Source organism: Microtus oregoni, unplaced genomic scaffold (genome assembly GCF_018167655.1).
Source record: "Microtus oregoni isolate MIOR12 unplaced genomic scaffold, Mior012 000014F_ref0000157, whole genome shotgun sequence".
Classification (NCBI taxonomy): Eukaryota; Metazoa; Chordata; class Mammalia; order Rodentia; family Cricetidae; genus Microtus; species Microtus oregoni.
In genome coordinates, this window is record NW_024543073.1 from 13887427 (window position 1) to 14031605 (window position 144179).

Here is a 144179-nt window from a genome sequence, read left to right on the forward strand (position 1 = left end):
AACCACTTTTCAAAACCACAATTTTTATTATTCTGTCGTAAAACTTTCAAATGTACTTTTACCAAGTTTGCTTTTAATTTTCATAGTAGTATAATTTGGGGAGAAATATTTTGAACATTGATAATGCCCAACATATTATTTTCTTTTCCTTTCATCCATTTCAAATTTTTGTGTCCTAATATTCTGGAAAGCTTTTCCAGGCCTTCCCAAAACATTGAAAAGTTATATTGCTTTAGCTGTTAAATTTAAGCTGATGATCCATTTCAAGTTAATTTGTATATAGTGAGCGGTAAGGTCAAAGCTTGCTTGTTCTTGTACACAACTTCTCACATGCCCCATGACCATTGATGGGTTACAACACATGTATCCTGGTGGTACGTTGACCTGTCCGAAAGTCTGGATCCGGTTTATCTGCCAGATGTGCTGCACGCACATCACCCACACTGTAATGTTTTAACAGTCACAGATACAGGAGTTTAGCAGGGAGCCGGAAGTCCTACCCTTCAGACCTCTCTCCCTTGCTGAGTGCTCCCTTACAGAGCAGTTTAATAAGGAAATGCATAAATTTTGCTTGTTTTATATTTTATTTGCTCAGCCAAGCTTATTGCTTCAAAGTGTACCTTCTTGTTGAAGATGGTTTGAAGAGAAGATATTAGACAAAATGTAATTGAAATCGCACTAAAGTGCCTCATTACTCCCCTTTCATACCCAGAGAGTCAGTCATATAGCATGACAGTACTTGCATACATGAAGCCTGAATTCCATTTCCAGTATCACATATGCACTCACGCATGTACTCCCATTCACTTACAAGAAACAAGGGTCCCCAGGGCATATGCCATTATCAGAGATTTGTAAGCATGCAACCATGCACTTAGTCTTTCTCTAGAATACAGTGGGTGGTTCCCTCTTTCAAAACTTCATACGTAATAGCTTTAATAAGCTCATTACATCTAGATGAGAATTATAGGAATGCTAGCTTCTTGAATTCTTACTCTGATATTAAGCATCCTAGTCAATGTTTTTTTTTTCTTTTTCAGAGTTCATAGTATGTATTTAACCTAGATACTCATAAAAAGATATTAAGATAAGTAACATGCAGCTTGGATTCACCCCAAGTACTTTTCAACTATCAGGCAGGAAAAGGGGGAAAGAAAAGTACTGGGCAAAAGACCACAGTGTTTGAATCCAAGGCCATCAGCCATGGTCCTCACCAGTCACCAGCTGAGTCATCAAGTGTCGACAATTTCCATGGTATTGAAGAGCAGAAGATGTGGGATGGGTGCATCTTCAGATCAGCACCGAAACACCTCAACATCCTTCGCCTTACTTATTTTAAATTCACAAAGTGGTGACTATCGTACTCTTGGCTTAACCCACATTAAAAAAGAAAAACAAAAATCAAAAACGATGATTTAATTGCTACCACATAATAATAGGGATATTTCCCATAAATGCAGGTTTTTAGTGTCTCTCTGAAAACTGGAAGGTATGGAAAACCTGAACTTAGAGTCGAGGCAACAACTCTCAACTAGCCTCCAGTGTCAGCTGCTCCTCATGAGATCAGATGTTTCAACACCTGACAACCTTGCTGAAGATACCTTTCCCACCTGCATTCTCCACGGTAGTGGTTCTTATAAAGCTGGCTTCACCTTGGTGCTCTGTGAAAATACTTAAAATAATTGATGCTCGTGGCTTACCTCTGGACATTTTATATAATCCATCTTGGGGATACAGGGCAGATCTTGGATGTTGGTAAATTCTCTAGGCAATTTTGCAGTGTGATCAAAATTGAGGGCCTGAAGTAATAAGGGCGGCGGGGCTGCGTTCCCAGCACTCCAGCCGCCTGCTCAGCTAGCTTATGCCCGAAATAACAACACACAAACTGTATTCTTTTAATCACTGCTTGGCCCATTCTCTTCTAGGCTAATTCTCACATATTAATTTAGCCCATTCTTAATCATCTGTGTGTGGCACCCCAAGGTGCGCTTACCGGGGAGATTCTAGCCTAGTCCATCCTGGGTCCGAGCTTCATCCCGGGAGCAGGGCATGGCGTCTCTCTCAGGCGTCTGCTCCCACGAGGAGAGCTGTCGAGACTCTGAGCTCACTTCCTCTTCCTCCCAGCGTTCTGTTCTGTTTACTCCTCCCACCTATCCTCTAACCAATAAAATGGGCCAGGGCAGTTCCTTTATTAGCCAATGACCTTCCTCCATCAAGGGCCACTTGGATACGTCATTTAGCCTGCATATGTATCACCTGGCCATCTTGTTAACTGCAGTTGTGAGCCAGTAGGTCTAGGACATGACCTCCTATTCAGTCTTTCTAATATGCTCTTAGTTCTGACAAAGCTTCTAATCAGTGGGCCTCGTGTTGAGTTAGATGCCAGAACATTTGTATTCATTTAGTTTGTGTTTGGGACTCTAAAATACACACAGGTTTCAATCCTAATGGAAGCATATTCTAAGATGACAGTTAATGCACTGGCTGGAGTACAGATGGCCAGCCAGTAATGGCATCCTACTGACTTTTTGTTGTTGAGGAAGGATACCATCTCCGTTTGCTTTGTCCACTCAAATTCTTCCTCTATAATGCAGGTTCTTGATTGACTCTGATTTCCAAACCATCTTTGCTGCTATGCATTATAAGTGATATTCCTGTATTTGTGGAGGGAGCTGCACACCTTCTGACATTTTTAGGCACCAGCCAATGCCATTGCCAACAATTTGACCAGTACCAGTTGAACTGTATGTCCTGGTTAGCCTGTCTTTCTTTCTTTCTTTCTTTCTTCCTTCCTTCTTTCTTTCTTTCTTTCTTTGTTCTTGTTTTGTTTCTGCTGATTTGACATGTCTTTCGGGAAGAAGGGATTCTCACCTAAGAAGATTCCTTGATTATATTGGCCAGTAGGCAAGTCTGGGGGAAATTTTCTTGATTAACTCTTAATATGTAAGGACCCAGACCATTGTAGGTGATGTCACCCCTGGGAAGGTGGTCTTGGATCAGTGAGGAACAAGCTCCAAGCAGTTCCTCCATGACCTCTGCTTTAGCTCCTGCCTTGACGTTCCTTCAGGATGGACTGTAGAATATAAAATAAAATTATCCCTTTCCCCCCAAAGTTCCTTTCGGTTTTGGTCTTTATCCCATCAACAGAGAGCAAACTAGAACACTGTGTCTATATGACATATGAGCATTTTATTGGAGTGGGTTCCAGGATGTCCCAGAAGCCCCAGGGCAATCATTCTCAAAACCCAGGATGCAGCTTTTTTTCTCCTAAACAGCTTTTTTTCTCCTAAACTCCTAAACAGCTTTTTTTCTCCCTCCAATCTGACATTTTTGGCTTAGTGAAGACACCGAATTTAAATTTCCAGTAAGCTTCAAGGAGATGCGCCTGGCTCTGACTGAAGTATCTAGAGGTGTTGTAGAAAAGAAAGGCAGGCGAGTCGCACAGTGGGCCCCCTGCCTTATCATATCAGCTTCTTGCTTTATAACAGTTACATTTTGTGTTTCCAGATAAGATTTTACTCAAGAGAAAGTTACTAGAAAACACAGGTTTAAGGCTGTGCCTCAGAGGTTAAGAACTTGTCATGCAAGGGTAAATACCCGAGTTCGGATCCCTAGCACTCAAGTAAACACTGGGTGGGCAAAGGGGCTGAACTGTAAGCCCAATGCACAGGTGGTAGAGACAGGCGATCTTTGGGGCAAACTGGCTAACTGGACTATCTGATGAGGAGCTCTGTGTTCACGTGAGAGACCCTGCCTCCATAAATGAGGAGAGTGATTGCCAACCACACACACGCACCTGCACATGTATACATATACATGTGAGCATGCATAGACACACACACACACACTCCAAGAATGAATACTGATATTGTATTGTCACTGCCTTTAATTCATAGAACATATGGGAAATGAAAATAAAATACCATACTTGCTGTGGGACAATGGTCTGTAACCCTGTCACTTATATTTTAAATAAATGCTGATTGGCCAGAAGCCAGGCAGAAAGTATAGAAGAGACTACCAGGCAGGATGTAGAGGTCAGGCAAGAAGAACAGGAGAATTCTGGAAACAGGAAAGAGGCAGTCTGCATTTGTCACCCAGACACAGAAGAAGCCAGACAGAGCAAGCAAGATGTGACTGCTACACCGAAAAAGGTACCAAGCCTCCTGGCTAACACAGACACGAATTATGGGCTAATGTAAGTTATAAGAGTTAGTAAGAAGCCTGAGCGAATGGGCCAATCAGTTTATAATTAATATAGATCTCTGTGTGTTTCTTTGGGAATGAATGACTGTGGGACCTGGTGGGACAGAAACCTCAGTCAACACATACTATTGATGTGTGGGAAGTTACCAATTTGATACAAATGAAACAGGTTATTTGGTGCCGTGCATGGAGAAATAACTTTATTTTCCTCCCATGTGACCCTCTCTGACATAAGCTCTGTGTTGTGTTCGACTATGATGGGAAAAAGTCAAAGAAAGCGTAAATGTACAATAAATTGCTGAAGACTTGTCTAAAAGAAAAAAATGTGATTAGGGATCACATACTGTTTTCAGGCTGACTAGACTCCTCTGGTGGGGTCTCTTTACAAGATTCTAGGGAGCGCAAAAGGAGGAGATAGCTGGAAGAGTTCATAGTTTTAGTCTCCTCAGAGGTGAACCCAAGGAAAACATTTGTGAGTGTTTATTATTTTAGTCATCTTAGTTTGGATTAGATCCAAGGACTTCTACCACAGGAAACACATCATTCCCATCTACCAGAAGGCTCTGCAGTTGGCATAGTACAAAGAAAGTTCCCTGCTTTCTTAGATTCTTATTGCTGTGATAAAAAATATCCCGACCAAAGCAACTTAAGGGAGAAAGGGTTTAGCTCACAGTTCCAAATAGTCTGTCATCATGGGTAAGTCAAGGGAGCCACAGGAACTTGAATTAGCAGGACACGATTATGTTCTCGATGAGAAAAGAGCAAAAACTAATGCGTGCATGCATAGGGCTCAGTTTCTTTTCTCCACTCAGACAGTCCAGAACCTTTTGCCCAGGGGGATACTCTACTCATATTTAAGATGGATCTCCCTATACAAATTAACAATCAATATTTAGAGAGATTCTACAAAGCCTAGGCTGACTTGAACTTCAGACTCTCATGGCCACAACTTCAAAGTGCTGGGATTGCAGGTGTTGGTTACCACATCCCACATGATAGGTGGATTCTTAAATACGATGTGAGCAGCCACCTGCTTTTTGTCTTTTGTCTTCACCAGACACCAGGAGTAACAGAAACATCGGTGTACCAAGGAAATCTCCGATTTATTAGAATGTGAGTCACCTTTAAACGCGATTACATTTGCTAAGAATAAGCTGTGAATTTCATCTTTTCCCTTCTGCTTCCAACACTCGCAGTAATACAATACCAAATTTAGCATTTGACAAAAGACTAAGTACTTGGTTAAGAAAAAGTAGGATTCTTGCCAGAATACTGGAGAAGAGCCGCAAAAAGGAACTTTAGGGAGAGAAGGGTGGGTGGCTGCGGATCCCTGAACTGCAAAGTAAGCCATATTCTGGGTGCAAATTTTTTAAAAGTTCAAGAATTTCTGAACATTTTCAGAGAACAAAACACGGGCTGACATCTTCTCGTATCATGGGAAGGTTGAGCCAACATCACTTTTTTCTTTAGGAGCTTCCGGTGTGGTTAATGCTCCAAGGATCTGCATTCTTACATTTTAGAAACCACAACATTCATTTGAGTTGCAGCCTGTCAGAAGCATTAGAGGGTGGTGGGCTATTTGAATGACCTACATAGGGCCTGCGGGTCCAAGGACCGCCAGAGATCCCTTCTCACAGAACTCTTCTTTTCTCCCAGGTCCCGCCTGGCTCGGGAGGCAGCGGTGCCAGGCGGCCGCAGGCTGCGGGCACTCCTTGCTCCGGCTCACCCTTTCACCCCTCCTTCACCCCAGGAGTGCCACGCCGGGTGGCGCGGTTTTTCTGACCACTAGGGAAGCTGTGCTGGCGAGGCCAGGAATTACAGGGCCTCCCTTCTTTGGCGAGCCTTGGCATCTGCGTCCTCCTGACCCTAGCCACTGCTTCTGAAACTCTAGTGTGTTCGAAAGGCGCAGGGTCTCGAAGAGAGCAGGTAGCTAGCCGGGTTCTCAGGAGGCCAGAACTTATCTTCTACCTCCCCCTGGGTCCCCACCTCCACTCCCTGTAGGGCCCGGGAGACGCCCCGCAGACGAACCAGCCCCAAGCGCGCAGAAGTAGAGCTCCGCAGCGGGGACAGCCCGCCGTCCGGTCGCCTGGGACGTCCCCGTGCCGGGGGCGGAGGCGAGGGCGGCGGGGGAGGGGACTGGGAGTAGGGGCGGGAGGCACCGAGTACTGAGCCCGGACCCTGGTCGCCCGCCGGGAGACTGGTAGAGGCGGAGGGCGCGGCTCGGGCTCTGGGGGCGGGGTCTCGGGCGCTGATTGGTGTGTGTCTGGGGGCGGGGCGGCGGGGCGGGTCCGGGGCGGGGCTGGCGCCAGGCGCTGGAGCCGAGGGTGCACCGCAAGGAGTAACGAGCAGCTGGAGCCGAGTTGGAGGAAGCAGCGCCCACGGCGAAGACGGCTGTGCAACCAAAGAACCTGGACAGCGGAGCGCCGGCGGGTCGCAGTTGGATCGCAGGCGCCTGTGAGCTGCGAGCTTGAGAGGCCGCTGAAGCCCAGGCCAGGCAGAGGAAGGAAGCGAGCCGCTCCGGAGGTAGGTGGCGGCGGTGGGTCCCCGTGTGCCCGGGAGGGGGAGGCAGTGCGAACACGCTCGGCCGCTGCTCTTCCTGTCACCGGCAGCAGCTTCTGCTGTGGAGCCACTCGAGGGGAAGCGACCCAGCTGCCAGCCCCCAGTCGCCAGCATCTCTCCGCCTCTGGAAAGCCTTCTCGGGCCAGTGGCTAGCCTGCGTGGTCGCGACCACCTCCTGCTGTCGTTTCCTCGGTGTTACCCGGCTTTGCTCCCTACCGGGCGCATTCGGTCCCTGGAGTTGCCAGCTATCGCCGGCTCCCCTCCTCCTTCGTCACCTCACGCTTCCGAGGGTCCCCTTTTGCCCTGCAGCTTCCTGGAACCGGGAGCGCGCGAGGAGAGCGCCTGGATCTCTGTCTTTGCAATAGCGTGACGTCCCCTCCAGGCCCGGCAGCTGCAGCCGGGGTCTCCGGCCAAGCTGGGCCACGGTGGTCCCCGGAGCTCGCCCCCAACCCCCGCCCTCCGAAGTTTGCCGCCCTCCTCTTCCGGGGTGGGGGAAGTGCGCCTCGGGGCGGTCGGTGGCTGGGGCTCTAGCTTGGCGTCTGGCGCCCGCCGGGCTTGGGCAGGTTGCTGGAGGCATAATGAGTGGGATCCTGGCACCGCCCGGAAATCCAGCTTTTCCTAACGCAGGGCAACCCTGGAGGGACCTGCCCAGCAATAAGCGACCGACCCGGGAGAGCCGGCCCCGCGTACAAGCCTAGGCTAAAATATCAGGGGGAATTGTCTGCAAGCCACTTCCTTCCCAAAGGCAGAAACTGCCCGGCAGATCACGAGACAAAGAATAGAAACGCTCTGACCAGGCACGCATGTACAGAAATGCATTTTGGTTACCAGCTTTCGCGCACAATAATGCAAGGGTGTGAGCGGAGTGGCTGTGGCATGTTGAATGCTGTGTGCCGGCATTGGATTCAGGGGAATTCTGCTCCTGGCACTGCTAATACCGGAAAGGTCTCTCTTCCACCGTTAATTCTCGAAGGAGCTGCAGGCTCTGGTTCTGTACTGGTGTGAGTTTAGGTTTTATTTAGGGGTTTCATGGTTTTAGGGCTTAAAAATTTCTCCCTTTCTTTCCCTGTCTTTCCCCTTTGTCAGACAGTGCGAAGTAGGAAAGGATAAAGCAGTTCCGGGTTTTGAGTGTAGCCTAAGATTGTCATTTTTAGTGAGATCGAGTTTCAAGTTTTAGGTGGTAGGAGCCTTCACCGAGCGGATTGACCTAGACTCCTTGTGGAGCCCTCTCTTAGTATTTCGTTAGCTCATAGTGTGTTTTGGACACCTTAAGGATAGTAAATTATGAGCAAAAAAAGCTTGGAGTAGTAGGCAGATGGGGTTATTTCTGCCACGGATTAGCAGATTAATGGTTTCTAAAGTAGAAATCATTAGGACTTCAGGGCCTTCTGCACAGGTGAGGTGTCCCTGCATCGCTTGTCACTGAACAAGGAACCAGCACCCCAGGAGATTTTTTTTTTTTTGCTAGTTACATTCACTGTTTTTGAGATAAAACAATGGTAAGCAAGTCGTTTTCTTAAGCACGCAAGTTGTTTAATATTTGGAAAACAACTGTTTTTGCCTATTACTAAGAAAATGATCCTGATTCTTCTTGCACCACTCCTGGTTCAAAGTCAGGTTGAAATAGGAAAGGCGAGTGGGGGAAGCTCCTGGCTTTGCAGAAGTTCCCTGCAATGCCACTACCAGCCGCCTTCCCCAGTGTGCCTGTTCCAGGCCACACTTCTCTTCCATAGCAATCTGTCCGTTTTTATGATTTGAAGAAAGTTGGACTTAGTTGATCCTGGCTCTCAGACTGCTGTGGGAGAGTTTGCTTTTAACTTTCATCTTGCCCTGGGACTTGTTCCTAGTTGCATAACAGAACTCTGCCATGTGCACATTGTTATCTGCTGTTTTATTTGCATTTTTTATGATAGCACTCTGCTTTTTCACATCTGTGATGCACTGTAGCCGTGTAGAAAAGTATCTCAATGTGCTTTTTTCTTTAGGTTTTTTTTTTTTAATGAAGTTGGTTTGAGAAGAGAGCAATAGAACATGTTACAGGAATATGTATTTTGACTGCTGTTGGTGGGTTTATGCATGTATCTTTTGGAAATGTTAATTACACCTAAGCTGATGAATTGCTTTTTTTAAAAATTTTTGTTAGTGCATATTAATTTTTTGGAACTTTTTTCTTTCTTTCTTTTTTTTTTTTTCCTTTTTGGTTTTTTGGGACATGGTTTTTCCGTGCAAAGCCCTAGCTGTCTTGGAGCTAGCTCTGTAGACTAGACTGGTCTTGAATGTACAGAGATCCACCTGCCTCTGCCTCCCAAGTGCTGGGATTAAAGGCAATGTGCCACCACTACCTGACAACTTTTTGGAACATTTTTATACATGCATGCTACACATTTTGGTCGTACTCACTCCCTCATTACCTTTTCTTGTCCCCTTTCCCCTGTCGCCTAAATTTCTCAGGCTTTGAATCTTAAGTACAAGTCTATGCAACTCACAAACTTTGTACCCTTAAAGCGTTGGCTGTTCCTTTAAACTTTTGCCATGAACACCATGAGCTTTAAGGTTATAGTGTTGATTGAAATTTCCTTTCTGCCGCGCTTTCTCCTAAGTAGTTCAGGGGAGTGTTGTAAAAAGCATTCACTTTGAAAAATTGTCCACATACTTGTTAAAACAGAAACAATTCTGGTCCAGCTTTTATTGTGTTTGCATTTTTGATTTGCAAAATGTGTTTTATTGGATAGATAGTGAATGATCCAACTGGCGGCGGGGGCGGGGGGGGGGGGGGGAAGGGAGGAGGTTTATGGTCTAATTGACTATAGCCAGCTGAGCTAACGTGAGCTTTTACTTTTGACTGTCTCATGAATAAGAAGAACTTAGCCCCTGTCAGGCCATTATGTGTATTGGGTTGGCTAAGCCCAGAGCCCCTTGCATGGTGCAGGATTTTGCTAGCAAAATCAGGAATGAGGCAGCTGGTGAAGCTTTGAAAACTAGAAAGTCACCTGTCAATGGAAGGGATTATCAGGTGTGTGTGTGTGTGAGGGGGGGTATCTTCATTATTTTGGAGGCAGTGTTGCAAATTGTCCAGACTGGCTTTGAACTCTCTCTACTTGTAGCAGAAGTTGACTTAGAACTCTTGAGCCTGTTACCTCTACCTCCCAAGCCCCTAGGGTTGGTTATAGGCTTGTGCCACCAAAACCTAACTGTCAGTTTTGTTTTTACTTTAAAATTAGACAATGTAAATTGTATCATTTTTCCTTCTTGAACTTTTAAAGTTCTCATTATTTACTGTGTTTTTTAAAGCCTTGTTTGTGTCCACCCTAATATGATTTTTGTTTTTTTTTTGGTCATGGTTTTGCCAGCACTCTTACTGAAATCTCGTGCCTCAAGTAGTGGCAATTAAAGGCTATTTCTTGTACACTAAGGCCAAATGAACTGGAAAGTAGACTGTGTAATTATGTATAGCTAGTCTGTTTGGATTATGCTTTCTCTCACCCCCACCCTACTACCTTCTGGTGAAATGTGGGGTGAGTGTACTACAACCTTAACTGCAGAAATAAAAAGGGCCTATAAAAACATCGCTGGAGATTTTGTTCTGCCACCATTGTTTTCCTTAAAGTCAATCAAATGTATAGCCATCAGCACCTGTAGTCAAAATAGTCCTCAGGTTAATGATCACCTGGGAGAGAACTGAAGCCATAGGAACCTGGCAGAGGGTCAGGAGGCTCTGCCAATGGCCGTTGTGAGTCGGTAGAAGCCAGATGCCTTGCCGGGCGGTTCAGCCTTTGCCCCTTGCCTTCCTCCTGGAATGCCTCTGTGGCCCTGAGGACTGGGCTCATCCCATGAGGACCCAGCTGCCCTCATTCTCCTGAGCATTGCGTTAGCGAGCTCAGATTTTCCTTTCTCAGGGCAGTCTAGGGAGCAGCCATGAAACCCAATTAGAGGACAGTGTCATGACTCCCACCTCGTGCCCTGTCACCAAGCAGGCTCCCCGTCACCCTCCTCCCACGTAACACCCCTCTGACCTCTACTCAGCTGCTTTCCACCTTGGGTCTGGAGAGAGAATTACTTGGGCTAAGTCCACAGGCAGGCTCTATCTGACTCTATTTACAGCAGGGTTTTATTTTAGGTAGCTTCGGGCTTCTTTTAGAACTGCTTGCAGCATTGAAAGGTAGCGCAAGAGAAAATTCCTGGCACCTGTCTGTTTCTGTTTTAAATCTGCATTGTGTAAAAGGCAGTGACGTTCAATGCTGATATTGCTGGCAGTCCTGTCGTTCCTGAGAGCAGTCTGCAAGAGTGCCACCACTAAAGTTGACTGTCACTTCAGGCACGCTATTTCACTCGCCTTGTTTTCCCATCTGCAAAATGGGGCTGAAAATTAAACCATGCAAAGCTCCCAGCACTGTGCCTGGCACACAGCGAGCCCCGAGTCAGGGATAATTATATAAAGCTTGTACCGAGAAGCCTGGTGCTACGTGCTTTGTGAGTGTAATTGCCTTTAATCCTCATAATGACCTAGTGAGGGATATGCCTACTTCTTCCAAGGCCTCACAGGTGATGAAATGATAGAGGGAGGGTTCTAGGACTTGCCAATAGCTACCTATCTAGGCAGGGATCAGGACAGCCCCTGTTAGCTGCAGGGCAGAATTCACCCTTCCTGCCATGAATTTTAAGAACTCTTATTGTTCTCTCTCTCTCTCTCTCTCTCTCTCTCTCTCTCTCTCTCTCTCTCCTTCCTTTCTTTCTTATTTTTATCTCTCTCCCTTCCTTCTTTTCTTTTCTTTCTTTCTTTCTTTCTTTCTTCCTTTCTTTCTTGTGTGTTTCACAAGAAGAAGTACTTTAGGGCATCTCCCTTTGGTCATTCCTCCCAGGGCCATCATTTCAATCCCTCTCTACTGTGGTGGTGCAAGGAACCAGGCATATTGGCCTCATATCTTCTTCTTGGTGGAAGGATCCCTTCTTGGTCACATGGCCCTTCGTCTTACCCCTCTCTCCATCCTGACCCTCTTAGTCTTAGAAGGACTGCTGTGAGTGGGCCAGAGGAACCCTCTCCTCTTCTCTTCTTGGTGTGCTCAGGGACACCTAGTGCTGTAACCGCTTTGCAGCCCTGTCTCTTTACTGTGTGTCACCTGGATGTGTACTCTCTGCCCCTAAAGGGCTTGCAGGCAGGAATTACACACCCTACCTACCCATGTTAGCTACCCAGCCTGGAGTGGGGCAGCAGGCAGTGCATTCTGCCTAGCTCATTGCTTTCCAAAGGAATGAAGATATCAGATGCTGTAACACTGGGCTTACATTGAGCCCATCTTTTTCATCCTATTTTAATTGAGGCTATTCAATCCCATCACTTTATATGTAGACTCATGATCTTTCGTAGACTCCTAGGTCAGTTTAATAGTTAATAACTTCAAGAATTTTGAAAGGTAGACATATTTTCAAGTAACAGTCCTTGTTGCTCAAAAGACTGTAAGTTGAGGTGGGACGTTTACCATAGACTCTGAGCTCTGTCACACTGAGGGGGGAGTTTACACATGGAGGTGCAGGCTACCCACCTTGTCTTGGCTATAGAGCCTTTTGGTGCTGCCGCCCAGTGTCACGCTGCTAATTTCATCACAGGGTGGCGATGTGTAAATAGATATCGTCTTGTCTTTTTGTTTGTTTTTAATTTTAAATGCAGTTTGAGGGGTCTTCAAAGCGGGGCCTCCACACGTTGACTGGATCTGTATTTAGGTTCTGCATCTGGTGTGGAGTGCAATCACGCCTGAGATGCTAAACTTCCCCCACTTGTCAAGTAAGAATATCTAGAGTACCTTGGTTACTGTGGGGATGGAAGGGGTTAATGGAGGCACAGCTCGCAGTAGATATCACGTGATGCTGATTGTGATAACACTGCCTCATTTAAATGGGTATGGCAGGCCAGAGAATTGTACCAGGCGCAGTCAGAGAGGGCTGCTTGCCTTCTCTGCCGGGCCAAGGTCTCTCTGAACCTTGTCACCACAGGACCAGGTCCCCACCCAAGTGAATGACTTGTGTGCTCACCCTCTTTTTACAACATTGCTTCTAGACTGCTTCCCTGACACTCAACCAACCTTAACCGTCTGCATTGATCATCCTGGCCTTGTTCTACTTGCCATCCCTGAGTCATGTTCAACTTGCCATCTGTGAACCATAAGAGATCTGGGGTTTCTGGATCAGAGTAAAATCCGGGGTTCTGCAGAGCTTTTAAGATTCTCTTGCCAGTGGCGGGGAGAGAGCATTGGCCCAAGCTTTGAGGCCTTGGCATACAGGGTGGGGATTGCTTCTCAAGAATCTAGCCTCCAACAGTTATCAGACTCCTCCCAGAGTCTTGCCCCCTTCTGTGGACTTAGCCCCAGGCACAATCAAGAGGCTCTCAGGGTCAGAAAGCCCTGAAAAGGCAGGGAGCAGTTTCTGAGTCGCTGGTGTGGAACGTGCCTAACTGCATCATAGTGTTGTGTGCTAGGGGCTTGTTCACGGGGGCTGGAGGCATTGCATTTCCTGTTCTACTGAGAATCCCACCAAGCTGGTCCTCTGGGTGGTTGCAATTGAGGAAGTGCAAGGCACCAGCTGGCAGAAAGATCAGCCCTGGCTACTGACTTAGGACTTTCCCCTCCCCCTCTAAAAGACATACATTGCCAGGAAAAGCTAACAAAAATTTCAGGGCAGATTTGAAGGAATTAAATTATTCTTAGGCATATTGCCTGGTTTCCAAGCTTTTAGGGATATGTAAATTTTCATGTTCTTTGGAGTTCTGTGTCTCTTTTGTACAGAGCACATTAGTACAAAAAAATGAGATTTGCTAGTTCTACATTTTTGTGTGAATTTATGCAATGAATATTTAATTTGATTCTGGATCTTTCAGAAGGAGAGGTTTTCTTCAAACGTAATCTAGCTTATTTTCCTCATACGCTCCACTGGCCATATTAATTTTTTTCCCCCTCTGATGCCTGAAATGCAAAGTAGAGCACTATCCCAAATTAATATTCTCGCTACACAAAGATTTCCAGTGTTTGTTTTCACTTCCTTTTAATATGCAGCCCTCCTTAGAGCGTTATTGTATAAAGCTAAGAGGCTTTAGCCATGTGAAGTTGAATGCTTTACACTTCTGAATGCCAACACAACAATTAATCTGTGATTAGATTTTGCTTTTTAAGACGCCGGCATTGAAGAGTGCCTGTAACACTCAACTGCTAAAGTGTTTCTCTCTCCTAAACTTAGGAAAGTCTCCTTGATGGGACACAGGCCCCTGTGGCTGTGTTTGTATCGCTTTATTGTACAGGTGGCTGAACTGAAACCTTTAGCTTGAATTTAGTCTCTGCAGTAAAGGTGTCCTTGATCAGTACACGGGGTACCGCATGGATCTACGGTGCCTGCTGTCCTGCTAGTCATCCAGGATGACTAAAGCTCTCCCGGGTTGCTCTGCCCCCATATGCTTGGCAACTGAAAGACAATGTTTGTCATTACCCTGGCCTCCGCCAAGCCTGTTTTACATAGTACTTCCGCAGCAGCAGCGTGGCTACTTCCTTTCCTATCTTAACTCCTTAAGATCTAGCGGTATCCTCACTACTGGCCTGCAATCTGGCATCCAAGAAAGTCAGCGATGGTTCCTGCCCCACTGAAATCAGCTCTGCTTACAATGCCTCCGGTGTCCTCCTGATTTCAGCCGGAGTTTTCGGCCATCACTAGTACTTCTACAGTGGCTGTCTCTATCCCATGAGCCCAGCAGGTCTCTTGGCTCTCCTTTGCCTAATATTGGTAGGAATTAATTCTTAGCAGTACAGGGTCAAGCACTTGCCCCCCTTGCTTCTGCCAGTGAGCCTTGTCCACCTTCCACACATTTTCCCCGAATACCGTGTACCACTTCAGTCTGCGCCTTTACAGGCCCGCTGCTGCCTCTCTGTCTCTGTCTCTGTCCTCCCTTTCTCAGCATCCTTCGCTTCCACTCTTTCCCTGTGCCGGTCCCTCCTGGGCATCGAGGCCAGACTGGGATTCCTTTATTATAGGCTTCGTCCAGTGACTGCTTCCCCGCATGGCTGTGCAGTGTGCACTGTCGAGGACTGACTTTCGCTGGCTGTCCGTGAGCATGGCCCGATTGCCTTTCCAACCCAGGTTCACTCTTCCCGCTTTGTCTTCTGATGGATGAGACTGCCTTTGCGTCTTTCTGTACTATGACTTTTGCTTGGTCTGTCTGTAGCCAGGAGCATGCCTCGCATTCCATTCTGGCTGCAGATTCCTGTAGTATGGTCTCTCTCTCTCTCTCTCTCTCTCTCTCTCTCTCTCTCTCTCTCTCTCTCTCTCACACACACACACACACACACACACACACTCGAACCCCATGGCGTTTCCTGTCAGCATCTATCATGACATTTACCTAATGTTTTGGTTCCTTGTGTACTGGTCTTATCTCCAGAACATTGCCACGCGCTAGGGCTCCATCTCCCGTCCCGCCCAGTGTTCTTAGAAGGCAGGGCCTGTCTTGCTAATCTTGGTGGTGTATACTGTGTCAAGCAGTCACACACTGGCCCGTGTATGTCGCCTGCCAGAGTGATTAAGTACTTGTTGAATGGAAGTAGAAATTCAAATCCCCACAGATGGCAAAGTGTGATGTTCATTCATAAGCCTGGTTTCTGCTTTGCTAGGTGAAGCTGAGAGGGGAGTGTGGCAGTAGAATCAGACGACAGATGGACAGTGTGACAAGAACGTCAGAAAGGATCGGGCCTCGCTGCGAGAGTCAGCCTGGAGTCGAGGTGTTGACAGGCCGCTGAGAAGGACACCAGGGCGGACTGCGGCATGCCGAGGGAGTAGAGCCTTGTCTTCAGTCACACCATTGATGGAGGACAGATGGACAGCCGGACGGCCAGTCAGCTCTCTTAAGCCTTTGGATAGCGGTCCTTCGTCCTCGGCTGGCCACCCGTTAGGGATTTTAGCCCATTCTGTGAACTCGCTTCCCCTCAAAACGTAAACTCAAGACTGCGGTGTACGAGCCGACTCCTCTGTTGCCCGGTGACAGAGCTGCAGACATGAGCGCCGAAGGGTACCAGTACCGAGCGCTGTACGACTACAAGAAGGAGAGAGAGGAGGACATCGACCTGCACTTGGGGGACATACTGACCGTGAATAAAGGCTCCTTATTGGCTCTTGGATTCAGTGATGGCCAGGAAGCTCGGCCTGAAGATATTGGCTGGTTAAACGGCTACAATGAAACCACCGGGGAAAGGGGAGACTTTCCAGGAACTTACGTTGAATATATTGGAAGGAAAAGGATTTCACCACCCACTCCCAAGCCCCGCCCCCCTCGGCCTCTTCCTGTCGCCCCGGGCTCTTCAAAAACTGAAGCAGACACGGAACAACCAGGTCAGCATGACGAGTATTCGGTTGTTTTTTTTTTTTTTTTTTTTTTTTTTTACATTTTTTAATTGGTAAAATCTTAGATTTGAGCTGGGACATTAAGCTCTGAGTAGAAGTCATCTTGGCAATTTGACATGAACTGATATATAGTATATAAAAGTTTGGGTGATCATGACATGGCTTAGAAGTTTGCTTTTGTGTGGTTGGGAGCTTGTATAAATTGGTGGGAGATAGTGTCTGAGAGCCTGTTTAGTGAGTACCATTAAACACTATTATTATAGTGGCCATTGACTTAACGCAGGCCTCCTATTCTTATGGCTGTTATTGCTTTGGGAAAGCAAAGGGTACGTCTAGTATAAGCATATTTAATATTAATGTGGTTTGCATGGAAAAATGTCGAGTCTTGTAGTGACCACAGAACTCAGCAGAGAAGAAACCATTGTTTTTCTAACCTAGAATCTGCCCCTGGGTTTTTTCTCGAGGCTTGGGGTTAGCATAAAAGGAAAGGGGCTTCTGTTCCCACAAGGGCCGTGCCATTGTGGCAGTAGTGCCGGTCATCTGCTTGGCTCCGGCGAGGAGAAACTCGGGCTCACTGGGTACTTCTCTTACACGGAGGCTACCTCCATTCAAAATCCATGTGCTGGAGATGGCCTGGCCTTGGGCTTGGACACAGCTGTTCCTGGGTAGATTTTCTTTTTTTTTTTTCTTTTTTTTTTATTTTCAGTTTCTCACTGAGATGAGCTTCACGTTCAACTTTGGTGCTGTTTTGTTAGATACTGTTTCTTACTAGTAAATCTTGGGCCCCCTTTGGGGGGAGGCGGTGGCAGGGGTGGCATAGTCTTTCTCCCCACCCCCAGAGACTCCGAAAGGAATAATCAGGTTCGTTAGACAGATGAAGCTGCTGAGCTGTGGTTCCGTACTGAGCAGAGCTGCACGGGGCCTGCACGGGAGGCTTCTGGAAGGGTTTCGAATCAGGTGAAGGAGCGCAGAAGAGGGAGGCAGATTTCAGGGTGAGAGCTGCCTTTAGGCACTGGACAACAGGGTGGAAATTGTTCCAGAGGGCAGATTTGAGAAATCCCCGAAGGCCTGGCTGCTCTTTTGGCCTCCCGCATTGGACTCCAAAGGGTTACTTGTTCTGAGTATGTTATACTATAGTTTTAAAACTGTACCAAGTTAATTTTTTCAATCAAACCAGAAAGTCTTGAACGGGGCACCGACAGTTTTCTAAGTGCTGTGTTTTTCCCATACTTTGGTTTAGCAGACTGAAGGTTTACAAGTCATTGGTTTTCTCTCCATCAAATAACAGCTTTCTGACCTGACTTCTCTTTGCCATTGTTGTTTGGAAGATTCGCTTATTTTCATTTTATGTCGCGCATTTGTGTCAGACTGTGTGTGTGTATGCACACCACAGGCATGCAGGTGCCCACAGAAGTCAATAGAGGGCACCAGATCCCCAGAACTGGAGTTCCCTGATATCGCAAGCTACCATGTGGGTGTTGGGAAATTACACCCAAGTCTTCTGGAAGAGCAGCCAGCACTGTTAGTCGCTTAGCTTTCTCTTTGCTCCTCTGACTTCTTATTTTTTTTTTAAGTTAGAAACAGTTAAGTAGGTTCATTTAAGAAGAAAAATGACCTCGTTGCACCCCAAATACAAAGGGCTGCAGAACCATAAACAAAAGCTCAGCTGAGTTTGAGATGACTCATGAGGTGGAGTTGAGGGTGCCAGGTCCATAATTACTGGCGAGAAGACTCTGTGAAAAATAGCTTCTAGACAAACACATATTCGATAACGTACCCGGTATAAGTTTATTCGACTGTCATATGCAGTCAAGGGATGAGACCTACAGGAAAAATGACCCTCTTTTCTGTAAGGCGTGGAGCTATTCATCGTGCTTTCGTTCTCTGGTGAGCACGGAGATTTTTAACAGCCTTTTCATTTTTCTTTCCGATATGTGGAAAGAGAGAAAAATGAAAAATTATAGTAGGATGTAAGAAGAGGCCCGTCATGATATGTGTGGAAATATTAGGAAGAACGGGCCTGAACGTAAGTGAGAAATTCGGAATAACTGGAAGGTCGGGAGGACAGTGGAAGGAGGGGGTCACCAGGAGGGCACTGTACTAAATGTTCATCAGATACTCTAGGAACGTTAGCCTCATAGTCTCATTTAAATATGATTCATGTGCCATGGGAGGTCAGCAGTCCCGGGTTGGTACCACTGCAGCTTTCTTTTGCCCAAGAAATATTCATTTCCAAAGCTTTGGTAGCGGGAACTCATGTGACGGCAAGAAAAAAAGCGTTCTCTTTCTTTTCACTTTTCCTCTTACAGAACAGATGTGCTCAGTCTTGCTCTCCTGTGGACTCTCTCCATCTAATGTGGCTTCTTTTGAATCCTCTGCTTTCTCTCTCTCACCTATAAGCGCCCCCCCCCAGCCTAAGAATGGGGTGTCGTTCTCTCCTCTGGGCACCTGGACCCCAGATGCCGTTGATGGGCCGTGATGTCGACAGAGGAGGTTTGGACCAGTGTGTATCTTATCCATGTTTCTTTCGGCCTGTTGATTCTCCACAACCCTGGGCATCCCCTTTTCTCTTCCTCAAGTTTGAGTGGAGGTCCTGAACTCCTAGGCTCCAGTCATCCTCCCCCTCTACCTCCCAAGCACCTGGGACTACAGTTGTGTACCCACTGCTCCTGGATTACCATCTGCATTTCGAAGGCTTTAACTCTGGCCCAAAGTAGACTCCTTTTGAGCTGTTCCTCCCTATGCCGTAGAATCCACCTTTCTGTTGCCTTGTAGTGCATGCATTTCCAAAGAACACGGACATTTAGTTGTGGAGTTGAAGAAGCAGCTATTTTCGTGAGGACAAGCAGGCCCAGGTATGCAGCTAAGCTACTGAGTGCCGGGTACAAAGTAAATACTCCGTAAACGTCAACAACAAAACCCAGCCTAGAAGAACATCTGAACGAGGAGCTCTTCTCAGGAAACGTGTCCCTTCTGCCAATACGTTTTGCACACGGTTGTTTGGAACACCCTGGCCTGTGCAATGAATGAGTTTATTTCTTGAACCGTCTTGGACTGAGGGCATCACATTCATTCAGTAAACACAGATGGGGTTCCTAGTTTGTGCTAGAAAGCAAAGCAGCAGATGAAATGAAGACGTTTTCCGCATCCATTCCCTCCTGGCTGTGCTGCCCTCTCAGCTCCAGCAGTCCTTTCCTAGGTCCCTCATCTGCTGACCCCCTCCGCTTCTCACTGAAGCTGGCCCTGCTGCCCCTGCCCCTCTGTTCTTTCACAGTGGTCCTGGTCCCCTGTGAGCCGGCTGTGCGACACAGTGCACTAGTGTCTCGTCCAGCGATGAAACCCCATGCTGGGGCCTGATCCACCAGCTATACAACACATGTATGTGTGTCATGTGTAGGTGCACAGGCCGGATAGCTCAGCCTGCTTCTGGCCTCACCTCCCAGGTACCCTGTCACTTTGACCTACAGCACTGTCTCTTGTGCCTCAGGAAGGCTTATCTTCTGCCCCAGCCCTTGGGACAGATCATTCTGCCTCTGGAAAAGTGGGTGATGCTGATAGGGAACAGAAGGTGTGTCTTATCAGCGGGTGACCTGGGGCACAGATTTTGTATTATTGGCAGCACCCTCCCCCTTTATGGCTCTTTCTTTGCATGAGGGTTGCACTTATCACTATGAGGTTCATGTTTTATTCCACCTTCCTGTATCTAGTGCCCCACTTGAGGTTCTATAGGGACGACCTTTGTCCTGGTTTGCTGGAGTATGTAACCTGTATGCTTCACACGGAGGCACACAGCAGTGATCTGGCCCCTCTGCCTGAGCTATTGGGTAAAGGCATTCTGTCTGACACGCAAGCTGACGTTGTTGGGGACTCATGTTTCCTCTCCAGTACAAGGAAGTGAGTCAATTGTAGATGAGGTTTTAGGGATGGGAAATACAAGCACATTCTTCTGGTGTGGAAATTGTCTGCCGCGCTGTTTAGCAACTTGAACACATACTTTGCAGTCCTCCAGGTGATGGCGGGCATTGGCTGGATACTTCATCTTGTGAGCTTCTGGCTGAGACAGTTTGTGTAAATCTGTAAAATCTGCCAACTTGAGAGGCCCCTTGGGCACCCGAGTTTCCATAAACCTCAGGCATGCCCCGTGCCACCCATGACCCCGAGGTCTCCTGACAGCAGGTCCTAGCTGGCTTCACATATAAAACAAAAAGCAGACGTGGGCTTGACCTGTTTGACATTTTGATCAAAATCCTTTCTAAATACGAAAAGAGCAGAGACTGCGTTCTGTTTTCATGGTTCCCCGGGCATGTTATCTTTATGTTTTTCACACCCGGGCCTCTGAGTGTCCCTCCATGCCTGTTCCTCCTTGTTCAAAAGCAAGGCTGCAATAAATCACATAAGTCAACTCTGCACCACCCAGAGGTCACAGAAAGGAGAGACCTGATCCCAGATTACACACCTTGGTGTGGTGCCTTGTCCTAAATGCATGATTCTCTGCCGGTGACAACAGACAGGAAGGCCCGTTTCAGAATAGGTCTTTTTTTTCTTTTTCTTTTCTTAACTTTGTCCACCTTCTTTCCTCCTCTCAAGTACTGCATCACCAGGAAGCTGGAGGACTGTTTCGGGCATCTGACTTTGGGTGGTGGTCCCTTCCTTGTTCTGCATTCTGTATCCGTGTATTCTGCAGAGAAAGCAGGAAAAGGCACAGGACCTCTGATGAGAGGGCCCTTGAGCACCCCCCCCCCCCGTCTTCTCTGCTTCTGAATAGGGAGAAAAAGCTTAAATGTTTGCCTTCTCTGTTTTCCTAGGAAACAGAATATAATTCTTGAAAGATCGTCAGTGTAATTGATTAATCACAAATATTTATTTTGATTGTTGTTGTCATTTTACTCGTTATGACGATAGTACTGAGAAGCAAACCCAGGACTTCATGCATGCTAGGCAAGTACCTAGCCCATATCTGTATTTTTTATTTATTTATTTATTTTTTAGCTACAGTCTCACCGTGTAACTGACTTGCCTGGAACTTGCTCTATAAACCAGGCTGGTTTTGAAGTCATAGAAATCTGCCTTCATCTGTCTTTGGAGTGCTGTGATTAAAAGATCTATCATCATTCCTTATTACAAATGTAATTCTTAATTTTGACAAAATGAGATGACCCTAACCACTTCTTTGGTGATCACAGAATTTATTACTTATAAATTCTTACATATTATGATCTGGCCCTCCCTTCCTTGAGAATATAAACACATAATTAACAATTAATATTCTTGTCTATAAATTCTTGATTTGTTAAAATATTTTTCCTGTTAACTTAAAATGTGATCACCCCTCCCCTTCAACCCTCTCCCTCGCCTCCTCCCCCCAGAAATGATGCCAAGGAAGGAGAGGCATATTTTACCCCTTTGTAAAGGAAAACCAGAAGAAGAGAAGTACTCTCACTTTCCTTTCTTTCCCCCCTTTCCCAGGAGGCCTCAGTCCCTCTCTGACACACTAGTTAGGAACTGACAGGCAGAGCAAAGAGCAGCTGAGTCAAGGATGCCCTGGACATTCCCAGCCTAGAGGAAGGACACACCTCCTTCCCCTGGCTATTACTCACAGGGTCAGGCTGGAGCAGAGCCGTGGTAGCAGTAAAGTTACGTGCCTGGATAACTGGACCCGTACCCTTCAGAATCAACAGCTACGACAGGCAGCTTAGGTTCGTCCTTAGCAGACTTGTCTCTGTTTTTGTCGTTATGTATGTATTTATGTGGGCAAGTGTTGGTGACCTTGAATTTCCCTGGAGGTAGAGTTACAGAGTGTTGTGAACTGCCTGACGTGGATCCTGGCTATCAAGCTCCTGTCCTCTGAAAGAGCACACCTGCTCTTAACCACTGAGTCATTTCTCCAGGCCCCACATTTTTTTTTTTCCTTATGTGAAATGCAATAGGTCCCTCTAAGCCCTGGTTTTGCTTCTCTTGGCTACCTGAGGTCAACTGGGAGCAGACAACATTACTATACAACTAGACGTTTGGAGTGAGAAAGGGGATATCTGACTTTTTAATGCAGTATATTGCTATGATTACTGTAGTTTTTTATTCATTGTTTATGCATTCTACTCTTATAGGTGTGTATGTCTAGGGAGAAAATGGTATAAACAGAGAGGTTGGTACCATTTGTGTATTTAGGTGCCCATCGAGGGTCTTGGAACTACTGTATTCCTCATGTGCTATGTTAAATTTCTGAACTTAGCATTTTTTGGTTTGGTGTGTATGTATATGTGTAGGTGTTTGCAAAGTGTGATAAGGGCCACAGACCTTATCTGTTCAGTGTGGATGAAGCCCTCCCACTTCCGATTCAAACAACTTCTTTAAACCAGAGGAGTCTATTTTCTTCATTAAGAATTGAATTAATGTCAGTGGCCTAAGTTTTCGCTGTCATAAAGGTAAAACCCCATAGACTACAAGTATTCTCTCTTTAGTTGTCGCTAGGGTTTTGGATAAGTTTGATGCCTAGTGTGGTTTCTAGGCGGATGTGTGTATCTTTGTCCAAAACGGGATTAGTAAACATGTCTTCGGTGCAGTTGGTTCTGAGAAAATAAACATTAGAAAAATTTGAAAGTCAACAACAAATGGTGCCGTACATCTGCTAAGTTGCATCCCACAAGGAAAAAAAATTTGTACCTGTGGGAAATGCACATGCCAAGTGTGTCGTCACTTGCATATTCATAGTTGAGTTCGTAACGAACAGAAAGTAAATGTTCACAGTGCAGCTGGCTGTTGCTTATATGTGGATTCCTGTTGCTAACAGATTGCCACCACAAGAAAGGATGCGAAATGAGCCGAAGACCGAGATGGGGATGGGGAGATAACTTGATAGCACTGGCAAGACAAGGAGCAGGATTGCTCGATAGACTGCCCTCCATGTTTCCATGTCTTCGTTTAACTTAAAGCACTTAATAGCCTAGCAATCTTTAGGTTTTTAATAAATCCACATAGAGACCGACAGATGAAGGTAGAAATTGCTTTTATTTCGGTAACTTGGATGCAGTTGCTCTCAATTTTACAAAATAGTGTCAGACCACTTTCTAAAGTGCCTTTCTTTATCATTATTTATACAAAAGTTATCCTTATTTCCCCTTATTCTATGCTCTGGCAGTAGAAACATTGTTAACTAACAGTCTTGGAACTAAAAGCCAAATACAGTGTACGTTGTTCAAGTACAACTCTGATGGAGAGGGAAACCTGTGACAGGACTTTCTACTTAATGATGTGTGCTGAGCTTTCTGCCAGTGGCCCTCAGCCACTCCAGCTGCCTGGATGGCATTTGGGAAGTCCTTCTCCAGACTATTTCTTTCATGGAGGGGTTGGCAATCTATTTGCTGTGATATATCTTATCTGTTCTCAGCTAGTGGCATGCATTACACCAGGCTTAGGTTATTCTGACTGTCGGCTTGATGCATCTTGAAGTTAGTGTAGAAGATTATCTGTAATTTGTTGATTAAGTTTGATGTCTAGGACAGGAAAGGATATCGGCATACCTGAAACATAAATTCTTTCTGATGTGCTCTTTGGATCAGAAACTTTGCTTCACTTCCTAAATATTCCTTAACCACTTTAAGACCAGCACACGCTAACTGTAAAATGAAAAGGTCATACCGACTCTTCTGAGATGAGGCTGTTTTTGTTTTAACCTCTCAATTACTACTACTAAGATTGGAGAACTAACTCCCGCATACCCCAAGGATAAGTTCTTTCACCAGTAGTACCCCAGTAATACTACCCTGAACCCCTGTATGTGGGACTAATAGAGAGTTTATATAGAGGAGTGACGTGGGGTAGCTGGGTAGAAGAAGTGCCCACAGGACCTCATCCCAAGATCTGCTCAGAAGCTGCTCTGGGGGTTATATGAATTATTGCTAATGAAGTGTTCAGTTGGTACTTTCTTGCCAATATCTATGATCTTAAGACATATATCACCAGTATAGCGATTTCTGTACTTTTATTGGTGGGCACGTGGCGGCTGACCTCCCTATTGGCTCATGACTCTTCAAGGTTTATGGACAAGAGCAAATTAAACGGTGTCTGTGGAATGCTGTCTAATCCTGTGCCGCCTCTGGATTCATGTTGTCCTTCGGGATTTGTCTAAAGGATATTTGGACTAAATTCTCCAGGATCAGGAAAGGATAGTGCTGTGTATAGATTACAAAACTTTGCTTATATAGACTTCACATCTCTAGAAGAATTTGCATATTATTAGGCATGACCCTGTCATGGTACTAGTGACAGACAGTCTTGTCTCATCATCATCTTGGTCCAGCTTTCTCTTCGACAGGAAAACACCTAATACTGGTCTCAACACATAGGATCAGTGGCCCAGCAAAAAGATGCTATCTTAGCTTCCACCTTGTTCTACTTGTTTTGATAAAATGCAATTTTCAAAATTACTTAAAGGTGCTGAGAAGTCACTGTTTAGTGATATTAGGTGTTTTCCTCCAATGTTATAAACTATTGTGACTGCGTTGAATGCTATTGGCTTTAATTTTACCTTATTTCTAAGAAATTATTTTTTGTTTGTTTGTTTTCTGGTGCTGGGACTTGAACTCAGCCTTGTGGATGCTAAGCAACCATACTAACACTGTGCTACACCCTAGTCTTTTGAGTATATTTTAATTCAGCTTAAGAATGTTGTTTTTTCACTAAACAATTCATTTGACTATTTTCTATTTCTTGCTTATTTCTATCCTAACTATAGACACATAGTTGGTTATGTTGGTGTCATTGTTAAACTTGATATGTATGATTGTTTATAGTTTTTATATATAACATTTAAAAACTTTACATATTTGGGCTGGAGAGATGGCTCAGTAGTTAAGAGCATTGCCTGCTCTTCCAAAGGTCCTGAGTTCAATTCCCAGCAACCACATGGTGGCTCACAACCATCTGTAAAGAGGTCTGGCGCCCTCTTCTGGCCTTCAGGCATACACACAGAATATTGTATACATAATAAATGAATAAATATTTAAAAAAAACTTTACATATTTAATTTGTTTATTATATATAATTTTAAAGCATTCTCTGTCAACATTGGGTATGCTGGTATCATTGTCAAAGAGTTATGTATGATTAATTATAGTTTTTATATATAACATTTAAAAACTTTACATATTTAATTTGTATATTATGTAAAATTTTAAAGCATTCTCTACCAATAACAAGCTCTACTAGGTTTGTTTTTTTGTTTGTTTGTTTGTTTTGTTTTGTTTTGTTTTTTGTCCTCCCAAGACAGGTTTCTCAATGTAACCATCCTGTCTGTCCTAGAACTTCCTTGATAGACCAGGCTGGCCTCGAACTCACAGAGATCCACCTGCCACTGCCTTCCAAGTGCTGGGATTAAAGGCATGCACCACCACTACCCAGCTCTACTAGGTTATTTTTAAAGGTAGCCAAAATGTGTTTTTTAATTTTGAAAGAAACATTTAAATAAACCAGAACACTGACTTCATCTAATTCCAAGGAATGAGATGGAACAAGTGTGTTTAGAATACATCAAAGTATGTATAACATCACTGTCACTGTCCCACACTTTCTCATAGGTGGATTTACTGAAAATATCTTTGATTTTTAAGCTGAACTTAAAATTCTGTAGACATAAGTGCCTTCCAGGCCTCTGTTAGGCATTTTATAGCCAGGTTTTGATTTGCTACTTGCTTATCCTACAAAGGTAGGCTCGGTTCTTATAACAATTTTGAGATAAGGCATGAGATTAGTGTGTGAATATATTTGGGGGGTGGGGGAGAAGAAAGGGGATTCCATAGCCAAGGAACCTTTGCTGAGTAAAGAGCCACAGCCGAGAAGGTGGCAGCCACAGCATGGGTCTTGACTTGGAATCGTCCTTGACTTCAGGGGCTGTGCTTTGGGAATGACCTTCATGTGTGTCTGCCTCATCTGCTAAGTTACACCAGTTGTCCCATTCACTCAACTGCAAAAACAGCTACCTTCATAGTACATACCACTTATAGCATTTTCTTATTTCTGATAAAGATGTCAAAGGATGGACTTACAAAGAGATGGATGAAGCTTCAGAAAGACCGTATTTTGGGTATATGCCTACATATGCCCCACTCCCATCCCAGGAAATCTGTACCTTGGTTAGATAGTTAACAAGTTATATAGTTTTATGAGCATACATAGCCGTCCCCACACATATACCCCGCCTCTCTTATTTTTCAAGCAACTAAATGCTGCTTCACATGCGTCTGAGTTTCTAGTTTTCATAGTTTGGGCTCATATCCTTTCGATGAGAATGGAGCACAGGCTGGATCTGACCTGCTTCAAAGCCAAGATCCTGAGACTCTCCAGCCTAAGAGCTGTGTGTTTTGGCATGAGAAGAGCGGCTGCTTGGAGTCTTTACATCCAAAAACTTGCACGTTGAGTCAAATGAACCCGGAGGCTTGTTCCCTGAATTATGTCAAGGTTAGCAGTAAATGCCGCGTTAGGGGGCTGAGTAAATTACTAAATTCCCTTGAATGTCAAACTTTATTTCTCAACAGAGTCTGCCACTGCCAAGTTTGTAATGTAAACATTGTGTTCTGTTCCTCCAAGGACAGAAGGGTGGATGAGGGCCTGGGTAGGGCACAGGTGAATTTTATTTCTAGGAATTTAAGAAGACAATGTGATACTATCCTGTGTCTGGAGCACGGAGTGCCAGGAAGACATCTTGAATATTCTAATGCTTGCTTTTCCCTCTTCAACTGAAAAAAAAAAAGTTATGTAAAATGTTCCCTGAGTTTAAAAGGCCCTAACTGGTAGCACTGGTGTAACTTTTTTTACGAGAGCCTCAAAGAGGCTGTCGCTTCCCACTGCAGTCATAAGAGGCAAGAACAAAAACTCATTCTCAATGCTTCCAGGAATCAGGACTTTTTGGGGAGCCTGCCTGTTGTAAACTCAGTGAACCCAGGTTTAAAAACACAGTAGAGTAAGGTTTGGGCACCTACAGGTAACCAGGCAGCGTCTCGACCTCCCTGTCTCTGTTTCATCTCTGGGGTGTTTCTCTCCTCTTCTTACCTCACCAACTGTACCTACCTGTTCAGTAGGGGGTAATAATCCCAAAAATAACCAAGAGTGAGAGTTATGGCGCCTGAGACCTGTAATCCCAGTGCTCAGGAAACTGAGGGCTTCACTCTGCCACCTGACTTTAGACTTGAAGCCAGCACCCCAGTGGATGGAGAGGATGGGCCAACAGCATTATCAGGGAGAGATCTTATTCATTCCTAAATAGGAAAAGCCCCCCCCCCCCCCCGCCTCCAGAGAACTGTCATTTTGTGCACACCGTGGGGTGGAAGGCAAGAGAGACTTCTCACTCAAAGTGAGAGGAGTTGCAAGTTTCAAGATTGCCTGCTCAAAGTGGACAGAAAGCGGCGGGGTGATTATGAGCTGAAGAGACAATAAGCTGGGGTGACCTGGAAGGGGAAATATTAAAGAAACTTCCGTCATAGTCAGCGAAAAACCAGGATGGACATTGCCGAAAAGTAGATGTGTTTTGAGAGGGACGCCAGAGGGAAGGTCTCGCGGAGCCCGAAGAATGAGTAGAAAGGTGGGGGAGATTGCACAAAGGAACGCGGGGTGAGAACCCAAGGCTTGGTGAGCTGGAACTCGTTCAGGTAGAACAGGGCAACATGGCTGAGGAAGCATCAGGGCTGTATGCAATCACAACGTGTTCTCCATTGTTCCTCGTGGTGTCCCTGTAAAGCCACTTTTAGATATGTTGTAGAAAACTTTTTAGATAATAGAATGATTATAAGAGTAATATTAAGGTTCTTTGCCAAAACGTATGCAAGGTGTTTGTTACCAAGCAACAAGTTACCCTCTGTCTCTTGCGATCGGTGCCCAGAGCTGTTCAGTTTCAACAGTTTTGAGAAGTGATGGCAACCAGGGCATGAGCTGCTCCCCTTAGACTTTATATCTACTTCCCTGCAGAGATGGTTTAACACACAAGTCTTCTGAAATAACACATTAAACCTTTCATGTCATGTAGGGGCGGGGCTTAAAAGTTATATTTTCAACCTTAAGTTCACAGCTAGAAAGTGCATACATTAAAATTGATTGTGATTAACTTGAGGATCGTTAGATATATACAGGGTAAATCTTCCAATTTCCTAGAATTATAATGATAAAACCAAAGTATATAAATGTGATTGGAAAATGCTGACTCAGCATAAAAACTCTAAAGAAATATATGTATGTCTCTATGTGTATACACACATAAATCCAAAGCTAGATTTATACCCGAATTTGCACATTGCACATGTTTTGGGTACTCTTTTAACACTTATTAACATGTTAGCTTTCTCCTTTCCGTGACAACTTTATGATGGTGGCCTTATATGTACACACCTGTTGTAAAAGTGTCGTTAAATGATGCCCCCGAGTCACACAGCTGGCAGAAAAGGTGGGATGTGACCTCACAATACTCTCAGGCAGATGTGCCCTGCTAACAAGGTAATCATTTTACACCACGTGACTCATCCACGCCTGTTCAGCCAGGGGTGTGTCCTGGAGCCAAGGACAAATGACCCCTTGGCTTTCCAGTGACCTGTGCTCTGCCAAGACAAAAGGAACTAAACAAAGTGGAAGTTTCCTGTCTCAGGAAATCGACTCAAGAAAAACTAACGTATGAAGCAGACATGGGAGTCATTCTTCCTGACGGCAGAGGAATGCCAGGTCAGCAAGCTGGGAAAGGAAGGTTCATGTTAAAGGCAGTTTATCCCCTCTGCATGCTGCAACCTGTTGTTGTTGTTTAATGTGTGTGTGTGTCATTTGGGAGCCAGGAAATAGCCTTAGATGCCATCCTAAGAAAACTATCTCTGTTGAGACAGGGTCTCTCAGTATCCGGAAACATAATGTTTAGGCTAGGCTGACTGGTCGGGAAGCCCCAGGGACTGTCCTGTCTCTGCCTCCCTAGGACAGGGATTGCAGATGTGAACCACCATGGCCAGCACTTTTATGTGGATTCTGGGGGTCTTTGTCCTTAAGAGGCTAGCACTCTAGTGTCTGAGCCCCCCCCCCCCCCCGTCCAAACCTGTGAGTCTATTAAGATTGGTGAAAATATTAGTTGTCAAATTAGCCTTTACTTAACTAGTGCTTCTTGATGTTATATGTCATATTTTATTCACGTATCATCTACACATTTCACATGTTTATATATAAAACATAAATTAGTATTCATGTGCACATTATTATATACTCACACATAATATATATAAAATTATATTTACATAAGTAGATCCGATAGTGCAGTTTATAACGTCCTAGGGAAGGTTTTGCTGGGTTAATTATACGAATGTCCCTTTCTCATGGTGCCCCTTGTTCTGTCAAGCAGGCTGTAACTTGCTGCTACTTTACTGGCCTTCATTGTTTGGAGTTTTATGGACAGTTACATTGTAACTGTCACTTGTGGTCTAATCTTCCCCTTAAGGGAAACTTGAGAAACACTGTCAGCTTTTTTTTGAGTAGAGGAAGTTTAAACACATTGGCGCAGAAACTTCACAACTGTTTAGCTTAAACTCCCGTTCCTGTCAGCCCACATCTCCGCAGCCCCTCTGCGGCTGGAATCGGCTAACTTTGGCTCTCACTAAGGAAACCTTTCACAGAGCTCAGGAATGTTTACCTTTCTTTCCTTTGCCAGACCCCGGATCTGGGCAGCAGGTCCGAGAACTGGTTGCCTATCACAGTTTGGTCAAATAACTGAACTGTCAGAGTTCACAGTCTTCAGTTACATAACTGCCTTTGACCATTTCCAACTTAATTCTAAAACCTAGGCAGGTAATACTTTGAGTAATTTTGTTTTAAGGGTAAAGCAATCTTTCCCTCTCCCTTCGTCCCTCACTTTCACATTTCCCACTGGGCTCCTTCCTTCCCTCCCTTTTTTCTACCCTTCCTGTCCTTGTATTGTCTAGCTGTGAGAGACTTGCCTTTCATACACTTCACAAGGGGATGGGTCAGTTTCGCAACAGCCTTTCCCAATGTAGACCTGCTGTCCAGCCTTGCCTCTCAGGCAGCCCGGCTCAGCCCGTTCTCTAGCATGCACTGAAGATCCGGCTGTGGTTTCTGCTTGGATGTTGATGCGCCCCTCGGTTCAGTGGGTCCTTGAGGAACCTCCTTTATCAGCCTCAGATGCTGTGTTAGTTCACGTTTGGAAATGTGCTTACTCTCACGGGAAGCAGGAAGGTTAGTTAATAATGACTGGAAACTCTTTGGACACGAAGGTGGGAGTATTTTGCCTATAGAGGATGGAAAAGGGAGTTCCTGTTTAGTGTCACCACTGAAGGCCAGGCAGGTGCTAAGGAATGTTGTCACCTGACTCCGGACCTCTCATCTGCAGGCGTGCACCTGAATAAGTACGTGGGTTTTCGATTTGCTAGAAAGGTTGTATTTGTGACTTCATGATCCTAGGTTTCACACTCTCATTTTCATATACATACGTGTAAGAGGAAATGTCCTGCTCTGACCTGCAAAAACTTCAGCTTCCACGTGGCCATTCCTAAGTGTGCAGGTATGCGCATGCGGAGTGTGTGTGGTGTGCTGGGCATTGTGCACCGCACTCTAGGGTAACTCCCTGGTCCTGTTTGCAGGTTGAGGCTTAGAGAGGAAACCAGATCAGGGTCACGCACAGCGGCTGGAGAGTCAGTCTGCACAGCAGACTTGAATCCGAATGTGTGTTTCTCAACACCATGCACACAACCTTCACAGCCAGCCTAGAGGAAAGGGACCTCTAGACAGTCATATTTGACGCATTAAGAAAGAGCAGTGTCTGAACTGTAGACTTAAATGTAGTTTCGAATTTCCATAATTTTTGCTAACGTTCCTTTTACTCTCAAGGTAACTTACAAATATCACAGCTAGGGATGGTCACGTGCTAGATTAATTCATACCCAGTTTGTGTCAAAATCATGTATTTGAAGCTTGTAGTAAACCAGAGATCTGTAGGAGGCAATTTGTCTACTCATTACTTTTCAAATTTGTTTTAATAACTATAGTGTACATGGTTACACAAGGCTATTTTCATTCAAGTATATAATGTACACAGAACAAATTCCTCAGCATCCCCCACAACCTTCCCCATGTACTTATTTTTATGAGACATAGCCATTACTTTCAAAGTTCCCTTTGTGAGATTTAACAGGTGCCATTCGTTCATTATTAGTTTTAGAACCTAGATTTGAAATTCTTGATAGCAATCCCAGTCCAAAAATGGCTATTTTTGTTTTATCTGATTGGTTAGGGGAAAGTTCACTGTTTGCTTACAAAAAGAACAGTTCTGAGCTCTTGAGTCAGGATGTGAATGTTTTTCATGTGGCTTGAAGTTGAGCCTTGCTCTGAGGACATAGTGGCCAGACTTTGGTTCACATCTCGGGCATAATTTGTGAGGGCAAAACTTTTAGGTGTTGGGCAGTTCTGTGAGGTCATCAGATGAATGCAATGTTTATCTTTGAAGTCCTGTTTTCAGGGGACACCAGAGCCAGGAAAGCATGCTCTTCTGAGCCGTTCCCACGTTGTCCTCCCACATTGAGCCCATGAGACAGAGTGGTTGTCTGTGAGAGACCACATAGCCCCAGGGCTCTCATTCCATCGTGTCCAGGAGTTGGGGTATCCCAGTGCCATGAACAGAGTCACCCTCACTCCTGTGAGGTGGAAGTATGCTGAGCCCAGGCTTGCTCACAAAGCCAAGCAAGAGCTGAGGATTTCCCACTGTGGAAACGCCTTCCTTTGTCGTCTTTGGATTAAACCCTTGGTGTCTGGGTAAACTGTAGTGTGTCTATCCAGGGAAAGCCCCTGCTCTGGCAGAGGAAGCTGGACCTAAGTGGGAATAAAATTTGCTGACCCCTGCCTCCGAGGGTCACATTTTTCATTTATGTTTCCCATTACTCATCATAAATGACAGTGCCTACAGATAGGGAAGCCGTCCTCTTCCCACCCTCCCCAGACACCACATAATGGAAAATGCAAGTTTTCTGCAGAAAGTGGCGGGGCCGCTGCTTCTGCTGCTTCTTTTTAAATAAACTAAACAAAATGTCAGTCTTTGATGAGACTTGCTTCCTGCCAGAATTCCCACTGGTCTAGTGTCACAGTTTCCACACAGTGCTGAGATGAAGGAGGGAAACTGGTTTTGAACCCCTTTACGGGAAACCTGCACTTCTGCCTCAGGATGGGGAGAAGTTTTCTGGACCTCGGTGACAGGCACCTAACACCCGCTGGATGCTAACTGCTGAAGGATAATTTTGATGAAGACAAGATTTGTTCCACCGCTGTGATCAGACACATAAAACTTTTTGTCAGGCTCTGTCGTTCATTTCCTGATTTTTTTGTTTGTTTGTTTGTTTTGTTTCTTAAAAATCACCCTCTCCTATGAACTCCTAGAAGATGAGATTTTCCTCAGAGAAAATTCGGCTCTGGGAAGAGACATCCATAGAGGTCATAACCTAAAAAATTCTTCAAAGGAAGTTGAAGTGAATGAAAAGAGGGTGGGTTAGGAAGACCTGAGTTCTGCGGTGGGCGACTGTTGTGGAAATCTCAAGGGAAATTTTAAAATAATAATTAAAAATAAAGCAACATGAAGTTGGAGGGAAAGTAGTGGGGAGAGGGAAGAGTGGGGTAGAGCTGATCAATGTATATGCATGTATATAAATATTAAATAAATATTGAGAAACAGACTTTGGTTCCCCATGTAGGGCAGTAGTAGCCTGGCCCACTAGGAGTGTGCACCAGTCTTTGCTCCTTTCTCGAATGAGTGCTAGAGAAAATAGGTGTAAGCCAGCCACGGTCAGCAGGTCATCCAAGAGGCAGTTCAGCATGCCAGCTACAGCAAGCTCCTGCCACGGCAAGCCTGCCCCCCCCCCCCCCCCCCCCCCCCCCCGGGGTCTTCGGTATACATCAGGTGCTGAATTGATTTTGATGGCTCAGGATCTGACACAGGCCGTCTTTGGCACCCAGAGTGGACCGGCTGCCCGTCATTGCACAATCACGTGGCCCCACGTGACAAAGGACTGCTTAACTGAGAGTATATAAAATGGTTCCCGAAGCTTCTCGGACAGTCGAGTACCTTCATTTTCCTTTCCGTACCCATGTTCATTTCCTGTTCCTCTAGAACCAAGCTTTAAGTATGCTGGTCTTTTACTATGAAAAGATTAACCAGCTGTAGTTTACAGTAAGCCGTTAATTTGGTGTTTCTGTGGCTACATTAATTCTATTCTCTGTTGAGATTAAGTTCCCGTGGATTTGACAGATACATAAAAGTGACAATATATGCTCATCAAGGGGAAATAAAAGTTCTGCTAACCGCAGTCCTTAGTGGGGTTTTTAGTTTTCTGTTTATAGTAAAACCTTTTAAAATTGAAATGATTTAACTTGGTTCCCTTTTTATGGCTACCTAGCAGAAAACAAATCAGAAGGACGCAGCAGTTGAGTGTATTTACATGGAGACGGGCCTGAGTGATGGAAAATGTCTCTTCTTTCAGTAGGACTTAGCAGAAAGTATGTTTTGAAAGTCTCTTCCCTAAATGGGTCGTAATTAAAGACATTGGGGCGTATTCACTTTAATTAGAAATAGTAAAGCCCACTGAGTGGGCTTTACGGAAAAATTTTTTTCTAATTGCAGATTTTATTTTACGTCAAGTAATAAATTAAATTTTTGTGGGTACAAGAAAGACTTTTAGCCTTGACCACAATCATAACTCATGCTAAATATATTAATGTTGCACTGATGAACTAACTGCTTCTGGAGAGTTAGCTGGTTAGACCGATTGCTGACATTTGCTTCCTTAGTTTTCCAGTAATAGCAACAAGGCAATCTGTATGTTCTAGAAGAAATAAATGTACTTGTTTGAATTTTTCTGATCACTATGAATTAGTAGGACTAGAGGTAAAAAATGTAGCTTTTGCTGTGTGTTCTTTAACGTTCTGCCCGATTCTATTGCGGTGTATTTCCCATGGGTTTTATAGAGAGTTTCTGAGGAACCCAGAGAGGCAGCAATGCCCTCGGCCTCTCTGAGTTCTCTGCACAAGGGGCTGAGCAGAAGGGTGACCTTTCTCATAGTTACTGTGGGATTAAGCCAGGCACCCAAGGCCCCTACTTCAGACTGATTCTTACGTTTGCCTGCTGTCTCTAGGATGGAACACTGTATCTCAGCATCACCGAAGGGCTCAGTGTACAGTATGCAGCAGGCCTTGTTACTTGTCCCCTTTCTAGCCAAAAAGAACCTCCTGATTGTAGAGAAAACGATTCAAATGACTGAGTACATTGCCAAATTCCAGTTGTCTTTTCATAGTTCTTTATTCTAGTAAAAATGGACACAGTCAGCAGTGCTAATAGTTTTCTGGGACATTCAGGAATTTTCAAGAAAATTTCAAGGAAAAACACACCAATTGGTTAGATTTTACATTATTTGCTACGTGTAGGGCAGGTGGAAGAGAACATGGGGTGTAGGGTGGTTTCTGCTGTTGTAGGGTCCCCGGATGAACCACTGCCCTTTCTTCACTCAGTGTCCCCTCCCTTTGGTATTGTTCCTGTGGCATACTTCTGAGTGAGTCAGGCACCAAGAACTTCCAGGGACATCCTTGGCAAACTGCATCTTAGTTACTGGAAATTGTTTGCTGCCTAACCCAAAGATGGTCATATACTTAACCTTGGCTTTCTCATCTGTAGAACAGAATTGATGGCAAGGGGCTGGGGTATGAGGGAGCTCTCCTGGTCACCCCTCAAGTCCCAGAGGACAGGAGTGGTTAAAGCTTACTATTTGGTGATGATGTTCAAAGTGGAAATTACACATTGGACAGACACAGTCTTAGACTTAAGTGATAGGCCTAAATCTGAGAGAAATGAAAGGAATTGGAGTTGCCTAGCCACAGGAAATAAAGGCCAAGGGCCAGTTTAAACAGTGGAGAATGCATGAAGCAGTGTTTCACGGAGAAGAGTGAACTCTTCGTTCCCGGCTTTGCCGGTGTCCAAAAGAGAAATGAAGCGAAATGACAGCAGAATTACCACGGTTACTGCAGCTGCCTCTTCGAAAACACTCAGCCGTCTGAGAGTTCATTCTCAGTGGAAGGTAGACAGGGCCTGTGGTGCTCTGTGGACTGATGTGTTTTCTCCACAGCTATGTCCGTGCTTTCCCAGACACAGACATCCCTGGGCCAGTTGAGTTTCCTAACACAGAGTTTTTATTGACATGTGTATGTCTTGTTAGTTTCTGGCAGATACTTTCTCGTGTGCTAGTCTTTCCTGTATGCATTCCTTCATCTTCCTCACTGGTACCTAGGCTTGTTTGTTTTGTTTTTTTTCTAAGACTGGCCTTTCTATATGGCCCTAGAAGACGAGTGCCCAAGCTGACCTTAAACTCATGGCAAGCTTCCTGCCTCAGTTTCTCTGGTGCTAGGATTGTAGGTGTATGCAGCCATGTCCAACTGTTTGTGCCACCTACGTGCAAACCATTCCAGGAGTTGTTGATCTGCTGGGCAGAGTTTTGTAGACTTTATGTTATGTTCAGAAGGCGTAGTCCTGGCAAAATCAGGCCCAGAACCGCAGCTCTCTTCTGCTTTATTCATTTAATGTGTTTCTTTTTTGAGGAAAACCTTTATTTTCATAACTTCATTTTCCTTTACAAAGTCAGAATTCACAACAGCAAAGTAATTTAAAAATATTTTGTTTTCATATCACTGATTCGTTATGAAATAGCTCATTAGTAAAAGAAAGATGCGCAAGGCCTTGATTGGTGGGAGGGGACGCCTGCTCTGAATCCGATTGATTCGCCCAATAGAGGTTGCCATCTATTGGTAAAAAGAGAGAAGTAGAGGAAAAGGAAGTGCCCATGCTTCAGGTGGTGTGATAGTGGGAGGGGAGTCTTTCCGTGATGCTCTTTTTTTAAAAAACATTTGAAAATGCACAATTTCATTAGGACCCTAAAACCTGGTTTCTCTAGATAGTCTCTGTAAGTTATGATAAGTATTTAAGGAGAAGGGTGTACATAGCTCTTTTAAGTGCATATTTCTTGAGACCATTTTAGTGGAATAGAAAATAAAGTTTTAATTAGACAAACTGATGGCTGATTTTGTAACTCTGCGGTTGGTTTGGGCTTTCTTTCAAAATTTCAGATTCCAGCCTTTGGAATCTGGTATTTCCTGTCCAGCTGACATGGGACAGGCCCTTGGAATGGGCAGCTGATGGCTCTGGTGCTGGGATCTGGTTAACTTGACCATGGGTACCAATTAAAGACCGTTGATCTAAGTAATGGCGTCTATCCAGAGTTGCTTAATGTCATAAGGTGCATTACACACACACACACACACACACACACACACACAAACACAAGGATTTTGGTAAATTCTCAAGCCATTGCAAACAGGGAAAAGAGTTTCTTTACTATGGATGGTTTTATATATATATATATTTAATGATTAAGACAGCTTGAACTTCAATAGAAAGCACTAGTATAGCAATTTTTATTAATAATTTATCATTTAAAATCTACTTCTTATCCCAAATGTCTATAAATAAATCTTACAAATCTTGAAAGCTAAATTGTATACACATAACTGTTCTACTTGTGGGCTCTGTGCGTGTGTATGTGTGGTGTGTGCATGTGTATGTTGGGTAATATCCTAACAAACTATGGTTAAGGCCCGTATTCTAACTTGTGGCTTTGTTTCCTTCCCATGTGCTTGCTCATCTTTGGAATTATGAGTATTTTTTAAATGCCATGTTCTACCCAAATAATCATTTAATGCCCTTGTCTTGGGCAGTCCATGTTCAGCTAATTAATTCACGTTCCTTCCACCCTGAACAAAGTACGGTGACAGCTAAAGAAAGAGGTGGAACAAGCGGAACCAGGAACCCATATGTTATTTGCTTGCATCTTGACGCAGTGCACCTATATATGTGTGAAACAAATATATAAGCTGTTACAAAGCAACATATTGATAAAGCAAGCAGAGCATGATACAAGCAAGAAGCAGGCAGAAGAATGGTTGGAGGGAGGCCATGCAGAAGGAACGATGTTTCCCGAAGAAAGTAGAACCTATTTCTATTTTCCAGCAGAGTCTGATGAATGCCAGCATGAGGCTTACCCTCCATGGCTCAGTGTGACTGAAAAGAGGGGTGAGGAAGAAGGGGCAGCGTTGTGGAAACTGTGGAGAAACTCGAGGCATGAATGTCTCCTGCAGGCAAGCTGAAATGTATTGTTGCAGTCGGGCAGGCTGCGTAATTTCCTGCTGAAAAGGCCTGCCCATTTACCAGTAATGATACCTTTCTTTCTTGTCTATTTTTGTCCCTTCCTTTAGGAAAAGGAATATATGCTTACTCGTTATTTAAAATTCAAAGCCATTTTCCTGTTCAGGTTGCTTTTGTTCCTACTGTTTAAGAAGAATCGAATTAGAAACCTTTCAGTCCCTCTTTCAAGTCGACGTTTCCCAATTATCTGATATGTATCCCTTTTAAAACAACCCCCTCTCATCCATCAGATCTGTATCTTGGTACCCAGCCTTGGTGTTTCTCTTTTGAATTCATTAGTGCAGATATGGGCTTTCAAACCCTACCTGGACAGATTGTCCACCCTGGCACTAAGAAGCCCTGTTATAAAAGCCAGGATTGAAGCCTATACTCAGTTTCCCTTTTAAAGAATATTGAACTGGACCGTTGGACATCCTCATAATTACACTGTTATCCCTAGATGGCACAGGATAATCCCCCAAACCCTTCTAGAAATTCTGTTGCCACTGGTCCCCTGACCTGCCATTATAATGATCTAACCTCTCAGAGAGCTGCATTTTAGTAGGTGTTGATAGGCATCACTTACTTCGCATTTCAAGGGCTCTTCGAACAAAAACTGCCAGGGAAGGAAAGGTAACCCTGGTGTTCTCTCAAGCAATCATTTGAACATTCCCACACAAAAGTGAGTTGACCGACCATTTGGTAAGGGAGCGTATGACTGAAATAGCAACACTCCATCTCCTACTGCTGACGTCCAGTTGTTCCCAAGATAACTGGGGAGAATTCCCCGAGGACTCCTCTTTACGGTCTTGTGTGTTCTGTGTTCATTCTATGCCAAGTGCTAGCCTGGATCCCTTGAATGAAGCCCATAACATAATGGCAGGGAGCAGAATGGACACCACCTAGTCAGGCAAGTGGTGTCCCTTGGGGTTGGAACTGGATCGGGGCACCTGGTTTTCAGCTGCCTTCCTTAGTCCCGCATGTGTTTCTCCCAGTGGCTGCACTTTTCCTTCTGGGGCTGGAGAGCTGGGGTATTATAACCCTTCTTCAGATGGTTGGGACAGGAAGGGATAAAGGTCTCCCGGGGGATCTAGACCTCAGTAATAGGCCCCATGAAGGAAGGCAGGGGAGACCCGTGCATCGTTGCCTGCCCGTTGTCACCCCCTTCTTCCGTCTCTTGGATTTGGTCAACTTTGTCAACTCCTTTCCTATTATGAAGGTGGCAGGGAGAAGTTTTGACTATTTCTGTTGGGCTTGACACACCTATATATCAAATGGAAACTTCCCTAAAGTGCGGTGGGTTTCTATATTCATTTGCTAAAATTTAGGTCACCCATAATATCACTGGTATGTCCATTGGCAGGCTTCAGTGCAATCATTAAAAGTCATGTTGGTGAAGTGGACTTTGGTGTCCTAAGCTGGAGCTCTAACCTTCAGATATATGACGATTCTAGGGGCAAAGTGTGTTTTAGGTTTCACATAGCCAGCTTACAGATGAGCTTGAGAAATAGTATCCATACGTAGGCCGGAGACTTCCTGTGACGACAGCCAGCCTACGAGGAGAGGCCTACTGTGGGAACATGACTGTGTTCATTGCTTCCCATCCCTAAGAGCAGTACTCAGGAATGGGAATGAGCTGCCTTGAAATTTTAATATTCATTCTGAGATTTCAAAATTGGGCTTAGCGACATGACTCCTTTGAAAGAAAACTGTGTCCTTGGAGAGGTCCTTAACTCAATACTCTGCACATAGACATCAGTTTGTGACCCCCAAGGGAAGAGGGAAGATCAATATTAAAGGCTCAATTTCCAAAGCAGTGGTCTCTTCTGGGTCATTGCTACCACTGTTGTAGGTGTCTTTTTTTTTTTTTAATGATTATGTGATTTCTCTCTTTTCCTTTCTCCCTTCAAAGCCTCCCTATTGTACATCCTCCTCCTCTTTCAAGTTTATGTCTCCTTTTTCTTTAATTCTTGTTGCATATATGTATATGTATATTCCTAAATACATAAGCACAACCTGCACAGTGTGAATAATGTTTCTAGCCGTTTGGTATTGGATAGCCAGTTTGTGTGCTCTTCCTTGGGGAACTGTTCCTCTCACTTTCAGCATTAGTTACCTGCGGTTTTTTTCTCTGTAGTTGAGGCTTTGTGAGCTTACCCCCTTCCATGTGAGAAAGTGTCTGCTAAACATGTCAGCAGCTACACTCATCAAGTCTCTTCGGCATGGCTGCCTAAGCAGGATCTGACAAGGAGAGTACTCAATAGGAACTTTTGTTTTGTTTTTTGTCCTGACAAGATTTTGCTGTGTAGCTCAGGCTGACCTTGGATTTGAGATCCTTCTGCTTGTGCCTCCTGAGTGCTGAGTTTTGGGGCTCTATGACCTTGCCCATTTATTGTTGTTTCCTCCAACTGTATTCGATAAGATAGATAATAGATAATGTGATTATTGTGCTGATTGACATTTGGCTTTTGTTACCGTGGAAGTAAAATTCTAGTGTGGAACTCCTAGCGCTTGGAAGACAGGAGCAAGAGGATATTTGAGGCCAACCTGCTCTACATAATGAGCTTAGGGCTAACCTGGACTATAAGATCATTTCTCAAGCTGGGTATGATGGTGCAGATTTACAGGCTCAACGCTCAGGAAGCCAAAGCAAGGAAGATAGTCAAGAGTTCAAGGATAGCCTGGGATACAAATTGAGACCATGTTTTGAAAGAAAGTGATAGAAGAAGAAAAAACAAAACTCTAGAATAGGTTTTGAAATAGTAATGTCACAGTGTATGAGTGATATTATACTTTTGATAAAAATCTATGAAACATCCCTGGTAGCCTGTTATATCAAAGTCCACGCATGTTCTCAGCTCAAATGGTAGAAGCACCATTTCTGAAACCCATTGGTTGTTTAGGATCTCTGGATAGATTTAGGTAGTCATTTTTATAATGAGTGTATCCTTATAATCCCTATGGCCCATGGCCCTTTAAATCATCATGTGTTTGGCTATATTGAGCATTCTGAACCAGAGCTATGGCACATTATAATCCCAGCTGTTTGGGAGACTGAGGCAGAGAATCACAAGTTTAAGGCCTCCCTGGACTACAGAGCAAGTCTGAGACCCCGTTGAGAAATGGATAAAGGAATGGGGGGGGGGGGTAACTGACGTATGCAGGTTAGCGGTTGTTTTAGGATTTCTCTTGCTGTAGTGAAACACCATGACCAAAATTAACCTGGTGAGGAAAGGGTTTACTCTGAGGGAGTCAGGTCAGGAACTCAAAGCTGAAATCTGGAAGCAGGAACTGATGTATTGGCAATACATGGGCTTTCTCTTTCTTCCTATGGCCTGGGCCTGCTTTCTTATAGTATCCAAGACCACCAGTCCAAGGGAGGTACTGCCCACAGTGAACTGGATCCTCTCTTAGCAACCATCAATCAAAAACAAACAAACAAACAACCAAAAAAACCCTGCGTGACTGACCAATCTGGTGGTGGCATTTTCTTAATTGAGGCCCCTTCTTCCAGAATGGGCTAGCTGAAATAAAACTCGCCAGCACAGTGATGGCTACTTGCCTAACACACAGGAAGCTCTGGGTTTAATCCCGGTACCACAAAAACAAAACAAAAGACTGAAAACAAGAAAACCTGAGGGCTCTGGGTCCTGGTAAGCCATGGATGGGTCAAGTCGCCTGTGGGTGGGGGCAGCCTTGAGTTCCCTGTGGACTGGGTGATTCAGCCCATGACCATGGACCCAGCCACAGAGGGTAGGGAGTAGTTTCGTAGACTAGAATGACCACTTCTGTTCTTTCTTTCTAGCCTTCTAGGTTCGTTCTCTCTCATTTTCAGACTTTGCATGGTTTTTAAGTTTCTCTGGATGACTAGAGCAAAGCAGGCAGAGGTGGGAAAGGCAGAAACTGCAGCCCCAGATTGGGAATCTCTGGGGCTTTGACCCTAGTTTGGGGTGGGCGGAGCCCTGGCTGTGGGCAGGAGTGGCCCACCAGGATGGGTTCTGCTGGCATCTTGTGATCCAGCCCGGCTAGCTGCGCCCAAGCCTATGAGCAGGAGTGAGGGAGATTTCAATGCTTTGAGCCCTAAGGTAAGCTGCTGAGTATTAGAGCAGAAGGCCTGACTTATCTTTTGTAGGAGCAGCGCTGGCTAGAAGCCCTGCAGAGATGAGGACGTTTGCTCCTGGGTCCCTTCTCTGCTATTTAGCTAAGGGTTGTATCCTAGACCCTCGGGTCCACACCTTTTTCAGTCTCAGGATCAACCGATTATAGGCTCAATTTCAGCCAGAGTTGAGCTTGCTTGCATCTGGTGACAGCAAGGGCCTACATGTGTCTTTGATTATCCTGTTGCCCTGGGAGATGGTGTTTAAGTTGGCAGATGTCCTCACTGCAAGCAAAGCTTGTCATTGGTGAGGTTACTCACTCCCCACCTCCCCACCCCCTCGAGGGAAGGAAGCAAATGTGTAACATTGAAAAGTGTGGTGAAGCCATCGAGTTCACCAGAAAAAAGTAGGGGTGAAGTGCGGTTTCAGTTTCTTTCCTGGGCTCAGGATGACAGTATCTCAGTAGCAGACTGCTGAAGTGTGTGTGTGTGTGTGTGTGTGTGTGTGTGTGTGCGCGCGCTCCTGTTTGCCAGCGTGCAGATGTGTGTCTGTGCGTGGCATGTGCTGCCCAAATTGCAACCCCTTAGAAATTATCTAAAAGTTCTTGTTGGTTTTAGTCTTCAGTTCCGTACTTTGATGATAATTTTCAAGAAACTTATCAAAAAATTGGACAGAGATTTGTGATTTCTCGGTCAGAAGTCCCCAACCTTTCTTTGTAGAGAAGAGCCCCCCCCCCCCCCCCATTTTTTTTTTTTAATCCTCTGGGACCTCAGAGCCAGGCATGCTGGAGAAAAGACAAGTAAGCAACGAGCATGTTCACTAACTGAAACCCCACTGCCATCCAGTGGTGGTTGGCTACACAGCACAGGAGCTGAAAACTAGACCCACTTTTTTTCTCCCAAAGCAAAAACTGCTCACTTTTGTAGTTTTTGTTTTTTCTGCTGTTCAGTTTTTTTTTTCTCTGCAGCTCAATTTTGCACCCCCCCCCCCCCCCCAATGCTGGGGATTGAACCCAGGACCTCACCCAGGCTTGATAAGCGCCCTGCCCCCGAGATAGCATCCCGGGCCCTACAGATGGTCTTTGACAAAACAATTTGACTCAAAGTTAGGCTTCAGGCATTCTGGGTAAACTTGAATCTATTTATCTGGTCTCGTCTTCCTAACAGTCGTTGCTATCTTGCTACGGGTCCTCGTCTCCAATTTGTCATAAAGTATGTATTTTCTCCTTGAGTGTTTCTGTTCCTTTGGCTTAAAGATTAATGAACGCTCAGTGGTGTGCCTGCTCACCGCTCTTGCTTTAAAGCTAGCTTCCCGAATCTCGTTGAGTTTGGGCTTTGAGCTGTGGTTGACCAATCTCCTAGCATGGTTCACGACACTTAGCCTGCATTTCAGGCAAGGGTTTATGTGTCCCATAGGATCCAAGCAGGACTCAGAGAAGGAGCCAACTAGCAAATGGAATTATTTTGCCTTGTGAAAAGTTCCAGCCTTTTAAAACTGGGCTCTGAGAAATTAACAAAAAAAAAAAAAAAGCAAATATTCTTGGGAAGAAACGTGGTTTGTGAGTACTTGGCTACAATGTTTGGGAAAGGAAAGACCATTTCCTCTGGCCTCAGGAGCACATTCAATGTGAAATATGACTGTTTTTAAAAGAGCCCAGTTTAAATTTATTTTGGGGTTATTTATTTGACTTGAAAAATAAATGGATCCAGTGCTTTATAAGAAATGTTCAGAATCCTATTTAAAATAAAGTGATATTTTGCTAACTTCGGCAAGGTGCTCCAGCATGTGCTATTAATTAAAGCAGCCGGGACCTTTCTGGGCATTTGCGAGTCCCTTCCCTGAGAAGGGCTATCGGAATCTGGCGCACACATTTGCCTTGCTGGCGCTCTTTCTGGTAACTGGAACCCGTGCTTCCCTGCCTCCAGGAGCAGAGCCGCGTTCACATTGTCACTCGGCACTTGATGATGCAGGTGGGACATCGACTCCATGGGAAGCGCGGCTGACACAAAAACCTCTCAGCCCATCTGTGCCCATGCTAAGAAAGTGGCATTCTGTAGCCCGTGGGTCAGCGTTAGGCTTTGCTTGGCTTCGATTTTTCTTGTGTGTGCATGTGATTTTCTGTATGTGTTTGCGTTTTGTGTGTATTCACATCCATGTGTTGAGGTGAGAGGTCAGTGCCTAGCATCTTCTTCAGTTACTTTCTATCTTTAAAAACATGTTTATTTGTGAGCCTGAGTGTTTGTCTGCATGTGTGGTCTATGCACCATGCGTGTTCCTGGTGTCTGTGGAGGTCAGAAGGGGTGTTCTGTTCCCTGGAACTGGAGTTACAGGTGGGTACTGGGAATTGATCCTGGGTCCTCTGCAGGAGCACCCAGCAGTATCAACCACTGGGCCATCTCTCCAGCCCTTTGACCCTATTTTTTTGTGGTGGAAACTTTCTCTACCTGGGGTTCACTGATGTGGCTAGTTTGGTGGGTCAAGGAACTCCAAGGATCCATCTGCCTCTGCGGTACAGGTGCCGGGGTTCCAGGCAGGCTCTTCCAGGTTTTTAATGTGGGTACTGGGGATACAAACTCGGGTCCTGTTGCTTGTGCAGCAAGCATTTCATTGACTGAGCCCTCTTCTCGGTCATATTTCCAGGATCCCAAGAGATGCTCACACGTTGGCTATCTGGTCCTCAGCATGGCCAGTAAATAGAACTCTGCACATTTGAAAGGGATGAATGGGTGTCAGTCAGTGTCAGAGCAAACTTTAGGACTCCTCTGAGGTTTCTGTTCATCTGGTGCAGCTCCCGAAATAAAAGCCCAGCCAGGAGAGATGCCCAAGAAAGCGGTCATCTTTCACTTACGTGAACTCTGGAGGGGTTTTGTTGCTTTGTGTGGTCGCTTCCTCTTTCTCCATCTTCTCCTATCAGAATAGAAGATGGAAAGTTCACTGAAAAGAATTTTGAGCCATGGATTTCAGATTGCAAAAGGACTGGAGGGGTTATGGACCTCACTCTACTTTCCTTAAAAGAAAAAAAAATAAACCCACAGGAAGAGGGATGATGTGACATAGCACCGAGGTGTTTTCTGTGTAGAGTACTTGACAAAGACGTCTTCGTTTTAGTGAAATTTTCAAACCGTCAAGACCCTAAGACTAGGCCTATAGAAATATTTATTTAAAATGTAAATCATGGTTAGTCTTGGGTTGGTCTGAATGGACTAGGAAGTGTCCTGATTTTTAGTTGTCACTTAGGGTTTACGTGGTTCACGAGATGACACCTTTGGAGGAATGTAACTATTTTTTAGACCCACAATCTTTTTTGTCTGTCTTAAATTTTATGGAATGCAGAGGTGCAGATTACCTCAGTTGCCTTTTACATTTTTTTTCTTCCACGGGGCAAACAAAACATTATCTTAAATTAAATCACAGTTTCCTGAGGTTCTGGAATCTTATTCCTAAATTTTCCACTGGGTAACCTCCAAGGCCCTCTTGCCCGTGTCCCCAGTTGACTCGAGTCAGGCCCTGACTCCAAAGATGGATTCGATGTGGCCCTGAGGCAGCATTTCTGGGGAGAGAGCCTTAGAGAGGAACAGACCTAGAAGGGCCTGAAACATTTTTTCCCCCATTGGGTTGCTACAGAGTTTTTGAGAGCTTCTGAGATGTCTAAATAAATGAAGAAAGTTAGCACCGTTTGGTTGGTTTTCGAGGACACTTTCTTCAGTCATCCTGAGTATGTGGTCAAAGACTTTCCACATTGTGGAAAACTCGCTGTACCAAAAGAAAAAAAAAAAAAAGAAGAAAAAGAAATAGGGAAGTTAATGTGTTCAGGAACAAATTCTGAAGTCAGGACCTTCCCAAAGTCTTGGTTGTTGGCCTTCTTGACCACCGATATTGGAATGATTTGATGACCTGGGTCAGCTTCCAAAGCAGCCTCATTGTCTGCTTCAGCAATGGAGCCATTTACGTTCCTTGTTGGCTATTGCTTTGTGCCTCTTTTGGAGCAGGAGTTTATGGAAACTCTGCCCTACAAAATAATCCTTGGGGAATGTGAGGCCATGATTAGAGATGGGGCTGAAGGAAATGCGGAAGGGTTGAAACTGGCAGCATCGTCATCTCAGCCTCCGCGTTTGAGCTTTTCCAGGCGTACTCAGACCCCACTGTGCTTCATCTAAAGGGAGGAAGTCAGGGCGAAAGTGTCAGTGGACAGCAAGGAGGACAGTAAGGAGCTGCTCCCACGCAGCCCTGGATCCTCTAGTCTCCATGGCTATGGTAGCAGCGAGGCTCTAACTCGGAGACTCAGAATTCTTCCAACACCTTTTGGAGTATTAGGCTTTGCAGATTAGACAGAAAGGGTGAAGTTAGATGCACCTCATGGCTCCCCCATCTTTATTTCCTTGGGTTCCCAGTTCTGTGGCTTGCGCTGGTGACTGATTGGGACTTTGAGCCCCAGTAGCCACAGGAGCCTAAGATTTGCAGACCTGGTAACTCAGGGCCCTTGGAGTTCAGTTTTATTATCTCTCTGAAGCCCCTATTTTAGGGAGCGAGACCCTGAATTTGTAGAGAAGTCTTTAAAAACAGTATCTGTTGATTCAAAATGGCCGGGTTCAAAGCAACTGATTTCTCCACCTAGACGACGTTTCCCGTTCCTTACTGGAAATGATTTAAAGTGACTTATTAGCAGTGTTTTCTCCACCCCACTCTGTGTTTCTCTTCAGTTAGTTGTTTTTGTTTTTATTTTAAGAATCTCCAAACATAATATATAGAAAAACCCATTTTGTGATGTTTTAAATGCAACATCAATTTATGACTTGCTTCCTGTACTCCCGTGGTGGTAAAGTTGATTCTGGTCAAGTGAGCGTGTTGGGTATCTTGATCTCTACTGTTAAGTCCATCGTTGTGTGGTGTGTTGATGACCTTAGACTTTTCCAGTGGTTCCTATCAGCGAGCAGTCATTTCCAGGGAAAACTGTTCCTCGCATCTTTGCAATGAGAATTGGGCTCGATGCTTTGTGAAAACTGACTGTGTCCTTGAGCCCCGGATCATTTTCGTTTTATAGTTTCTATATCAATATGATGGATTTCTTTTTTAGTCAGCTGAAGAGGTGGGTTTTTGTGTGAGCAAAGGCCAGAGGCTACCTGCAACCTTGAACTTTCTCTTAGACTGGGGAAGATGCTCATTGGGAGGGAGAGGGGGGATATAAATGAATATGTGTGTGTGTGTGTGTGTGTGTGTGTGAGAGAGAGAGAGAGAGAGAGAGAGAGAGAGAGAGAGAGAGAGAGACTATGAATGGGTAAATATGGAGGAAGGAAAATATTGGCAAGTTAAGAAAAAGGGTTTGGAAAAGGAAGGGCAGCTGTTCAATGAACATAAGCCCTGTATTCTAGTATGGCCTTAGTGAATGGCCGTGCATTCCCCTGGGTATTTGTGGCTTGGTGACCTTGCAAGGTTTTGGGAGAGGTGGTACCTTGGACCTATCTTGCAGTGTAGAACATTCTCACTGTAGGAAGAAGTCAGAAGTACTTTATTGAGACTTCCTGGTGTGCTAGGTGCCACAGAAAGCTGGATGCTGGGCTGACTGGTCCAAGGTGGGAGCAGCCCCAATCACCACCACATCTGGACTCGCTCTAACCTCCCCTGCATGTCTTGAGTCAGAGGAGTGAGTAACAGAATTCGGAACTTAGGGAAACACAGGTGGCTGGATGACACGCGGAACTCCGGTGTCCCCTCAAACATCATCTTTTCTGTCTATCAGAAAGATGGCTGATGCTACAGAGTAACCACGAATTAAATGTGGCTCAATGCAGTCATGGTAGCCAGTTGGAATATTTCATGTAGGGGGTGTGAAATTCTTGGGCTGTATTATGTCCTGCTGCTGCTTTATACATATGCTGCGCGATTATATTCTTCCTTCATTAGCTGATTTTGGCAGAGTACTTTGACATTTCTAACCAGCCACTTGCTGTCATTTCTGAAGGAGACTCCACACCGCTGAGATCTGCTCCCTGTTCTGTGTTAGTTGTGCCTATTCAGCGCATGCAGCAGCTGTCACCCAGGAAGTGACATTTCTGAGGGAGATTCCCCCGTGGGAAACATAGCTTTCTGTTCTTTTCTTGCTGCTTTTCCTGAATAATCATTTTTCTTTAATTTGGTGTCTTTCGTTAATTTATAATATGTGATCCAAGATGAGAATTGTCTGCAATTCTGGTTTCTGCTGCCCTTGCGCCCCACCCCCCCACCTCCCACAAACACCTTGCACTCAGAGAGAACAAAAGACACTCGCCTCTTTAAAAGAAACTCTCTTCTGGGCCCAAACTATTAATAGATATGAGTTATGAAACTCATTGCTTCTCCTAAGTGCCAATTAGGGGTTGGTTGAAGCTCCACAAGTCACGAACTTACAGAGCAACAGGCAGCATAGCCACCTCATGCAAGAAGACGGTGTCACAGCATAAGGAGCTGCTGCATGGCTCTGTTCTCTATAGCCATTTCTTCTTTCTTTCTTTCTTTCTTTCTTTCTCTTTCTTCTTCCTTTCTTCCTTCCTTTCTTTTCTTTCTTTTTTGATTTTTCAAGACAGTGTGTAGCTTTGATTGTAACCACCACCCTTAAAAAATAGTTCCATGTGTTTTTAAGAATGAGGTCATTAACCTGGATGTTCTAGAAAGACTGAATTGGTGGCGACTGTGCTGTAAAAAAAAAAATGTACACCATTAGACCATCTTATCAAGAAGAAACAGAGCTCACTGAGGTGCCGGCCTCTGCCTCTAATATTGGTAGATATTTCTACCTCCGCCCCTTCTATATTGTAACTTCTGTTCATTTGTCTTTCAGCCAATAAGGGCCATGTTAATGACCCCTAATTTTATAAATGAAATTATTGCAGCTCATATTGTCCAGATGTGAACCTAAGCAGACCGTGGGCTTTCTGACTTAATGGCTCAGTGATGCCAGCCTTTCCCTGCTAATTGAACCTTCTGTCATCTGCAGTCAGCCGACAAGGGGCTCGAAACAGGAGGCGCTCAGTCAAACTTCCTGCTCATTTTAGGGGAGGCCAGGAGCAGATGGAGAAGCATCAGATGCAACAACTTTATTAATCACACCACTTCACTCTAGTCCCGCTGATGTCCCGACCTCATGCTGGATGCCACAGCAAACTCTGGGACAGCTGACTTCATATTGCAGCAGCTTCTTTGCTTGTGTCAAATGCTGTGGGCGCTCCCAGCTCCCGCTCAGCTCAGTCCAAATACTCCCCCAGGAGGGCTGATTCATTTGGAGTGGTTTGAGCTATCAGTCAAAGTGCACTTTCCTATTCGACCCTCCCATAATACTGCGGTATAGTTCCTCAGCTGTTTGTCTTAATAATTTTAGTTTTTAAATAGATACGTTCCCCCAGATAACCAAAGCCACACCAAGGAAGACTCTTTGAAAAAGCGCCGCTGCCCACTCCAGGGTCCCCCATCCTCAAGTCACCACCGCACTGAGCTGCTGGCTCTATCCTGAGCTTGTTCCGAGCATGGCATGGGTAGAAACGTCAGCCTGTAGAATTCCCGCTTAATTCTTTGATCTGTTACAGTGGAAGTGATCATATTTTACATTTATAGGCGTAAATAAAAAGTTAATGTAGCTGCTGCAAAACTTAATTCCATACCTGCCTCCATTCAGGGCCCCTGTTGCAGGGCCCTGCGATTCCTTAGAGCGCTAGTCTGACGTCTGCATGGTGACGGTGTCATCTGTTCCGTTAGATTTCTTTTCAGATCTGTCTCTTCCCTTCCAGAGTGAATGGTCAGTTGGCAAGGGGCAGAACTGTGCCCACAGGCTGTTGTCGTATGGTGATTTTCAGGTGTGAGGAGAGGTGACTGCCACCATGCTGGGTCCTGTTGCCAGTGGGTAGCTAACAATCCGATCTGCTATGTGTTGGGTGGACTCTTAGGGAAAGAAGAATGTGCTCTGTAGGGAGCTGAGCCAGTCAGGTAGTTCTTGGTTTCCCCAGCACCGTTCTAACTTTGCCATCTGGCTCCGGGCTGTTGTTTTTGAAGGCCCATGGGGAGTCCCTTGAATGGGAGGCTGGCTCTGAGGAGTTCAGCTGTATGAGAGTCTCCATGCACCCCTTCACCCCCCATAAAGATGGGGATTTAGAGCTTGCTCACAGTGTGGTGGGAGATTGTATTTGGAAATTTCAGTAAGAACCGCTCAAGTACAGGAGTGCAGAACATAGTACATGTTAACCGCATCACAGTGTCGGCCATGACTGTTGACATCTTCGTGCCCACAGTTCAGCTGCCCCGGGCTTAGTGTATTGTTTCTGCTCTTGTGTGGTGTGGGATTATTTTCCATGACCACATTTTACAGAATGTATGATTTTTCTGAAGAATTAAACAACTGAACGGCAAGTCCCCACCCGGCAGACTCCTCAGAGTCACCACCTCTGCCTGTCCTGTCACTGACTATAGTTCCCAGGCAGACTCTTCCTCCCCACCCCCTTTCTCTCAGAGCCCAGCAGTGCTCTGAATGCATTGCTCGGAAATCTAAAACCACCAAAGAGGATTCTTTGATAAACAACTCAGAAGCATAGAGGAATGAGGGCAAGAGAAGGAAACCAAAGGTAACTTGGAAAGACACACGCTCTTGGCGCTGTATCCTTCACTGTATCAAGCACTCATCAGGGGCCCTTGATGCCCACACCCATCTCTCCGAGTGTCTGTCCTAAGCACCAGATGAGACTGGTGAGCTTTTCCAGGTTGCCATCCTGGCTCCAGAAGTACCCTGAGTGTGTAGTGTGGTTTCCAGGTCCGAGACTGGCCCTATTCTTTCCTCACTGGCTGGCTTTTTGATAGTCTCAGATCCATGTTCTTCCCTCCCCACCGAGTCCACTGCTGTCGAAGTCTGGTTTGTAGCAGTCATGACTCACACACTGGCCTGTTACCTTCCGTGAGGTCGTTGTTAGGAAGTCACCAGAATTCTTGAGTCTCTTTGCGTGTACTGCTCTTTCTGGCAAAGTGAAAACATACACCTAATTTGCAGACACCCTGTTAAGCCCTGTACCCTGGGCTCAGGATGACAGGGTATTGTATGATGATGTAGCAGACATCGCTGCCCCCTCTCACTTTCTAATGTTGTGCACACGCACACACACACACATTTGCAGTAACCTGTGCATAGTGTTGACACTAGCTGTCCCACGGGCACCTCACATTGTTCCCAGGTTTGCAGTTGCATGGCTGCTGAGAGCACAGAGTTACTTTTTGAAGTGATTCATGTACAAGACACATGTAAATTTATTGATTTTGTATTTAGCTATGTTGTTGCCTTTCCAGACCCTAGGATTAAGCAATTATTATGGCCGATCAGATTAATCCTTGGTCATTTCTCTCTGCTGCATAAATGTGGCTCAGAGATAGTGAATACTGCAATTTATTTAAAACCACCACGAAGAGAAGTCACGCCATGCAACAAGGCTCACACAGGAGGTTTATTGGAAAAGAAAGGAGAAGGGCAGAGAAAGGGGCAGACACAGGTCCCTGGGGACAAGAGTGGCAGAAGAGAAAGAGAGAGAGGGAAGTGGGCAAAACCCACCTTTAAAGGGGAACATAGCGAATGTGCACAGGAGCTGCTCTTAGTGGCTGTTACTGAGGATGCATCCTGTCAGGACCCCAAGGGCAGGCCAGTACAGATGCCTGAGAATACTAACCCTGAATCTTTAGTCCGAAGTTACCAGACTCCCTGCCCACAGAAAAACCAGGAAACCATTGAACAAATCCTTCACCTCTTGTCTTTTTGGATTAATTTTATTTTATTTTTTATGGGATATAGTGACAGTTGTGCCCAGAAAAGGATCTAAGCATACATAGGAAAGCAAACAAGCAAACAAATCAATAGAGGTCGCAGCGCGAGTACAGCTGTTTGTTTTAAACCCCTTCCCGGTTTCTTTGTTAGAGTCCCACAGTTTGTTATTATTTATTTATTTATTTATTTATTTTAGTTTTTTTTCGAGACAGGGTTTCTCTGTAGCCTTGGAGCCTGTCAGAGTCCCAGTTTGTAAGTGACCTCAGACATAATCTGTGAATGAAAATGTGTCTGTAGAAGGCTATTACAGAAGCAACCGACAGGCGGAGCCCTAATGCAGCCATAGGGTGATTTCTTTCAACTGCTCCCCTTCAACCAAGTTGCCGAAGCTCTCGCTCTTGGAGCCAATTGAAAACATCTGTTGTTTTATTTATAGCTACAATTTCTAAGAAGCCTATTCTATAGCAGTTGAAAAAGGAGTTGACAGCTCATAATTCATAAAGTTACCGAGGCTAATCTGATAGAACAAAATGTACGAAACTGCTTCCCATGGTGCAGGCACTATCACTTCCTGTTCGGGCCCAACAGAGAACTGGTGGCTGGGGGGGGGGGGAGGGGCGGGGGGGAACGGAGCATAGAAAGGGTCTATCTCTGAGATGCTAAAGGCAGAAAGGGCTCGCCACGGTGCAAGCATCCCCGCCCCCCGACACTACCCTCGCGCCCCCCCCCCCCCCACACACACACACTGAGTCACGGTGCTTTTTCATTAACAACATCCCAGGTATTTCCATTTATAGAAAATCGACATTTCCCCCCCATTCCCACTTGCAGCCAGGAAGTTTCAGCTGTGTCCTGTTGGCAGGGCACCGTATTTTCACTAAGAGCAAAGGTGTTGATTAAAAAGCCCGACTGGTCGCCTCCTACCCAGAGTCCGGCTTCTTTTAACTTCACTTCGTTTGGCAGTTAGCGCCTTGGTATTGACCACTTCACCCCCACGGGCTTGCAAGCAGTTATTAGCACATGCGCCCTCTTCAGATGTCGCCTCCCTGTTTGTTAGCTTATTCTGAGACTCGTTGGTGGAATGAGGTCAGATGTAATCAATATATACTTAATATTTTTGCTACAATTCTATCTGCAGTGCTTCCTGGTGTTGCTGTTAAGAAAAAAAAAAGATAGCCTGACAAAAATAACTCCCCATAGCATAGTACTAGTTGCAAATGGGAATGCTTTTAAGAGAATGTATTGGTACACTGCATCTTCAGCTTCAACGGACTCACTCAACAGTCTCAAAGTCATAACTAAGCTAAGTCCATTCACTTTGTTAATGAAGAGGTGGGAACATTTTTGTTCATTTATTTGATGAACATGACATCTTTCGAAGCAGGAAAATGTATTAGCCCACCAGAATTAATTGCCCGTGACAGAGGTGGTCAAGGCATATTGCTTGACCCTTCATGCCATTAAAATTGTGTTGGTTTACTTTTATCTTAAGACCATTTGCCTTTATTATATGGAGGTAGCATAGTTTATCTGCCTGTGATTTTTTTTAAAAGGTTTTGTTAATGAAGGAACTCCGGCTTACAAACTTATTTTCTCCCATTTAATAGAGAATTTTCCATTCGATGTTTTTTGAGTCTTTGATCTTGTTTCCCCATTCCACGTGCAACCCATCTTTCTCTTGTTCTTCCTTCCCCTCCTGAAATTCTAATCACTATATATATATACTTATACAGATATATGTATATATATATTCATTTTTATTATCTACTTTACATGTTGGGTGTTTTGCCTGTGTGTATGTCTGTGTAGTACATCTGCCTTCAAAGGCCAGAAGAAGACATTGGATTTGCTGGGGCTGGAGTTACAGCCATTGTCCACTGTCATACGGGTGCTGGGAATTGAACCCGAGTCCTGGAAGAGCAACCAGTGCTCTTAACCACGGAGCCGTCTACTTAGTCCCCGGGTCATTTTATTTTTCACTGGCCCTTTCTACCACCTGATGATTCACAAAGAGTCCTTCATATTTTGCCAAATATGATAAGTTGGCCAGTTATTTTTAGCTGAATAAACCCAATGACATTCTTAAGGAAGAATGTGCTTAGTTTAGCCTTATGAGAAAAATATTTAATAAATGCTGTCCTGAAAATATTTAGCCTGGCTGAGTGAGTTGGCAAAATTTCAAACCAGATAAAGTGCGAGCCATGGTGAGAGCTGGCCCACCAACCCCAGCCCAGTTTGAACAAACATGCTTCTTGTCACCAAGGCCTCCAAATGTTGCCAAGGTCATTTACATCAGTCGCCTGCAAAGTTCTCTGCAGCCTCTGCTCTTGGCCATGTCGCCTCCAGAATGCACCAAGTGGACCTCCCAAGACAGCAAGTCATTCAAGTCGGTTTGCAACTTTCTGTTGTACTAACTTTGGGCCAATCGCTTTATTTTTTAAATCTTACTTACCTCGTCTGGAGGTAGAGGATAACTATAGGCCCTCCCAGACCTCTTCAGGTTCTAACTTTTTAATACTTCGAAGCCATTGGGAGCAGTGGTCATGGCCTCCACGGCTTCTCCAATGCCCCATTTCTCTCTGCCTCCTCTCTGAACCACACACCAAATCTAAGGAGCCTTTTCCTTGGCTGGAACTTGCCTTGAGACCTCAGTCAAGCTGTGACTCCTGCCGTCCTTCCTCACACAGGGGTACACAGAGGCGCCAAGCAGCCCGACTCTCTGCTCCTAGGATCTGTGGACGTTGAGTTAGGTAGGACATCAGATCTAACCCACACAGTCAAAGCCATCTGCGCAACAACTGAGGGGCTTTGCCACTGAGGCCCCTTGTAAAACCTACCAGTGAAGCAAGGGTTCTCAGTAGCAGGAGCCAGAGAATCTGGCTCTTTGAATGCTCTTCTCTCTACAGTTGGTACACTCATCCTCAAGTCTTGCTCTTTGACAGTGTGGTCTGAGATCTTGCAGCATGGGTACCACCTGCAAGCTGTGGGGAATGCAGAATCCCAGGCCCGCCACCACACATGTTTAAGGATTATTGATATGAAGGTATGGACAGCTCTCCCATACATAACTGTCTGAATCAGTCTGACACGCAGAGGTGTTTACTAGATACTTCAGGAAGAGTTTGTATTTGTTACTGACTTTTCGAAGACAGAGGGATTCTTTTTGTTTTGTTTTACATATGGTTGCTGATACATGAGCTCAGATGACCATGGAACTTTAGTATATTCTGGGAACTAGATGAAGACCTAGTGAGCCTCTTCCTGGCTTGTATTTGGCCTCCTTCCATTCATCCTCTCCTGGAAGCAATGAGAGCACTACTCTCATCCTGAAGAACCTACCCCCATGACCTTATCTAAACTCAATAACCTTCCAAGCCTGGCTCTGAGTATCGTTACTTTGGGGATATGCTGGTACTTCAAAGGGCTTCAACCTATGAATTATGGGGAACACATACAGCCCATGACAACTAATTTGTACCCCTTATATTGAGATGCACTGAAATATTTATGTATAACATTTATGACAAAATATTAATTGTAGCGTCTAGGTGGAACATAGCTAGGCATTCGCTGACCAATTCGTTCAAGTTTTCAATATATTTTCAGATATCAGAGAAAAGCCCTGGCTCCCTGGGGTTCCTAGGATGGGAGTTGGTGATTCCTTTGTGCCTCTGATTTGCATCCAGGCTTTCTTAAAACTCTCAGTACTGTTCAGTTGGACCACTTTGCCTTTTTGGCAGTTTTTCTTCTCAAGCTCTCCCCTCCGTGGGCCAGCCAGCATCTGCTTCTACTTGGTCAGTGGTTGCCTGCCTAGATCCGGCTTCCAGTGTCTCTGTAATAACTAACTGTCCCATCCATTTTCTCTAATTGCCTTTGGGTCTTCTCAAATTACAGCTTCTGATCGGGCTTCCCTGTAGCATTTGTAACGTGTTTTGTAAGTTTGACTATGAAATTTATTATTGAATTGATGTGGGAGAAACACAAACATCACGCCCCCCCCCCCCCCATGTAGTTCTGCTATATTCCCCATCTCCGACTGTTATGAACAGGAGGTCTCTCGTTGCTTCGGTGTGCATAATGTTGTTGATCAAAACAGAGTGAAAGTGGAGAATACATTTACTGTGTAGCTTGGGGAGGATACAGATACGCTGCTGTCAAGGTGGCCTTACTGGAACCCACCAGTAAATATTTCGGCCATCACCTTATGGGATTGAGTATCATACGTCTTATGTATTACAGGACTCTCTTATAACAGTTACTACTGAAATTTGGGAACCTTTAAAAGAAATTTGGGAAAACGTCATAGGTTTCTTTCCCTAGCCAGAGACTGATGGAGAGACAATTGGCCCAAGCTGAACACATGTGCACAACTTACGAGTTTATGACATTGGCCAAATGACTTAATTTCTCTACCTCTGTTTCCTTGCCTTTAAGTCAAGAATAATAAAGACACCTTTGAACTGCTGTGAAAAATAAATAAGAGCATGTGTGTAAAATAGTGTGGGGACACGGCCCCTCGCTGGTGTCCTTCATGCACTCGTTCAGCATAGAGCCAAGTCTATGTGCAGGAAATGTGATTTTTTTTTCTCTCCCCATCCCCACCTCCCTATTCTTTCCTTTAATGGGGCATCTGAGTCAGGCTTCAGATGAAATCTCTCCAAGCCAACAGACCCAAAGGCCAACTTCCGTATAAATCACTGGCCTCGGAAATTCCTTGGACTCAACTGTAAATATTTTCTAGGTAGGAAGTGTATGTGTGTGCGTGTGTGTGTGTGTGTGTGTGTGTGCGCGCGCGCGCGCGCGTGCGTGCATGTATGTACACTCACTCTCTTCCTTGTTTACCTCCTGCTCAGCATTTTAATTTGCTGTGCACTGTAAGCTGTCATCTTTCCATCAGATTCCAATTTAGGTGATAAGGATCACAATGAATTAGCCTGCCTGTGGAAGATTAAGAGCAACCTTGTGTTTCAGCATTCTAGTCACTTTAAGGCTTTAGCAGAGGCCATCAGAGACAGCGCTGTGTACCGGCTTGCGCTTCAGAAGACCTTTGTCGCTGATGCTAGTCTGCTATGGAGAAATAAAACGAAGTGGGTGGAGTCTTCCCCTCTTGCTTTGCCCTCTGACCTGTGGAGCAGAAGAGATACGGGGAGGTGAACGTGGAAATGGAAAGAACTAAGGAGCGTAGGGTATCTACGAGGACTTTCGGACTTTAAATCTGTGAGCCGTTTTGAAAAATTCCACGTTAGTAGTTACCTCTGAAAACCATGTGGTCATGCCTGAAGATTTATTTCCTATCAGTTCCCATTTCTCATTGCCTGTAATTTTATCTTCCTTCCCCTTCAAAATCAAACCCATCTCGTTTCTGGGAGATTAGTATAATTTATTACGCAACCATTTCAACTTAGTTTTTCTTTCACATTTCAGAGAACTGACGTAAAATAACTTAAACAGATTAGTATTATGGTCAAATATAATATTTGAGTTGACTCCTAAAGAGATACGGAGTATTATTTATAGAGCAGGAGGCAAAATGTTAATGTCTACCCCATCAGAATGCTTCAAGCTTTCCTCTGTTAAGAAATATTAAGAAAACTGTCTTAATATCATAGATAGTTCTCATCTTAAATTTTGTCATAATGAATGACTATTTAAAAATTTATTAATGGGGCTAGAGAGATTGCTCAGTAGTTCGGAATAATGGCTGCTCTTGCAGAGGACCAGGGTTCAGTTCCTGGACTCACATGGCGGCTTACAACCAACAATAACTTGAGTTCCTCCTTGAGCACCAAGCACACAAGTGACACCAGGCACACAGATTTGCAGACAAACATTAATGCACATAAAAACAAAACCTTTTAAATCTTTAATCATAGTAAAGATTTCTGGAATAATTCCAGTATTAATAACGATTATGCTTTCTCCACTCTGGGTACTGTGTCCACTGACTGAGGTTGTGTTGTTCTCCAATCCTTACTAAACTCATATGATTACTCCCATATTACTGATGAAAAAATCTCAGGTCCAAGTTAATTAACTTGTCCAAGACTGCTATCAGTAACTGGTACTATGAGGATGGTACCCCTGTGTCTTTGTGCTTTTAATCATGGAAGCACTGCCGATGAAACCAGTGTGTACCAAGATTAATGAACCCACGGTTTCTTCTCTTTTATTTTGTTTTTGTTTTTTAATGCTAACTGTCTTGCCCAAAGAGCGCACCAGCTTTTGATGTGGTTTGCAGCCCGCAGAGCTTAACAAGTTTGAAGTCCAGGGTATTAGCTGTTCTAGGTAGACAGTATGAACGTGCTTATAGAGTTTGTTTAAGAACAGAATTGGGGTTGCTTTGATTTGTGTCCACTACTTTTTTTTTTTTCTCTTGAAGTTACAAGAGAAGATTGTCTCAGACAGAAATAAAGCTTGGAATCAGCGAGTCAGTAGACAGTTTAACATCTTGATTTAATACCGGTCCCCATTTGCATATATCCTTTTTTTCCTGTGTATTTTGAGTTACATTTTGACGGGTAATGAGCAGGTTTTTTTTTTTTTTTTTTTTTTTTACACACTTCCAAGCAGCTTCCATTAGGAATGCAATACTTGGCTTGGGCAACCTCTGCCGTTTTCATGTTTCTGCTTAAACTTTCCGCTCAGTCCTGCCAGGCACTAACTTTAAAATGTCTTTCTCCTTTTTTTCTTTTTAATTTTTTTTAATGGAAAAGGCCTCCAAAAGGTGCAGCTGTGTGTTGGTTTCAGCTTGCAGTTAGCAGTGGTGTTGGCACCACAGAACGCACAGAACGCTCCTATCTCCCACGCACCGCTGGTGCCCAGGAGTGTTGAGGCTTGCCCAACTTAGTTTGGGAAGGGCTTCAGTTGGGAGAGAGAGTCTCTTCTGTTATATGTGGTTAGTTGTCACCAGGGCCTGCAGAAAGAGCAAACAGAAAATGCAGCCTCTGTTGTAGTATGAGTGGTTTCTTCTATGACCTAGGGCTCTCTGGTTCAGCGGAGTTCTTGTGAGTGGGAAGGAAGTCTAGCCAGATGAGTCTGCCTTTCCTTAGCAGTAATACGTGGTTAGGTTCTCCCTTCTCAGACCTTTCGACTGTTTTTGCTTGGTTTCCTTTTCCTTGCACAATGTTGATTTCTTCCAGTGAAAAATGATTTGGCTGAGTGAGACACTGGGCTTGGATGTGTCGGGAAATCCACGGATGCTTCCAGATGCTTCAGACAATGAACTATGGCAAGCTTCCAAGTCAAAGTGCATTCCTTTTCATGTCAAAGATACCTGGAAATTTTACACCAAATGGAATTTATGTGTAAAATTTAGAAGTTTGTGTTGCTAATTTGTGTTTTGCTTGATAGTCCCAACCTGTATGTATGCTCTGTAGTTTTTTGAGAACAAATATTTGGTGCCATTATTTTTTTTCAGACTATGATTTGATCCTCTTATTGTGAACTAATCAACAACTTGCCAAGCTTAGTCATTCCCAGTAATTGCTGCTTCCTGCTGCAATCTCTTATGACGAAATCTAATGACAGATATATAGACGTAGTGTATATAATGGAATTAGAGAATAGTTGGGTTTAGGATTCTCGAGGAAAGTAGCACTTGTTTTGGAATACAGCTTAGAATTCTAGTGATAATCCCACTGTCTACAGTGGGTGGCAGGAACTTGCTCTATTCCCTGGGTCTACATAGTTCCGAGAGGAAGCACGTTGAGTGAGAGACCTTATACTCACGAGTAGGAAATCCTGGAATTGATGTTGTATTCATTGTCTCACCTTGTAAATGTTGTCTTTTAAAGTTCCTCTTGCCAAAGCACTATCAGCTGTTGTGCTTCATGCCTTTGGCCGATAAAGCTGCTTTCGTCTTAAAAAAATTCAGCTGGACCTTCACACAGTACAGCTTCCTACACGTGTGTACAGTGATTTGAAAAGACCAGCGTTCTTGTAGATATGTGGGGACCCCCACGGTGGTTTTCAGAAAAGTGGGTATGAATGAAACAAAAGATACTTTGTAGCTCAGGATAACCAAAGACAAACAAAAAAACCTCTTTGCCAAGGAAGAGCGGGAAAGACAAAGGAAGACAAGAGAGTGCGCTCTTTCCTTTTCTTTTTTCTCAGCTGGAGGAGAAATCCGGACGGATGTGTCTCTGCGGCACTTGGAGAACCAACAACTGTTGGGTGCATATTTCAATCACAATCACATGAAATTTTTAATTATCATTTAATTTGGTTTTCATATTTGCCTGCCTAAGTGATAGTGTTGATTAGATTTTGGAAAGAGATAAACTTTATTAAGCAATTCCGATCTCAGTGCCAGCTTTTGTTGTTTTTTTTTTTCTCCATAAAAATGCTTATGTTATATATGGGAGTGGATTTGATGAAGTTAGTCGCATGAGTGCAGGGTGGGTATCCGTATTTCCTACTTAGCTGTGGGCTTTTGGATTTGGGGCTGTGCTGAGGTTCTTTAGCAGGAAAACACTGTATTGAATCCTGATTGATAGCATTTCTTAACATCATTTCTCTACTGCCAGTTTCCCTTCTAGTGCATACATACAGGGGCAGAATGACCTTCATTTTGTTCAGTGTAGAACGGGGAAGGTCTTTGTGGGAGAGGATACTGTTGTGAGTTCAAACATGAGAGCCAAGGGAAGTGGTTTATAGTTTATCGAAGGAAATGAAATTGTGTGGCCTTTGCTGCTGTTGGTGTGTGTGTGTGTGTGTGTGTGTGTGTGTGTGTGTGTGTGTGTGTGTTATTTGCATTTCTCTTCTAGCCAGCGTCTTGCTGGGTAGCCTGGGCTATCTTTTAACTTGTGATCTTCCTGCTGTAGCCTCCCACTTGCTGAATTAGAGACCTGTACTTCCAGACAGCTTAATTTTTTTCATTTTACAGTGCTTTTAGTTAAAATGATTATAAACTTTTAATAAACACATTTATATTATAAACACTTTTCAAAAACATTTCACATCTGAACATTTAAAACTGACTGTTATCGTTGCTCGGTTTCTCATAGAAATCACCTACAAAGTCAAACTTACTACCAACTCAAAACAATTCCTACCCCTATTCTTAGACACACCTTGGTTCCAGGAATGAAGTCCTCCACCCACAGACTTGTACACAGTAGCTGTCTAGAGAATTAAGGCCATTTCTACTCTACCTTTATCTTGCCAAAAAGCTAGGGGAATGATGTCATGAGGCACAGTCTCCCAGGAAGCCAGATGGAGAGCTTTGTAGGTTACTTAGCACAAATTTTGAACAAAAATGTCTTCATTCTGAGGTCCGCAGGTTCCTTAACTTTTCATTAACAGAATTTGCCTTCACCCGGGTTCTCAGATTGCATGCTTAAATACTGTGGTCACAACTGCATTTGGCTACATCTGTTAATTAAACTAAAAAAAAAAAAATCAGCTGCTGAATTTTGTAGTGGCTGCATTTTATTGTAGAGCAAGCCTGTACAAATGTTTCTCTCATCACAGAAAGTGTCATTGTATAGTGTTGTGATAGTTTTCCTGCAAAATTTAGCTCTTCTGTCATTCTGGTGGCTGTTGTGGTCAGTATAGTTAAATGACAAGTTCCATGGGTCCATCTATACCGGGCATGTTGAAATCTGCAGGGGTCTTAGGACAAGGGGTTTTAGAGTTTGCAAAATGACTTCCTAAGTCGTACTTAGTCCTTTGAGGTCAGCATTTAATGACACTGCTTTTATATTCTAAATCTGTTACTATTCTACATTGATTCTTGGTACTTGCAATGGGTTAATTAGAATTTTTTAATATCATATAAATCTTATAATAATTATACCACTAAAACCTCACTGAAACCTAATTATGACCATTTAGTGAAGTATACAAACTGTCCTAGATAAGATGCAAGTTACGAATCATAAACACCTGAGATTACTGGATTATTGAAAGACAAGTTACTCCTGAAGATGTTTTCATTAAGATTCACAACCCTATATTTTGAAGTTTGAGAAATTTGAGGTGAAATATTTAGCTCCCTCTTCTGGCACAGTTTTGAAAAATACTTTTACTTCCATTTTCCCCCCTTTTTTGAGTGAGAAATATGGTCAATATATTGTCAGGAAGTAATTTGTGATTGTCGTGACATTAGATATTTTTGTATAGTTACAACATTTGGCAAAACATACACATAACTTATGAAGATACCGTTTATCAAAGTGTTGTGTTTCTTGAGACTAGAGAGATAGTTCAGTGGTTAAGAGCACTTGCTGCTCTTATATAGGATTCGGGTTAAGTTTATGAATCCACTGAACTCGCGAACAACTATAATTCCAGGTCCAGGGAATCTGGTGCAATTTTCTTTCCTCTACAAGTGCCAGGCAGTCAAGTAATACCATATACATCATATACATATATACCAGCAAAACACTCATACATAATATGAAATAAACCTAAAGAGCTTTTTAAAGTATCTTATGTCCTACACATACACGTGTGTGCGTTCAGAAAGAAAAAGTTTTGACAACAATTACACAGGGGTTTAGTTTATTGTTAGGTGACTACTGGGCATTTATAGAACTCAGTGCAAGGGTCCAAAAGAACGTCCAGTTGCTATGATCAGCTATTCAGTTATATATCATGATAACACACTATCTCATGAGATTTTTATCTAGTCTCTCCTACCTGAGCTGCAGTTCTTTCATAATAACCTAGAAGCCGGACTGATTTCAGATTTTCTGAGCTCCCCAGATTGCGCTCTTAAATATCAATGTGCCCGGGACATGGGGGTGAAGAGAGCTGTATGCTGCAGCATCTCTCGATTCTCCCTGAACATCCAAGCTCCAGTCTAGCCTGGAGCCCCTCTACGTAACCCAGGTACCCTAAGACAGGGCAGTCTGTCCTAGGAAAGATGCTCCAGAGGAGAGACCTTCAAAGCTCTGTTGTCATGGCCTTCTGGGATTCTTGGTGGGCGTTTGGTGAACATTCTGAAAGTGGAAAAACAAAACCCAGGTATGTCCCTGGGGCCCCAACAGTGTGTAATGTGGTAGAGGGCTCCCCTTAGCTCCATTCTGTTATGGATTGGAGTAATTGAATTATTTATGCTTAAATATTCTGTATTGTGGTTGAATGCACTTGACTGCTGCACATAAAATCTAATGTTGGGAATTTATTTTTCAGCTTTCACCCTTCCCGATCTGGCTGAGCAGTTTGCCCCTCCTGATGTCGCCCCACCTCTTCTTATCAAGCTCCTAGAAGCCATCGAAAAGAAAGGTAACCAGACTGCTAGAAGGAGTTAGTGTTAGGCCTTTATTTCGTGACTGCTATACTTTATATGTATCCCTGGACCACTCATTATGTGAATGTCTTACTGGTTGCTGTGAACAGAGGCTGTGCTAACCACACTAGCTGTGTGGGTCTCTGTAACAGGGAAGAATCGTAGCTGATAATTCCTAACTCTAGAGAAGTGGTTTTCAACCTTCCTAATGCTGCAACCCTTGAATACAGTTCCTCATGTTGTGGTGACCGCCCCTCACCCGAGCCATACAATTATTTTCATTGCTACTCCATAACTGTATCTTGCTGTTTTTATGAATTATAATGTAAATATCTGTGTTTTCTGATGGTCATAGGCAACCCTGTGAAAGGGGTCACAACCCACAGGTTGAGGACCACTATTCTAGACTACTACGTAGTTACTATGTGGGAGCTATTCAGTTCTTCCTAATTTAATAAATATGATTAAACTGCTTTTTAATGGCCCACTGGAGTTGCCAAAAATTATTGACAAACTAGATAACAACTAATTGTTGGGGTTGGCTTCCAAGGATATTCAGCACGCATCTAGAGTAGATGCTGGGTGGAAATGGGAATGGCCCTCCAGCAGCAGGCTCACCGAGTCTGCAGAGAACTGTGATTGTGCACACATGGTCTGTTTTGTCTTTCAGGACTGGAATGTCCGACTCTCTACAGAACACAGAGCCCCAGCAGCCCTGCAGAATTACGACAGCTTCTTGATTGTGGTGAGTCACTTCACAGGACTGTAAACGAGGATAAGCTCACCTTTCTGTTTCAGATTGCCCGCCCCCACCCCCATCCATACAACACCTTAGGTCTCAAAGGAGTCCTCAAAGCCTGCACAGTGTCCTCTGCTCAGTGAAGTTAGCCGTGCGCGCCTTGGCTGTGTAGCTCCTGAGTGGAGGCGTGAGTGTGTGAGTGTAAGCTGTGAGCTCTCAACCTTTTCCGGCACGCGAGCCCCTGGGTTCTGCAGGAATTTCAGAAACAATTTCTTGGCATTTATCAGATGCTATCTCTGCCATGTTCCTCAGCCTTGCTTTTGGTAAGCTCTTACTCATATGGGTCACCTGAAAATATTCTAAGCCTGCGTCATTTGACGGTTGTCTCCTGGTGTCCTCTTACCCCTTCTCGGGCTCTTTCCCTCCCACCTGGCCTGCTGGCTTTCTTCCTTGCTCACCTGCTGACTTTCTAATGCCATATGTCCGTCGAGTAACATCATGGCATTGGGTGTTTATCTAGTAGTGTAATGGTGACTGTACTTTCTGCAGAGGGAAATTACGGGGTGAGAGTATTAGCCCCTTCCTGTGATGTAAATAGCCCCACTGTGGTTGACTTCATGCTAACATGATGTCATTGAATGTGGAGTTGGGAAAAACTGAGGACGTTTGATCTCCTGAGCCAGCAGCCAGCTCCAGCACACCGTTACTTAGGAGACACTAACTTACTCTGTCAAATAGTGGCTTTATGTGACTTCCTCTTTCCTTTTCCATACAGGGAAAAGTACTGCCCTCATCCCAGGAAGCTATCTTCTCTTGCCAACTTCTAGAATGTCTTAAATCCTTCATTCATTTATAGTATTCTTTCCTTCTTTCTTTCGTTCTTGTTTTTGTAGTTTTCTACCTCATATTATTTACCTGAATTTGGATATTTAAATGAAAGAGTTGCCTATGTTGTTCTGGGCAAGGCCCCTTCGGAAGGATGCTGGCATGGGAATGCCCACCTGACCCTTACGAAGTAACCGTTTGAAGTGGGAAGTAGCTTGAGGCTTAGGCCATTTTAGGGAATTTCTACAAAAGACATTTCTTAGAGAAAAGTGTGCGACTAGATGCTTATCAGCAAGTGATTTCACTTGAAGCGAACCGAAGCAAATGTCTCAACTCCAGTTCCTGTGTCCCTTGAGCTCAGCCTAGCACACACAGGGCAGTGTACCTCTGGGCTTCTGTGTGTTCCGCCAATCTGCTCGTTAGACGCTGGCTAGTGGAAAAGTCCAGAGTGAGAGCCTTTTCTGTTTTCTGTATTTCTACCAACCTTACCAGGGCGTTAAGGAAATACTGAATTTTGTGCCTTGCCAATTGAAGTCAGGTTGCATGTATTGGTTACAAGAACAAAATAAAAGGTAAAATTGGATGTTTGCTAAAAGTCACAGGAAATGTGAAGACACCAGAAACCGATGAAATTGTGAAAAGTTGTGGTTGAGGTTTTTAATGTGACCAGTACAAAACTCTCCACATTAGCTTTGGAAAAAGTTTTATTTTTATTATTTTTGTCACACCTCAGGAGATGGCGCAAACCACCAAGATTCACTCACGTCAATGATATATTTTGATGGGCAGCATCCTTCCTCATTGCCACCAAAACTCACATGTAGACAACTTGACACATTTTCATAGCCACAAAAGAGCAAACACTATCCAACCTTGGGAGTGCATCTGCCAAAAGTGTCCCCAGGTTGTAGACTTTTCAATACCTGGAGCTATTATAATGTCCCAGAGGAAACCTCCGTTTGCCCTGACAAAAAAATTGCTGGCTTTTGAACAATTTTGTAAATTTGCAATGCCAGACAGAGGTGAGGCAAGCAGCCCACTTATCTTAATGCTTCTTTTGCAGCCGCTCATGGTAGCCTAATTCTGAAGTGTTAGTGACGCTAAGTCTCCAGTAAAGAAAGCACAAGTTAAGCAAATTCACTTAACATGATTTAGTGGGAGAGCGAGCGAGCGGCAAAGCCCTGGTTTATATCCAGATTATTTTGATTGTCCCTGCCTTTCTCGCCCCTCCCTTATTTTACCCTAAAACAAATTGCCCTCCCCGCTTCTTTTAATCTTCCTTGAATTTTAATGGTCAACACTTCCTCCTGGCGCATTTTCGTGTTTCTCTTAATGTGCACCGGGGCTGTCTGAACCTGGCCCTCTGGATGTGATGCACTGATGAGGAGTGTCAGGTTCACTGCTGGTTAGTCAGCCACATCCCCAGCCTCTACCCACTAGGTGCCAGTAGCATCCACCCCCGAGTCACGACAGCCTAGAATGTCTCCAGATAGTGCCAGTTTGCAGTCTGTTCTACCCCCACGCCCTAGGAACCACTACACCAGATAGAGATCATTTGGTGGCTGGCTGGCTGGGGACTGGGGGTGGGGCCTCCCAGGGAGCTGACGTGGTATCGAAGGAACTGGTTACCCATTGGTAGTGCGGTGAAAAGTGAAATGACGGAACACCCTCTCTCTTCACCAAGACAGCTGTGGGTGTCTAGGAGCTGCCAGGGTGGTGTTCATACAGAAGACGTAGCTTGTATTGCACAAGTCAGGAACCCTGGGGCACATGGGAAGTCCCATCTCACACACACGCACACACACACAAATAATAATAAATAAAACCAAATATACTCCGTCATCAACTCTTGTGGCCTTTGACACGTGGTGAGTTTATCCCGAGACCTGCATATGTAATTTCATTCAAACACTGTAAAGACTAGGTAGACCACACACTCTGCGTTCTTCAGGTCTCTGGAGTGAGCGGCAGCCTAACAGCTCCAGACCAAAATACTTGCCATGCTTCTTGCGTTGGCTGCTTAGGGAGGCAGGAGGAGAGGGACACTCTGTCCTCGAGGCCCCCTAAGTGACATGTGAGATACATAATTGCCAGACTGCTTGCCAAGTCTTCTGGTGAAAGGACTTCTCATCGGCCCTGCAAGAGCACCTAGAAGTCTACATATATCGACACATGGTGGAGCATATATTTTTCAGGTGCCACTGACTTTCAAGGCAAAGAGATAGGAAGTGAGGCCCACAAGGGCCGCAGCTAGTGGGGCCAGAAGCTTCAAATATTCTTTGGGGGTTTGCAGTGATGCCCATGTAATCTTAACACTATATCATGTCACTAATAATGACCTAGTTTCAGGCTAGACCCTTGACACAAAGGCCCAGTATGGCCCTTGCATCTTTGTGAGACTGGGGTGTGTCTGGTTAGAATGGGCCCTGTCTGATTAGCCCTTTAGAATATTTCAGCAACACATGTTTTATCTCCGTATCCTTCAACTTCTGCAGGGTTTTCTTGGCCTGGACCGTGTGTATTGTACACAAGCCTGATTTTCTGAGAGTATGAGGTGTGGTCACTTACATCTGGCTATTTAATGGGACGAGTTCCGCTTAATGTCATGATGTGTCCGGAAAAACTTTTCTACCTCAGTTTCAGCCCAGACTCAGCCCGCAGTCTCTCCGTGCGTGGGTCATTTCTCATAAAGAGTCGGGTGTTGAAATAAGGAACGGCGGGCTGCGCCCCCACGGCTAGCTTTACCCGAAATAATTACATGGAAACTGTATTCTTTTAAACACCGCTTGGCCCATTTCTATCTAGCCTCTTCTAGGCTAGCTCTCTCACCTGGACTAGCCCATTTCTAATAATCTGCTGTAGCCCATGAGCTGGCTTACCAGGAATGATCTTAACCTGCGTCTGTCTGGAGTGGGAGAATCATGGCGACTCACTGACTCAGCTTCTTTCTCCCAGCCTTCTGTTCTGTTTACTCCACCCACCTAAGGGTGGGCCTATCAAATGGGCCTAGCAGTTTCTTTATTGCTTAACCAATGAAATCAACAGATTGATATATGACACTCCCACATCAGTCGGGTAACCGCGTGTGGTGCTTGTGAAGAGTTTGACAATAGAAGGTTTCCGAATCAAAGTTTAAGTGAAAACCAAACGTGTAATAGTCAGAGATGTTTTTGGCGGCGTTTGGCGGCATTTACCTGCATGCCGTCCTTCACTTCCACCGCATCTTTAGCTTGGGACCTGAAATCTCCGCACCTTGTACTGTGCATGCTGTCCCTGCTGTCAGGCCACGGACAACACTGGTGTAGGGTATGAGTTGTCATGGTTCTCCATACACACAAAGTTCTCCATAGAAACACTGTGATTGAATTATGGGAGACTTTGATATGAATTTTCTTATTATCCTTCCTCAGCATGTGTATCTTTTACCCACATGCATACCTCACACTTAAATATATTCTCATACATACATTAGTATATTTTGGGGTTGGATTGCGTAAAATTGTTTGTGAAAACGGTTGTTTGAGTTTCTGATTTGAGTTTTTATTTTAAAATATAAATAAAGTTTGGTTTGGGGTTAGAACAAAATTTCCAGGAAGTTTTGCCCTTGACACAATTCTGCCATTTTGGATCACGTATTTATGCAAAACAGCATTCCCCTGTTCATAACTTTTAAGTAAAAATGTTGATTAGCTCTGAAAAGCACTGAAAGCGCTCTGTATCTTACAGTATCAAATACTAAGCTAAGATTTAATTCTGTATAAGCATAAACAAGAAAATCTCTCATTAGTATGCAAGTTAGCCTTCACCTTTAATCAATGGTAAAATTATATGTGTACCTAAGAATCCTTTTAAAACAGACTGCTTTATAATTTCAATAATTATTTGCTCTGCATGTCTTTACAGACCTCTATAGTTCAGGTCATATAAAAATTACTTGGCTACAAAGAGGTCATGAATAGGTAAAGGTTTTTTGTTTTGAATTGAAAGGGGGACAGTTGAAGGGCCCTGCTTTACACGGCCATCTTTCAGGGATAGCCCAAATACTATACTCTCTTCACGTAGAACCTTCTTAGCATGACTCTGGTATTTTCTCATCTCCGAGACACCACCCAGTTCAGCCACACACTGAGTTACATAACTATATTATCTTGCTCCTTATAGGTCCTTCACAGCAGAGCCCTCAGTGCCAGAACTGAAGACAGCTAAAAAAAATGTAGTGTCAGCCCACCTTCTGAGCACACTGCTCCCCAGATAACTCCTCTTGGTCCCTCCTTGCCAAATGCTCCTCTTTTATGGATGCCCTCAGTCACTCTTGTTCTTGGTGCCCCTGCTTTCTAGTGGACCTCAGTTCCTTCCCCACCCCAAGAGCTGTGCTGAAAAGTGCTTTGGATTACTGCTACCCCTGTCCTGGATGACTTGACCTCCTTTCTAGCAGATGGATTTCTCAGAGAAACTCGCTCCTCTTCTCTGAGCTAGTTGAATGCTCTCAGGTTAGATAATAGCAGCATCAGGAGAAGCTTTCTGGAACAATTTGGATTATTCTATAGGTAATCTTAAAACTGATTGCTCAAATGCTGAAGTATCTTGATATTTAGCTGAGCATCCTGTTAAGGCTGAATTTTATGTAGCATTTATCAGTTCAGATTTGAGAAAACCTGGGAATTTTCATTTTTCATCTTCCTAATGTAGTTTGAGAGAACATTGGCTGTGTGTGTGTGTGTGTGTGTGTGTGTGTGTTTGTGTGTGTGTGTGGGGTGTATGGAGATTCAAGACGATGAAGGTTTGCTTTCTTTGAGACTTCTTTCTTGACTCCCCAACAACTGCCCCTCAGTGTCTGTTCACATGGCCTTTCCTTTGTTCACGGATTTCGGGTGTCTCTGGGACTTTGTCTTTTCTTACACTGATGCTAGTTAGATTGGTTTCAGGGTCTACTCTAAACCCTTGTTTAACCTGATCACCTGTGATAGGATTCATCTCCAAATAGCGATGGAGCGTTGGGACTTTGAGTTCCAACACAGCCACTAGGGAGGACACTAACTTATCGGTAATAATATTATTTTTTGTTGCTCTAAGGAAAGTGGTACCAGCATGATAGCTAAAGTCTGAGCATGCTGGATGCTTATTATGTGGGACAAAAGCTACGTGAAGAAAAGCTGTTCTCTACAAAATTCAGGAGCCTGCCCTATGAGAAACAGTCTTTCCTGAGCCCTAATTTCTGTTTCCCTCACGTTGCTTCCTTCCCTGTGTCTTTTTTAAAGTCGCACATTTTGAAAATTGGCCCAACAGAAGTATGAACACCTGAAATATTTCTTCAATGACTTCTCTCCTAGATGCCGCCTCAGTGGACCTGGAGATGATTGATGTCCAGGTGTTAGCAGATGCTTTCAAACGCTATCTCTTGGACTTACCGAATCCTGTCATTCCAGTAGCTGTTTACAATGAAATGCTGTCGTTAGCCCAAGGTGAGTTTTCTCTCTCCAAACCTCTCCCGCACAGGTGACCGAGATGTAGATAGGTCTGTCGTTCTGTGAAGTGCTGTGTATAAGGAGAAAGCATTGAGAAAATTCTAAGCTGCCCTCCCAGTGCCTCGCCACCACCCCAGACTCCCTCCTTTTCCACACAGCGTCTGAGTACTTGACAGAAGAGACTTAGACTTGTGTTGGCTTAGAAGTCAGTCTGCCCATGTGTTAAACTGGCTAATTCGCTTCTGATCATGATCTGTTGGGAAGGTCATGACTATCGAAGCCTTATTCTCAGATTCAGAGACCTAGGACTAGAATGCACGGCGAGGAATCTTATTGTCCAAGGCCCTGCACACCCAGAATGAAACGTATTGAGGGTGGAGCACTCAGCATCAGGAGCCAGAGCTCTGTGCAGCGCTTTGGGGACAGGAAATTGTGGTTCATGACCTTCAAAGTTTAACCTGTGCTCCTTATCTGATGCTCTGAGGAGGCAGCCAATCAGGCTTGGAGCTGCTTGATGGAGGCCAGGCTTCTGAGAGCACACCCTGAACATTTTGTGGTTTTTTTACAAGAAGAGTTTCTTGTATTTCATTTGACTGGAGATCTTTACTTTCTCACAATGCATTTCTTAATAAGAAGGGCAAAGGTCCTGGGTGCCTCTCCTGAAGGTTTCTGTCTGGGCCTCCCTTGGTAGCTACAGCAGAGATTTGAAATGGTTCAAGCATTGGCTCATCGGCACCTCTACATAGCCTTACTCTGTTTCCTGTATTTCTCTCTGTAACTTGTAGAAGTACAAAGCCCTGAAGACTACATCCAGCTGTTGAAGAAGCTCATTAGGTCGCCTAATATACCTCATCAATATTGGCTTACGCTTCAGTATCTGCTTAAGCATTTCTTCAAGCTTTCTCAAGCCTCCAGCAAAAATCTTTTGAACACAAGAGTCCTCTCCGAGATTTTCAGCCCTGTGCTTTTTAGATTCCCAGCATCCAGGTAAGTGAAAGATAAGAAAAAGGTTTGGGGGTATGGTGGGGATGGGGTGGCCCTAATGACTATTTAAGGGTGTCTGAAGATCCTGGCCACAGATGCACATCTCATGGGGACTTGGTCCACACACATCAGTAGGATGATTTTGGAGACGGTATTGTTTTTAGGAAGGACGATTCTCACGAACCACCTTTCTTATTTCCAGCTCTGATAATACTGAACACCTCATAAAAGTGATAGAGATTTTAATCTCAACTGAATGGAATGAACGACAGCCAGCACCAGGTAAGACTTTGCAATATTTGACGGTCACTTGGCTTTTGGGGCCTTTTCTTTGTACTTATACAAGTTTTAAAAACAAATAATAAATACAAGAAACAGAGTAAGGCTATGTGTAGGTACCATCAAGCAAATGCTTGAACCCTTGTGTTCTCTCTACCTTAGCTACAAAAGGAGGTCCATACAGATAGAAACAGTGGTTTCTATCTCCTCTGAATGAATGCAGGTTTCTGGTACAACTGTAATGTTTAATAATATGCTGATTTATGGTTCACAGAAAAATAACAGTGGTGGGCTATGCGGAACATATCAGTTCATGCAAAATTTAAGCTATCTTGGTTTTAGTCTTACTTTTTTTTCCCTTAAATTTACTAGCTCGATACAAGGTCTCATCACATAGTTCAGGCTGGCCTTGAACTCACTTTGTAGCAGAGGTTGGCCTTGACCTCAAGCCTCCTTCCTGCCTCCACCTTTCTGTCTTATATGAGCATAGGGCGAGCTCTGTGGACCCCAACACCTTTTATGCTTCAGGCATATTTATGGAGTTCATTTTAGCTGTTGACTTTTTTTCTTCTTTTTGGGTTTTTCTGATACTTATAAAGTGGGTGGGGGGAGATTGATAATTACTATATAATTTAAAGTATTTTGGAGTGTGTGTTTTGGAAGGGACTATGCCGAGAAATGTCTGTCAAAGCAAACACTTTCAACAACACAGGCAGCAGGAAAGCAGTGTTGACTGCAGTTGGGGCGAGCCAGGTGGTCTTCTAGCTGTTCACTGAACAGGGCGGAGGGTGTCAACACACCTAGAAAAGCAGGGCGTTGCTTAGAGAGTCCAAACAACCTGTGATCTAGTAGCACACAGGGCTGCTCCTTTAGATTCCTAGTCAGCCCTTAGTAGGTGAAGTATAGTTGCGGGGCCAGGAGGAGGTTGTGCTTGCCTTCTTCATGTATGCCTAGACTTTTAAACCCAAGCACACTGCTTCTGCTGTCTGTGATGGATCATTCATGCAGATTAGCACGGCTGGGTGAGTAGCCACTGAGCCAGAGCGACAGGCTGGGCTTTTTTGCATCTGGATGCAGCAGACTGAGAGAGGCAAGGGCTTGGGCTCAAACTCCACCCTGAAATGACTGGACATAGATGAGTGCTCAAGATGCAAGATTTTGGAAGGGCTTCTGTGGGACTGACCCAAAATACTGTACCTAGCGTGAGCATGATCATAGAGGAGGCAAGCGTGGTATCTTCCAAAGGTTCCAAACCGCAGCAAACAGCGTTTCGTGGGGATACTTGGAGCTGTAGACAGAGTGCACTGGATAATGGATTCAGGAGCCCTGGGTTATGTTCAGGAACTGCCTTTGGCCGCAGTGGGGCCTGGATGTGGCTGTGAGCCACTGGACTGCCTACGCGGAGACTAACCACACAGGCTAGGAAGGAAGAGGGGCACCAAGAATAGGCAGGCCCCAGCCAAAGCGCTCAGCGGCAACTGTTCACTTCCTCCTGACTGACACTGAGATGCACCCTGGAGAAGAAGCACAGCTGTGCTTTGTCTGCCCTGTAGGGCTTGGGGTGGGGGGTGAGGGGAGCTGAGGAGTTGGTCATCATGGCCTTCTCCGTAACACTCACTCCCTGACCTCATCAGGCAGGTGACAGGGACGCTGAAATCCAGATGGGACTTTTATAAATGAATTGATTACTAAGGTCTTATTTGTCTGTTTGGCGGGGAAGGGTGTTTCACCGCTGGGAGTTTAATATAAATGGATTAAATGTCTTTTATCAGACTGACTTCTAAAAGTAAGCATGTATCATCGCCCGCCGTTCTCATGATGTGGCCTAATACACAGAAGAGCATGGCAGTCCCCCATGTAGAAACTGGCGTACTAATTTCAAAGCAGGATTAGTTCCGTCAGCTCCGCTGCTGAGGATGACAAAGCTTGAACATCCTGGATTGTCCCAGTATTTGTGCAGACTTTAAAAAAAATAAAAAGAAAGAAGGAAGGAAAGAAAACAGATTAAACCCAAGTAATTCTTAAGCCCTATCTGAGCCATTTTTTACTTCATGCGGTAATTTTCAGCCACTCTGAGCATTGTCTAGGTCCCTTGGGATTAAATGGTTCTCATTTCACGCTCCACCCACAAGAGGGTAGGGGAAGGTAGGTGCCTTCATCCTGAACACCTTTGGGCTCCAGGCTAGCTCCAGCGCAGTGATTGGCAGGGTATCCTAGAAAAAGAAATGACCTCTACAACCCGGTGGGAATCCAGTGCCTTTTCCACCAGTCCAGCATGCAAGAGCCCCCAAGGGCTTTGGAAACTCATCTCCAGTGCATGCTCATAAATCAGGCATTTATCTAAGCTGCCATTCTGAACAGAAGGGAGTCTTTGAAGGACCTGTAAGTGAGGAGTACAAGGAGGTGTTTGTTGTGTGGCAGATAGACGTGTCTCTGGCTTCTTTGGGTTCTACCAGGTAGTAGTTAGAAAGATAAGGTCTGTTAAAAACAGCCTCTAAATTCGAGCTGCGAGTGCATTTCTAAGACAGAGATTTGGAGGTGCAGTTGATGACTTTTTGGGGGTAACTGAATAGATAAGTTCATGGAAGAATACACCCTGAAAAGGGCCTTGAAAACCAGGTCCAATTCTAAGTGGAACAAAGGAAAATAGCATTTTGATTTGCAGATAGACAGCAAGCCAGCTAATCAGAGTGTTTGAGGCACATCTTTAGGTTGTGTGCACTCATAGGACATTTGTACACTGCGGTCGGTCCCTTAAGAATGTGTTTCTGCAAACTGGCCCATCAGGCGCTGATGTAAGGCCACGTTTTAGGTGACAGGGTTATAAGGTACCACTAGGACCCTGAAGATACAGAGATGAGAGGCTTGCTCTGCTACCTGACTAGTGTATGCCTCAGGGAGATCTGTCTAGGAGCTACCTTTGGGTCCAGCTTGTCCTGTCTGCAACCTTTGTATACCTAAGTTGTTGAAACCATCTCGAACCATGGGGCTGTGTTCAGTGTACAGTCAAAAAGCCTTCCGAAGTTTCTAGAATGTAATGAGCTAAACCTGAGGGAAGAGCCTATGGACAGCAGGGAACAAAGGGCCGCAGGGCCAGGTGGGTAGCTTCAGGAACAAGGCTTCATCAGATGCGCCGTGGAAAGAATGGGTCGCTCTCTCCCAGGGTTGTTAGGATTAAATGAGCTGACATGAATAAGCCGTGTGGCTTGGTGGGTGGAGTGGCCTGGATGTCAGTGCTGCTCCCCCTGTTACCTTGCCAATGCGCCTTTGCACGGTGCACAGCACGTACAACTGTGCACAGCGTCCCCTGTGCCATCCACTTCATCTGTGTCCCAGTAGGCCCCAGTGTGCCTTCTGTGCAGGTTAAAACGGCCCATTCACCGTGTTTGTGTTCTTGATTCCCTGTTCCCTATTCTTCAACTGTCCCGTGGGCTTTTTTCAAAACTGTTAGTTTAATCGGTTTGGCTACATTTCTAAAAGGCAAAGACAAAAGCTATCTCTCATTTTGATCCCTTCCAGTTACAGATCTGAGCCCAGACTAATAATTCTCCAAATATACTCATAACACTGATAAACTTGGACTTTCAAAGAAATTGTAGAAACCCACTCATTTTGTGCACCCAGCGGCCCTTTGAGGTAAAGATTCCTTGCTCTTCTGGAAGGAGGCACAGGTGTGGCCAGGTGATGCAGAGCGCGTGTTTCCAGAGTTCTGTTGTTAGCTTGCCATTCCTCTGTGCGAGAAGTCCTCAATGTGTTTAAAGCTGAGTGGCAGGCTTTCTGGAATTTCTTTTACACTGCCCAGACATGGAAAACTAAACTGATCTCGCCAGGGCAGCCACAGTAGGAACAGGTCCAGTGAACACAGGGTACCCCTGAATACCGCCCATATTTTGGATTTCACGGACGTATTCAGAGATGCTAATGTAGCATAATTGGAGTCTAACATTGCACCCTCAAGCCTGGAGGAGGCAACAAGTGGCTCTTTCTCCCCCTGTCCTCCTACACCTGTCAGAGTTAATTTTTAACCACTGGCGCATTGCAAAACATCTCTCCTGAAGAGCGTAATTCATGCGTTGTGTTTGAAATGCTCTGGGCTGGGTGTTCGGCTGAGGCGCAAGCAAATGCTAAGACGGGGAAACGGTTTATTTTTCTCTCAATTCCCCCCCTCCCATTGGGTTTCAAATGGGGTCTGACCTGAGTTGTTTCAAAGGTAAGGAATGAAACTTTGAGAAATATGCATAGCCTGAGAGAAGGGTAAAGGTGAATGGAGGGAGAGCCCAGCTCCATCCCATTAAAACCAGCCAGTTTTACTCAAAGTCTGTACCAGTGTTGTGAGCTCTGGGCACGTGCTGGCGGACGGTTTTACTTTTGTTTTCAGGGCACAGCCTTCTCTCTCTCTCAAGGGACAGGATGGGTGGGGGGAGGTGGCCCTAATCACTGGGGAAAGAGTTCCCTTCTCCCTTAGACAGTGGGCGTGCCTTTGCAGAAAGCCCTTAGCCTGCCTCTGACTTTTTGCATATGTAAACCTGGGTTTGTTTATTAACTGGAGGATGTTCTTCGTTGTTAGTGTGTGTTCTTTGAGACCCCAGGATATGGAGTTATAGATTTACCTCCTACTGGATGGCCCTACTTTCTTAAGTTGTGTTCTGTTAAAATTATGAAGGAACTCATTCCTTTTTACCGTCAATGATTGCGATTCATTGAGTTTTTTTCCTGCTGCCTCCTTTTCCATGGCTTTTACTCTTTAATAGTGGCGCTCGGAGTTCTTTGAGAAGAAGCAAGCTTTCCAGGTCTCAGACCATGGGTCCCTCCAGGCGTGGAGAGGACTTGTTCAGGGCAGAAACCATGTCCCAGAAGTTTCAAACGCATGTTAATGATCAGAAAGTTTCCTGACTCGGTGCATTCTGCTGCAAAGCAGAATCATGGCCCATCTTTGCCTCAGGAGGGAGCTGTACAGAACCCCCAAGGAAAGGGATGCACACTAGCTTGAAACATCCAGAAGGTGACTTGAGCCTCCAGTTAGACTTACAAGGTTTCCTGTGTCCTGGGTCTCAGCAGTCCCAGGTAAATGGGACACTGAGAAAGCACAGGTTTTCTTAAAGGGGCTTAACAGGCAAATAGAAATTATTTCCTAGGTGTCATGACATCTGCGCCTTTGGTTCATTAGTGACTTGTATAGCCAGCAGCATATTTGTAATCATATCTATTAGTTTGTGGGGCGTTTTGGTTCTAGAGAAGATGAAATGGGAAGTTTGGTTTTCTCTGAAGCAGGAGTGATTTGCTCGGTTCCGACAGCAGAGGGCTCCCTCCCTAAACTTATGAAGATCACGATTCTTATCAGTGGGGACAGATTCTTCTCACACTTGCAGCCCCATGGTAGAGAGTCCCTGGTAGCTGATTGTGCACATTGTGAGGAAATTGTTTGCAACAAGGTGTTCCTGGCTATTTGAAGGCTTTTTGGGGAGTGTACTACTTTACCATAGATACTTTCGTTTTGAGACTCTCAGAGTTACATTTTAATCTCTCTAGGAGGTAGGTCCAGACAGGTATGCTTAAAAAACCACAGTGTCTGTTTCTTCCAGAGGGCCACTTTTTTAAAGCAAGGCAATGCATGAATATAAGAAAGCAAAATTACTTTTCTTAAGCTAAAAGGAGAAAACCAGGAAACCAGAGTTTTGTTATAAGTATGATTATTTTTTTCATGTGGCCTAAAAGAAAGTAAATTCAATTTCTTATCCGTTTTTACTTTCCTCGATCACGGGAAGCTAAGAGCAGAGAATGGAGTTTAGTGCCAAAAATCTGGAGTTCTTTTTGTCTGGGGGTTTTTCCTCCCCTATAGTATGAAGGAATCGCCTAGGGTAATATCTAAATTACTGTTATGTTTTGGGTTTGGAGGCTTTATGCATTTTATCTCTGGTTCAGAAGATTAAAGTGGAGAGGCCTCTGTGTTGATGCAATGGAAAAGTCCCAGGGAAAGACTTGAATTCTTTTCTGGCCAGCCAACAACCCTAAACCTAGTTAGTTGCCACTTTCTCAAATAAAGGACTAGAATCCACAGGAAGGAAGGTGTGTCCTTCTTGGTCCTATCCTTTGCCACGCCCAGCTGGCAGTTAACCCAGTGCAGACACACCTCTTAGAGAGTCCTAGGACCTTGAAGGTGAGCTGAAGTTGACCTCTTGAAAATCTGGGCTTGCAAGGAGGATGCCCTCCTGGAGCTGCCAGCCCGTGTGCCTGTGCGATGCTCTCTGTGAAGGGCTTTCCTGATAGATACACCTGCTGCAGGGCCAACTGTGCCAATGTGTGGGAGGAGGTGGACACAAGAGTGAGGCACCCTGTTCTGGTCTGTTCCGAGAGGTTCAGGCCTTCACAAACGCGGCTTTGATTCTATTTTTTGCTGAACTAGCTGGGCCATTTCCTGTGCCGCTTCACTGCGGGCCACTTGAGCCCCCGGAGCGGGGGCTGCCTGCACATACAGGCACCATGGCCACCAGGGAGGACTATTTTCAGCGCTCCCTTACAATGCCCTTCTCATTTCCAGGGCGAAAATGAGCAAGTTAGTCTTGCCTCGGTCACTTGTCAGCCTGATGACAACTTTGACTTTGACTTGGGTGCCCCTCCCCCTCCCCAAATCCCTAGCTCAGCAAATATTTGAACCTGCCCAAGTTAATCATGAAGCCGCGATCTTTATCTAAGCTAGACGGGCGAGCGTCCGCGAGAGCTCCTTTCTTCCCCTGCGCAGTTGCGCGACCCAGGGGGGCTCTGCTTGCGGAGCCGGGGACGTGCTGCCGGGGCGGGGCTCGGGGCGGAGGGACCGGCTACAGCCTAGCCTGGGGGAGCCGGCGGCCGGGCCGGGCGGAGAGTCGCGCGCCCCCGCCTTGCGCGCTCTCCTCCTGCTAGGCTTGCGACTGCTGGTGCCGAGCGGGCGGGGGAGCCTCGGGGGCTGGGCCCACTTGGTGGAAGAACAGCTTCTTTGGATTTTTTTTACTCGGTGGGATACTGGCAGTTCAAAGCGAAACCGCTGAAATGCATAACCTACAAAGTAAGTCGCTTTTCATTTACGCACTTCTCACCGGGCTCTTTTATCTGCAAACCGTCCTCTCTAGTTTGACTGGAGCGGGTGTATGTGAGTGTCTGTGTGTGCACTGGGAGTGTGTGCGCCTGGGGAGAGCAGATGGGCGATTAGGGGGAGACGCTCCCTTCTGTCCTCCAGGGGGGGACACTGTAGGGAGGAAGAGATGGCATTTAGCTTTGGAGTTTAGAAAGTGGGGGGTCAGGAAGTTGGGACCAAGCCAGAGCTTGCAGAGAACATGGAAAATCACCTGTCTCTCTGACCTGCCCCTTGGGTCCACTTGCCACATGGCAGCAGCAGGCTGCAGCTAGGCTTCCCATAGGAGTACTGCACTCTGGTCCTTTCGGGGTGATTCATGGGTTGGTTATACTGCCAAGGGAACTTGTCCCTTTACTTTTGGGGAAGACTCAACATTTTTATTCAACTATTATTTTTTTTCCATCTTTTTCTAAGGACATACTTCACCATGGCTTTTACCATTTTTATTAGAATTTTAGGATAGATTTAAATTTTAGTTTAGATTTACTTCAACTTGTAGGCAGATAGAGAAGTGTGAATTGGAAGGAACAGGGTTGCGTCTGCTGCTGTCTCCAATGAGGCAGAAATGCCCTAGGGAGGGGACTCAAGTGGACAGCAGCCAGAAGAGAGAATGCCTTGCTCTACTTTTCATACTGTGTGATCCCAAACGTGGTGGAAATCTAAAGGGGCTTCTGTGTCCGTCAGCCTTCCCACGGGTGCATAGCACAACACTCCCCCCATAGAGCCCACTCACGTTTTTTAAAATGAACCCTCATTCACATTGGAGCAGTACCCTCCACAGTAATGTCAATGTCAAGAGATTCGGGTCCTCCGTGGCCGTGTATGTTAAAGCTCCGGTTGCGAAGACAGAATCACATGCAGAGGGACTGAAAGAGCCAAACTAAATCCTTAGATTTGTAGAGAAATTGATTTGTTTATATTGAACACTGCTAAGAAGGAGTATTGTCCCCCAAGTAAGGTACTGAGCTAAAGAGAGAAGAAGAGAGAGGGGAGGGCAGAGAGAGAGAGAGAGAGAGAGAGAGAGAGAAAGAGAGAGATTACATCACCTTTTTTTTTTAAAGCAGCTAGCAGTGAGTCGGGTTCCTGAGCGAGCCACTTGGCAGAGAGCACCTGAACTCTGCCTTCTGATATATGGCCTCTTATTTTGGCAGAAGCACCTCATTGTCCAGTCTTGTTAGGTAGGAAACATTGAAACTCACCAGTGTGGACCATTAATGCTATCATTTCTGCAAATAATAGGCGTCTTCATTCCTGTGCTGAGTTTGCATGATTTATTCTGTAAAGCCTCATTGTGACCTTGGGATATTCTGGTAGAGGTATTTTGTCTGAGTACTGTCTTTTAGCTTCCCCCTTTTAATGTGGTACATTTATGGCTATGCTTAAGAACTGTGGGAGACTGTCTTAAATATTCAGAGCGCTTGATCCTTTCTGCCTCTCACACAGAGGAGCGGTATCTAAGGGCTGTAAAATAGAGCTGAAGGGCAGTAGTTTGATGCCTCTGTAAGATTTTTACGCCGCGGACTAGCCAGGCTATCTCTAAGCCCAGATGCACAGAGGGACTGAGCTAGAAGCTGCCGATGTATAAGCCGTTGTCAATCTGCCAACAGCGGAATGTACCATGCTGCAGGGAGTAATAAAAGGGAATTAGAGAACTCACTGCTGGAAGAGAGCAGGCAAATTAAACACCTTTCGAAACGATGAGCGTGCAGACATTGCAGCTGTGTGGCATGGAGGCAGGCGCTCGGAGAGAGGCTGGGGCCGTGTGAAGCTGGCATCCAGGAGAACCGATGAAGCAGGAGTGGTCTGGTGACATTTTTCTGACTTGATTGGCTGGGGCGTGTGATGTAATAGGTTACAGTGCAGCCCCGTATAGGTTTTAAAATGAATTCCAAGGCACCATTACAAAGAAAGCCGGACTCTTTTCTTATAACTGAGCACAGCCGAGGAAACTCTCGCACAAATGTACACCACGGTTTGGACTATGGAAGACCTGGACTTAGAGTGTGCCAAGACAGATATAAACTGTGGCACGGACTTGATGTTTTATATAGAAATGGATCCACCAGGTAATACTGCACTATTAATGGAGAAGCTAGTTAATTTTCTGACTTTAATTTTTTTTTTTTTTTTTTTGGAAAGCGGCTGTTAACAGATCCTCTCGAGGTTGCTATTTTTACTAATTTGTTTCACAGTTTAAAATTAGGCTGATTATAGCTTTAAAATTAAACAGACTGTTTGACTATAGCAGCAAGCTCGGGCTGTATGTGATACAAGCTGGTTCTTGCTGAACGGCTGGGAACTGGATTCTACTTTTTCCGCTGCTGGCGTCCTTTGTTAATTATGTTCCTTGGCAGGTTGGGCTATATTGTTGTATATTGTTCCTTTAATTAAGGGGACGTGTCCTTTGCACTGTTTGCTCTGCTGGCTGTGGACTCTGGCAGCGTGGTACTTTGCTGTGATGATGCCGGGTGCTTGAGAAAGCTCGTGAGAGGTAGCCGTGACTTAAACTCAGGTCTGCTGAGTCTCAAATGTTGGAGACTTGCTTGCTCTCCTGCCGAGAGACTACCATGGAAAAAGAAGTGGGCTTTCCTCGCCTTTGTGAAAGAGTCTTGCTAGACACCCGAAATCTTCTGGGGGGCATAAATTGAAACAGTCACAGTGCTTTCAAAGTTAGTGGTGTCAGATTTAGGTAAAAATCCTAGCTCCTTTGGTTGGCACCTCTGGGGTCAGCCCTCCCTTCAATGGGGAAACTCAGAAATGCCTAGGGCGTGTTGTCACCTTGTGGATGGATGTGCACACTGATCTGACATTGAAGAAGAGGATCGGGGTTCTAACCTAACGTGTAGAGCACAGTGTCCCCCCAGCAGCATGGTAACTGAAGACTAAGGAGACGTAGTTCAGAGAGGAGTTTCCTGAAGTGGCTTTGGCAAGAGCCATGCCTAACGAACTAACGTAGAACATAGAGAAACCCAGTTCTTAAAACACATTGCTGTAAAATGAGGGCTTAAAAAAAAAAAATGTGATTGCTGCGCTCCTGCAGGACAGAGCAACCAAATTTGTCTTTCATAATTAAGGAGGAGAAGAAAGAGAAGCCAGCTCCTGTTATTTCTGCTGCTCAGATGTTCCTAGTTACTTTCTTTAGATAGAGCTGCCTGGGCACACAACTTTAATACAGCTAAAACCCAGAGGTAGAAATGTCGACTCTTGGTTAGCGTTGACATTTTCTCCCATAGCCCTATTTATTTCTTAACCTCTAGGTCTGTCTGTCTGTGTCGTCCTCCCCCCACCCTCCTGCACTCCTTTTTTTCCTTTTCAGTTTTTTTTTTAAACCATATTCTGAGATTTCTTTTGAAAACAAATACCTGCTGTGGTCCGTGGAACTGTGAATCCCCGGTGTGCTCTCTCCCACCCCCCACCACTGTGAATGTCTTCGGAAATTCAACTGCCTTTTAACTGGAAATACAATTTTTGTGCATTTTTAATTAAAATAAAATGAAACCACTTCCTCCTTACTCTTTGCTGCTGTAATGAAATGTTGTTCGTCTGAAAAGATGCAATCCTAATTTGAAACGTGCACTTGGAGTCAGGATGGCAAACAACTTTCTTTTTCCCCTTTGCCTGCAGCACTACCCCCGAAGCCACCCAAGCCCACGACTGTAGCCAACAACGGCATGAACAACATGTCCCTACAGGATGCTGAGTGGTACTGGGGAGACATCTCAAGGTAAGGCCGTGGGGCTCTGCCTTTCCACCAGATGCAGGGAGGCTTCCAGTAAGGGAACAGAAAGCACCAGCTTGCTGAGTTCCATTTTTAGGATGTCATCCAACATAAGCATGAAGCATAGTTGGTTCTCTTCCAAAGACGACCAGAAAAGTCACCGAGCACCAGAGCAGTGTGGGTGCTGGATGACACTGGAAATTAAATACCCAGGAAGCTTCCCTGTGGACAGAGATGTCAGGGAAGCTCCCAGGGTGACAGAGCACTGCCCGCTTTCTCTCTAGTGAGCAGGACTTTAGGAATTCAGGTTATTGCTTCCCTCATAAACCCTTGTAGCTTTTCAAGTGCTTAGTGAGTGGGATGGAGGAGCCTCTTTGTGGACTATGACTTTCTGGGGCGATTTATCAGAAACTGTTTTTTTTTTTTTAAAAAGGGGGAAAAAATCCTTGTATTATAGAGATGCCAATAGTGTAAATGGGTGTATGCATACGTAAGTGTAGGTGTCATGCACTTATTTTTAGTGGGATGAATTTATGACATTTCTGTATAAGCAAAGAGAAATTGTTCATTAGTTTTATGTGCAATAGCGACATGTGACCCCACAAGGACAGGAGGATGTAAGATGTGGGACCTCTGGATTTTCTGCTCAGTGACTGTGAAGGCTAAGGGTATGGCCCAGTGGTACAGCAATCCTGAGTGCAGGAGGGGAAATGGTGTGCCTGTCTGTCTGTCTAAGTGTGTGGTCTTTCAAAGTTGAAAAGTAAGCATGGTCCTTCCTTGTGCTCATTCCAGGGAAGAAGTGAACGAAAAGCTCCGAGATACAGCAGATGGGACCTTTCTGGTACGAGACGCGTCTACTAAGATGCACGGCGATTATACTCTTACACTAAGGTGAGCCAGGGAGGTAGCCGTAATGGGGATGTATGGGGTGTCATGAAAACATTTCTTCATTAGAGTTCTGTCTCCTTAAACCTGCACATAACATAATGGGTTTCATTATAGAATTGTGAAAGATGCTTGTTCTTCCCTCTCCCCGACTCCTGTCTCCCTCTTCTAAGAGTCCCCCCAACCCGACTACATCAGAAAACTTTAATAATCATTAGTTTTCTATTGTATTTACAGGAAAGGAGGAAATAACAAATTAATCAAAATCTTTCACCGAGATGGCAAATATGGCTTCTCTGATCCATTAACCTTCAACTCCGTGGTTGAACTAATAACCCACTACCGGAATGAGTCTCTCGCTCAGTATAACCCCAAGCTGGATGTGCAGTTACTCTACCCGGTGTCCAAATACCAGCAGGTAATTTAATCAGCACTCCTCCCTCCACAGGAGCACAGGGCCAAGCCACTCTCCAGCGTGGAAAATGATTTGAAATTGGCTTTTGACAAACTTTACACCATGACTGGGATTTCACAATGGCTGAATCAGATAGCATGTTTGCTGTTTCAGTAAGGACTGTTACTGGAATAAATACCTTATCAACTGAGGTTTTTCCCCCCTTGTATATCCTTTCCAGGATCAAGTTGTCAAAGAAGATAATATTGAAGCTGTAGGGAAAAAATTACATGAATATAATACTCAATTTCAAGAAAAAAGTCGGGAATATGATAGATTATACGAGGAATACACCCGTACATCCCAGGTGAGTTTAAGATAGTTTGGACTAGTACATGTTATAGTCAGATTCAAAAGAAAAATTGTGTCTAACCTATTTCCGTAGAGCCCATGCGTATAAGAATCCCACATTAGGCTTGCTTCTTCTAACTAGCAGGGCCATTGGGAGCTTTCAGCCCATGCAACATGAGTCCTGACTCGAGACTTCTGTTTAGGCCGGACTTTAATAAGAACTGCTAATGGCGGTTTGTCCAAACTCTGGGATAGAAATTTCATATCCATCCCCTCTGCTGTGAGGAGAAGCGACTGTGTCCACTGTGTTAATTGCCAGAGGAGGAAATAGCATGGATGATATAAATAAGATTAATTGAAAAGACTGACGAGGTTGTCCTTTACATATTTAGGAACGCACACGCAATAGTTAGTGAAAAAGAGGCCATGAATTTGAAAGAGAGGAAGGAAGGGTATACAGGAGGGTATAGAGAGGGGAAAGGAGAAAATCATTATACTGTAATCTCAAAAAAAAAAGAAGTAAAAGAAGTAATTTTAAAAAGTGAAGGTAGACAGAATTCTCCACAAGAAACGTTTGTTTCTATATCCTTTAACTAGAGTTTGTGAATTCCCGTTCAGCCCGGCCAACAGAGCCCACGGCGGCTTTCCCTATCTCCTGGTCCTGTATTGAGGTGTACAATACAGATTTCTCTCCACCCCCCACCCCCTTGCTACTGTTGTCTAAGCAACACAGCACAGCTGTTTACATAGCATTGATGTTGTATCAGGCTTAAGCAATTTAGAGATGATTTGGAGTTGATGAGAAAAATCGCACGGCCCCCGCGTGGCCATCGCATCATTTCAATAAGGAACTTAAGCATCCTGGCTGTTAGGGGCCAAGAGGGCTCCTGTAACTAAGCTGATGGTGCCCACGGAAGCCTGTACCAACCAGCAGCACGTCTGCATCGCATCACTAGCTAGCTTGTCTCTCGCCGTGAGAAGTCGTGTTCTGAAAGGGATGACATTGTCTTATGAAACTTGTGTTGCAGGAAATTCAAATGAAAAGAACAGCTATTGAAGCATTTAATGAAACCATAAAAATATTTGAAGAGCAATGCCAAACCCAGGAGCGGTACAGCAAAGAATACATAGAAAAGTTTAAACGTGAAGGCAATGAGAAAGAAATTCAAAGGTAGATGAACCACGAGCACCCCCTGTACCCTTGTGACAGAAGGAACAAAAATTGTTTAAGACTGGTCAGACTGATGCTCCCCGTTCCTGGCATTTGAGCAATTTTAAGATGGAATACCCAAAGCTTCCTAAATTTTGGGGGGAACCTTGCGTGGTATGCCCAGATACTTAGCAATATGTTTTTCTCCTTCCTGCAGGATTATGCATAATTATGATAAGCTAAAGTCTCGCATCAGTGAGATCATTGACAGTAGGAGGCGGCTGGAGGAAGACTTGAAGAAGCAGGCAGCTGAGTATCGTGAGATTGACAAGCGCATGAACAGCATTAAGCCAGACCTCATTCAGCTGAGAAAGACAAGAGACCAATACTTGATGTAAGTGTTTGAAACAGAGCCCGAAGAACTGACAGTGGCTAAAATCAAAAACGAGTCCTCAATGGCTTTTCTTTTTTGCAAACCTCTTTCAGGTGGCTAACGCAGAAAGGTGTTCGGCAGAAGAAGCTGAACGAGTGGCTGGGCAACGAAAACAACGAAGAGTGAGTAGCTACCGAGGATGGGGGCAGCCAGCCTTAGCACATCTGGCAAGCGAAAATGTGTAAACTTGGTAGCTTTAGCCAGTGATTTACAAAGGGAAAGTTGAGCCCAGGGAGACAGGGCTGGTTTTTGTTTCATTTTGTTTTCCCCATAATTGTGTAAATTGACTCTGTGTCCATAATGATGTCCCTGAGCTTCAGAAAAAAATCCTCAAATATTTTTGGAACAATGAGAGAAAAACAATTATGTTTAGTTTCGTTTGAAGGTGAAGTATATGTTTGGTTTAAATTATTTGAGTACTGACAGTCTTCTCAGTACTGTCTGCCCAGGTACCTAAGGGCGATTGCCAACTTGAAGATGGAGATAGTAATAATTTCTGCTAGCGATTCACCCTGGGGAAGGGGTGGTGAGGAGGCAGAGTCCTCCAATACAGCTCGGAAGGAGACCCTGGGGCAGGCCAGGATTCCCACCGCCTTCTCTCACTCATCTTTGCTTCTGCCTGGACAGCCAATACTCACTGGTAGAAGACGACGAGGACCTGCCCCACCACGATGAGAAGACTTGGAATGTTGGAAGCAGCAACCGCAACAAAGCTGAGAATCTATTACGAGGGAAGAGAGATGGCACTTTTCTTGTCCGGGAGAGCAGTAAGCAGGGCTGCTACGCCTGCTCTGTGGTGTAAGTAGCTCCAGAAAACTTACTCGTTATGTTTCCTTCATCTATTCATTTGAAAGATCAGGATCTGAAAGCATGTTAACCTTGGAGGATCATACTATGGTTGGTCTAGCCAGACAAATGAATCCATTAAAAACCTAACGGAGAGACACCTGTCACAATATAGTAGGACAGCTGGGACTTGGGTTCCAATATTGGGACAAGTTAATTCCTAGTTGTCTTGAGGTCTTTTTTCCTCTTATCTTAATTATAAACAGAAGTGGCCATGCCTTCCCACTGTCCCCACCCCTCTAAAAGCTAGTAGAGTTAGAATTCAAGGTTATGTTTTGTGAGAACATCACCGAAAATACATAAAGAAATCCTTCAGGGACTGACCAAAGCAAGGAGAGGTAGGACCCCACTGCGGTCATGCAGAGATACATGCGGAAGGAAGCATAGTTCTGTCTTGTCGCCTAGTTCGTTTTATTTCATAATAGTTTAGGGAGTACTTTGAAAAGTAAAATTTGAAGGTTGAGCTTGACGTCTGTAATCCTAGCACTCAGAATGACTGAGATCAGCAGAGGCTGTGTATGGAGACCCTGAGTCAATCAAAAGAGCCACAAGCATCACTGGGACAAAGAAATAAATGTCCTCTTGTGTGGAAAGACACTACAAGTGCCTTGTATTCTATGGCCAATCACTGCTTCATGTAAGAGTTCTTCCTATAAGACAGAGAGAGGGAGAACTGTGATTAGGACAAGAGAATGAGAAAACAGAATTTAGAATAAATGCCAAGATGGGGAGCGATGATGACGTTTCCAGGAGAGCCTGGATGAGACCTGCTGATCATAGCTGGAGGAGAGCTAGAACGTGGTCTCACAGAGACAGTGCTATCCGTACCTAGGAGGTGGGAAACTGCCACTGCCCCTTGTCACACGCTTGCCAAATGTAACATGCAACCACGCATCTATCAAGCACTCATCTCATATCTCACAGGCACCCTAAGACATGTGATGTCCCTCTCTCCAGTCCAGTGAAGCAGGCCCAGAGTATCAGCCCTGTGTGTGTGGCTTGACCAGTAAAAGTGGCACTAATAGTTCACTGTGGCTTTGAGGCTTTGGCTCCCCAGGAGGGACACAGACCCCACTCACTGTGCCCTTCCCTGGTGATGATGACATTGTTAAAAAATATCCTGCAGCATTCCAGATTGTCTGAGACCAGCTCAAAAGACTCTTCTGGTTCCCTCTCCCCTCTGCAGGGTAGACGGCGAAGTCAAACATTGCGTCATCAACAAGACGGCCACCGGCTACGGCTTTGCTGAGCCCTACAACCTGTACAGCTCGCTGAAGGAGCTGGTGCTACATTACCAACACACGTCCCTCGTGCAGCACAATGACTCCCTCAACGTCACACTAGCATACCCAGTATATGCACAACAGAGGCGATGAAGCGCGCTGCCCTTGGATCCAGTTCCTCACCTTCAAGCCACCCAAGGCCTCTGGGAAGCCAAGGGCTTCTCTCTCCAGCCCGACCTGTGAACTGAGCTGCAGAAACGAAGCCAGCTGTCTGCACGTGGGACTCGAGCTTTCTTGGACAAAAAGAAGTCGGGGGAAGACCCAGCAGCCTAGGTCTTCCTGTTGGATGATTAGACATTTCTAACCTTGTTCTTTTTCTTTCTTTTTTTAATTTAAAGCCACAAACCAACACACAGAGAAAAAGAAATGCAAAAATCTCTCCGTGCAGGGACAAAGAGGCCTTTAACCATGGTGCTTGTCAATGCTTTCTGAAGCTTTACCAGCTACAAGTTGGAACTTTGGAGACCAGAAGGTAGACAGGGCTGAAGAGCCTGCGCCTGAGATCGCTTGGTCCAGCCTGGTTTAGCCTGGGTGTCGCTGGGCGTGGTGAACCCAGACACGTTGCACTGTGGGTTATTTCCTTTGTAATGGACGAACGATATGGAGCAGAGAGGCACATCTGCTCCCACGGGACACTTTGAGAGAACACCGACATGGTATGTTTGGAGGAAAACCAGAAACACCGGAAAATGTCTTGCTTAAAACTTGTGAAAGCAACAACAAAAAGATGAATGTGGACAAGGGGACTTGAAAATGACATTCAGTATATAAAATATGTATATAATATTGGGTGACTAACTATCAAATAGATGGATTTGTATCAATACCAAATAGCTTCTGTTTTGTTTCGCCGAAGGCTAAGCGTGCAGCGCTATGCAAATCTTCATTTTCGATATGTTGTTACCAGTTTCAAATACACCTTCAGAATAAGCTTCCTTCATCCCGATTTTTTTGTTGCTTGAAAATACTGTTTCTCGTTTTTGTTAGTATTTGTTTTGTTATTCTTACTTTTTTTTTTAAAAAAAGAAATGTACAGGATGCCAGAAAGGTAAATGGCTTAAGAATTAAAACTATGAAATATTTTACAGTTTCTCTTGTACAGAGTACTTGGCTGTTAGCCCAAGGTTAAAAAGTTCATAACAGATTTTTTTTTTTTTGACTAAATGTTGGGCAGGGCCTGATAAGCTTCAAAGCTGCTTTATTCAATAAAAAAGAAAAAGAAAATGATATATGATATGACAAAGTATTGCTGAGTCCAACAGTGTTGTTTTAAGACTCTTGAACTACGGTACCTGGCAATGTTTATTTCCTAGTGAATTGTGAACTTCTTGAATCTGGAGGGGAAGGTAGCCACGGGTTGTCACCGGGGTGGGGGTGGGGGGTAAGGTGGTGTGCACTTTCTCGGGATTCCAGAGAAGGGGAGAACTATTGAAGAAGGGAGGCTGCTTGTCTCCATCTTTCCCCGTCTGAATGTGGTAAGCATTACCCATCAACAGCGACTCCAGACCTACTATAACTCCATGCAGTGCAGCTGGCCAGCATCTCCCTTCTCATGAAGGAAGTGCTGAGTTTGTTTGGGGGTTCCTGGAACGTGCTCTCTTTGTTGTTGTTGTTGTTGTTGAACACACTGGTTTTCAAGGTTGAATCCCTGCATTTAGAAAATGTGTTCTTTCTCTTTTTTAATATTGGACTAGTCACGGCGGCCGGCCACCCTTCCTTTCAGCAAACGCATGGTCTGATAAACAATCCTTTCAGTTGGATGCTTGTTATTTTCCTGGCTCTCCGTTCACTTTAGAACGGACAGCGAGCAGAACCCAAGTAGATGGTCGCTGTGCTTTGTGGAAATTGGTAAAAGAGATACAAATGGCAGTTCTTCTCACTCACATCTTTGTGCATGCTGTACTTCACGGTGAGGAAGGGGAGCAGGTAGTGGCATCCTTAGGATAAGAGTCGAGTTTCCCTACCCTGATGTACGTGTGTGAAAGCTGGCATGTTTGTCGGGAATTGTCATGTGCTGTGAAGAGGGGAGGCTAACCAAAGTCACGGTCACAGCCCTGGTAGACTCAAAGGCCATCTCTTCAGTTTCACGTTCCCTTTCTATATCAGATGCACCCACGACTTTCTCTCCCCTTTCGAGACTGAGGTGAAGGGTTTCTGTGACTTTGAATGTTGCTGTTTTCACCTTTTGGAATTTGCAACCTAGTGGCTGGGTGAATGGTCTGTAGAACGTATTGTTTTTCTTCCTCTGAAGCCACTGCTCATCCTCTCAAGCAGAAGTCGGTCAGCCAGACTGTGAGCCTGCAAACTTGACTCTTCTAAGCTGACTGCGCCCTTATTGCCAGACAATTGATGATTTCCCTGGGTTTACTCTGGGCTTTGAAACCTCCAGTGGCAGCATTCTGTCATGCCACATACGACTGAACAGTCAATTGTAAGCTAGGTTTGCAGGTGGACTTTGCTTTCTTTTTTCTTTTCTTTCTTTCAATAGCACATCATGTATGCTATCAAATGCAAATAACTTTTGTTTTAATTTTAAAATGGATCTGAAATTGGCCATTTCATTACAAGTTCTGTTACCATTTTTTTTTCTTCAACACTCTTTGCAAGATGACATTCAAAACCATCTCATCTCATGAACTTGGGTACAATAGATTTTCCATCGTCAGAAGGCAGAAGTCATTTGTCCTCTACAAGAGGGAGTTCTGCCACACCTGTCCTGCTGAAGGCCTTTTTGATGACAGGTTAGTCATGACGCCCACCAACTCTGTCCTTAGAGACGTTTGGTCATTACGTCTCCATGATTCCATCAGGGCAGGCATCCAGAAGCGTTCATTGAGTGGCCTGTGAGTGTAGATGGATACAGCACTCCTGATCTGTAAGTGTGCCTACATAGTTTTTCTCACATCCTAAAGACAGCCAGACACTAAGCTGCAGACAGGCTGAGCTAGACTATAGAAGTGGGAGGGCTGGGACCTCATGTTCCACACCAGAGCGGTCACAACCACATGAAAAAGGCAGCAAGCATATGTTTGCAACATTTGGCAACTTCACGGCCCTGGATATATGTATATATGTATATGTGCATGGACTGTGTTTCCAGTACACTTTTCAGCCACGCAGATCCACAGTCAAGTTCAAGTGCATACCAAGCAGATGTCTAGTGCAGTTCTTGTATATGTGTATGGTCTTCTTTCCCTTTGGTGTTGCTTTGTGTTTTCTTATAAAGGTGAAACTTGTTGGCAAATGAAGTGAGAAGTTCATCACTTGACTTTTCTTTCTTTCTGTTTTTAGAAGCTATGCCCTTTGAGGGAGCGGGTCTGGATGACTTGCTTTTCTGACTCATCCTCGTTTTTTTTCATGTTGTCAAGTCAGTGTGTGTGTGTGTCTGTGCGCTGTCCTTGTGAGGAACCAATCGCTTTGTCGTAGATCTGGTCTTGAACTAGTAACTTGTTTGGGAAGTCCTGCTGATGTTCCTTATTGGGAGACAGTTCCTGCTGGTTTTCCCAACTGTGCTTTTCGCGATGCATGATATCTAAGTCAGTTGGAAAGTGGGCTTTGCTGTGTCTGTTCGAATTTAGGGTCATTTTAAGAAAGGGGCAGTTAAAAGCACAATGCCTCACATGGGACAAAGTTCCAAAATGCCAAATTCTCCTATTTTTTAAGAAAATCTATAGTTATATAAAGTAACTAGTACTGGGGGTAGGGAGGAAGTGGCTCCACTGGTCAGACGCTCCAGCTTCACACTGAACTTGTCACCATGAGATGGCATTGGCTCCCCAGGATGCTGCTATTTCAGAAAAAAAAAGCAAAACAAAACAAAAAAATACCCCTCATTTATATGTGTGTATTTTTTAAAGCTACACTCTGTTCAATGTTTTTACAGATCTGTTTATATGACATTGATACAATAAAGTTGGTCTTTTGACGAGAGGGAGGATGTGATTTTGACGAGAGGGAATTGTAATTTTTGCCTTTACAAGGCAAGGGGGGTGGGGAGGGAGTGTGCCTCCTTGACATTTTGTTCAAGCTATAGATTCAGTGAAGCTATGTATTGTTTTAAGTTGCTTAATGCATTGTATTAGGTCCTCAAACAGAATAAAGGTTGTTTTGAAACTTAAAGTTTCCATCTGGAATTCTAGTTTTCACCAGAGACATTTCTAAACCTCCACCAACCCATTTGTTCCTCTCGCCTAACTCAGCTTTATAAACAAAAGGTACCGATTGGTCGCTTGGGAGTGCTCAATATTATTTACGTAGCATCTTAATGCTTTTATGGTAAAATTACATATGTCTAGGTGGTTGCATTTCAAGGCTTGTTCTTAAAAAAAAGTCTCATTTTCCTCCATCTTTCCTGTCCTCCACCTAATCTTAACCTTTAGCTACTAGTACCTATGGCTTTGGATAGCTTCTTGTTTTTCATCCACCCAGCTCCCGCATGGCTAGCTTTACACACGAAATAACATAAAAAATTGTATTCACTTAAACACTGCCTTGGCCCATTAGCTCTAGCCTCTTACTGGCTAATTCTCACATCTTGATTAACCCATTTCTATTAACGTGTGTAGCACCACGAGGTAGTGGCTTACCGGGAAGATTCTAACCTGCGTCCATCTCAGAGAGGAGAGCTATGGCATCTGCCTCACTGCCTTCTTTCCAGCATTCTGTTCTGTCTACTCCACCCATTTATGTTCTGACCTATCAGGTCAAGCGGTTTCTTTATTAATTAACCAATGAAAGCAACACATAGAAGACCCACCTACAACAGCTTCTGGTATTGACTTTTGTACACTGGGTAACTTAAACTGGTACAAGAACAGAATGCAGTGGTGAGACCTGAGGTTATAAATGGGGCCAAGTTACTCCCCTAATACCAGTTAGCAGCGCAACGCCTGGCCAAGAAGCAGCTCTTCCTATGAAACAACTTCCCCACTGACATTTCCTGCTTGCTGAAGCTATGGCTGCACCGCTGTGTGTGTACATACATGGGTCCCGCATTTTATGTGTTGAGCACGATGAGGCTGCTGGATAAGAAGACTTGATCTAGGAGAAAGTGTGAGAGTAAGCCACTGTCATGCCAACAATGGCCACTGCATGTTAAGCATGGCAGTGGCTCTGAGGTTAATGTCCTGTCTATTTCTAACTCTGGGGCATCATAGAGCTCATTTCCTGGATCTTATACCCTCTGGTTTCCATGAGTGAATCTCCTCCATGGCTGCAGTTGCTGCTGTATTGATTGTCTCCTACAGGTGCGAATGATACCCTGCGTTTTTGCTCTTCAATAAAGCTCTGGTCAGGTTTTCCAAATATCGGCAGTCTGGTGCTGCTTTTAACTCTGTTTTCCCAATATAGCCTCATTTTGGTTTCTGAACCCTTTCATCTGCTGAGTGAGTCTCCTTACTTAATTCTGCCTGTCAGGAGCACTGGCCTGTATTACCTAGTGGCAGGGATACATTCTGGAAAATGGAATGCCTTTATAGTTTTGTCACTGTGTGAATGGCATAGAGTGTGTTTGCATGCACCTAGCTAGCATAGCCTGTCGTACTACACCTGGACTGTATGGCATGAATCTATAGGGCTCCTAGGGCCCAAACAGGCTACAAGAATGTGAGAGGAGATGGAGCACGAGAACAAATGGTACAATCAAGACACATGAACTTGAGCTGTCTGGGGCTACTGCTGGTGTAACATAGCAAGCTTCCACAGAAAACACTTTATACTTAGGAGTGTGCTCTAAAATACGTCAACTACATAAGCCAGTCCCCCAACATGTATATACGAGTTAGAAGATATTACCCCCATCCTACAGATTGGAAAAGCCTAGATGTGACATGACTTACTCAAGATCTTGTAGCATGTTAGGACACAGAGTGTCAAGGTCATCTCACTCAAAGCTAAGGCACCCTCCCCCCTCAGGATAGAATCTAAAGACTTCCCACGAAAAAACATGCATGGAACAGTTCAAAGAAGGGCCACTAGGAACTCTTCCTGCTAGGGAGTGAACAATGTGGCGAGTGGTAGCAAGGATGTGGTGGCCAATGACAAATGGCCTGGAATAGCATGATGTTGCTCAGAATATAGCAGCATCAGCAGAGAGAACATGGTGACCAACAATGAATGGTTTGGAATAACATGATGTTGCTCAATGGTTTGGAATAACATGATGTTGCTCAGAACACAGCAGCATCAGCAGAGAGAACATGGTGACCAACAATGAATGGCCTGGAATAGCATGATGTTGCTCAGAACACAGCAGCATCAGTAGAGAGAACGTGGTGGCCAATGACGAATGGCCTGGAATAACATGATGCTACTCAGAGCACATCAGCATCAACTGGTACTTGGCTGAAATCCCAGCTCCCAGACTTCATCCCTCACTTGGTGACTCCAGAGCAGAGCTGTCACTCTGCTCCAACAAACTCTGCAGACTCTCTCCATAGAAACAAAGGCTACTTTATGTCACCTCTTCAGAGCACTCCTGCTACTTTGCTCAAAACAGACATTAATGAGTACTAGAAATGTTACTTCATGATACAGTGGGTGCTAGTGGTACGGACTCCACAGGGAAAGGGAACTGGTCTAATTTGCAGTGGGGGTCTTACTGTTGCCTCTAACCAGCTATGGGAACCTAGCCAACTCATGTACCTATCCAGGCCTCCAGCTCCTTCCCTGTGAAAGCCAAGTCTGAATCTGGGACTCTTTTTAGGATATAGAGAGGGAATTTGGTGAACTGAGAGAAGCATCTCCATCCCCCAACACTCCCGTGACAATCTAACTACAGTTAGAGCCCACAAGCATGGCCGGTGACTACAGGGCTGTGGTCGGTCTGAATGTAATGTCTGTCAGTCCTTGGCAGTGTTGGCAAGATGGCCGAAGTGTTGCAGACCTGGAGCCTGGGAGTCTTGCTGACATCTTAAAAGCTGTCCTTTAAGTGAACCCAAACTGGCAACTGAGACCTTTTTACACAGCGTGTATGGAAGAATATTTCAAAATGACTTTCAAACACCCCCTGATGACAAGAGGCCTACCAAATCCTCTAGGCCAGTGGTTCTCAACCTTCCTAATGCTGTGGCCCTTTAAATCAGTTCCTCATGTTGTGGTGATCCCCAAGCATAAAATTATTTTCATTGCTACTTCATATCTGTAATTTTGCTACTGTTGTGAATCCTAATGTAAACATCTGTGTTTTCTGACAATATTAGGAGACCGCTGGGCAAGGGTTGCTTGACTCTTAAAAGACACAGGTTGAGCACCACTGCCCTAGGTTCTCAGTGGCTAACAACAGTCTTTTAAGACGTGATTACTGAGCCAACAAACAAAAAAAGACTTTTCTTAACCAGTTTCTGAAACCATCTCTAGAAATAAGAATCTTGAGACGCATTTAGCATAAATAGATTATTATATCTTTCCTATCCAAAGTTCAGGTAATCTTCTCCAAAGGTCCCACTTTGGAGCCTGTAGCTGGGTTTTGCTGTCATAAATCAGCTCAACAGAAAACCGCTGAGTTGCTTTCAAAAGGGGGACAAGAGGATAAATGAGTAGCCACCAACACACGCTTACTTATCTGCATTTGGCTCTCCAGAAGGAAAGGGAGAGATTCTCTTCTCTCTCCAGCACTCAATCACAATGGCCTGAGCGTGGCTGCAGGCTCAACTTGCTGTTAAATAAAAAAATTCCAAGCTCTACCTGCCTTGACACATGTCCAGATCTGGCCCGTAACATAAGGACAGGACACTGAACCTCCAGGACCGCCACTCACCACGTTAAGGACAGAGTGCCACAAGAGCTCCATCCATCACCAGGATGGCTCATTAAAATTGTCACGGTGACTGGAAAATACACCGTCCGTTGTCTGACTAGCCCACTGGAACCAATTTATTTATAGAGCTTTCATCTCAGAGTGCACTGATTTACTGCCCGGGCTTTTGCCAACCAAAAAATATGGAGACCTTTATCACCATGGAGAAGAGGTACTGGTCATTTTCTCCCGTGTTTGCTGTCATCTACAGAGACGCCCTGTGCCGCATGCCTTGCACTGAGTTGCTAAGGGCTGTGGATCCCCCACCCACCCAGCACGACTTTAAGAGTCTGACAGTGCTTGTTATCCATTCAACAGAACTTCACTGAGAGGTCTCCATCCAACGATGACAAAGGAAAATGGCTGCCTTCAAAGAGGTCCGTGATCTACTGGAGGCAAACTACAGTGCCTGTCCTCTCTTGCTTGAGACTGATAATAGTAATGAACAATTTGCTTCCAAGTGACCAAGGGAGAGTTAAGCTTTACAGAGCAGGGCACACTTCAAATGTCACCCAGTGGAGGACTGGGCCCACATCCAGACTCCTCATGGCGGTTTTTCCCAGCCTGTACTGTTGAGACACTAGTGTTCTACTTCTCCCATTGCCCTTAGGTAATGCCAAGGGTTTCAAGTCCTGAAGGTTCCCTTCTCTCTTCACATATGAGCAATACCCTAGGTTGGTGGGACTCTTTTAGAAGGCTGTGGAACCCTTAGGAGGATGAGCCTTTTGGAGGAAGTTGGGGCCCTGGGGAGTGGACCCTGAGATCTTTATAGCCAGGTCCCATTTCCAGCCCACTCTCTGCTTCATGATTACAGATGTAATGTGACCAGCTGCCTCATGATCCTGCTGCCATGACATCATGCCATGACCTACTGCATCCCATCAAACGCTAAAGCTCTTCTCCTTCAGCCTCCCCCTTGTCAATTATTTGGTCAGTACAACAAGAAACCCAGCTAAGACAGTGAACTCACTCCTAGAAACAAATGCCTGCATCTATGGTTCCCATGTTGCAGGGAGTTCAGATGGCTGACATCACACAGTTCAACTCCAGGCTGGCTACTGTCCTCCCTGCCCAGGGACAGTGGCCAGGCCTTGCCTGGCTCTTTTGCCTTGGCATAATAGAAACGAGCTGCATTCAATTGCTCATGTTCCTTTTATTCCAGATGAGAACCCCTCACCCTTGCTGTGCAATAGACTCACCCAAGTACCGCTTTTACAGAACACATCTGCCTTCTCAGTATCTGGGCAGAGATGCCACACAGAATGCACTGAGCTCATGAATGGCATCTCAATAACGTTTGTCAATAAATATGCACCCTGGTCCTATTTGCCTATCTAATAGAATTGTATTCCCCAGGAATATATCTCCCACTTTCCACTGACTGTTACTCTTAGCATAGGGATGAATATGTGGTGGATGATGAAAAATGTATTTGCTTGACTTTTAAACTATATGCATTATATAAAATATTTACAATTCCTTATACCTATATCTAAAATATTATTTTGTTTTTATTGGATCTTGGGCATGCTCTCTTGTATTTCTCATAAGCAACACACTAAAAATCCCTGATCTGTGCATGGGTGATTGTCTATTAATTATTCTTAAAAATATATTTAATTATTAAATACAAGTATACCAGAAAAAATTTTTTAAAAAGCATAACACACAATAGACACAAAACAAATAAAGGGATAGGGGAAAGTTATTGATAACAAAAAAAATTATATTGCAAAAATTCCAATAACTGAAGGGAAAGTCAGCCTTCTATCAGCCAAGAAAAAGAAAAAAAAAAAAAGACCATGCAATAGCGTCATAGCTTAATGTTCCCATAGAAGGACCTTGCTAGCACATCAGGAGATAAACACTTCCCTTCCCCTGAGGAGTCTGTCACAAGTCTCTGTAAATGATAGTGATCCTTGCATAATATTCTTTAATATTTTTTTTTCAGAAAAATTCCCCATATGATGCTTTCTTATCCAACCTGTAGATCAAAACCAAGTACGGTTCTAGAAAGCATTGAGGGCTAGGCTCAAAAACCTGCGTGACGGTCATCCTGTCCCTTTCCCAGGACTCTTTTGGGCCACATTTCTCAGGCCTCACCCTGCCTGAGAAAGCCATTCTACAAAGTATACAGAAAGAAAGGGCGGCAAAATTAGGGCCAGCTGCTTGAATGCTGTACCCTCTCGGGCCAAAGGCTCAGTGGGAAATGGCATGGCTGCTTGGTGGTAGCTTCGTGGCATACATAAAGAACGGGTGGTGCTACTTTCCTTGATGCTGTGAAGTCTAAACTCTGTACTCCCTGCTAGACATCAACTCGGCCTGGTTCCCAACCTCATGTGGCACTATAGTGCATTGTTCTCCCCTACCACACGTTTTTGGGCTGAATTATTTATACTTCCTTTGAAGGATGACAGAACTAGTGATCAAACCCAGGGTCGAGAAAGAGGATTGTTCTGTAAATTCTGTTAAGCAAGAGAACCTTGCCTAAAGAGTGCCCATTGAAGCCCTACCCACAGGACTCTTTTGACAACCTGGATCACCTTTGTCTCTGGCTGTCACCAGTCCATGGGTACACATGACGTGGAGAAACAAGCATAGATTCACCTAGCTTTGGCAAATGTCCTGTTCTTGGCTGGGCTACCATTGAGGAAGGTAATAGAAACCTTAGGTTCTATGGCCACCTCATCCCTTCCTTGTTCCTGTTTTCACACGTTGTCTGACCAACATGAGTTTATGCTGTGGCACTTCAGGAGAAAGGGTTTAATTGGCTCACAGTTCCAGGTTAAAGTCCATCATGGGGGAGGGATCATAGTAGCGGGAACTTGAGAGACAGTTCAAAAGAATGATTATTAAAAAGTTCAATAAGATCTGAGAACAGACAGACAAACAGTTCACTGAAATAATGTTGATACAGAATAAACCAAGTAGAGTTTTTGAGAAGAACCTTACAGAAAACAAACATTTGAAAACTAACTCAATAAATCAATTAATTAATCAAAATCTTCAACAATGGACTAGATTAAATGGAGAAAAATCTGAACTCAAGTCTAGGCCTTTTTATTATAACTCAATCAGATTGAAAAAAGAAACAAATAAATAAGTAAATAAATAATAAATAAATGAAATAAAGAAAGGAAACAAAGAGAAGTTTAAAAATGGGAGCATTCAAGGCTTTCAAGGGACCACTTAATGAATAATTACATGCATTTAAATATCCAAAGATAACTAGAAAAAAAGTTGATAAGCACAGAAAACCTAGTCAGAGTAGAAAACTTCTTCAGTCTTGGGAAATATATAATCATATGCTGGAGGCTTATAGAACTACAAATAGACATGATCAGAAAAGATCCTCACTTCAGCATATTATAGTCAGACTGCTAAAGTAAAAAGAAAGATTCTAGAATCTTACAATGTACCAAGACCCATTTTAAGGCTAACCCCATTATACTAATAGCAGGCTTCTTAGAAGAAACCCTAAAGGCCCAGAGGAAATGGAATTATGTATTCCAAGTTCTGAAGCAAAGTGACTGCCAGTTGAGAATGCTATACCCAGCAAGAAAGGCTGTCCTTCAGAGCGAGGGTGAATAAAATCCTTCCAGACAAGCAAACACAAAAGATGCTTAAGAGAGCCCTACATTCAAGAGTAAAATAAAAACCTCAGTCTCCAGGAAAGCACGCGAAAGTATAAATCCCCACTAGGACAGTGCGTACCTAAGAAGTAGAAAAACCAAGCATAACTATTAAACCAAGGAGGTAAGCAAGAGAGAAAGAATAAAAATATCTGAAACAGCCAAATAAGAATGGGCAAAATGACATCTTTAGTTATCAGTGATGAACGTGAACACAAATGAACAAATTCTCCAATTCAAAGAGCCTGGGTTATTTCTCTGAACCTGGGTCACCTCACTTAAAATATAATGTTTTCCAGTTTCATCCATTTTCCTGCAAATTTCACTTTTCTTTTTCCGCATCTTCTCTGATCAGAATGGAACAAAAACTTGAGGTCACCGATGAGAAAAAATGTTAGAGCAATTACACGGATATGTAAAGATTTTTTTTAAAGTAAATATTGTTTATTTTTTTTTCTTTTATTTATTTATTTATTAAAGATTTCTGTCTCTTCCCCGCCACTGCCTCCCATTTCCCTCCCCCTCCCCCAATTAAGTCCCCCCCCCCCTCAGCCCGAAAAGCAATCGGGGTTCCCTGTCCTATGGGAAGTCCAAGGAACCCCCACCTCCATCCAGGTCTAGTAAGTTGAGCATCCAAACTGCCTAGGCTCCTACAAAGCCAGTGCGTGCAATAGGATCAGAAACCCATTGCCATTGCTCTTGAAAATGAAATCGGAGATGGAAAAAGGAAACATTTTCATTAGTGTCACGCAAACACAAAGTAGCATTAGGATTATGAAAAAATTCTTTTATGTTAACAGATTGGAAAACTTTGGGAAGGTATCAGTTTCTGGATACATATGCTCGAGCAAAATATCAAAACCGGAGGGCATTTAAAACAACTGAATGGACCAATAGCCAGTAACAGGTAATGAGACAAAATCAGTAGTAGAATATCTCCCAGTAGAAGCCCAGGACTGCGTGACGGCTCCACTGCCGACTTCACCCTTCCAAGTCATTCCAAAGGACAGAAAGGCAAGGAGCTATCTACAATACCAGCATTGCTCTATTGTCAAAACAGACAACAGCAAAGAAAAATCACAGACTTCTTCTTAATGCATATAGATACAAACATTCTCACCAACTTACTAGCAAATGGAATTCAGTACCTCGAGACGATCTCTTACTGTGATTAGGTTGAATCCATCTCAAGGATTTCATGTACTAAAATCATTAAAGATAATATATCACATCAAGATAATGAAGGATAAAATAATCATATGATCAGCTGGCAAGGATCCCAGAAATAAACTTACACTTCTACAGACAATTGGTTTTCAACAAAGGCATCAAGAACATATGTCTCAGAAAGAACAGCCTCTTTAATAAATGGTGCTAAGAAAACTTAATATCTCCATGCAGAGGACTGAAACTTGATCTCGTGTCTGTCACTCAGTAGAAGAATGAACTCAAGCAAGTTCAAAGACCTAACTATGAGAGCTGGAACTGAAATGAGCTGAAGAAAAAGTCCAATGACTCTCTGGATAGAGCCCCGTAAGATTAGTTACAAGCAACAACTGACAAGAAAGATTTGCATCAAACTAAAATGTTTCTATATAGAAGAAAATGGAACAAAAACGAAATACCAAGAGACACTCTACAAAATCTGTAGAAAATATTTACCAACTATTCATCTGGCAGAGGGTTAATAGCTACAATATTTAAGAAACTTAAACTACTTAAACGAATTCCACCAAAAATCTAAATCCAATTTAAAAATGGGAAAATGATCCCTTGCTCAAAACAAAGAATATAATTTGTCACCTGGAAGTATGTGAAAAAACGTTCAGCATCTTTAGTCGGAAGGGAAATGCAAATTGAAACTCCAATGAAATACCAGCTAGCTCCAGGTAGAACAGCTATCGTCCAGACAAACTGGTGGAAGATACAGATGAGTGGCAGAGTGTTCATCTCATGTGTGAAGTTCTGGTTCAATCTCTGGTGCATGCACACATGTGTGCAAGCACACAGACACATACACACACATACACACACACCACACCCTGTTAGTAAGAATGTAGGGGAAAAGGAAGTCTATACTTATGGTGGGAATGCAAATCATCATAGCTACTAAAAAGGACCATATGGAGGTTAAAAAAAGAAGCCAACACCTATCCAAAAATACCTAGGATTGAACCTCACTAAAGGTGGAAGACTCTGTACAATGGCAACTTTAAAACACTGCAGAAAGGAATTGGAGACATTGGAGGTAAAAAAGACCCCCCACTCGTGAATCAGACGAACCAACACTGTAAAAAGAGCTACATGACTGAAACAATCTACAGCTTCAATTATTCTCCATCAATGATACTCTTCACAGAGCTAGACAAACTCTCCCCAAACCCTGGTGGGAGTGCAAAGGCCCCGAATAGCTAAAGGAATCCTGAATAGGAAAAGATCAAGGCTGGAGATGATCACAATACTGAATTTCAAATTATACTGCAGAGCCATAGTCATGAAACCAGCATGGCACTGGCATAGAAAACACACATAACCAGTGGAATGGGATAGAGAACAAAGATATAAATCACACAGATAGAACCACTTGACTTTCAGCTAAGAAGCCAGAGTCATACATTAGAGAAACAATGACATCTTCAACAAACGAAATTGGGGAAACATGCGAAATGAGACTAGATTCCCCTTCACTCTGGACAAAAAGCAGTTTAAAATGGATCAAGGTCTTAATACAGACCTGAAACCTTGAAATTGATAGAGGAAATCAGAGAAAATACTTCCAGACAGAGCACGAACTTTTTGAAATGGTCTCTAATAGCCTAGGAATTCATAGCAAAAATCAACAAATAAAGTCAAATTCAAAGCCTTCTGCACAGTAAAGGGAGTAGGAATGGAGCGGCAGACTACAGAACAAGAGGAAATCTTGGCCAGCTATACATCAAACAGAGGCTTCATACACAGAATAAAGAAAAAAAATAAACATACTTAACTCTTCTAATCAATAAATAAGAGCAAATGAATTGGATAGAAACATCTTAAATAAAGTACAAATGGCCTATTAATACATGAAAAATATTCAATATCCTTAGCAATAGGGAACTGCAAATGAAAACAACACTGAGGTTTCAGCTTACCCCAGCAGAGCGCTTATCATCAAGATAGCAAACGACAACAAATGCTGGCAAAGATGCAGGGGAGATGGATCCTTACACATTGCTAGTGGGGAGGCAATGAATGCAGCCTCTGTGGAAATCAGTATGGGGGAGCTTAAGAAACTAGAAATTAACTATCATATGATATAGCTATATACCACCTGTGGGTATACACCTGAAGGCCTTAAGTCAGAATATGGTAGAGATACCTCCCCGTCTGTATTTACTGTGGCACTGTTCACAATTGCCAACATTTTGAATCAGCCTACACATCTATCGACAGATGAATGGATAAAAAAGTTTTACTAGGTTGTATAAAAGAATGAAATTACATCACTTGACAGAAAATGGATAGTTTGGAGGCATAGTGTTAAGCAAAATAAGCCAGCCTCAAATACCTTGAATTTTAAAATCTTGATTGTAAATATATGTACATATATTTAAAAATATATAAAATATATGAAATAAGGCACTATTAGAAGAAAAGAGAGTAGGATATGAGGGATGAATATTAATAAATTACAATGACATACATGAATAAAATGTTATGATTGCACCCATTACTTTGCAAGCTAATTTAAAATGTAATTTAATCAGACTAAAAATAGAGCTTCAACATGATCCATTATGATCCATTTATCCAATTTCTGGAGATTATATATGTATATACATACACACACATGCATACACCAAAGAAATACTCATGCTTAGTGCAGCATATTCACAATTACTAAGGCATGGACTCAACCTAGGATCCTATCAACAGATGAGCCGGTCAAATAAATGTGCTGTGTGTGTATAATACTATATATATATATATATATATATATATATATATATATATATATATATATATATATTCCATACATGGAGGCAACTAAATGCTGTCATTTAAATCAAAATGGATAGAATTGGTAACTGTTATGTTAAATGAAATAAGCCAGACACAGAAAGGCAAGGACCACATGTTCTGTCTTATGTGAAAGCTAAAAAAATGTTTTACTAGAGAATGGAAAGGGGAAAGCGAAGTAAAAAGGGGATATGGAATTTGATCAGTATATACTATATTCATGTCTGAAAACATTATACTGAACCCCATTAATTGGTAGAATTAATATGCATTAACAAAAATCTTAGAAAAGTAAAATAGAGAAAAAGAGCAAAAAAGTTAGCTATATAGTAGATAAATGGAAGAACTTGGGTATAGATTGGAGACACTGTGTGCATGTACACTCTACGTTCCAGAACAGCAGAGCAGGCAAAGACGCACTAATGAAACAAGTCTGCGGTGAGAAAAGACTTAGCTGTCATACACCAAGGCCCACAAGAAGAATAAAGTCCAAAGGCAGAGTCTTAGCGTGAGAATACAATGTGTGTTTAGCTTTCGCAAGGCTGTGGGTCCAATAGAAGGAAGACAAGGGAGACAGCAGAAGAGCTTTAGTATGTTTGGTTCCTTTTGAAGGGTTCAAACTTACGTATTTCATATGTAACCAGGAAATAACAATAGTGGAACAGAATGTTTTGAGTAAAATATTAACACTACTGAGTATTTAAGCGCTTAATGTGATTTAATAATTTAAGTATTGAAAATATTTTAAAAATGAATCTGGTAAAAACGTTTCATCATATCTTAGGTTTCCATCATAGCATAGGTTAGGGATTGTGCCAACAGCCATACAACACGCCAGCAGCTAAGTCACATCTGAAGGCAAGAGAATCATAAGACATATAATGCCCACAAATGATCACTCAAGACATATACTGTCTACAAATGATAACTCTTTACCGTATCTGATAAATAATCCTCCAGCCAAATCACGGGAAAATCAAGAGTGTGAGGAAATTCTGATGGGATACCCAGAACCAAGCAGTCAGCTTTGAGCACGCATGAGCAACACTAAGTGAACCCAACAGACTGTATCTATGTACACGCAGCAATAATTTAGAAAGAGGTTATAAACTTGAGAGTGGGTGGGCAAGAAAGGAGTTGGGGAGGGGGAGGAAGGGCTGTAAATGATACAAATATAGAACTCACCAACTTCTGAAGGAAATTTTAATTAAAAACTAGTGGCTAAAAGGCAGTGGAGTTAATATATGAATAATTGCTAACATTTCTGATAATGAAAAGTGACAGTTGATTGCTTGAGAGTATATGTAATAGTCAGATGAATTTAAAGGTCCTAATCATTCTCCTAATTCTGAAAGTTAGGGAAGATAATGAATAGTTGTGAGTCTGTGTTAAGTATGAGCAAGTATGCTTACAGAACTTGCCTTTAACAATATTAGACCATTTCTTAAATTTCATGAATAATCCTCTAAAGTAAATCAGAAGATATCAATAAAAATTAGAAAGCTGTTTTACCCTTTGCAGCCGCAGAGATGGCTCACTATTTAAAAAACATGTACTTCTCAGCCGGGCGGTGGTGGCGCACGCCTTTAATCCCAGCACTCGGGAGGCAGAGGCAGGCGGATCTCTGTGAGTTCGAGAGCAGCCTGGTCTACAGAGCTAGTTCCAGGACAGGCTCCAAAGCCACAGAGAAACCCTGTCTCGAAAAAACCAAAAAACAAAACAAAACAAAACAAAACAAAAAAAAAAACATGTACTTCTCTTCCAGGTGAATCAAGTTACATACCCAGCACCCATGTCGGGGGAGGGGGCTGACAACTGCCTGGAACTCCAGCTCCATGGGATCCTATGCCCTCTTATGAACTCTTCTGGCAGCTATTCATTTATACATACATACATGCCTCCATATGGAAATACATACATATTATAGAATATTAATAACAATAAAATACATACAGAGATCTGCACAAATACCTGTTTATTGATATATAAATATGATCATAATATTCATATTTTCATAATTTTTGATTTGCTGTTTGTATGGAAACAGATACATAGGATATACATACATGGGGGTGCCTATGAGGGGGTGCCTATATGTGTGAATGTGTGTTTGAATTCTTGAGGAGTCATCTACCTTACTTTGTGAGATAAGGTCTCTTACGTGGCCTGGAATCTCTGGTTAGGTTAGTCTGACAAGACTAAGGAGGCCTGAGGATCAGTTTGTTTCACCTCCCCAAGGCTGTAGTTGTGCTCTCGGCTTTTTTATATGGGTTCTGAAAATGGAAGTCGGGTCCTCCTGCTTGTGTGACAAGCACTATTCTACCTGAGCCGTTGCTCAGCCCTGATTTGCTTTACACAGAAACTACTTGATTCCATTTTGCTAAACAAGTAGGCATACATCTATTTTCCTACAAAAACATATTCATGAAATGCAGCTTTCTATGCAAAAACTTTTACATGACTACCTGTTTAATAGCATTATGCAAAGGCTGAAGCATGACATGTGGTGTGCTTTTCTTCATGTTCACGTGTGGGGCAGCTGCTTCCACAGCCCTCTGGGCAACTGGAGGGTAAGTTTTCAAGAGTGCATAGCACATTTAGGTGGCAGCCGCCAGGTTACTTCCTGACATTGTAACTCTGTCCTGCCTCGGCTTCTCCTCATTCCTCTGTGAGAGTGCAATTCTCCGAGGTCTTTAACAAAACACAAGTACTTTAGAACTTGCCACAGTTTAAGAGGTTTGGTTCAGATGGGGGCAATGTTGAAATCGCCACTCTAGCTAAAAGTCATGGTTTATAAAGTTTTGACCTTCTTGTCTCATGGGATTCTTTCATTTCTGCTGGGAGAGAAAAAAAAAACCCTATAATGATTTTTTTTTTGTTCAAAAATCCACGTAAAGGGATTTAAATAAATCAAACTATGTTATTTACACATGAAACAAATTTGCTTCAAAGGAAACAATTTCTGAAGGATCCTGTTGTGATATACTTTGAGAAAGGATGGTTCCATCTGAGAGACGGAGCAACTGATTCTCAGGTTAAGCAGACATTTCTATGACAGGTAAAGATGGCAATAAATAGTGGTAGTCATCCTTGTTCACATTGTCAAACACTTACTGTGGATCAAACATGGTGCTTCGTATGTGTTATATTGTTGAATTTTATTGCCAACTTACAAATAAAGAATCTGAGCACCAGAGATTGTGCAAGGAAGGCCTCAAGGACACAGAGTTAGTCTATGATGGGACAAGGACTCAGGCTGTTTAATGTGCTAAAGCCGTAGCTCAGCTGCCGGACCCTGAGCTGTCCCTTACGATACAAGTTGCCCCAGCTATTGCCACCTGTTAGGAGGTGGGGACCTGCAAAAACCTTGTCTCTTAAGACATGAACTCAGGACAAGTTGTGTACTGTGCTGGCACACTCCCTCTCCTACACTTCCATCTCTTAAGCAGTCCCTCTGACCCCGTTCCTTTCCATTCCGTTTCTATCCTTGCCTCTCCAGCTTTCAAAGTCGGTTCCATTAATCCTCTGACTGTCTTGCCTTTCCAAAATTCTGGTTTCAGTCTATAAAAATGTAGCTTCAATATCAGTTGGTAAGAGAAAGCCTGCCTGCAAGGGACTTCCATACTCAATATCTTGATGGAAACACAATGTCATCCAAGACTCAGGCTCTTTTTCTCCTTTGCTTCCCATGTGGGACTTTTAGCTACATTTTTGGTTGTCTCATGCCCACAAGATGAGCCTGCTCCACCCAAGCCAGCACGTTCACATGGAAGGAAGGAAGTGGGAAGAGCAACGATGGCAATGAGCCCTCCCTACACACACCCCTTTTCTGTGGAAAAGGGGAATTTTTCATGTCACCTCCTCCCGCCAATGACTTATAACATGCAGCGTCCGGGACCATGTAAGATAGACAGTGTGGCCAGGAGTTGCCAGGAAAGACAATTCTTTCCCTTAAAGGAAAAACAAACAAACTATAGTTAGAGGTAGTCAGGGAGAAGTTACCCTTAGGATGGCTGTTGAATCCATGTCATTCCATCATTGGAGCATCTTGTAGGCTCCTTGGCATCCCCAAACAGAAGCACAGTAGTGAGAACAGAGGGGACCATGATGATCACACCATGTTCTGAGTGCCTTGTTGGCACTATACAAACCCCTGTAATATCTCACGCATTAAGTATGAAATCCCCACTGCCGACCTACAAGCAGGGCTCTTCTCTGACACCGTTTGATAAAATCTTGATTGAAACAGAACTACATTCAGATTTGATCATATTTCATTCTGGTGAAAAGCAACACTGCAAGCCAGAGGGAGTTGTCTGAGCCTTCTACTTGGCCCTTGAACAGCTTTTCTAACCGTTTCCGTAGGGGATGGCTGACCCCAACACAAAAAAAACGAACAGGAAAAGGCACAGGAAGTGAAGCTTATGCTTCATATTTTCCTAGCAAGATGGACAGAAGATCGGTTAGGGTAGACTTGTGAAACCACCGCCTCAGGTAGATTCTTCCTCTGCCTCTTACAGCGGGAACAATGAGGTCTGAGCATGGCACTGCTGGCTTTAGGTCCGGAAGCTATCCCGAGTCTTTCAGCAGCTCTTCCTCATGCTCTTTAAAATATCCACAGCGCTTCCTGCCCTGACCTTGGCTGTCATCTGCACTCTCCCCTACCCACCCTCCTCTTCCAAATAGCCTTTGGAACACACACATTCTGAAGTCATAAGTTCAGAACACAGACAGAGCTGTCGAGCTGAGGGACAGCCTGAATGTTAGCCAAAGTCATCATGGAAGTTAGCAGTAGTTCCAGCTTAGAGCAACACTGTCAGCTAGAACAATAAATCTGACGACATCCGCAGTAAGCACCTACAGAATGGCCTCTCAGAGGTCCCTAATGATCCTTGACTTCTGCTATTCATGCTCCATACAGTGGAGAGCTGATCTGTGTTTCTAAGGGAAGGCCTGCTAGGAGGGCAGTCGGCTGGAAGGTGTAAGATCACTAAAACAGTCCTCTAGAGAGATCCATGTGGTGATGGACCAGGGCCTCCAGCCAAAAGCCAGCATCAACCTGCCCACTTCCTTAGAAGCAGATCCTGAGCCCCCTGATAAGTGCTGCTTCCCAAGTGATCTAGAACTTGAACTTCTCAATATCCCCTAATCCCAGGCCTTCTGAGACTATGGGACATCATGATACCACTAGGAAATCAAAGCCGCTGATTTTTTAAGTCACCATTCCATATAATCTCAGTTGATTCTGGGATCTATCCTCCCTAAGTGAGAACAGACATAAACCTCCATCCACAGATGTGAACTAACAAGCAAGCCTAGAGACAAAGTCACACAGTCACAATCACATTCTACCACTAGTCAGGACCAACCGAGTTCCCTGGCCATCTGATTTCAAGTTTGGGATGTGTTCTACTGTGATTATCTACTGCAGTAGTGGGGCATAAGGAAATGGACCAGAATTCTTACCCACTTTATTCCTTGACCAGATTAATGGACTACTGCCTAAATGCTAGGTTGATTTACAGCCATGCTAATGCCAGCTGTCTCATTGCCAGGGGTATGCCAAGGGCAGGAGGCATACTTCCTGGCACGAGGGAGAGAAGATACTTGTTTTCTCTAGGTATTGTTTTCTTCCTCCCTCTTTAAATGTTCATGGTCTTCAACAAGAAGCAAAGATTCTGAAGCAAAGGGAAGATGGTGCTCTGCCTAGGGTCCTCTCATTACACATCACACGGCCTCACCTGAAGCCCAGCATCTTACTAAAAGATAACTCAGAAAGCACTCTCTCCAGACTTCCCCATGTATGCACTTAAACTCACAGTTTTCTGTGTCAGGGTTTGAAGAAACCTCTCTCCTTGAGATCCTCTTAAAAAGAATCAACTTTAGAAATTGGGGAGGCAATGCATTTTACAGCAAATTCTTAACTTCTCTGTGTCTGTTTCTTCCAAAAAATGGTAATATTACTTGCTATATAAGAATAAAGGAGGGTGTCTATGTTTTAGATATCAGCACAGAACCAGACACACAGAAAATGCCTAATAAATGTGAGACATAGATTTTTTTTTAAAAAAAAACTAATCACACACACACAAAAACCACATCTAGAAAGTAGGTAGCACCCACAGGAAGGAAGATGCCCATGGCTTCCCATCCCTCGGAAGTGCAGTGTTCAGCAGTATTGTATGTGCATTGGCCATATACAAGTGAGAAGATTCCCATGGCTTCCCATCCCCTTGGCAACAGTGTTCAGCAGGATCATATAGGCATTGGCCATATATAAGTGAGAGATTAGGCTAAGGAGAGAAAATGAGACATATCAGAGGATGACAGGAGTAAAGAGATAACAGGTAGACAAAATAAACAAGACAGAAATAAAAAAACCAAGAACCAGACTGACATGAGATGCATTTAATTCTCTTATGCAGTAGGCAAAGGCTTTACAGACCTTACCTCCGTCCCGGCAAAGTTACTACAGATCTGCTCAGTGAGAGCCAAGGGATGAAAGACTTGCACACTCATTGCTTGTTCAACGAGATCTTTGTCTACTCATTTGCTCACCTATTATGAGGGCTCCTTCCCAAGCACACATAGGGTTGGGTCGGGGCAAGCCTTCAGGTCCTTAGACACCCAGGGCCCTCAGATTTTCCCACTTACTGTCCCTAAGCCATTGCATTAACTACACTCTGCAGGGCCACTAGGCTTCTTCTTGACTGAAATCTCAGTACTTGGACTGGCTGTTGTGTGGCTACAAGTCCACTTGGATGCTGGTGGGAAGCTCTTTCTCAGTGTTTGGATGGATGGTAGCCATGCTCTTACATGCCCACTGATCCAGAGAACTTCAAAAACAAAGTAAAGCAAACAACAAAAACAGTGATAGGAAGCTGAGGAAGAGCTTGAGGCATTTAGCAAAGGTGGACAAATTATGTCGAAGTGGAAAAGGACTGAGAAATAGGAGGTTGGTTAAGGACTACAGGAAAATTTTCACTTGGAGGAGGTGTCAAGAACATTTTGAATAGTGAAATGGACAAACAAATCAAGGATAAAATGATGGGGATACTGGTGTCTGTGTTATCTGTTTTTCAGTGAAATCTCAAGCCCTGCCAGCTGTAGAGTTTTACTGGTAACAATTCAGTTTTGTTCACAGACTCGTGAGTCACATGCTTGAGAAGGCCTGTGCATCATGGTGTACGTGCTGATTTGGGAAGGCTGACCAGGCAATGACAACAGCGAGTCCTTGGGGAATCGAGGCAAGGAGATCAGTCACAAAAGCAGAGGCTGGAGTCATGCAAACCAAGGATGCACCGTCCCTAGGAGTCCACAAACCAAGGATGCACCGTCCCTAGGAGACGGAAAAAGCGAAGCAGATTTCCCCCCACAGCCTCCTGAGGCAGTGAGTGTAGCTCTCCCAACCACCAGATTTTAGCCTGTAGCACCAGATGACAGGTTTGTATTGTTTTCATTTGTTGCAGCAGAAACAGGAAGCTCATACGGTGGTGAGCAGCAGGCTGCTTCCTGTGCCCATAAAGTGAGTAAGCAGGGTGTAGCCTTTGACGCATAATGATGTTCACAGTCCAGCCCCTGGCTCTGACTCTTCATGACTGACAAGCTTTGACCAATAATATAGCTTCTCACCTTCTTCCTGCCTTGGGTTCTAGATTCCAGGCTGAACCACTGAATGCCTCTTCATCTCTAATGACCTCAGAGCCCATCACCTCATTCTCTCTCTCTCTCTCTCTCTCTCTCTCTCTCTTTCTCTCTCCATTACCTAAACACCCAAATGACAACACAGTGGTAAGCCCTCATTTCTTGGAGGGTCTCTGAAGCAATCTGAAAACCCCACCTCACACTGCTGAAGCATCATTATCATCACTTAAAAACAAGGAAACCGAAAGACCAAACATAAGTGACTCACTGAGGCCACGAGGGAGTAGTCAAGCCTTAGTGGTCCATCCAAGACTTCAGCTGCCCTGGATGCCATGCGCTCTCCGAACACCTCATGCAGCCAAAAGTTGCTTCATCTCTGAGCCTGCCACTTGGTTCTCCTGTCCGAATCCAAATATTCCTCTAGCCTTTCCAAACATTTGTTAAGCTTAAACAATCCCGTCACCGTCCTCACTTACAGAAGGGCTATGGCGTCACCCACTCCCTGGCGTTGGTCCGTTCGGATAGCTGTGACTAAACACCGCAGAATGAGCCCCACAGAAAGCAAAAGGTTTACTTACAATTCTGGGAGCTACGACGCCAAGATCAAAGCACCAGAAGGTCTTGTGTCGGAGAAACCTTCTCTCCCTCCTGCACAACGCCTGCTATTAGTCCTCATGAGCTAGAACTGGAACGCAAGCTTCCGCAAGCTTCTTTTATAAATCCCACCCCACTCACAAGTGTGTACCCTCAAGACCTAATTGCTTTTTAATAGACCTCACCTTGTTATACGCCGCAGTGGGGATACAATTCAGTTTGCGTTTGGGGTCTAAATGTTTAGACTATATCCACTTAGGTCGAAAGGTAAGTATACAGAAAGTCGTGAGCCAGGCTAAGTGAACACACAAAAATGGTGAGCCAGGCTAAGTGAACATACAAAACAATGGTGATCCAGGCTAAGTGAATATCTGGTTAGGAAGAGGGACAGATCTGAATGCTCTGAGTCCAGGCAGCATGAAAGAAACAGCAGAGCCACACTCCGGCATTCAGTTTATGATGTAGTTTCCTGAAGATGGTGGCCTTTCAGTGACATCAGTGACCTTTTCCCAAAAGGCAGTGAGTGTGAGAAACTGGGCTCCAGATAGCTGGTGCTCAGTGGATTTCAGGAGGGCGGTGGGGTGCAGGCCTGGAGAGCTTCCAGGCAGCGTGAGTCAGCAGATGCCAATGACTCCTAATAGGAGCCCTGCAGGCATTGCTCTCCAGGAGAAAGGGAACCAAGTTCCAGCTGTATCAGCCAGGGCGATTTTTAGCCAATTGTACCAACCATGAGCTGGAAACAGTATCAATGAACTGGTTTGATTGAGTCGCAGTCAGGTGAACAACTGGCATGGCTGCAGCCTGGACTAGTCATGTTCCTCATCTGGCTGAGGCAGGGAGAGAGCTGCAGGAAACTGCACTATCCCCAACCTCATGGCCCCTCACTCAAAGACAGGAAGAGGCCCACATTGAGGCCTGAGATATCAGGAGCAAAATCCCACTGCTCTTCCTTCTCCACAGACACAGGGCAAGAAGGTGGATTCATTCTATGTCAGAGACCCACCGAGAAGAACACTTTTTAAAAAAATACGGGTGCAACAAATCTGTTTTTAAATAAGGACATAAGTGGAAGCTTCAGCCCCCTCTCTTAAAGGCACAGACACCTAGCATTCCTCATTTCCTGTGGGCTCACAAGCATCACTCCTCACTTGGTGCCCTTTATTGACCACAGTAAGCCAGCATGCAGCATCAGATGGGGCAAGGAGAGGACCCCTCTCTAATATGTCCTTGCCACGCATCTCTGCTCGTCCTACCTGCTTTCTTTTAAATGGTTTTTTCTTACCAAGACAATATATAAACTTAATTATAAAAGTGAAATAAGATTTACTGGGTGTTTGCTATGTGCCAGGCCTATAACAAAGACTTTACAAGGGCATGACCCTTTAATTGTGCACACCTGTAAGCCGAGCCCTGATTGGACATCACCCTTTAACTGTGCACACCCGTGAGCCGAGCCCTGTTCCTGTCGCTCTTCTGAGTTGAGTTGATGCAGAGCAGAAGAAACTCCTCCCACCTCACAGAACTTCTCCACTGTGGCATTCGACTTGAACTCTGGTTTCGTTTTATTTACAATCAACACACTTAACATCACGGCACTCTGCTTCAAGAAAGTTTATAATAAAACATTAAGAGTTTAGACTCTGGAAAAATAAAACTAACATGTTCCAAGAAAGTGCACGCTCGCATGCACGAGCGAGCGAGAGCGCGCGTGCACACACACACACACACCTCACCGTCCCATTCTCTAGAGGCACTGACTTTTAGTTCTTGAGTGTGTGTCTTTGTGCACCTGTGTCGTTGCTATAGAATTCTAACGCATTTCCAATACTTACATCTCTTGACCCCTGTTTATATAATCTATTGTTTATTATGGTGTATGAGCACTTTGACTCCCATTTTAGCTCACTACATGTACCCTATTTGGTTGAATCCCTGCCTAGTGTTCCCCTGATGACAGCTCATTTCAAAGGCAAGTGATATGTGGTTTTCTTATTTTGCATAAACTTTTTGTTTTTTCCTGGAATTAATTATTACCTGATATTTTATTTGATCAAGTTTAAAAAAAACTGTCTCAAGCCTTCCTATGGCTGTATAGAATCAACATTAAACCTTTCATATTTTCATACTCATTGGAATCTGTTGAATTTCAATATATATATTGAATTCAATTGAATATATATTTCAATATACACACATATATATTTTTTCCCTGGAATCCTCTGTATGGCTCTGCTCCGGGCCACTTGTTCATGCTTGCTGCACAGCTGTTGTTGGGGACTTCCCTGCGTCATCATCCTGGGATTTCCCTTCACCTCCTTCCTGTGTGGGCTCCAGATTCCTAAAAATCTGCCTTCCTCTTCCCTGGTTTATCTCCTATTTTGGTCAGTACATCCTCCAGTAGTTTCCTGAAAAAGAAAAAAAGATGGAAAGGTACCATCTCCCAACCATGAAGAATGGGGTGGATCCAGAGAAACTTAATAAGTTTTATTTGGCTGTCAATCATACCTTCTCTCATCTTTTCCAGTCTCTTCTCATTGTTTTTCTGCGTGTGTGGTATGTCAGGGTTTTCCTTGGCCTCTAGTTTCATAAAAGACATTGTCAATGCTTTTAACAATTGTTGTTATTAAAGGATGGATTTTTGGGATGGGCTAGATTTCACTGTCATTACCCTGCAGCAACTAAGCCCTGTGCATCTTTTTACTGGGTATCCAGTTTTGGAATCAGACTAGTTTAGATCTCCAGAAGATAAATATTCTTGACTCGAGGTTAATATTCCACAAAACTAGTTCATTCTTATTTCTCTGGTTGATTAATAATGGAGAAGCCTGGCATTGCCGCCATTTTCTGAAACCTCAGTGTGCAGCTCTTGTATGACTGCAAGTCCATTTGGATCCTGGTGGGATGCTTTTGTCAGTCCTTGGGTGGATGGTGACCAAGCTTCCAAGCACCCAGCAATTATCTAGGGAACTTTTATTTTAAAAGAAGATCTTCGAAAGAAGTTGGAAGAGAAGGAAGAAGAAGAGGAAGAGCAGGAAAAGGAAGAAGGGGAGGAACAGGAGGAGAAAGAAGAGGAAGAGCAGGAGGAGGAAGAGAGGAAGAAGAGGAGGAAGAGCAGGAGGAAGAAGGGGAAGAGCAGGAGGAAGAGGAAAAGTAGGAGGAAGAATAGGTAGGGCAGGAGGAGGAAAAGAGGAAGAAGAATAGGAAGAGCAGGGAAAGTAGGAAGAGATGAAGACTCCCAGGGCTTCTAGATTAACAGCATCTCAGAGTTTATAGCTTTAAAAGTGCTCAGGAAAGTGTTCCTCAGACGTAACTGATCAGCACGCTTGACAATTCTATTTCCTCAAATCAAGGCTACTAGGGTCCTTCCCTTTCGATTCTGCCATTCTTTCCTATGCTCTGCTTCCTAATTGATGGAGAAGCTCACGTTACAGTTCAGCGGCATTGCGGTATACTTGCAAAACACTATGTGTCGGTCTTGTTCTTCACTCATGTCATACCTGGTTCTTAGATATCATTATTATCATTTCTAAGATGTGGTTGGACTCTAGTCCCTAATATGCCCATGAAGGCTTGAGAATTCCCAGAAACAATGACTAACAGATACTGAGAGCAAAAGGTGGATGCTATGGTAATACTGATTTATAGATAGGGGAACTCATGGCTAGAGAACTTATTCAGCTCTAGTAATTGTAGATCTGGATGTGATTCTGTTATGGAGGGCCAACAGCCCTTTGTTGTTGTTGTTGTTGTTTGTTTTGTTTTGTTTTGTTTTAAGACAGGGTTTCTCTGTGGCCCTTTTGATGGTGACCAAATGCCTGAAAAGCACAGACCCAGTGAGACTCACATTTTTCACTCTTTCCCCTGCTTGGCTTGCTGACTGCCGGGGAGGCCCTCCTGGGTGAGGTTCCACAGATGCTAGCTGCAGTGACTGTATTAAGTGCCTGTGCAGCATATGAAACTGGGCCGGTTACGGCGCAACACTCCCAATACCAATGCTCTGAGATCCGTGTTAACTCCAGTCGGAGGAGACTAACGAGTGGAGCCTCTCAGGCACAGTCTGTGAGTCCCTAGACATTAGTAGAAATAGTGACGACATCGGCATCATAGCAGCTCAGAATCTACTCATGGAATCCACGCTAATAGAGCAATGCTAATTATGATACTGCTAACAGGAAGACTAAGCTTCTGAGGCTATAAAATAATCTTTTTATTTCTCTTCTTGCCCAACTGCAAGCCAATAATGGTTTGCAGATAGTAATGATATACCTACTTAATTAAGAATGAAGTGGGCTGATATGTAATAGTACCTGTCTCTAAGTGTTTAGCAAATGCTAGTTGTCATGATTAGAACTATCTTTCCTCAAATTTACATTTTTGGGTCATGAGATTTTTGTATGCAAGCAAAACTATGGATAACAGTCTCAAGTCTCAAATTTTATTTTTGGTTTGTTCTCCATTTTAACCAACTGCTGGCTGCTTCTTCCTCTCCAAAAATAGAACTACCTGATTTATAGTAAAACAAAGAATCAAGTCAGCCTACTGTAATGTCACCTCTGTGGTCCAAGGGGCCCTCCTGACCTTCAGCAGCTCACTGTATCTACACAGCTCACTTAGTATTTCCTGAACAATCAGAGGCCACAGACTCAGCATTCTTCCAGAGAAATGTCTCTGCGAGGCTCTTCTTCATTAACAAAATGTCAGTGTGTGTGAAGGGGTGTTCATGTATTTATATTTGTATGTGTATGTGCACATGTGTGTGGGTGCATGCATACATATATGCCTATACATGTGGAAACCCTAAATATATCCGCGATGTTACCCCCTAGTGCTCTCTATCTCATTCTTCATGACAGGCTCTCTTATTGCACTTGGAGCTTACCAATTCCATTAGACTGGCTGGCCAGCAGGCCTCCGGGGATCCTCCTGTCTCTGTCTCAACACTGGGATTACAGGGCCTCTCATACTTTTTATATGGGTCATGGGCATTGAAACTCGGGCTTTCAAGCTTTTGTCACAAATACTTTATGAACCAAGCTTTCTCCCTAGCCTCTAAGATGTTTTTATTGAGACATTTCTAGCATTCTAGGCTAAGCCTTGGGTCTTTTGTCTTCCATTGAGCACCAGAAACTCCTTGGGTCAGTTAGCATTATCTAAGGAGCCCTCTCATGTTCAGCTGACTCCACAGAAGAGTTCCTTTTCAGCTCCCTTCCCCTAATCAGACTCCACACACTTGACCCTGCTGAGGGGAAAAAAACTGATGCTTACAGTACAAGTTTTGTTTTTTTCAGGCATCCCCTAGTACCTATCCAATGAACTTTCCAGCTGGCCCACTTATATAAAAACGTGACCTTGTGAAGAAAAGAAAGGAAGAAATGGAGGGAGGAAGAAAAGAAAGAGAGAGGGGAGAGAGAGGAAAAGAGAGAGGAAAAAAAGAGAAGACAAGTAAAGAAAGGAAGAAAGAAAGGAAAAGGGATTGACTGATTTTTGGCTGAAAGCCGTGCTCTGCTAAGTGGGTCCCTGCAACTGACTCCTGTGTCATAGCAAAGTTTTGGTCATACCCTGCTTCTTCCTAGAGGGATTCCTCCTCTTGAAGTCTGAAATCTTCCCTTCCTTCATTTGCTAGAGCAATCGCTTCCTCTTGATGGTGTGCCGCTCATGTTGGCAGTTATACTTTTACCTAAACATTTGTTTTGTAACTGTGACATTTGTATGTTTCTTCTGTGTCTATCTCCCTGGGCCCACCACATTTGTGGGTACCCGAATGAAGAATCAGACACGCAAAGACTGAAAATATTTTGGAAAAATGCATCTATACTGGAAAAGAACACCGATTTTTGTCGAAATAATAGAGCATGGCAACTTCTGACTCATATCACATCATATCTGAGCTTATTAGTGATTCGGAGAGGGTTCAGAGATAGCAGAAAGAATGAAAATGTTATCCACAACTCTGTGTTATTTTATATAAGGGGCTTGGGCATCTGTGACTTGTATTATCCAAGGGGGTCCTGGAACCAATCAACCCCCGTTGGATATTGAGGGACACAGGTACTATGAAATGCTTTAGATAGACAATCCTCACAGCAAACCTACAAGGCAGTCCCTGTAATAAGTTTGGCATGATATCAGGGAGGTATCACAGAGAAAGGTTAGTCACCTGAGCCTGCAAGTGGTGGGCTGTTGATGCAATGTCTGTGTGCTTAACCCACTGTTACATCCCCTGCACACAGCAGTCAGGCGAGACACGCTACTCACGTAGTGGCTAGTTTCTCTGCCTTGCTCTGGCCCAGTCCTGCCTATACTTCCCCCTCTAGGAGAAGCAAGATGGGGGAAAAATGATCAAATGTCTCCATTACTTTGACCTCCTTCGGAGAAAAAGGATTCTAAAAATAGTTGAAACTGTTATTTTAAGCCTGTGTTTTATCACTATGGTTTGCGATTCCACTGGAGATCTTCTTTGTGGCCAGAACGCCCAGATATCCCGACTGTGGCAAACTTGTTATTTTTGATATCAGAGGGTTGGGGATGTTTCTGTTTGAAACATTGTCTGTTTACATTCTTTAGCCCAAAATAGTCTGAAGTGTCAGTATTATGTCTTCATGTTTCTAGTAGAATTTAATGATGCTACATCAATAGCCACAAGTCCCTTTGAAGTATTTTGGCCCTTTCCAGACTTTGGGAAGCTATATTATGATAATGACTAAGGTCACATTTATGAAGTGATACCGTCCCCCAACAGGAAAAAGGAGATGTGTATAGAATGAAGTTGGCGGTGACACCCTGGGATGACCCGCCCTCCTAAAAGCAATCGTTCTCACACTATGTTCTCAAAACATTCTCATTACAATATCATAATTCAGCACACCCTTTCTGCTTTTATCCCGGCCCCCAGAAGAAAACCATGCCCCTAGTCAAGGCCATTCCTGCAGGCCTGCAGGACCCAGGGCACACTACATTACACGCTGTCCTTTATCCCTCCCCCAAAGCTATTATTGTGATAAAGCCTGGTTACTAAATAATACCAAGGACAATCTGCAGCAGGACTAAGTCACAAAAATTCATCTTGGCAGTGAGAAACGAGAGGAAGGTCTTTCAGTCCCAGCCACTGTCATCCCCCAGCTCCAACGCCCACTACCCTATGTTTGTGAATTACCAGGAAGCCAAGAAAAGTATTAAGAGTGAATCATTTGCTTGACCATTAATTTTTTTGTTACACTTAATTTGTTTTATGTACGTATGTGTGTGGGTGGTAAGGGTTGGGTGCGGGCCATTTCATGCAGAGGTCAAAGGATAACTTGTGGGAGCAGGTTCTCTTCTTCTACCATCTAGGTCCTGAGGATCCAAACCAGGTCTTCAGGTTCGGTGGCAAGTGCCTTAACCCACTGAGCCATCTTTCTGATCTATGTTTAAGCACTTTTAAAAGACGAAAACTCATTAAAACTAATACTTTTACAATAATGGGCTCTTAAAAGTAGGGACATTGGAAAGCTGGTGCTCCATCCTGACATTGCTTGTGTATGGTTTTACTTCCTTTTGGAACTGCCTTTGGATCAGGATACTATGATTATGGAAGAAGTCAAACAAAGCAACCAAGGCACTTTGAGAAAGACCCTTGTTAGATAACAGGTGCTGCCCCTGGAAGGGGACCAACCACACCTCATAGCCTATCTAGTACCACCCTTAAGCTGTTAAAACCCAAGACAGAGTGGGACAATAGGGTTGGCTTGCAGAGTGACCATCTGATTTCTTAACCTAGTTTTTTCATTAAACTCAGATGATATGGGCTTCCCCTCTGTATGCTATGAATACCATTGGTTAATAAAGAAGCTGTTTTGGGCCTATTGCAGCACAGATAGGGCAAGGTAGGAATTCCAAGCAGACAGAGGAGAGAGTAGGCAGAGTCAGGGAGAAGCCATATAGCTAGGAGACAGATGCTGGACACTGGACAGACCCTTACCGGTCTGGGCGGCCGGGTAACAAATGAGCAGTGTCCGCCAACACTCAGAGACCTTGTAAGCTAGAGACCTCTTCCCACTAAAGTCTTTATAGTAAGGAATTTCCTTTGTTCTGAGGAGTGTTCTATTTCCTACCCCAAGTTTCCCCTGAGTAAGCGGCTGGTGCCTCTAAAGGATTTTCATCTGAATTTCACCTGAAATACATCTCACCATAGCTGCGGAACCTGTGAAGAATATTTATTTAATATTCTTCATTATAACCCTCATGACTACAAGCAATTAAATTTCTATAACCAGGCAAAGCCCAATCACCACAGTCACCCAAAATAGGTGGTCACTTTGCCCCAAGGATATACAAGCAAATCAGCCGAAACATTTATTTTTTTCACTCTTGAAATATTATTAAGCTAATATTTCCATTTTTTGTATGACTTGACTTGTGCTCACCTTTTGTGACGTCAAAATAAACATTTTTTTTTTCTCAAAAAGATGACTACTTCTACGCTCTCACAATTGTCAAAGAATGCATTTTGGGTCTTAAGGAAATTACAAGAGTCAATTTTATAGGGGGCTGTGCCCGACAGAACATCTGGCACACGTGACACCCCTTAACTACAAGACCATCTCCTCACCCCTAGCCAGACTTCCTCCGTGAGCAGAGGTTGCAGATTTTCCTTGGGTCAGAGGCAGTTCTTCTTTTAGCTCAGGACGTTAAATTCCTCCCTGGAGTGCTGCAGAACCATCTAACCTCCCTCTTAGCTATCAGGACCATAAAACTTCCCAAGTATAAACATGGAAGGGAGTGAACACGCAGAGCTTGCCTTGATGACCCGAGACACCCCCTCCATCCACTCGCGGTAGGAATAAAGCTGGGCTCTCTGGGCTCCATCTCTGTAGTCATTGTTCCCAAAATAAAGCCAGATCTGACTCTAAAAAAACTGTCAAAAGCAAAGAAGGGACAGGAAGTTTCAGGGCAGAGGTCCTGCCCAGAGAATGCAGAGACATGAGCAGGAAGAGAAAGGTGCGCTTCTGTTGTAGGATTGTTCTAGTGATCAATTGGGAAAATAAGGGCTCCTCTGAAGATGCCCACATCCTGATCCTAGACTTTGAGTAAGTTACCACATAGCAAAAGAGAAATATACCTACAGATGGAATAGAGGTTCCTATCAGGTGACTCCAGCATAGGAAGACCGTTTGAAAATGCCCAGGAAAATCACAGAACTGCCAAAAGCAAACAAGGGGAGCAAAATGCGAGAGCTAGAGAAGGGATGGCAATGGAAGTAGAGCCAGCATGGCACTGAGCTGTTGGCTTTGACAATGGAGGTAGGGACCAATGCATGCCAACAGCCTGCGGCTGGCAGAAAAAAAAAAAAAAACAACAGAAAAGGGATTCAGGCTCTATGTGGGAACCCGATCGACTTCTCCGTGTTCAGTGAGTAATGTGTAGGTGCTGTCTTCAGCAATGGGGCTTTGCTGTCAGTTTGTGGAGAATGACCTAGGGTTTTGGTAATGGCCTGGGTAGTTTGGGAATTCCCATGGGACCCCTTGGACCAGCAGCTCAATGAGATGGAACCCAGTCCTGGTACTGGGAGCTTCATTTAGTGATAAGAGATGACCAGTTAGATTCTGTTACTCCATTATTTAGCAATTTCATTTATAATGTGTTCATTTATGTATATATTTTAGGAAGCTTCTACTGTATTAGGCTACCATATTACCCCTCAGATGGCCCTTAATTTTAGCTGTCTGTCTTTCCCAATATTCCCTGCCTCATGCCCTCTCCTCCTTCTCCTCGTTTGATCCTCCCGTTTGAGCCATGCCCCACCCAATTCCGCCATAAGTATCAATTCTATTTCCCTTTCCTAACAAGACCTGTCTGTCTTCTGCTAGTCCCTTCCTCTATACCTCTATGATCCTGTGGATTACAATTCGATTATCAATGACAATAACAATTAACAAGACATATTGTTCATCTCGCACCTGCTAATGCCTATTGCTGCTAGTTTCTTCTCTCCCTTCTTCCCTATCCCATCGTCCCTCAGTTGTTTTCTTTCTTCATTTGCCTCATGAGAAAGCAGTGGAGGAGGGGATGCTCTCAGTTTCCACCATCAGCCTCTCTGGAGTGGAGTATGGGACTATGTGGACTCCCATTCCTATGAGTAGGGACCAGCAAGGAAGAGATCTTTGTTCCTCAGACAGAGTTTCTCAAATTGCAGTGCACATTAGAAGCACAAGGAAATATGAGTAAAAATAGACTTCAGAGGCCCAGGGAAGGACCTGGTATTCTCTTGGTCTATGGAGTTTTCTAATATTGCTGGCACCGTGGTGCACCGTCCATACCTTGCCTAGCTATTGCCCAGAAGTAATGCTGACTAGGTGTACAGTCGGGTAGCAGTGTATAGGGAGAGGCTAGGGGAAGCCTGGAGTTTTAATAGTACCCTCTCCCTGAACCCCTCATCACCCTTAGTCAGCCACCCACTAGCCCCAGCAAATACCCACGGTGGCTCTTGACCTCTGTTTTTAATCACTTCCTTGAAACTTACATTACATACTCACAAATGAATAGAAGCGTGGGGTTGGACTCGAACAAGGGAGGCAGCTGCCATCAGCGATGCATTCAGAATAGTAAACCCAGGCAGTCAGAAAAGAATGGAGAAGATAAAACATATTGTATTGGATACCATTTTTATTAACATTTCTGTAACAATTAAATGCTCTTCGTTATAGAATTATTAAAGTAATCTGTCTTTCTTTGATAACTCCTGTTCTTTGCCGTGAAGCACTAAGAGGAGAGCTATTGATTTTGAATGGTCTCACAACCTAAAACAAAGCAAGCCCAGAGAAGGAACTTCACAGCTGACTCATGACCGCCCCCCCCCCCCCCCAGGAAACACTGATTGGATTTCTCATCTGTCTCATCCTTAACCTAACCATACTGTGAGCTGAAGCTCTTGGTCATTTTCCTCCCAAAGATAAAACATAGGGGGACAGGTTCCCCCTCATCATACGTATGCTATACTAACCCCAGAATGTAGCCGATTCCATTCTCTCTGCTTTACACACGAAAAAGCTATGGGGCAAAGATGGTTAAGAACGGTGTGCCCAAGATCACAGAGTTGGTGTCATACAATGTATTTATTTCAAGGCCACGTTCTTTCCCACTACAAAAAATAAAAAATAAAAAAAATCAATAAACCAATCAACCAAACAAACAAAAAGCTAGTTCAGTTTGAATTCTCTCAAAGTTAGATGATGGAGCTTGAATAGAAAAGCCATTGTTTGAGAGGTGGTTGTAGTTCACTGAGGGGAGAGAGAGAGGGAAGTTAGAAAGTGAAAAGCAAGCAGTTCATGTGGTCCATTCCCAGAGATTGATCAGATGAATGCAAGGTATCCAGCAGCTGCTATTAGACAGCATCAGTTCTAAATGATGCTGGCCTGGCCTGCGGCTGATACCCATGTATCCAAGGAGTTAGGCCAGGGGTCAGAATCTCAATGGTGTTTGGAGTAGACCATTTCTCTCTCTCTCTCTCTCTCTCTCTCTCTCTCTCTCTCTCTCTCTCTTGTTTTTTGAAACAGGTTTTCTCTGTGTATCCCTGGCTATCCTGGAACGCAGGCTGTAGACTAGGCTGGCCTTGAACTCACAGAGATCCACCGACCTCTGCCTCCCTGTGTGCTGGGATTGAAGGCATCTGCCACCATCGCCCAGCTGAGTAGATTGTTTCTTAGCTTGGGTGAAGACTCTGAGTGGCAAGCATTGCAGGAAAATAATTGAATATATAGGCTGGACAGTCCTTTCACATGAAATTCTGGAATTCTCTATATAGATATTCACAGAGGCTATCATAATTTGCTAACTAATAAGTGTGTTGTTATGTTAACATTGTGTTATTGTGTTCATCAAGAATAACGACAAAGATTGAAAACCAGTATGATGGTGCACACTATAGTCCCAGCACTTAGGAGACTGGGTGGAGAATGTTAAATTCTAGACCATCATAAGTTACATAGAGGGACCCATTCTCCTCTTCCCCTCCCCACAAAAGAGAAAGGACAGGAGAGGCAGAGGGAGAAAAATTCTCTTTCAATAGTGCCTCATCAGGTATTATGTAAACGCAACCCCTAGTTAGTAATACTTAATGGGGATAACTAATCCTTTAAAACATAAAACAGTTTGGCCCTGTTGAGTAAGGAAATTAATAAAAGAGCTCCAGCCACTATTTCACATGTACACAGGGAAGTTCATATCAGCTAAGACATTCTTCATTCTCGGAAGTCTTTCCTACAGACCTTACTGAATTCCCAAGCTAGTACCCAGAAGGACACTTGGGGGAGAGATTCAATTGAACCCCCCAACTCACAGTTATGATCAAAGTTGAAAAAAAAATCCCTCTGAGGTGTGCCCCTGCAGACCAGTGACCATTTCTAAATTTGGAGATTAAATCTGGTCAGTTCAGGGATCTCTAGGGAATCATGTGTGAGCATTTGTAGGGGTCAATGGGTCAATTGAGGTCAGATCTAAATGCGATTCAACCATCCATGGGTGCTGGCCAGAATCTGGCACCATTGGTTGAAACATGGAGCTGAGGTCAGTGTTCGCGGTTTGACTGTCGGTGGACCTCTGTGTTGGTATAATTCCATGGCCACCGACACTGACCTCTTACCAAAAGGTGGCCTTCTATGGGCTACCTCTCTGTCTACCACAGGAAACAAATGAGAGGCTGTAGATGAATTCGTACACGGTCATCATGTCTGTATGGGGGAACCCACAAAATCTTTTTCTTCCAAGAGGTCAAAACTTATTTTTAGGGGGAATACAAGAAAGCAAATAAATGTCTAGAAAGAGTTTTATAGTAAGATGGAGGCAGTGCCACTTTCTCTGTATTATTTATTGTTGCAAGTTGTGATAGCCATCAATATTCACTGTCTTTGTTTAATTTGTGGTCACTGGTTAATTTTTGCCTTTTGGTAACTTGGTGGTCATAATCAAAGAGGGGCATTTCAGAGTCTTTGGCCATTAGTAAACCCTTGCTTGCAGGGAAATGACAAAGAGGAGTGACATTACACATTAACAGGGAACTTGCATATAGAATATGGGGGACTTAGCATCTTTCAGGGCAACGAACTGGATTGAGAGCTCTGACATATAGGAGCTTGGGAAAGGGTTTCTGAGGACAAAAGGGATATTTCTAGACTGTGACACGAGTCAGTCAGAAGGAAGAGCCATGAGTGTGAAGACCTTCACTATTCCAGAGAGCACCCTTCAAATTAATTTAGCAAAGGCAGAGATGTCCTCCCAACATCAAGAGAACAGAAGGGTCAAGCAGTCTCTGTGCCTTGATACAGCCAAGGACTTCAAGGTGGCCAGCAGGATTCTTCATCTTTATTTCTTGGCAATATTTCTGGAAGACTTCATGTCTGCCTGGTCCTTGTCCTGTATGTGGGAAGATGACAGTTGAATTTCCAAACTTGAAATGACTTTATCATATGCAGTGCCAAAGAAGAACTTTCCAGAGATCTCTGGGAAGTCCCAGGAGGATTCCCTTGGGGAGAACACGTTGGTATCAGTTGGTTAGTGCTGTTAACCACTAGGCTCAGACCCAAGACTCCACACTCTGGTGAAATTCTTGCACAGAGAAAATGACCGGTGGATGCCACTGGGTATCTGTGACTTAGAATGATGGGCATGCTACCATCTTGTAGTCATGTCATTTAGGATGGAACACTGTCTTTACTGCTCCAGCACAGGAATTCGGCTGGCGTTAGAAGTGGCCAAGAGTATACTCGCACTTCCACAAGCATTCTCTGCCACCCCACTCCACCTGCTTCATGTTGTTCTGGCCAGAGCTGCCACATGATCATTCCTAACTGTAATGTGGTCAGGATTGTAGGCAAGTACTAGAATGTTTGATGAGCATCACTGTCCTTGCCAACCTGGCTGAGGTCATATCTATCTTTAAGTCAACACTGTGGCCAAAGAAAGATAGATATTCTAGGTTTTGGTTCTGGGTTCTATACCATCCCTGTCGACAGAGCTCCACTTACACACTCCAGAGATACTAACATCCCCAAAACCAAGCCTACGGTTGATATTTTTTCCTAGATCATGTTAAGCAATCAGATTTTTTTTTTTTTTCGAGACAGGGTTTCTCCGTAGCTTTTGGTTCCTGTCCTGGAACTAGCTCTTGTAGTCCAGGCTGGCCTCGAACTCACAGAGATCCACCTGCCTCTGCCTCCCGAGTGCTGGGATTAAAGGCATGCACCACCACCTCCCAGCTAAGCAATCAGAAATTTAAAGCCTCAGAACCAACTGTTCAGCCAAGCTTTTCTTAGAGTGAAATGTATATCCAAGATAGAATTGACTGAATGGGTGATTACCAAGGACACACAGTATATGTCATCTGAAAGGGAAAGGACGTTGGCATTCCTGAAATTCAGCTCACACCACATGCCTGGGAAGGTTGCCAAGGGAGGATGAACACCAGCATCCATCAACAACCGGGAGACAGTTCAATGGGTACGTCTACCCATGTATAGCAGCAGGTGACCAGGCCTGCTTCAGCAAGGGTCCTGTGCAAACTCTTTCTCATGGAAAAGTGGTAATGTGGATGAGAGGCAAAATAATGACTCCCTGATGGTACCAGAACCTGTGACCATTCCATGTTACATGCACAATAAAGAAGAACTTCTATGACAGGTGTCATGAAGGCTCCAAGTGCAGAGTTTGAACTGAAGTTAGGAAGGCTTCCATATAATCTTGTGGTTCTTTGGAAGAGTCAGTGAAACTGGGCGGTCGTGGCACACGCCTTTAATCCCAGCACTTGGGAGGAAGAGGCAGGCAGATTTTTGTGAGTTCAGGCCAGTCTGGTCTACCAGAGCTAATTTCAGGGCAGGCTCCAAAGCTACAGAGAAACCCTGTCTCAAACCCCCACCCCACAAAAAAAAAAAAAGAGTCAGAGACACAGCAGTGAGAAATGGATTCTGGGCTTGCTGGCTTTGAAGATGGGGAGTAGAGGCTGAGAGAGAAAGTATGAAGCCAGAGAGGATAAGGGAGTATTTCTTTTCCTTAGAGTTTCTAGAAGGTTCCAAACCAAAGTGGCTCCTTGATATTAATTAGCCCAGAGATACTTCTCACCCCTAAAACTGTAATATGGTAAATTTGTGTTTTCAGCTATTCACTTTATCATAGCAACAATAAGAAACTAACTTTTGAAATTCACACATCTTAGGAAAAGGGGATTTAGACAGGACAAAGTCCTTTAGGAAGAGCAGATTCTTTAGGCTGTAGAAGTTCTAGGCTGTCCTTGGGAGATGGAAGGGGCACTATACAGACAAGGGCATCAGATGCCATGATTCCGATGATGGCTAAGTTGGCCGAGAACAAAGAGGTTCTAGAAAACTCAGTGTTTCTTTGGTCTACTGTGTCCTTCGTGGGATCAAGGTGGTCCACTATCTAACTACCCTTATGACTTTAAATATAGACATTGAATTAGAACATAGTAAATGCAAGCCAAACAAAAACAAACAACCAGGTATTTTCTCAGCAGGGCACAAGTTGGGTGGGGCACTAAAAGAACTGGAGCTCTGCAAGCCAAGAAGTCCAGGCCAAACCCACAGACCTAGTTAAGGAGCAGCGTAGACACAGCCCGGACTTGAGAAAGGTAATTTTGCTAATGAGTTGACCCTGGGTGTGTCCTATAGCGTAGTCACACAGCAGATGGTTATGAAACAGTGTTCCCTTATGGGTAACTCAGAAGCTTGCACACAGTGTAAGCTGGGTTTTTTTTTTTTTTTTTTTTTTTTAACCTCTTCAATCACCTTGCCTGCCAAGAAGAAACACTACAGGGAAAAGCCTTCCTTCTTGGACTCAAATAGATGCCCCCTTCCCACTCGGAGGAGTTGGTTGGTCCCAGCGTGCAGGTGGAATACTGATTGGTTCCGAGGAAGGAGGCTTCCACAGTTGGTAATGGGCCTCCGAATTCATCGCAGCTCTGAGCGGCATCAGAAGCAAAGCACTGTGACCGTTTTGCAGAGACTCAGAGGCTTCCCGCTGGGAGCTAATGGTCCCAGGCTTGTTCTTAGGCGAGCATGTGTTCACATTAAGCCTGAACCTTAGTGGCGGCACATCTACTAGTTATCGGCATCCGCGTCATCTGGAGCAGACAAGTCACTCCAACATTTGGATCGCATTAGCACCGTTTGCTGGCAGCTCCTTACAGAGGGATTCAACCTCCTCTCGGAGGCCAAAAGAGTCTCAGCACCCCTTCTAGGAACAGCTCTGCTGTAGGACAGCTGAGGCAGGAACTACTGACACACTCTGCCACCAACGCCAAGTACCCACAGCTTCTGGTTTGTGGGTATGAGAAGGCTTCATGACACCCAGGCAATGGTTACCAGACTTGCAAACGGTTCGTTTGTTAAGTTAATGCATGAAGTAAAGGAGGCCTACCACCTATGGTGCACTGAAAAACACATGCCTGGTGCATATCTGTTATCTAGATTCGTCACCATGGTAACACTATGGGACTTAGCCTGTTATTCTTAGTTCTAAACTCAAAGACCTAAACTCTAACCATCCTGGGAAGGTTAGCTCGTCCAGTTGAACTGCTATTTCCTAGCAGAGACTGGGCATTCTCATGATGTCTTTGCACATCTTATATGTTGTATTTTAAAGCATCCTTTTCAAAAGATCCCACCCATCCTGTCAATGTTCTTCATCATCTAAATAAATAATCTTTCCTTCTCCGGCATGTAGTTTCTATACTTCTAAATACGATGCAAGATTGATTCAATTCTAATAATTGATATATACTTTCTTTCCTTTTCTTCTGCCGGGAATTGAACCCAAGGCCTCATGTGCAAGTCAGGCAGGTGACAGGCTATGTTGTCCATCCTATATCACTAATCCCTCGATATGCATTTTCATAGGGTAATATAGACATGAATGGACAATTCTAATGTTGTTGGGTAATACAAGCTCTGGGTTTAGCTTTGGAAAGGTAGAATTTGTTCTTCTTTATAAAATTATAAAAGAAAACCACCTAAATTCAGAATTCTTAAAACCCATCACTTTTAAGTGGAGAAAATAATGCCTGTCTCATGCCTGGGGAATGTTATCAGGATCAAATGGACTAAGAGGTGCAAAATTGTTATGCCCTAGTAATTTGTGTACTCACAGAAATAAGCATAGGCCTATCTGCATTCTGTATCAGTTTTGAAGTTATAAAGGCCAGAAGTCTAGGCCTTTCATAGAATCCAATTCGTCTTCAGAGAGTCATCCGTCTTGGGAATGAGTCCCAGGGTTTTAATATCAGCCACCCATTTGTTGAGAGCCTCCTCCACACGCATTATTTCTAATCCTCACAGCTCTCTCTTCAAAGCATATATCATTGTGCACCCATAAATCTTGAGAGACTGAGGCCGAGGTGTTGAGTATCTTGCTTAAGTAGGCGACAGAAAGAAGATGACAAACCAGGATAGCAAATTTGAAGTCTGTCCAGAGGCTTGAATTTGGTAGGAACAAAATGCTAAATAAAAATGCTAAGAATTATATTGCTCTGCTTGAAAACTCACTAATTTTTAGAGAGAGAGAGAAAAACTAGCCTATAAGTCTAACCCCAAATTTTGCCCCTTAATTACTCTTGTATTAAGCGTTGAGTCTACATTTCTACTTTGCCCCTTAAGGGGGAAAAAAGACACGAATAAAGAGATAAATGTCACATACAGAATGACATTATCGGATCCTGCCAAAATCAACATATCCATGAGATGGTCTGAGCTTGTGTTTCCACTGACCCTTGTCCCGCTCACCTTTGACAAGGGGCTACCCGTCCTCCACTGAGGTTAGGACAGAGTGCAGAGCAAAGGGCAGACTTCGTGGCAGAAAGGGACACATTTGGCTCAGTTACTAAACCCTTTGCCTGCCACCCTCCTACCAGACTTCCTGCTTAATCTTTATTTAAGTCCTTTGAACAAACGTCCAACAAGGCAAAGATGCCAGCTGGATACAGGATGGAAACTGTGTTGGGGAGGGACAGCTTGTCTCCAGGTAAGAATCTTGTTGAGTCACCCTGCTTCTCTACACCAGACCTGTGAGGTTTGGATGAGAAAGAACATAGCAGGTTGGGAAGAGGGCGGATGCCGGAACAGAGCAGGTGGGCATGTACCCCGACTCTGCCATGTTCACTTTATATCTAAATGAATTACTTAACTTTTCTGACTTCACGCATCATCTCTAACGGAGGATAATCTCAAAGAGTTATTAGTAATATTATCTAGCCCAGGTGAAAGGCTCAACACACTGACTGACCTATCAAGTGTGTACTAATTGTTGCCATTAGAAGATGCTAGATGCAGAGGTCGGGTGGAAAAGGAGATGAGCACATTTTCACCTTTAACTGGAGCAAGCCTGCAGTGTCCCAGGTCGAGCACCATGGCTCTGGATGGACTTAAAGCCTTATACTCTACGTAGAATGTTCCCAGTATCACCTAGAAATATTTTTCTTGATTCCTTGCCACAGTGTGACCAGATTGGGCATGATTCAGACCCAAGAATTCCCAAGGAATGATTCTCACCAACCCTCGTCTGACCTTTGCTAACACACTCTTGTCTCAAATGGCAGTGTGGGAGCCAACCAGTTACATCTACCTTGAGCTCCTTTAAAGTACGGAGACCTGATTTCAGTCTGGAGAACTGGTACTCTTGGATAGGGGCCAATCTCTAATCACTGATCATCTTGAGGTCCAGAGATAGATGTGACCAACTCAAGACTGGGCAAGAGAGGAAGGAATGGCACTTAAGTGAAATAGTATGTCTGTCTGAGCATTCCTATGCGAGCCTCATCTACCATCCAGAGGCCAAATCCAGCCACTAAGGTACTAACAGATTACAATCCTAGTTCTACATACTTAATTCTCCACAGAAGAGAATCCTGGTGACATTTTCTGACAAAGAGTATAGCTTTTCAAGTTTTCCCTTAATGGCTGTGTGTTATTCTTATCTGCATTGTCAACTAACGCTTTCCCCTAAGACCTTCATGGAAAAAGAAATGTGATCTCAAATCCAGAATACTATGGCTAGTATGGACCAGTGAGTAAGACACAATAATTGTCACTAAATTGTCTTAATAGAGCATAGATTTTGACAAAGTTGTGACTGGCAGATGGTTCAGTGCAAAGTATAACATGATCCTCATGGGGTCATCCCAGGGATACCAAGAAACTCATTATTTACCTTTAAACCTGACAAGAGAGGATGGGCTAAATATAGCCCTTAAGGACTAGAGAGATGACTCAGTACTTTGGATCACTTCCTGCTCTTCCAGAGGACCTGACTTCAGTTCCCAGCACCCACTTTGAGCAGCTTACAACTGCTTGTAACTCTAGTTCCTGAGGGACCCAACATATCTATGCATACATACCCAATCTCCCATATATATATATATATAATTAAAAAATAAAAATAAATCTTAAAAGAAAACAAAATACTTGGTGGCAAAGGTTATGTGAGTTTGTTCCTGTTGTTTGTTGACTTGTTTGTTTGGGGTATAAGTTGGGGATTTGCATAAAAGTCATAGGCTTTGCATTAGAGATGTCTTCCCCTCTGAGGAGAGGGACAATAGAAAAGAATGGAAAATAGATCCAAATGCAAAGACCTAGGACTCCCAACACAAGGCACTGAGCAGAGGGACTCTCCCTTTCCTTCTTAACTCCAGAGGGATGAAGTGGCTCTGGGCACATGAGTATAAAACTGCTGTGGAAAATGTTCTTGTATACTGTAAAGATTTATCACTCATATTGGGTTAATAAAATGCTGATTGGCCAGTAGCCAGGCAGGAAGTATAGGCGAGACAATCAGACTAGGAGAATTCTGGGAAGAGAAAAGGAAGAGATGCAGTTGTTATCCAGAATCAGAGGAAGCAAGGTGAGAATGCCTTACTGAGAAAATGTACCAAGTCACATGAATGAACATAAACAAGAGTTATAGGTAATTTAAGTTGTATGAGCAAGTTAATAATAAACCTGAACTAACAGGCAAAACAGTTTACAATTAATATAATTGTATGTTTCTTTGGGACTGAATGCCTGAAGGACCAGGCAGGACAGAAAGTTCCATCTACAACCTCAATGTCTAACCCCAACTCCATATCTGGATACCTATGGAATTTTGAAAAGTTGTGTTAACCTTTTTGAGGTTCATTCTTATCTACAAAAATGCAGATTCTTCTCACCCCACAGTGAGCTGGAAACAATCAAACAGCATAATTTATATGAAAGTGCTCCATAAACTTTTAATGTGCCACCATATTTATTCTGGAAGTGTTCGCAAAGTGTCACCCCAAATGCCCTTTCACATGCTGATGGATTTAGATTGAGCACATGAGGGGAGAAGCGATAGACACAGGGAAGAACTTCCCTTATCTGCGTGGAGGAGACAGATCTTCAGAATGGAGCTGGATGGGCTCATGGGAATATCATCAGAAGATAAACTCAGGCAGTAGGAAATAAAATCTGGAAGTTGATATCATGTCCATGCAGACTATGGCATCACTTGCTGTTTTTAAGCTTTATTCATTTTCCCCACAGATCACTTAATTTACTATTGGTTTGTCTATATCCTTCCTGCTTTCCCTCCTATTAAGATGGTACTTGAGCTTCTAGATCATAGGGCCTTGAGGTCTTTACATTTCTCTCCTATGACAACCGTATACACATATTATATTAACACACCTTCTATCCCATTAATACATTTGCTGTTGGTGTACTCCATAGACTCAGCTATAGTCCCCTCAAATGACTAAAGAAAAAGCTTCCATCCACACAGTTCCTGTTATGGAAAAGTCCACTATCTAATAAGCCTAATGCACAGGTCCTATTCCACAACAGATGATAAAGATTTTGAGGCATAGCTTTTGCTATTTCTAATTTACCCCTAATACAATGTCACACCCATAGGAAAGGTTCCGAGACTGGTGCTAGCCAGCACTGATCCTTTTCTCATATATGACACCCTTTATCTTCCCAAAGAACTCTTTCTGCTATTGTAAGTTTCAGCCCGGATCTTTGTAATTGGGAATACTTCCCTATACAGCAAATATTTCACAAGACATGACAGCATGAATAACCATCCCTATTCATCTGCTCTCATTTTCTGCAATCAGCAGGAGTTATGCCTTGGAAGACACAGCTATATGAGCTAGGATGAATGGTCAAGAGAGGAGAGGGCAAGAAAGAGGAACAGGGGAAATAAGTGGGAGAGATAGAGACAGAGACAGACACAGACAGGAGCTCAGGTGTGCCAGGGAGAGGAGAGAGGCCCTCAGCTAAGAAGCATTTTCAAGTATTTGCTTCTAACAGAGAACATTTTCCCTCCCCCAGCACACAGGGCTGGCGTTGTTGCCCTTAGAGTGTATAGATTTCAGAATATCAGTCCCCACTTGCTTAGATAAATGTGGAATCATAGAGTAGGGTCTCTACCTGGCTACGGAAAACCTTTAATTCTGGTACAGTGTTGGGAGGAGTCAGGACCTCTGATCACCAGTGCTGGGTTTCTTGTTCAAGGAGGGAAGCATAATTCTTTGTGTAACCTAGCCATGGTTAATGCGTTTCAGCTGGATCCTGCCTTGAATTCAGAAGTTCTCTGAAGAAAAGCTTACAGGGTATATTTCACCACCAGGCACTGACTGCAGAGAGCTCTTGCCAACTGCAGTGATGAGTGAGTCACCAGCGTGGTTTCCAGTGGGTTCTTCCACTTGGGGAACAGCAGCGGTGGCATCAGCACACCTCTATTTTTGGCAGGTCATGTTTGGTGTCAGGGTTTCCTGTCGTGTGCCTTGAGCTCTTAGTCCTTCTTGATATGTGCTCTTCTCAGCATTGGGCCTGTCAAAAGTACCTCAACAATACCAACAACCAATGGTGTTAGAAATGGGGTTAGAACATTTCAGGTTCTACTTGATCCCTTTCTTAGCGGAGTTGCTAAAACCTTCTGCATCATATACTTGGATGAAACGCTGGCAGGAAGGCTTCATCCTGAGCACCACGGAGGCTCCATCCATGGTAGTTTCACTTTCTCTGCTCCTGAGGGGGACAGGAACATGCTTTTCTGTTCTCTTTCCTGCTAATGGCAGACACAAATTGGTGGGCTCTTGGGATTCAAAGGTTGGAACGAATATCAAACAGTAGCATCTGCTGGAGATGCAGGATCCTTACTCTCACCTGACCTGCTGAGTTCAAATTTTAACAGGACTCAGGGTGATGTGCATGAGAGGTGAAACTTAGTAATCACCAAGCTAAGCTACTACCAACCACACAGCTCCAGGAGCAGCTGAAGTCCCACGAGTTGAAGCGGCCTGAATGCTAACACTATGCCCCCATTCTCCTGGGCCAGAGAAAAGAAAGGCTCTCTTACATCAGCTCCCCCCGCCCTGTCCTGCCACTCATTCAAACAATTTGGCCTGAGATGCTTGCCTGACATTTCATTGTTTGCCTAACTTCCTACCAGGTGCCTGGACTTCCAGCAGGCTCTGGTCAAGAACACATGGGATACAGTTTGGATTTACTGAGTCATCACAGATCTTAGAAGTCATGTCCTTATTTAAATGACACGCCTACGGATGGGTGCTTAAAGTGGTATCAACTCTTGTTCAGAAAAGGTGAAGGAGGGTGCAAAAACAAGTAAAAGGATGTAAGCCTGGGAGCCTGAATTGGAAGGGGCGGGGACGTCGCCATGGAAGGCTGCTTCTCCTTTCTAAACAATGAGGATTTCATTGCTTTTCCCATTTCAGTTGCGTTTCATTTGTAGGGCCTTATTCTCATTTTCTCGATTGTCTTCCTACCCTCATTGTGGTTTATTTTTTTTTATTTTCTTTTTTTTTTTATTTTTTTATTTTTATTGAGAAAAAAAATTTCCGCCTCCTCCCAGCCTCCCACCCTTCTCCCCCTCCTCCCACCCTTCTCCCCCTCCCCCTACTCCTCTCCCCCTCCCTTTCCAGTCTGAAGAGCAGTCAGGGTTCCCTGCCCTGTGGAAAGTCCAAAGTCCTCCCCACTCCATCCTGGTCTAGGAAGGAGAACATCCAAACTGGCTAGGCTCCCACAAAGTCAGGACATGAAGTAGGATCAAAACCCAGTGCCATTGTCCTTGGCTTCTCATCAGCCCTCATTGTCCGCCATATTCAGAGAGTCCGGTTTTATCCCATGCTTTTTCAGTCACAGTCCAGCTGGAGATAGAGACAGAGACCCACACTGGAGCACTGGACTGAGCTCCCAAAGTCCCAATGAGGAACAGAAGGAGGGAGAACATGAGCAAAGAAGTCAGGACCACAAGGGGTGCACCCACACACGGAGACAGTGGGGCTGATCTATTGGACCTCATTGTGGTTTATGAGATGCTTTCTTGTTCATTTCCAGAGCTCAGCAAGCATTGCTGGGGGCGAGGGTGGGGCTAGGGGGTGGCGGGCATTGAGCTGGCCACTGATGCCTTCACGTTCTCTGCAGGTAACAGCGGAAAGAAGGCCTTGCTCTTGTTCAGATGAGCAAGTCTTCCAAATGTTAGCTCCCTCCCTATCTTGCAGGAAGACCTGGAAGAGACACTATATGCTGAGCAACATTCTCAGCCATTTGAAAGAAAGTGACATACTCAGCCCAATGGTGACATTGTAAAGAAGCAGGTTTATGTGTTCTTCCTAAGGATGTGCATGTTGCCAGCAGCAGTGAGCTGAGATTGGGGGCATGACCATGCCAAATAAAGGGAACTTTGACTTTTGACCTCTAACTCCAGCTTAAATTTGAGTAGCAGTAGGGAGGGATGGAGAGAAATCCCAGCTTCATCCCTTTGACATCTATGAGAAGATGAAGGTTGAAAATGGGCTTCTGTAAGTGACTGGATTGTTAAAATTGAAGTGGCTGAATAACTTTCTCCTCTTTCATCACCTAGACTGCGTGGCTATCATGGACATCTTTTTGAGGATCGACTCTGCGGGTGGAATTATCATTACCTAGGAGCTTATATTCTGGAGACCTGGGTTCCCTTTACTATTAAACCAAGTTGGCAAACACCAAAGGGAAACACGGTATGGTCTTTAAAGGGTAGCACAATCGACTTTCTGACAGCACAATTCTTGCCGAGGGCACGTTTTCATTTCAAGTCCACCTATAATCAAGAGATGAAAGTCTGGAGTCTAATTAGTTTCACGCCACCTATCACCTCCACCAACCAAGCAGCAGCCGAGGGGATGGAGGCCTCTACAGAATGCATTGTTGCTGGCCAACTCGCACAAACCGTGGAGACGCGGAAAGGATGACTGAACTGGGAATACAGTTGTTAGTCAATTTTTTCTTTGCTGTGACAAAATGCCTGAGGAAAAAACAAATTGAAAGAGGAAAGACTTATATACTTCCTTTGAACCGTGGTTTCGGTTTGAGGACAGCCTGGTCTGCACAGTGAGTTCCAGGACAACCAGGGCTATAGCCTAAGATCCTGTCTCAAAAACCAGAACCAAAACCAAAACCCTATCACATTTATCTACTACTACTACATTTTCTCCTGTCTTTTGAAAGCTGTTCTGGGCTTCACTCTGATAGCTATAGTTATTCCAGAAGTCCTTGGAGTTAGACAGATGATCAGATTGTAAATTTAACACACCACTACTCCCTGGATTTTTCAGAGACCAGGACAATGAACACATGAGTCAAGGAAAAAAGGCTTCCTTGCTTCTCAGGAGAAGCTTCTGGAAGAAGCAAAATCCCAGATAAGGATGAAGAAATGGATTCAGTTTATGAGCTAACACAAATCTATGATATTCTTTGTTTATGGACCGACAAGATTCCAGCAATAGCTACATAGTATCCAAAACGAGAGATCCATTTCGTTGCTGCCATTGCTGTTGCCAAAGTCAGAGAACATAGCAAAGATATCACTGTACCTGTGCTGGACAGTTTTATGTCATCTTGACACACACCAAAGTCATCTGAAAGGAAGGAATCTTAACAAAATGGGGCTGTAAGCAGGCCTATAGGCATTTTCTTAATTAGTGATTGATGGGGGGAAGGCCAAGTACATTGTAGGTGGTGCATCCCTGGGCCCTGGGCTGGAGGTCCTGGGTTCTATAAGAAAGCAGGCTGAGCAAGCCAGGAGTAAGCCAATAAGCAGTAACCCCTCCATGACCTCCACATCAGCTCTTGCCTCTAAGTTCCCGTCCTGTTTTAGTTCCTGCCCTGGCTTCTTTCAATGGTGGGCTACATTGTGGAAGTGTGAACCAAATTTATTTCCTTGCCAAATATCTTTGGTCATAGTTTCATTATAGCAATAGCAACCCTAACCAAGACAACATCTATGGGCTGGCCCTACTGCTACCGTGCAGTCTCTGGCTTCTAGCAGCTAGCTAGAGAGCTCTGGGATATAATCAGACACTGGGAGAGTTTAGATCTCATGGAATGACTGATGATTTGGGACAGGAAGTTCTGATAGATAAACTCTTCTCTATTGCTACACCGTTCTAGACAGTCCCAACACAGCAGCTTCAACCTTCTGAAGCCTCCAGGTTCTATGTTCTCTCTCCTGTCTTCACCTCTTCATCTCCTTCTCTCTTCCTACCCGCCCCCCACTCTCTGAACATGTGTAGGTAGGTATCCTTTAAGCCATGGTCCGCTTTGTTCTGTCTGGGTCCCATGGCTCACTGACGTGACCAGATTAACTAGCATGCTCCAGGGATCCACCTGTCTCTTCCTCTCCAGTCCTGATAATACAGATACATGCCACCACATATGTTTACATGGGTTCTGAGGTTTGAACCCAGGCCCTCAAACTCGTGGGACGGCACTTGACCAACTCACAATTTGACTCAGCCCCTCGCTGTCCTGTTTCCTTTTGTATTCCAAGTCACATCCTGGGCTCTGATAAAGTTTTATATGAGGCTTTGCTTTAGATTCCGAGAACATGGGCAAAGATAGAGAGGCGGGGACGATCTCCTGAATCATTAGTTCATCTCTTATGGCTATGGAAGCAGCGCAAAGACGAGGGCGATTACGTGAAAATGAAGCAGGTACTAGAAGACACTAAAGGACATCAAACTGACATGGGAGGCCTTCTTCCCTCTGGACTCTATTTAATTGAGTCAGGTAGAGGTTCCTTGGACGCAGCCTTTTGCGGTTGGCAAATTAATACATTATCTCCTATGGTACTGGCACTTGTATTTGCAAATTCTGCACACACACACACACACACACACACAGCCTTATAATAAATTGCCTCTTTGACCTTATGTTATCATGTGGGTTCCTGGTACCCACTACCAGTCACACCCTAACTGTCAGCCGAGTGAAGTACTCTGAGAAACACTCATTGGAACTGCTGTGCTTTTAAGAATTAAAACAACCAACATGGGTTAAAAAGCAAGGGCTATGACTACAGCCATGCATAAAAGGCCGTTTATTTCTATTTTAATTAAAAAACAGGCACACACACACACACAATGCCCTTTAACAATTCTGGAAGTTCTCGCCAATTCAAGGTAAACAATGCCCCCCAATAAGAATAGTTTAAGAGTTAATCTCTGCCAGGCCAGCTTCCCTCTAGATGACGGATTCATTAGTTAATCATTCTGAAGCCAGGATTAGCGTGCAGTCCCCAGTTTAATAAACTATTCGTTTCCTACAGCGCTGAACACTTTCATGGGCTTTTTAACTTTTACACTACAAACAGGACTATAAATTGTGTTAGCAATTGTTTTTGAAAAGGACGTCAAGACTTCCGCTCTAAAATGGAGATTTGGGCCTGCACATTAGCTGTTCCCCTCCCCCTCGACAAAGTTCCTATTGAAATGGCACAGAACATGTGAACATGATGAAAAGTTATTCTGAGAAACAGTAAAGAATTCTCATGAGAGTGTACCTGGGGGAACTTAGCAAAAACAAACATCCCTAGCCGCAAAGTGAAGCATGCATCGTTAGGGGCACACTTCTATATTAACCCACCTCAACGAGGCTTTCCTTTTACATTTCAGCTAAAACTTCTTTGGGGGCATGGCTGAGCATACCCAAAAGCATTCGGATTTATTGTTTGAACATTTTGAACACGTGCTCCATAACTTTTATGGTGCTCACATCCAGAATTGTGTCCACTATCTTTTATTCCATTCAAACTAAGTGTGCTTGGGAATGTATAAGTTAAACTAAGCATGCTCAGGAATGTGTCCATCCTAAAGTGCTTTTCAATGAACACATAAAGGCTCCCTTATGAAAAAAAATTCCCCATGCTTCCTTTGTTCTGGGTAGGCACTGTACTGCTAATAATAATAATACCAGGGCTTGCCTGCCTTACCTGCTATAGCAATGCATCTTTCTTCACTCCCTTGTCTCTTTGTTCTACTTCTTTGGCTTCCACTCACGAACATGAGAACCCATTGTGGTCATCTGTGATAGAAACGGACACAGGAAAGCACTGACTATCCCAAGAGTAGTAGACTAGAGTTAGCTAGTACAAGGAGAACCCCACTTAAGCTTGAGTAGATTGAATAAGATCATGAAGTCTAGCACACCAGGGGTTAGGGCAGTCTTTGGTGCCTACAAGGCAGTCTTTGTTGAAGCTGATTCCTACATGGGTTATCCTACCCCTGGGAGGAGGAGATGGTAGCCTCCATAACCTTGTTACCACAGTACACACAGGAAAAAGAAAAGTCATGAAGTAAGAAGAAGAAGAAAAGAGCAGCATAGTCTGCAGAGACGCTGAGAGCCTGAGCCCTCACCCCCCCCACCCCCAGTTGAGTTCGTTTCCCGTGGCCATTGTTAGAAACTGGAAAACAATTTCCAATCATTTTCCGGGGGCTGCAGAGCAATTTTCCTCCATCAGGAAACAGTTTGAGCTTGGCTGATTGTATGGAAAAGGCAAAACTGTACTAGACTTACAGCTGCTAAGGAGAGAAAGGGTCCCTTTTGCCACCAAAGGTTAAGGCCATGGGTTCTAGGGCACTGATTGAAGTTTATTGATTTTCAATTGATGAAGTACCGTCAACTCTAGGCGGTAAAATGACATCCCTCAACCCAGAGAATATTGCTTCTCGTCCCAGACTTGCTCTTGAAGTTGACAAGTGAATGGGTTTCTGGTAAGCATTTGTTACATCTTTCAATCTGGACACTAAATTGGTGTGTAGCAATAATAGGAGGGTAATTATAGGAGTTGGAAGGACTTTATATCTTGCAGAAGCCTGGATGTGTTAGAAAGCAGCCTGTTTCACTTGCGAATTAGCATTAGTTCGCTCAAGAGGAAAGTGCGTTCCAAAGAACTGGATTCAATTCAATTAAAGAATGTGTATGTGGGTTTTCAGGGAGGCAAGGTATAGGGCTGAAGGTCACAGGAATGAGGGCTACTTTCTTTTTCTCCCTCCCACTTCCCCCATTTAAATACCTCTTCATTAATTCCGTGAAATCCACCAGAGAATTTTCTGCTCCCAGGGGTCCAGCCTGTCTCACTTCACTTAAAACAGCACTTCCCAACAGATGAGTAGGTTTTATTCCCCCTTGCTGCTGGGGGTGGAGGTGAGGAAGGAGGAACTATTCCTCTGAACTGGTTTCTCACATTGTCTTCCTCCATATTCATGAGCCAACCTCCGTGTCTCTGCAAGATGTTCTACAGAGGAGCACTCATTAAAATGTACCTTGCAAAAAAAGAAAAAAAAGAAGAGAAAAGTCCGAGCCTTCAATTTGTGAATCTCAGTGTCCTTATCTGCAGAATGGGATTAATAATTCATCCGCCATGGGGTTATAAAAATAATTGATAAAAACAAAGATAAAAACATGTTTTAAGGTAACAGAATCTTCAAGGCAGGGACAGAGTGAGCTACTTGGGGCTCTAGCATTACCAATTGCAGCATGATTCTGGCAGGTCTTTTAAAGCTTTATGGTCGTAGACTTCCCTGTTGGTAAATGTAGGTAGAAGAGTATCTAGTTCTTAATGGATGCATTAGTGCAGGGTATATGGGTTCAGCATGCCTTTGTCACGTAGGAGAGTTCTCTGTGTCCTCCATAAAGAAACTATCAGCGTGTGCCGTGGCCCATACGGAAGGGCTGCAGCGTGTGGGAGGAAATGCAGGCCAATGTAGAATCTGATCCACCTTCCTTGTAGGTTCACAACAAAGGAAGAAAGCTCAGGTGAAGTCTAGGAATTAAGAAAAACTAGAGGATTGAATGGACTGGAAATACCCAGGGCACCAGCTGTAGCATGGGGGCGGTTTGTGCTATTTCCTGCCACAGCTTAGGGCCTTGCTGTGTCAGTCCAAGCTCCTGTGGATCTCAGCCCCTCATCGCTGATCTTGATACCTGAGAGGTATGATCACCCATCACTACAGAAGAATCAACAAGACTCTCACCTTTCCTAAAAGGCATCTCGGGTGTTTGGCAGAATGACTCTCCACAGTAGGGTGCTGTGTGAGCTGGATGGTGAAACAGCTCAGAGAGCCACTGGGCATTCTGGTCAGACTAAGACTGTCAGGGATTTTAAGGACTAAAAAGATTTTGATATTCCCCTACTCTATCATTCATAATAAGCTATGTATAAGACAAGGAAACAAGCAGTTATCAAGTATGGTGGTATACACCTACAATTCTAGCACTTGGAAGTTGGAAGAAGTAGCATCATAAGTTCAAGACCAGCGTGGGTCTTTTCTGAAACAAAAAAAGTAATAAAACCATTAAGGAACAAACAAATGGAAAACAACACTAGCTATGCTCAACTGAAGTGAATCCATTTTGGGTCTCCTGACTTTGCCATGAGTTCCTCAGCTACCTTTAGTCTGGCATGTCAGTGTCTCCAACATGGCCTCCGCTGCCTAGAGGGCATCTAAGGAATGCCACCTAGCACCCTCTGCCATGGCATCTCTCCAGCTCTGGGAGAAGTCCTTCAGCAACCCCTCAGCAGACTCTGCCACCGGGCCTCATCTCTTCTTATACTGAGAGCTGCTAGGCTGCTGCTGAGACAGAGAAACCAGAATATGTTCAGCACTGGGGAAACAAAACAGAATGGGTTCTGAAACGAGGCCCCAGGCACAGTAGGAAGGTATTGACCCTGCCAGCCTTGATCCTCCTCCAGCAAAAGCTGAGAACTGTGTGGAGGTGTGAAGTCCAGGAATTAGAGGCCCGAATATGGGCTTCCATCCTGGCTGCTTTGCCTTCCAGACTCTCAGCGAACCTCATGATAACGGGTATTGTGGGTGGGAGAGGGCACAACAGGGCTTCAAAGCAAGCGTGTGATAGGTAGGTGCTCGGGTTTATAAGGAAGCCCATTCCTAGGACCTTCAGAGATACTCATACCAATATCTCTGCTTTCCCTATAACGAATTCTGGGTTGAATCCTCACTACCACAGACTGGGCCGCACATGTCTCTTGTCTACCTTCCTATTATTATTCATTGTCACTAATCCTGTTAGTCAGGTAGCCCGAAGAAACAGACCAATGTGCCATATGATGGGGAATCCACTAAAGAAGTAGGTTTGCAGGATCATGGAGGCCCAGAAGCTCGATGATAGGTAGCCACAAGTGGCAGAGTCAGAGAGTACAACAGATCAGTTCCAGACAAACCTGGGAACTGCAAGACCAGGAAGCCCATAGTCCAGTCCCCATCAGAGAACAAGGGCCCAAGTGGGCACGGGAGAGGCCCTTTCATTTAATACGTTTTGGCTCATAGTGATTGGGCTGTATTGGTACACAATAAGGGGGGTTCTTCCCCCTCAATAACCCAACACAGTGCTCAAGCAGCCGGCCTGCTTAAACTCTAAGAATGGCAGTCAGACCTGATCTGGGCTTCTGGAGACAAGATGCTTTCCTAGGTCAGGTGATTGAGGAAAAGAGATAAAGATGCCCTGGAGGCTTGCAAGCAAGATTTTCTGATAGTGTCCACTCTGTGTAGAGAATTGCCTGAAAGGGAAACTCTCTAGTTTGATTTGTAGGAGAAGGGACAATTTTGCATCTGTAACCTTTGGACAACTTAAGAAGAAAGATCACAGAGCTCAGAACATGTTTGCTAGCACTTAGATTGACTTAATCATAACTCCAGCCATGGTGGCTGCAATGACTCCGCATACATGGATGCTAGAAGGGTCTCTAAGCCTCGCAGACAGATGGCTAGTTCACGCTCCGTCCGGCATGGCCGGGGACTTTACAAACGAAACTCCAGAGTGGCGTGGAACCAGGGAAGCCCTGTATTTGGCATGGCCTAACGCTTCTGTTAATGTTCTACTGTTCCTGCCTTGAATTTCTTAATCTGTTTATTAAAGAGGCCTGACTTCTCACTTGGTGCTCTGCCCTGGAGGTGCTGCAGCTGGTTCTGGCCCCAGTTCCCAGCCCAGTGTTGATGGTATAGTGAGCGGATGGTTACCAGTTAGCGGAGGATCACTGTTTAGCAATCATATATAACATATTTCTTGATTCTTCGTTAGCAGCATGTTGAAAGTATGCTGTTGAAAGTATGAAAGTTAGAAAATCTGCACAGAGGTAACATAACGTCTAAAAATTATACTGAAAAATTAGAAAGTGAATTTGATGCTACGTGATATGCGGCCTCTCCAAACAGGAGCTGGTTACAGATGCTCCCCTGGCCTCATAGTGACAGCTTCTATTATGGAAAAGTCTCACTGGAGTAACAGGTCAAAAGTGTTGGGTACAGACTCCTGCCAAGGCAGTGTGCTAAGGCTATTGAGGCTGCTACTATTTCACCCTGAGAAAATTAATATTCAGACCTCACTCAAATGAAGATCTCAGGGGAAACTGCCCTGCGTACAACAATTGATCTTTCTGAAGAGCACTACGAGTTCCAGGATATTTAGTCCAGTTTGAAGTTTGGGGGCCCAGGGATGTATCTGAACTCTATTTAGGGGGAAAGCCGAAAAGCAGGGCCGCTTGCCGACCTGTCATCAGGGGGTAGATAATAAAATCGTTAAAAAGAAGTAACACAGAATCCCTCTGAAAGTACAACTCAAACCCCAAGAAGTGGAACCCTAAAACAGAGAACCCAGTAGGGCTGGATAGAACGATGATGCCATGTACTAAACTCCCCTTCAACCCAAAGGTTCAGCTGACAGGGACACTTTCAGAGTCATTAAACAAAACATTCCTGTTCAAAAACAAAGCTGAGGCAGTGGCACGTGATGGTAAGAATTCACAACGAAGGAAAATAGAAAAAAAAAATCAAAAGATGCTGCCATCATTTGCTGGTATCCTTCCTAGCATCTATCTGTAGGCCTTCATCGCTGACGCGTCCCAGGATCCTCCTTTCTGGGATCCAAGCAGCAGCTGCAAGCTTTCAGACGAAAGATGTGCTAAGGTTCAGCAGTGACCACATCTGTAGCGACTACAGTATAAACACAACCAGGAATAGAAAGGGCCAGAAAGGAAAGGAAAGGAGTCTAGCTTATAGTTGCCAATTAAAGAATTACTTGGGATTAAAATGTCCTCATAGGATTTGCACCAAAGATTGCAGCTATGGGAATACTTGATTGTGCTGTACCACAGTCATTAGCTCCTAAAGTTGGAGGCTGTTCTCTCCAGCCCGAAGCCTACAATATAATTCATCTTTTGGTAAAGCACGAACACTAGGAAGATAGACGAACGAAAGAATAACACACATCCATCAAAATATGGCAAGTCCTGGAGTCCGAACACCAGCAGACCAAAGATGGCATTCTCTGTAACTTACATAAAAATCTTTGAGTAGGGACCTTCCACGTGGCCATAAAGAATACAATTGGGATGTGACAGAAGCGGTTAGACAAGGAGAACAGGAAGCAGGCCAGACCAGGGCTGAGAACCTCAGAAGCCACAACGTGCCTGGGGTTTCCACCAGTTCAGCTGAAGGGAGAGAATAAGTGCTAACACCAGAACTAGCAGTGTTTCATGTGTAGCTTGTTCATGGTACTTAGACGAACACTCATACAAACTGCATGTGGTTCTCATTCCAGCATGGACAACAGCACACAACTTAATATTAGACATTTGTGTCCTCAGGTTTCTTGGCCACTCCCACCACGGGAAAATTTGCCCTGGCCAGCTTCTTCCCCCAGTCCCACCTGTTCCTTGTGGCTGGCTGCACCACCCACCCCAACTCCCTCTGCTCTTCTTCTGTTCATCTATTCCCCTCCTACTCCGAGTACCAAGGAGCTGCCAAACCCACTCCCAAATTCCACTGCCTTTTAAAGCCCTGAGATGGGGCTCCCTTGTCTCAGTGTTGTCCATGAAGCCAGGAGGAAAGGCCTCAGCAATCAATGGGAAACAAAGCCTGTAGGGCTTCTTTATTTTATTGTTTTCATTGAGCTATACATTTTTACCACTCTCCTTCCTTCCTCCCCTGTATTTCTCCCCCCCCCCCACCTCCATGCTCTCAATTTACTCAGGTGACCTTGTCTTTTTCTCCTTCCCAAAATGGATCCATGTATGTCTCTCTTAGGGTCCTTTTTGTTGTCTAGGTTCTCTAGGGTTGTGGACTGTAGACTGGTTATCCTTTGCTTTATGTTTAATATTATCTTATGCATGAGTACATACTGTATTTGTCTTTCTGGTCTGGGTTACCTCACTCAGAATAGATTTTTCCAGTTCCTTCCATTTGCTTGAAAATTTCAAGATATCATTACGTTTTACTACTGAGTGGTATTCCA

At 44.2% G+C, this 144179-nt stretch overlaps 1 protein-coding gene across 3 annotated transcripts; it reads left to right on the forward strand.

The window, feature by feature from the left end:
- Positions 1-6594: 6594 nt before the first annotated feature.
- On the forward strand, positions 6595-91047 carry Pik3r1 (phosphoinositide-3-kinase regulatory subunit 1). 3 transcript variants are annotated; one of them, XM_041663736.1, is made up of 16 exons: positions 6595-6729; positions 15411-16125; positions 62372-62464; positions 63139-63213; positions 69363-69494; positions 70283-70484; positions 70684-70763; positions 81493-81592; positions 82379-82477; positions 82709-82889; positions 83107-83232; positions 84245-84387; positions 84584-84760; positions 84853-84921; positions 85427-85597; positions 86832-91047. In XM_041663736.1, the coding sequence occupies exons 2-16, from the start codon at positions 15792-15794 to the stop codon at positions 87019-87021; spliced, it is 2172 nt and encodes a 723-aa protein (XP_041519670.1). In that variant the 5' UTR covers positions 6595-6729; positions 15411-15791; the 3' UTR covers positions 87022-91047. The 3 variants fall into 3 exon arrangements, with proteins under 3 accessions (XP_041519670.1, XP_041519672.1, XP_041519671.1); XM_041663738.1 differs by lacking the exons at positions 6595-6729; positions 15411-16125; positions 62372-62464; ... (2 more) ...; positions 70283-70484; positions 70684-70763 and adding an exon at positions 77615-77799; XM_041663737.1 differs by lacking the exons at positions 6595-6729; positions 15411-16125; positions 62372-62464; ... (2 more) ...; positions 70283-70484; positions 70684-70763 and adding an exon at positions 79612-79934.
- The last annotated feature ends 53132 nt before the right edge of the window (positions 91048-144179 follow it).

Bases quoted from the DNA above. Each gene is read 5' to 3' on its own strand.
- Pik3r1 (XM_041663736.1), top strand. From the start codon at position 15,792: ATGAGCGCCGAAGGGTACCAGTACCGAGCGCTGTACGACTACAAGAAG. The intron at 70,485-70,683 runs GTAAGTGAAAGA...TCTTATTTCCAG, and splicing joins TTTAGATTCCCAGCATCCAG to CTCTGATAATACTGAACACC. The intron at 84,388-84,583 runs GTAGATGAACCA...TCCTTCCTGCAG, and splicing joins AATGAGAAAGAAATTCAAAG to GATTATGCATAATTATGATA.